The following is a 143,754-nucleotide window of genomic DNA, read 5'->3' as shown; positions in this document are numbered from 1 at the left end:
CAGAGGCAACACTCCTTTTCAGTGCTTGTATGGGCTTTTCCAGTTGTTGTCATGGCAATTGTCAACTGTCATGGTGCTGGTGGGTGTGTCATTGAAGCATGCAAATGTATTATAATGAGCGTATAATGGGGGTCAAAGGCAACTGGAGGTCAGATCTTCTACCATCTTGGGCCTAGTGAGTTCTAATCAGGTCTTGTTTTTTTCTCTTTGCAGTTTCCTCCTGAAACTAAGGCAAAAGTAATTGGTTCCCATTCAAGAGAGGGGCAGGGAATGATTCTGGGGGCAACAGCCTTGGTAACGATACCATAAACCCAGATAGACCTTGGCACCATTCTCTGTCTTAAATATATATCTGTTAAGATTGAAGCAAGGCGTTAGATATCTCTGTTGGGGTGTTTCAGTCTTAGATGTATGGCGTAGTGGGGCAGCAGAAATCATGGCAATTTTTGCTCAGCAACCTCATCCCTTCCAATTTTTACCTATTATCACAAAATGTATTGCCCCTGAAGATAGATTCTTCTGAGAGCAAAAAAAAAGGGAAAAAAAGAGCCTCAGTAGGACAAAGTAGCCATCTATTATTTCATTCAGTAACAAACTCTTGGCAAAGCTCCATGACTTATGTAAATACCTTGGCATTAGAATTAGGAAGGAAGAAGATAATTGGTGGGAGGCACACTAAGTCTTACGTTTGATTTGAAAATGAAACCGTATTTCTTCTGATGGAAAGTAAGTGCGATTGGGCTCATTGGTTTGACAAAAGGGCTGGTTTGATCGACTTTTTTTTTTCTTTTTTTTCGGTACGCGGGCCTCTCGCTGTTGTGGTCCCTCCCGTTGCGGAGCACAGGCTCCCGACGCGCAGGCTCAGCGGCCATGGCTCACGGGCCCAGCCACTCCGCGGCATGTGGGATCTTCCCGGACCGGGGCACGAACCCGTGTCCCCTGCATCGGCAGGCGGACTCTCAACCACTGCGCCACCAGGGAAGCCCTGATGGACTATTTTACATGTCAAATATTTTCCAGAGATTGAATGAACTAAATGTAAATATCCAAGGATTTAAGAAAAAAATAAGTAAATCACATATAATAAGATAAAATATGTTTGCAAAACGGAATTGACATTAACAATTTTTCAACTTTCCCAACTCTTTCTGGGTAAACTGATATGCTTCTAAGTAAACCGGTAAGAGTAACTAATTCTCATTTGATAACTCTGAGTGAAGCCCTATTGGGAGATTTGCAGATATAAGAGAATTCTAATGACTAAGTAACAAATACTTTGCAAGTTAGGAGGTTTCTAATTCTGTGCTTTCAACAAAATTGAAGGAGCACCTAATCAAGCTGTCAGGTGCTGTATTTTAAGCACATAACTTGAAAGAAGGTTTTAAAAATTGAGTAATATTACCACAATAAAACTTCTTCCATTCCCATTACTTACAGGAATAAAGATTTCTCAGAGCTTACATCATTAAATTTTTTTTGAAAATTGAATAGGACTGATGTTGAAAATTCCATCTTCTTCTAATGATAAGTAATAGTTATCCATAGATGCACGTAAAATGTGATCAGTAAGAGTCGCCACATCATGGGACCGCCGTGAACAGTAAATAAACTAACACAAAAAGGACATAGACCATGTGTGGCAAAAAATCAACAGCAATACACATTAACTATTATTATTATCATTATCATTATTACCCTGTACTTGGCATAGAAGTGACAATCCTATGAATCACAGCTGTATCCACATGCACTTCCAAAATGTTTTATGTTAATAATTATTTAATAATTATTTAATAATTATTTATCAAATCATAATATATGTGTTGGTAAATTGGCCCTGAAAATAATTTTTGTGGCAGAGAAGTATGTTAGAATTATCTACTAAAGATTTTCAAACATTAAGATATATTACATTAGGATAAAAAGTATGTGGGGAAGTGCAAGAGAAATAAGTCTGAAAAGAAAAGGTGGCAATGTAAAACTCCTAAGTTAAAGAAGAACTTGTTTATGTATTTTTTAAATGGCATGATACATATGAAGGTGGTATAGTATTTGGATTCTATATGATACATTTTAAAGAGTGGTGTAACCATTTTAATGTAAAATATCAAAGTTACCTGTGATCATTTTGTAACATATAGAAATATCAAAGCACTATGTCAAGTGCCTGGAACTAACATAGCATTGTAGGTCAATTACACTTCAATTTTTTAACTAATAATAAATAAATGTATCAAACTTAGAATATGGAGGAATTTATACACTTTGCAACTATTAAAATTACCACGAAATTTTTTTATAACCTAAAACAGAGACTGGGCACATCTATTATGAAAATATCATGAAGACCACTGCCCTGGAGCTCTGTCTTTTGTTTCCACTCACTCTGTACCACCTGCTCACTCACTCTCATTGCTCAGTTAGCCTCTTTATCATCCACTTTATGTATCTGGAGAGAGAGAGAGAGGGAGAGAGAGAGACAGAATATGTATGTAAATAATTATTATATACAAAATATAATATGGGGCTTCCCTGGTGGTGCAGTGGTTAAGAATCCACTTGCCGGTGCAGAGGTCACAGGTTCAAGCCCTGGTCAGGGAGGATCCCACATGCCGCGGGGCAGCTAAGCCTGTGCGCCACAACTACTGAGCCTGCGTGCCACAACTACTGAAGCCCATGCGCCTAGAGCCCGTGCTCCACAACAAGAGAAGTCACTGCAACGAGAAGCCTGTGCACCGCAACGAAGAGTAGCCCCCGCTCGCGGAAACTAGAGAAAGCCCACGTGTAGCAACGAAGACCCAGCACAGCCCAAAATAAATAAATAAATTTATTTTAAAATATGTATATATATAATATGTATAGAGAGAATATATAATATGTATAATTATTATATTCTCTCTATATCTATCTGGCCCCTGGTGGAGTTTGGGAAGTAACTCATAATCAAGTAATCAAGCACTTCAGTATTTCTCAGCAAAACATATATGTGTGTATATACATAGATAGACACAATTTTTCTAAAATTAAGACTTTAAAAAAATCTTTGAATTCTGAAACACATCAGTCCCCAAGGAATTGTGAACCTGAAGAGATATAAAAACATCTATCATACACAGTCTTCCTTTCACCATGCATTTGACCTATTAGGTAGCGACTGGGGTTGAAGCTGGGTCTTAGAAACATTTTAAATGAGTAGTAATGGGCACCATACAACTAATTTCCATTTACCATTTCCTGTTTCCTAGAAACTTCTTAAAATCTCCTTCACGGGCTTCCCTGGTGGCGCAGTGGTTGAGAGTCCGCTTGCCGATGCAGGGGACACGGGTTCGTGCCCCGGTCCGGGAAGATCCCACATGCCGCGGAGCGGCTGGGCCCGTGAGCCATGGCCACTGGGCCTGCGCGTCCGGAGCCTGTGCTCCGCAACGGGAGAGGCCACAGCAGTGAGAGGCTCACGTACTGAAACACACACACACACACACACACACACAAATCTCCTTCACTTACAGTCTCAAGGAAATGCTGGTAAACTTGCTTGACTTTTCTGGAGATAATAATATAGATCCTAAAAGTTAGCCTTTTCATGTTTCTGCTTCTTTACCCAAATGTTAAAGCCTTTCTCCTTTTATTACCCAGGACTTTTACTTGTGCCCCCAGAATCCCACTAAAGGGAGTTTCTGATTCATTTGCCCCTTAGGGGCATCTCAGTGTCCTCTTTTCTAACAGATGTAACAGGTTGGTTCTAACATTTGCATTTTTTTTCACCTTTGTTTCTCTAGCTCAAAATTTCTAGCATTCTGTTTCTGTAATTTGCCATCAATACATTTGTCATTTTCCTCTTTTCTATTTCCAATTCTCTCCTTTCCTTAATTGTCCCCAAGATAATCATTCACCTATTTTGGAAATAAATTTTTCATGATTACCAAAATGCATGCAAAAATAAAATTAAGTATATTAGAATTTCATATAAAGGGAACTTGCACTTAGGGAAGGATTGCTGGCTTTACAAGTCTTTGAATATAATTTCTAGCCATTACTTTCATGCAGACAGCCCTGATTCTCTATATATGCACCACAGTCACAATAATTTATGGGATAATGTGACTTTTCCCAAAAGATGAGACTGATAATTCGTGTTCTCAGTCTGATCATCCTAAAGTTTCTCTATACCACACTTTTCAAGACTGTGGCCTTTGCTGTGGTAGATGGTTCAAATCATGACTCTCTACTTATTAAACTAGGCACACATCAAGTAAAAAATCTTAAGCTCTGTGTATGTGACAATAATTAGGGGTACATGATGATTTTTCCACAAGACTCGCAGAGAAAGTTTGTGATCTGTACGAATTGTAAAAGCATGGCCCTAACAGAGGAAGATGTGAGATCCCTAATCCCTGAGGTAACATTAAGGGCTTCTCGGTCATTCGTGAATAGTTCTGTTCTCTCAGCAATACTCTCTCAAGTAAGTAACCGTTGGTGTCTCTTTGTCACTGGCATTTTATGACTAGACCCAGCTCCAGCCCTGACATCATGACACATAAGGAGCAAGAAGCTATAGTTTATGTGCATCGTAATGCATTCCTGCAGACTAAAAGCCAACAACCACTTGACGTTCAGAAAACGTCCTCATGCTGGCAAGTCCAATGCTTCAGTCTGCTGGGGCTGCCATAACTAAATACCATAGACTGTGGGGCTTAAACAGAAGACATTTATTTTCTCAGCTCTGGAGGCCAGAAGTCCAAGATCAGGGTGCCATCATGGTTGGGTTCTGGTGAGGATTCTCTGTCTGGATTGCGCATTGCCACCTTCTTGCTATGTCTCCACATGGAGAGACAGAGGGCAAGCTCTCGCATCTCTTCCTAAAAGTCACTAACCCCATCATGAGGGTCCCACCCTGATGACCTCATCTAAATCTAATTACCTCCCAAGGATTCTATCTCCAAATACCATGACAATGGAAGTTAGAGCTTAAACATATTAATTTCGGGGTTGGGGGGGACATAATTCAGTCCATAACAGCTTCATAATACCTTTTCCAAGCAAGCAATGAAATAGTTATGCAGAGGCTAGGTTCCATGGGAAAAGCCCCCAAAAGGAGTGATGTAGCAATAGAGGTACAGGTGCAAGGGCTTTATCCTAAACTTTACACGTACATGCACACACCAACACCACACCCACACACAATTTCACAACATGACATCTGAAAAATTTCCCCAAACTGCAGTGCTTGGTTCTGAACATCAGCAGCAATGCACTCTCCTGTTTGTTTCTATTAGGGAAATTTACATTTCAGAATAATTTGGGGTGTTTTTTGACGATTGCACCTGAAGACTAGCCAGAGAAACGAAAATAAGGAGCAGTCATTCTCCCCTGGCCCTTTTGCCTGCTGAAGGGAAGTCTCCTTGTATATCTATATCCACAACTGAACCTTCAGAAAGAGCACTTCTTTGCCCATTATGGGATTGAATCAGTTAAGGAAAAAAGGAGTTGTTGTCATTTATCATTAGTTCTTAATTCTTTTCAGTTTCTGCAGGCATCCATTGCTGCAGTGATTGGATTTAGCCTAGAGGGGATTCCAGAAATAAAAGATTATCCTTTCGAATACCTGTTCCTTCCTTGCTTGGTTTTTGTGTTTGTTTTATTTTTACTAATAACCAATATGTCTCTGCCTTCCACCCAAGACCTACCTCCTCCATGAATTTTATTTCATTCCACTCTAAATTTTTCCTTTTTCTGGCTTTTAAAACTTGTATTGTGGACTTCCCTGGTGGCACAGTGGTTAAGAGTCCTGCCTGCCAGTGCAGGGGACATGGGTTCGAGCCCTGGTCCGGGAAGATCTCACACGCTGCAGAGCAACTAAGCCCGTGCGCCACAACTACTGAGCCCAAGTGCCACAACTACTGAAGCCTGGGCGCCTAGAGCCCGTGCTCTGCAACAAGAGAAGCCACCGCAATGAGAAGCCCACACACCACAAGGAAGAGTAGCTCCCGCTCGCCACAACTAGAGAAAGCCTGTGCGCAGCAACAAAGACCCAACGTGGCCAAAAATAAATAAATAAGTAAAATATTAAAAACAAACAACAAAACATGTATGGCTGCACAATCACTTCCTCAATAGTTTTCTAAGGTGGTCACACATTAATATTCAATAAACATTTGTTTGATTCATTGACACTCTTTATAAATATTTCTAGTCTATTAATTAGATATCCGTTATACAGTTCTTAAAAAGAGAGAGTGAGAACAGGAGAGAGAGCAAGTTGTGTGCCACTGAGTTTCTTCCTGGAAGCCTCTTCATGGTTTATGCCACCCAAAGCATCTCATCTGATCCACAGGGCCACCGGGCAGAAAGCAGGGCACCAGACATACCCACTCTTGGATGCCCCCGTGGATCTGGATAGTCTATCAACATCATCCCTCTCCCACCCCAGACTTCTGTTTGGAGAGGTGAGGCCTCCTTTCAAGGGACAGCTCACCAACATTTAACTCTTGTTTTCTTTCCAATGTACTCTTCCTCTCCCAGTGCAGGATGAAAAACAAATTTTTAAAAAACTTTTTGCTCTGTTGACGGAAAAAAATGCACAACCTAAAAGGTGAGAGTTATGTTTTATTTGGTGGACAAAACTGAGGACTTAAGCCTGGGACACAGCATCTCAGATAACTCTGAGAGACTGCTCCAACGAGGCAAGAGAGGGGGAGCCAGGATGTATAGGAGTTTTTGCAACAGAGACCAGGTAGTCGGAACATCAAACGATTACTGGGAATTAAGGAAAACCAGATTATCTCAAGTTAAGGAATTTAGTGCTTTTCTATGTACTAGAAGATGCAAGAGTCTGGGCTCACTGAAATCATTCCTGTGATATGCGAGCTATCTGGGGCCAGTATCCTGTGCTCTCTCATCCTGAGTGTCCTCAGGGTGTACCTTTGGGAGTGGTTGCATGGGCTGACTACTAGTTGGGGAATGGGGGGCACCCTACCTCTATCCTGAGTTGCCTCAGGACTCACCATCCTGGTGGCTGTAATGTGATGGCTTGATGGCTGTGACATCCTTTGTTTACTGATACGGCACCAATGTTTTTCATTCACAGCTCTCAGGTAGGAATGAAAGGAGGTCAGGGCAAAGTGGAACTCACTTATCGAGTATTTTTTCCAACCTTTCTGCCTTATACTTGGTGCTGGAGATTCAAACTTTAAAAGCAGGGAAACAAATGAACAAAAACAAGAAGTTGCTGCTTTGGGAGTTTCCCGGTGGTCCAGTGGTTAGGACTCTGTGCTTTCACTGCCAAGGGCCCGGGGTTCAATCCCTGGTCTGGCAACTAAGATCCTGCAAGCCGTACGGAGTGGCCAAAAAGAAGAGGAAGTGGCTGCCTTGGTTCTCTAGTTCCATTATCTTTGGGATGTCAGTGGCCTAACTTCCATCCCACTGCACTATTGGGGACGGGCTAGGGAAACAAAAGAAAACAGAGGGGACCACATCCATTACTATTTTGGAACATCTTTGGGGTTCAGATTATGGTAATTTGGTTCAATATCCAAGGTAGTCTAATAATAATTGAAGGAATTATTAAAAGAATACATTTGAGAAACAGGATTTAGTAATAAATTTAAATAATTATTTTAAAATGGATCATAAATTTATGTTTGTCCTAGATTCCTGCAGTTTTCTCCATTTCTTAGCTCAAGCCACAACTTACCCTATCAACAACTTTTTTTTCCTACAGAAATCCATTAACAATTTATATCTGTAAAGAGCAATTTTGATCATTTGACTGCTGTGAAAAGCAGTGGTTTGCTTTCAGCAAAGGTGACATTTTGCCCCTAATCAAGTAAGAGAAGAGCTGTGTGAGGAGCTGTTATCTTGGTGCTAAAAAAATGGAGACTGTGCATCCCTAACAAAGAATGTGTTTGCAAGCTGTTGATCCCAGGGGAGATTTAGAGGAGGAAGTTAATATTTTCTTGCTAAATTCTATATCACCATAATACTTTGAATTGATTGTAAATAATGCAAGGGTTTGTATGAGTGAAAATTATCTATATACAAACAGCTGCAGGAAAGTAAATTTAGCTGCTGAAGATATATATGTTATAAAGCTTTTTATTAAGTGGTTAATATTACATTCTTCTCCCAATATTTTCCACATTCTTAGTACTACTACTCAACTATGTTACAAGAGGAATTTATTACATTCATTGTATTCCCATTAATCTTTAAAAAAATATTATATTGCTTTTCATTTTATTTCACTACTATTGTTTTTCCACTAAGCAGTGATTTTTACCATGAGGCTGAAATCAATAGACATTTAACAAGTACTATACACAGGTTTATCATCAATCAAAAACCCCAAGGACCTAACACAGCACTTAACTAAAATTGACTTTGAATTCATCCTTGCTATATTGTATTTTGTGAAACTTCTTTTAGAGGCTCTGGTTTATTTTACTGAGAAAATGATGTACTCCTCAATAATAATTGACAAAAGATTTAAGGAAATGTAATTCAGAAAAAAAATCATTTACTGCACATAGCTGAAACATGAAAATTTGGAACCCTTTTCTTCCACACTCATTCTGCCTTGGTAATACAGTAGAGAAGGATATTTGGTGACTAATTTGGTTTTATGTAATTTTTACATAGCAAACCTTCACTCAAAAGGAGATTGAAGATAGAGTGTTTGCTTTCCAGGAAGGGAAAACCAAACTAATATATTTGAGGAAAAGCTGCAAAAAAAACCATGAAGTTGCCTTTGGTTATCTGATTATACCTACCTACCGCCAAGTCATGAAACGAAAACAAGTCAAAAACATAAGGATCAAGTTATTAAAATGATTGTAGCACTTTAGAATTAGAATATAGCACTAAATACTACTAGAAGGGAAAATATATAGTTAACATTAAGGAAAGTTGAAAATATGTGTACGGATGGACCTACAGATCAAAAGAATCTAGGTACTGCTAGATTCTTTTGATCTGTAGGTTGATTCAAAGTCAATTTTAGTAAGTGCTGTGTTAGGTCCTTGGGGTTTTTGATTGATGATAAACCTGTGTATAGTACTTGTTAAATGTCTATTGATTTCAGCCTCATGGTAAAAATCATTCCTTAGGTATAAAGATCCAGAGATGACAGAAATGAGCTGTCATGCCAGGACCTCAAACTTTTTGTACATCAGTTTCCTTGTATAATCCTCCGTCATCTGGTTACCTCTTCCTTTATTGTTGCCTATCACAGTCCAACCTGCAGTACTTCTTTGGGTTCTGGAACCCACCTGCGGGCTTCTGCCACCTGTCAGGAGGAATTTGATGGCTGAGTGTTTACCAAAGAATAATGCTCACTTATATTAACATGGCACAGCATCAACAGGGCTATAGGAGCACTCTCCCTCCACCTAGAGAAACCTGTAGCCATTATTTTTACACGTTGTCCTCACTAAATTGAACTCAGTATTGTTTGAAACGGCAATGCTGTATGTATATGCATGTATACGGTTGTAAAGGAAACTTCTTAGGGAATGTTTTGTTTTTTCTTTTTTTTATTATTAATTTTTATTGGAGTATAGTTGCTTTACAATGTTGTGTTAGTTTCTGCTGTACGGCAAAGTGAATCAGTTATATGTATACATATATCCCCTCTTTCTTAGATTTCCTTCCCATTTAGGTCACCACAGAGCATTGAGTAGAGTTCCCTGTGCTCTACAGTAGGTTCTCATTAGTTATTTTATTCATAGTAGTGTATATATGTCAATCCCAATCTCCCAATTCATCCCACCCCTAACAGGGGAATGTTTTGATAGTTGAGAAAAGGAAAAGAAAGGAAAGGAGTAAAGGAGTAAACATTTTGTAGAGAATAAAATTTAGCAATTAGAAATAAATCTCTGCAAGAAACTGGGGATATTGTAAGACTAGCCATAAAATCTCTGGGCCCTTCTGTAGTCAATCTGTCCTCTGCATAAAAGCTCTCAGAGGGCTACCTCTCACCTTTCTCCCGCCTTTTGGTTTATAAATTGGAGTCAGGGGTATTTTGTTGAAAAGGACCAGCAAACCAAAAGGGGAGGGCTTCCCTGGTGGCGCAGTGGTAATCTAACTGCCAATGCAGGGGACACGGGTTCAAACCCTGGTCCGGGAAGAACCCACGTGCAGCGGAGCAACTAAGCCCATGCGCCACAACTACTGAGCCTGCACTCCAGAGCCCGTGAGCTACAACTACTGAAGCCCGCGTACCTAGAGCCCGTGCTCACAACAGGAGAAGCCACTGCAGTGAGAAGCCCGCGCACCGCCATGAAGAGTAACCCCTGCTCACTGCAACTAGAGAAAAGCCCGCGCACAGCAACGAAGACCCAACACAGCCAAAAATTAAAATAAATAAAATAAATTTAAAAAAACAAAAAGGGGATAAGGCCCATTTAAAATTTGCAGTTTATGAAAAGGCAGGGCCTCTGGTCAGGTCCAAGTCTTCTCAAGTTCTCTAAGGCTAATATTATTTTTGCAGAATATGATACTTGAGTATGTGGTAATCTATAAAATATGAGAAGAAAAATGAGAGCAATAACCATCACTCCAAGCTTTAGTTAATATTCCTTTAGAACAGGGTGATTTTTCAGAGCCTTAAATGCTTATAACTGAAAATAGCTTTTATGAATAAGAACAAGGTAGACTCTGCCCATATCAATACCTTGTTTTCAAGGGGCCAGGTTCTCATTCTATGTAACTATGGAAATCAGACTACACAGGAAGGCAATCTTCCCCAGAGAGAGATGGGTACAGGTGAACCTTCTAATACTGCTAGTGAAATTAAAGTTCCAAATCCAGCTATGTTGATTGAATTCAACACACTCTAATGGGCATATGCCCCCTCTTAGTATGCTTTATTTTAGTAAAGGGGAGCAAAGCACAAATAACATGATTGAAAGGCTTACTCGGCTTCTGAGTATCATGCCACCGAACAAGCACGGAAACACCCTCTGCATCAAGAATCTGGAGTCTATTTAATATAACGTCCTTTACATTAAATAGACCTCCCTCCAACTGCTAACACATTAGCAGTTGGCTTTGATACATTGTATCTAAGTCAAATTACTGTTATTTTTTCTAACATCTATCTTAAATATGTCTATTTTAAAATTTCAAGTTGTTGGTCCTAATTATACTAAAATTGATCAGTTTAAAAACTATTTTCCTTCCATGACATTAGCACTTGTGTTAGTTTCCTATGACTACTGTAATATATTATCAAAACTTAGTAGCTTAGAATAATACAGATTTGTTACCTTACAGTTCGGGAGGTCAGAAGTCCTAAAGGGTCTTACTGTGCTAAAATCAAGGTTTGGGCAGGGCTGCATTCCTTCTGGAGGCTCTAGGAGAGAATCCATCTTCTTGCCTTTTCCAGTTTCTAGAGGGCCCTGATTTCCTTGGCTGGTAGCTCCCTATCATCTGCAAAGCCAGCAATGGCTAATCAAGTCTTTCTTACATAGAATCAATCTTCATATTCATGTGTATCATTACTTTAGATTCCACATTCATGTGATATCATATGATATTTGTCTTTGTCTGACTTATGTCACTTAGTATGATAATCTCTAGGTCCATGTTGCTGTAATTTCTTTTTTATGGCTGAGTAATATTCAAATATATATATATATCACATCTTCTTTATCGATTCATCTGTCAATGGACATTTAGGTTGCTTTTATGTCTTGGCTATTATAGATAGTGCTGCTATGAACATTGGGGTGCGTGCATCTTTTCGAATTAGAGTTTTCATTGTTTCTGGATTTATGCCCAGGAGTGGGATTGTAGGATCATACGATAAGTCTATTTTTAATTTTTTAAGGAACCTCCATACTGTTCTCAGTAGTGGCTGTACCAATTTACATTCCCACCAACAGTGTAGGAGGGGTCCCTTTTATCTACACCCTCTCCAGCATTTATTATTTATTATTATCTTCAATATTTTGGAATAGTTTGAGAAGGATAGGTATAAGTTCTTTATATATTTGGTAGAATTCCTCAGTGAAGCCATCTACTCCTGGATTTTTGTTTGCAAGGACTTTTTAAAATCACAGATTCTATTTCATTTCTAGCAACTGGTCTGTTTCTTCTTTTTTTTTAATTGGAGTAGAGTTGATTGACAATGTTGTGTTAGTTTCAGATGTACAGCAAAGTGATTTGGTTATACATATAAATGTATTCATTCTTTTTCAAATTCTGTTACCAATATAGATTATCACAGAATATTGAGTGGAGTTCCCTGTGCTATACAGTAGGTCCTTGTTGGTTATCTATTTTAAATATAGTAGTGTGTGTATGTTAATCCCAAGCTCCTAATTTATCCCTCCTCCCCATGCTACCCCTTTGGTAACCATAAGTTTGTTTTCTAAGTCTGTGAGTCTGTTTCTGTTTTGTAAATAAGTTCATTTGTATCATTTTTTAAAATTAGATTCCACATATGAGTGATATCATTGTCTGTTTCGTCTTGACTCAATCTTGGCAGGCTGTATGTTTGTAGAAATTTGTCTATTTCTTCTAGGTTGTCCAATTTATTGGCATGTAACTGTTCCTCTTATGATTTTTTTTTTTTTTTTTTTTTTTTTTTTTTGCGGTATGCGGGCCTCTCACTGCTGTGGCCTCTCCCGTTGCGGAGCACAGGCTCCGGATGCGCAGGCTCAGCGGCCATGGCTCACGGGCCCAGCCGCTCCGCGGCACGTGGGATCTTCCCGGACCGGAGCTCGAACCCGTGTCCCCTGCATCGGCAGGCGGACTCCCAACCACTGCGCCACCAGGGAAGCCCCCTCTTATGATTTTTTGTATCTCTGCGGTATTGGTTTTTTATTTCTCCTCTTTCATTCTTATTTTGTTTATTCAATTAAATCAGACACAGTTTTAAACAATTGTTAACTCTGTATAATATTAATATGAAATTCCATGAATATACTATGTTTGAAATTGTTTATTAATTTAGACGTTAAAAGATACCCTTAAGGGGAAAACTTATTCTCTTACATCAATAAAGGAATATTAAGGACTTCCCTGGTGGCGCAGTGGTTGAGAGTCCACCTGCCGATGCAGGGGACACGGGTTCGTGCCCCGGTCCGGGAAGATCCCACATGCCGCGGAGCGGCTGGGCCCGTGAGCCATGGCCGCTGAGCCTGCGCGTCCGGAGCCTGTGCTCCGCAACGGGAGAGGCCACAGCAGTGAGAGGCCCGCGTACCGCAAAAAAAAAAAAAAAAAAAAAAAGGAATATTAAGACTGAGCTAATGTTTCCTTCTTATTTAATATTTCTGCTGATAGAATGGCTTTCTGGTATATTATTCCCCTTTTGTATTAGTGACAAATGATAAGTGGCTTGATTTCTAGTAATAGTTACATGTTTTATATGAAATATTCAGTGAACCAAGGAGGCAACTTCTTTTACCTTTCCCTCAAGATGCCAGGGTCTTGCTGTCATTTCCATTCCTCTAGGATTTCCTTCTTTGGTGCTCTGCCCTGTGTCAAGTGTAGAAAGTAACTGAACACTTACAAGCACTCAACTGTCTGCAGCTTTGGTGCATCATTTAGAAAGTAAGAATCATTTCTTAGTGAGTGCTGACTGGCACAACACAGCAGGGGAGTAAAGCTGAAAAGAGAAACCATGAGAAATTTACGTTTCTTTTTGCTTGCGTTTCCTGTCAAACGAGTAAAAGCAGGACTTAAAAAATGAATCAAATGTGCTTTAAATAAACTTTCAAGGTTGCAGTCAAAACATTATTTTTTAACTTCCAAATGATCAATATGTATCGTTCCTCACAGAATTATTAGAAACTACTCCGTACAGATTTATTTGAGGTTGTAGGGCTATAACTATGAAAACTAGTTTTATGACAAACAAGCTTGTGGAGTATTTTGTATTTTTCATATACTTGAATTATATATATAGGACGCAAAAGGCTACTTTAAAAGGGTAACCGATCACCATACTTTTCTGTAGAAGGTTTTTGCACTAAGAAGTTTCAGTTACTCCAAATACTTTCCCTTCAAAACACAGTAATAAAACTAAAGGCCCAGGAATTCCCTGGCAGTCCAGTCATTAAGACTCCATGCTTCCGCTGCAGGGGGCACGGGTTCCATCCCTGGTCGGGGAACTAAGTTCCCTTGTTCTGTTAAAGATGACTGCAGTGTAATACATGTGCCTTGCAGTGTGTCGTGCAGGATGCCCTAATATCTGCAGTGATGACCTTCATGAATTGCAGCCTAAGCTCTTCATTTCCACCTCTGATCTCATAAAGCCATTTTCTGCACAATTATTTTGGAAAATAACTTCCTTTGCCACTTTTGTCACTGTTAAATTTCTACTTCGTGGGTGGGGGGTATATATTCTCAGATCCTTAAGACCTGAACTTGTGTCTTAATTGCTCTTGATATTGAGTGATAATTATTTTCTTTGTTTTGCCTCCAGTGACATAATGTGGTTCTGTTATATTGGATCTTTGACCTCTTTAGAAATCCCTTCGGACGCTAAATATTCTTCTAAGTTTCTGCCATCAACCTTCTCATTATATCCTCTACTTTGGCAATCTCATCCATTTTCATGGCTTTACTTTACGTTTTATTTTTATGAACGTGACTCCCAAATCAATATCTCCAATCTGCACTTTTCCCTTCACACATCGACCTGCTTGACGGACAGCGTCACCTAGATGTTTTGCTGGTATCTCCACCCCAAAATGAATTCATCAAGGTCCCTTCCCACCCTTGCTCTCACCCAGGCTAAGCTTTGTCTTGTGTGTTTGTTTTGTTTTGTTTTTTTCTGGCTGCGCTGTGCGGCATGTGGGATCTTTGTTCCCCGACCAGGGATGGAACCCATGCCCCACGAAGCGGAAGCACAGAGTCTTAACCACTGGACCGCCAGGGAAGTCCCAGGCTAAGCTTTCTCTTACTTTCCTATTTCTGTTCAGGGCATTACTGCCCTTCCAAGTTTTAGGTTCCAAACCTTGAGTTCAGCTTTGACTTTCAGCTTCCCCTTTTCTTTACATGCCATCAGCTGTTTAGACTGGCCAAAGAAATCTTTGTATAGCTTCTATCTTCCCAATGTTATCCCCCAGCAGCTCTCATAAATCTCTCCTAGAGAAAGGTTTCTTTTTTTATTTTTTATTGGTTTTTTATAAATTTTTTATAAAATAATTATAATTATTTTATAATTGCTTTATCATGTTGTGTTAGTTTCTGCTGTACAATGAAGTGAATCAGCTATAGGTATACATATAACCCCTCTCTGTTGGACCTCCCTCCCCATCCCCTTCCCACCCATCTAGGTCATCACAGAGCACCGAGCTGAGCTCCCTATGGATTAAACACCTAAATGTAAGACCGGACACTATAAAACTCTTAGAGTAAAACATAGGAAAAACACTCTTTAACATAAATCACAGCAAGATCTTTTATGACCCACTTCCTAGAGTCATGAAAATAAAAACAAAAATAAGCAAAAGGGACCTAATTAAACTGAAAAGCCTTTGCACAGCAAAGGAAACCATAAACAAGATGAAAAGACAACCCTCAGAATGGGAGAAAATATTTGCAAATGAAGCAACGGACAAAGGATCAATCTCCAAAATATACTAACAACACATGCAGCTCAATAAAAACAAAACAAAACAATAAAAAAATGGGCGGAAGGCCTAAATAGACATTTCACGAAAGAAAGTTTTCTTAATTAGCCTCTTTACCTTCTGCCTCTTCTTCTATTTTGTGCTAAGGATTTCCAGCTAGAGCTGCTCTTCTAAAGGACAACACTGACTTTAAGGCAACGTAATCTAGAAGGGTTGAGCCCCCAAATCTGCAGTGAGCTAAGGGTGGAGGATTATTTAAGCCACTTTATCTTTCATTCCCTATTTCTTATCTGTATTGTGGATACTAATAATTTCTACAAATGATAATTGTTGCAATTGCATGAAAATATGCGCATAAAATATTTTTCCCTGGCACTTTATTAGCACTCAATAGATGGTAACAGTTATTATTACCATGTCACTTTGCTGCTCGAAATTGTCTATGGTGGGAATTCCCTGGCGGTCCAGTGGTTAGGACTCGTCGCTTTCACTGCCAGGGCCCGGGTTGGATCCCTGGTTGGGGAGCTAAGATCCCGCAAGCCTCGCAGTGCAGCCAAAAAGAGAAAAAGTCAGTGGTGCCATAATGTCCACCAAACGGTGCAGCTCTAACCTACCTTTCCAGTGCTGAATCCCACTTACTGACCTTCACAAGCTCTTTTCAGTCATGCATGCTGAACCGTTCTCTACACATTTCATTTACCTAAGATGCTTCTTACTTTCTCGTTCGTCTTATAGCTATTTATTTAATTTCCCTGTGTGAGTCAACATTCTGTTAATTACAACTGACCTATACTCTTTTCACAGTAAAGTTAAGTAAAAAAGAGGGAAATTATTAACTCACACGTGTGGGCCAGGTGGAGACTGCAAGGCTGTCAGGTTTCACGGAAGCCACTCCCTGGGTCACAAGCATTTCGGGACCACATGGGCTCCACTTCTTTCTACACGTCAGCTTTATTTCCTGCCCCAGAGTTGGCTTTCTCTGCTTCTCCTTAAACCCTGCAGCAACACACTTCCCAGAGGTATGCCTTGTTATTTCCATCCATTTAGTTCCACACACAGATCAAATGACCCTGCATTCCAATTCCAAATTTCTGGGACAGTGTGTCAGGCAGTTCTCAGAGCAAGTCCGTTCAGGGTAGGATGCTCCAAACATGGTTAAGATAAGAAAATAAGATCATTAGAGCATGAGTAGTGTCTTATCATCTTTATTTTTCTCATCATTCTTGCAAATTGTGACTTGTATAGACCCCCTTCAGTAAATGTTTATGGAAAGATCTGAAATTTTCTATTGTGAGTTTGCTAAAAAGCAATATGGATATTGAGTGAAGTTAAATTTGTAATTTATTTAGTCTGCAGAGAATGATATAGACTTGATTGGAAGCTCCAAGACCTCACAACGCAATGGAAAATTTTGCCAAAAAGTGGACACAGGAAAAGAGGCTCAACATCACCAATTATTAGAGAAATGCAAATCAAAACCATAATGAGGTATCATCTCACACTTGTCAGAATGGCCATCATCAAAAAATCTACAAACAATAAGTGCTGGAGAGGGTGTGGAGAAAAGGGAACCGTCCTACACTGCTGGTGGAAATGTAAATTGGTGCAGCCATTATGGAAAACAATATGGAACTTCCTACAAAAAACTAAAAGTCGAACTACCACATGATCCGACAATTCCACTCCTGCATATACATCTGGAAAAAAACCGAAAACACTAATTTGAAAAGATACATGCACCTCTATGTTTATAGCAGCACTATTTACAATAGCCAAGACATGGAAGCAACCCAAATGCCCATCAATAGATGATTGGCTTAAGATGTGGTATACACACACACACACACACACACACACAATGGAATGTTACTCAGCCATAAAAAAGAATGAAATATTTCCAGTTGCAGCAACATGGGTGGACCTAGAGAATATTATGTTTAGTGAAGTAAGTCAGACAGAGAAAGACAAATACTATACGATATCCCTTATATGTGGAATCTAAAAAATAATACAAATGAATGTATATACAAAACAGAAATAGATTCACAGACTTACAGTTACCAAAGTGTGTGTGTGGGGAAATTTAGGGGTACGGGATTAACAGATACAAACTACCATACATAAAACAGAGAAGCAACAAGGATTTATTGTATCACACAGGGAGGTATATCCAATATCTTGTAGTAACCTATAATGGAATATAATCTGCAAAAATACTGAATCACTATGCTGTATAACTGAAACTAACATAATATTGTCAATCAACTATACTTCAATTTAAAAGAGATCCTCAGTTTGTCCCAAAGTTTAAGAAATGCTCATCAAGGGCTTCCCTGGTGGCGCAGTGGTTGAGAGTCCGCCTGCCGATGCAGGGGACACGGGTTCCTACCCCGGTCCGGGAAGATCCCACGTGCCGTGGAGCGGCTGGGCCCGTGAGCCATGGCAGCTGAGCCTGTGCGTCCGGAGCCTGTGCTCCACAACGGGAGAGGCCACAACAGTGAGAGGCCCAGGTACAGCAAAAAAAAAAAAAAAAAAAAAAAAAAAGAAATGCTCGTCAAAATGAGCTATTAATTTTAAATTATGAAATTGTTTTAAAAGCTTGACAAAACATAGTTCTACTATGAATTCCTGGGAAACCGGTCCTTTTCTACACTGTTGATGGGACTATAAGCTGGTCCAACATTTTGGAAGGACAATTTAGCAACATCTGACTAAATTAAAATCACAAATTGCTTTGATTCAACAAATCTTCATTGGGGAATTTATCGCATACATACTTACTTGCTCAGATAATCAAATATATGCACAAGGAAGGCCACTGCAGCATTTTTATAGTTTAAAAAAAAAAAAGAGAGAAGAACCAACTTGTTCCTCCATGAAATAATTAATTAAATTACCTCCATTTATACCATGGAATATCATAGGGTCATTACAAAGAATGATGATATAGAAAATTTGTAAATTAATTTTTAAGAGAAAAAAGTAAAGTGGGAGACTGTCCAGCTGAGTGGTATGAGTAGATTTGTTAAGAAAGCAGTGGTGTTAAGCACATATTGCTTATATATGCAGAAGAATTTTTTTTTTTTTTTTTTTTTGCCACCGTGAGGCTCGTGGGATCTTAGTTCCCCCACCAGGGATTGAACCTGGGACCTTGGCAGTGAGATCACAGCGTCCTAACCACTGGACCGCCAGGGAAAAGAAGAAAATTCTTAAGAATAAATAAACCATTGTTGAGTCAAGTAACAGGGTGGGACTTGATCCTGGAGGTTAGGAATGGAGGAAGATGTTTATTTTCTATTTTATGTCTTTCTTTGCTGTTTGAAAATTTTATGTAATTTTAAAATTAATGACACCTAATTAGCAATTTTAGGAAGTCTCAGAACCATGGATATTTGGAATTTACAAATCAAATTTTACATTGTCTTTCTTCCCTGTCCACTTACCCTTATATGTATAAAAAAATACATGTCATTAAGACTTATAAATACAGGGAGAATTTTTTTTTTTTTTTTTTTTGGCCGCTCGGCATGTTCCCTTACCAGGTATGTGGAATCTTAATCCCCTGACCAGGGATTGAACCCGTGCCCCCTGCATTGGGAGTGCAGAGTCTTAACCACTGGACCACCAGGGAAGTCCAATACAGACAAAACTTTGAGCTCTCTTCCCCTACCCCTTCACACCACTTCTGATAGAGCTGTTAAGAAGTAATATTCTTCTCCTCAACAAGTAGCCTTGCTAGGGAATGCATGAGGAACAGGTTGAAAAATGCACGTTTATTGAGAACACACCTCCCATGTGCTGCACATTGAACTAGGGGCTTAGGAGTCAAATGATTCACAAAACAAAGGCTTTGGATAACAGGATGATTAGAACAAATTATGAAGAGTTAGCTATAACTTTTTTTTTTTTTAAAGTGCTTTGTGCCCGTTGGTGGTGGGTGGAGCAAGAAGGAAGGTGTTTAGGCTTTTTTTTTCTTTCTTTCTTTCTTTTTTTTTTGCGGTACGCGGGCCTCTCACTGTTGTGGCCCCTCCCGTTGCGGGCACAGGCTCCGGACGCGCAGGCTCAGCGGCCATGGCTCACGGGCCCAGCCGCTCCGCGGCATGTGGGATCTTCCCGGACCGGGGCACGAACCCGTGTCCCCTGCATCGGCAGGCGGACTCTCAACCACTGCGCCACCAGGGAAACCCTCTTTCCTTCTTTTTTTACAAAATTGGTACAAGGGCCATGAGTCAGAGGGAAGGAAGGGAAGGCAGAAATTAGACAACTACAGGTCTAGAACAGTATGATCTGAAGGATCCCGAAGTGATGGTTAGAAAGCAGGTTTCTAGGGCCTAACTCCAGTCTACTTAATCAGACTTTCTAGAGGTGTGGCCTGAGAATCTGCCTTTAAGTCAAATTATTCAAGTGATCTTTATGCACACTAAAGTTTTAGAGGTTCTGCTGTAAGATAATTCAGATCCTGAAGGATAAGTCTTACCTGGACTGAGAGGTAATCTTCTTACATTTATTTTCTCCTTAGATTTCTAGGATGGTCGTAAGGTCCCATATTAAGCATGCACTAGATGTTAGTGGGTAAACTCGTGGTAAAGAAATTGAGAAAAGATTCAGTCATGTTAAGAAAACAATTGGACTGGAAATTTAGACTCTCTCGAGAAGACAATACAAAAATCAATATTGTGACAAAATGTAAGAGAAAAGACAAAATTAAATTAGATCTAAAGCACAGATTAAGTTTGTGAAAGAGAAAGCTAGAGCCTGTGTTTTTGCAGTTCATCTGATAGAGTGTAACAACTGAGCATCTATCTTGCCTTCTTTTGAGTCTACTTGCTATAACTTTTGATTATAGATAATTTTGTTGATAAAAAGTAGAGTCCCCAAAATATTTGAAAGGCAGTTGTAAATAAGTTCCTACAGTTTAGAGAGCATCATTGCTCATCCTGTAGAGTCTAGGATATTTTAGATAATATGAGGATAAGTGTAAATCTATATCTATGACGGTCAAAAATAAACAGAATTGAATTTAGTTCAATGGGCATTTATTGACTACTTAATTTTACCTTGAAATGTGCCAAGGAATATTAGAGAAGGAAGCCTGGATATAAGACACAGTGTCTACCCTCAAAGGGCTTACAGGCTCATGAGCAAGGCTCATCTGTAGACTAACTATAATAAAAGGCAAGATGAGGGATTTCAAATTAAAATGCAGTAGGGGGCGTGGGATGAATTGGGAGACTGGGATTGACATATATACACTACTATGTATAAAATAGATAACTAATGAGAACCTACTGTATAGCACAGGGAACTCTACTCAGTGACCTAAATGGGAAGGAAATCCAGAAAAGAGGGGATATATGTATGTTTGGCTGATTCACTTTGCTGTACAGCAGAAACTGACATAGCAGTGTAAAGCAACTATACTCCAATAAAAAAATGGTATGACATTAAAAAAAATGCAGTAAGTAGTAGATCAAAGCTACAGGAGTTTTAAAGGGTGGTTATTTCTGTATGGGAAGGGGGGTGGTGGGCTAAGGGAAAGCAGAACAAATCAGTCAACTCTACTCTGGTGACAGATATATCCAGACTTCACTCCACCAGGAAGACAAAGGAAGACTTCACAGAGGAGCCCTGATTAGAGAGGAAGTCAAGAGGGTGAGGATGTAGAGAGAGGAATAGTGAGCAAGTGAACATTTTTGTAAAGGTACGATACAGGGTAAGCACTCGGTGGGACTGATCCTGGTCCAGTACATGAACAGAACACTAAACACTCAAATTGACGTTAATTGAATTATTATTACTGCCACTGTTGTTATATTGAAGAATACGTCTGTAAGAATCACAGAAATCAGCAAAACTCCTAAGAAGTTGATGTCCTAAAATGGGAAGAGAGACCTGTGCATTTCCAAGTTCATCACACTTTGACAGCCCTATTTTTTAAAATCCAGAGACCACAAAAGTGATACTCTCTGATGGGTTTCCAATGAGGTAAATGAGATACAATGATGAAAACTTAGAAATATAAGAAAAAGGCACTTTTATATTGCCTTTCTAAAGGCAATTTCTATATTTCTTCTTGGGAGAGATGCTGTGAATCAACTCAGGGGTTCTCTACAGAGATAACGTATGCCACATTTATGCTTCCAAGATTTATTTTGCTTTATTTCGCGGTTAATTTACGTTTGAATAATTGAGGCTCTCTTAAAAGCATTTTCCTTAGGATGGTATTACTCTTTCTCATTTGCACCTGGCTTTTCCTCATGGAAAGAAAAAAAAAAATCCGAATAGGCAATACAAATATCTCTCCTCATTTAACTACCTGTTTATTTAAATATACATGCTATCTTCTTTCTGGGAAGAACGCAAGGACTAGAATTAATCGTTTTAAATGCGGGCCCAGCGTTTCCGGTGCCTTTGGAATCATTTCAATATGTGGCACAGCACCTGCCTCGTGTTTTCAACTTTGATTGGACTCCATTCGCTGCTCCTCTCATGAAAAATGTTTTCCTCGGGAAAGTGTGGTGTGTTTTTAACCGATTCCAATAGACCTTCAACCCGTGCTCTCTCTTTGTGTCTGCGGACACAGAAGTGGTTCCCAGACTCCGGGGGGACTTTCTGCTGGACCGATCCCCAGACAGACTCCGGCCCTCACCTCTGAGACCCAGCAGGCGGCCTGTCTGGGGCCTCGCGGCCCAGCCCCTCGGATGAGAGCAGGTAGAACCCGCCCGAGACCCAGCAGCCGTGCCCGCGTCGCGGCCTGCGCAGCACAGACTCTAGCATCCCCGCCCTTTCGGTTTCCGGAGCCCCGGAGCCCCGCCGCGCCCTGGAGAGGCTCCAGCATCCCTCGGCCTGGAGGCCCCGGGCGCCCGCGGCTACCGAACCACGAGCCACAGCCGCCCTGCGGTCTCGATCCACAGCGCCGGGTGGAAGAGCCGCGCCGGCAGATGCCGCGCCTGGGGCTGCTGAGCGCCGGCCCCTGGACGAAGAGCGCGAGCAACCGCGCAGCTGCCAAGCGATCGAGCGCCGTGCCGCGCCAGGGGAGTCCCGTCCCGCCTCGGCCGAGTGGGGACCCGAGGACACGGTTAGCCGAGCAGATCGGAGGCGGCCTCAGCCCGGCTCCAGCCCTGCGCACCTTCCCGGTGGCCGGGGCCCCGGGAGACAGCCGGGGAAGGGAGAAACGGCGCAGGAGGGCGGGGCGCTCTCCGCCCCCTGAGGCCAGCGCTCTCTCCCAGCGTGCTGGGGTTGCTCAGCGCCCCGGTCGGAAGGACGTGCCCAGCCTTAGCCCTGAGCCGTCCGCCGCGCCCGCCGCATCCCTGGCGCGGCCCTCTGGCTCTGTTAGCAGGCACAACCCAGCGCCCTTCCTGCCACCAGGCCCTGCTATTTCAAGAATTTTAGGGGGAAAAAAAAAGTGCACTAGCGAGTTGGGGGCCGGGGCAGCCCGGGAAACTCGTGAAGCAGGCAGGCAGGCGCGGCCTGGATGCAGCGACCTCTGTCTCCTAAGGGTCTCCCCGGCTTTATTGATCGCAGGGGTGGGGTGGGGGGCTTTTTCTGTCTCCCAGATTTACTCTGAAATCGAGTCTCTTGGGACTGAAGGTCCATATAATTGTATCACGTCCATAGCAGTCGCGCTGTGTCCAAAATGGGCAAGGGCACTCGCGGCGCAGACACTGAGGTCCCCAGAGACGCCAAGTCTCTTGGCCCCGGGGCTTATGCTTGTTTTCTCCATGGAACGGGCCTCCGAATTCCCCCAGGAACGTCTCAGTAAGTAGGGATGTGTGTGCGCGTGTGTGCAATGATTCCCGTGAACTGACAGTGTTATTACAAGAACAAATGGACGTAAGTACAATAGGTCATGTGTACTTGTTGATACACTTTTTTAATGGATAAGAATGAAATTTATGAGGTCTCGAAGACAAGGTCGACTTGTCAAGGGAAAGTATTTCCAGCCCTCATTTAATTAAAAAAACCTGCACTTCTGTAGAGATTCGATGGACATTCCAGCTAGCTCCTTAGACGATTTTGGTGATCAGAATTGAATCTGCATGCATTCTCATAATAGAACACTTGTCGTACGAACTGCCATTGCAGGTCACTCTTCCTCAAAACTGTAAGCTTCCTCAAGGCAGGGATAGTTTTCATTCACCTTTGATTTTCCCCGTATCAAGCAGTGCCTGCGCATAAGTACTCAATAAATGGTCATTAATTACACCACTCACCCCTAGTCCTTACACTTTCTGTAGATTCTAATACGGAGGAATGCAGGAAGGGGAAGATGGGGGGAAAGATACCAAATAAAAGTGAAGGACTTAGTCTTCCAAGCTGAGGGACATTTGCAAGTCAGTGATAATGCTCAGAATCAATTTGCTAATCAAATCTTTTTGGTTTTAGGGCTATCATGGGCAGGAAGTGGAAATGACCTACATCCTTGGGCTTTTTGTTTTTAATCAATAAGTGGATACATTTCTCTTTGGATATATTTTCCTTTCTTCTTTTTTTTTTCTTTCTATCTATAGATTAGGTGTGGTGTAAACCATAATGCTTGAAGTGAAAATGTGTCTTGCTAGCCTTTGATGCCTTAGATGTCCTTGAATTTACTGGTATATGTGGCTAATCTCATATTTCTCATTTTTTATATTTTAACGGTTATCCTAAGATAACATACATTGGAGAAATCTTGTTTGGACGTCTAAAATACTTCACTTGGGAGAGTGAGCTGCAAATATTAAAATCCATTAGCTGCCTTAATTGTTGCTTTTTAAGCTCTCAGTGATACTTTTACATCTTCGTTCCTTAGCCCTTGAGTGTACTCCCCAGCCTCTTCCATTTGTAACTATTTGAAGAACCTGTATTGTTAATATGTAATATCTGCACACATATGCTGTACTATTATTTTAGCTGATAATGGCTTTTATAAGGGGTTCATTTGTGCCCACTCATCTTATATAATGGCACTTAAACATCACCATCACTTATGCATTACAAACATTCATTCTGGACAACATACTGTCTAGAACATTTTCTATTAATACTAGAAATCTCCAGATGCCTCATCACTATCATTCTTTCTGAACTTCTGTAGACAAGTTGTAAGAAAGATTAGCCTTTTGTCTAATTTTCGACTACTAACAAAATATTTGTTTTATTCTGAACTTTAGGCTTAAGCACTTGAATTTTTGTACTACTTCTACTGTTCTGTTCAAGTGCCAAGTGTTCATTCTTTCCAGGTTGTAAATAAAATATGGTTCAGAATGCCATCTCTATTTGCAGCACCAGGGAAAAATGCTGTTGAATCTGTAATAACTCTCGATAACCTTGTTCTTTTATTTTAGCGACTTCCCCTCCGTTGTGATTTTTAATGGAGTGCTTATTGCTGTCTTTTTTTTTCTTGACCTACTTTCTTTTCAAGAGCTTCCATATAGAGCGTGTTTTATGTGGCGGTGATTTCTGTAGTGTGCAGGAGAGTCTTAAATCGCGGCGGAACAGATTAGTTGGCTATCACTTATTCCAGAAATGTTTTCGTGGTTTAAAAATCACCTGGTTCCAACGTCCACAATTTCACAGTCTGAAATCTTTTAAGCTATGCTTTTCATGAGTTTGCTCCGTTCTCCAGACTGAGGATTGGACCTCATTCTGCTCTGACCCAATTGTTATTTTTCTTTGTTGCCTCAACCCCCTAGAGATTGTGTTTCCAAGGGAGAGGCGTTCTTGGGACTGACGAGGAGGGGAGTGGGACGAGATCTGGTACCTCAGGCACTAGATCCCTCCTCCCTCTCCTGGTGAGAAGTCGGAGACAATTTTGACAGTTCATAGTCCCGCTTTGGCTCTCACGCTCTTGGTCCATGGGTGGGTTTTACCTGCTTCCACTTCCCCTGCCTCTGGCCTGCCTTCGGGCCAATCGCAAATGCAGCCCTTGCCCCAGCCCACCCAGAGCTCTCCCTCACCCGTCCTCTTGGGGAACTGGGGCATATGTCCGTAGAAGGCTTCGGAGACTGGAGAAAGCCACGCCGGGATCCGGACGGTCGAGAAGAGAGCCCCTCCCCAGGCTTTTCCCCGCGTCGCGGCCCTCACGTGACCGAGAACAGGCCTCCACCGGCCCGCCCATTTCGTCCGCTGCTGCCCACTTCCCGCTGGGGGTAAGTAAACCGCGGTTTTCCGTACCGCCCAACCCCGCCCTCCTCCTTTCCCCTTCCCTTCACCTCCCTCGGGTTCCCTCGCGCCACTCTCCCCGCCCCCCATCCTCCCCACCGGGCCCTTTGTACGTGCTCCGCGGCGTGCGAGCGCGCCCGGCACGTGACCCCGCCGAACGTGGCATTGTGTTATCACGTGACCCAGGTGCGTACGCGACGGAGCGGGGTGTGAAGATGGCGGACGAAGAGGCCGAGCAGGAGAGGTTGAGTCGCGGCGGAGGCGGCTGCGCCGCGGAGCTGCAGCGCCTGGGTGAGCGGCTCCAGGAGCTGGAGCGACAGCTGCGGGAGAGCCGGGTGCCGGCCGTGGAGGCGGCCACGGAGTACTGTCAGCAGCTGTGCCAGGTGAGGGCGCCTGGGGTCCCCTCCCCCTTTCCCCCTGCTAGAGGGGGAAGAGGGCGAGCGAGCGCTTGGCGGCCGTGCGGTGGTCCTCGCTGCCTTGGCACCCTCTGCGCCGCCGCCCGGGCGGGAGCGGGGGAGTACGAGGAAGGCGCCTTTGTGTGGCTGCCGTTGTGGCGGTTGTTGTCGGCGGCTCCCGGCTGGGGGAAGGGAGTTGTGGTCAGGGCGGAAAATCCCCCCTCCCCTTCCCTTCCCCGAACTCGGGACTGCGCGGTCCCCGCGGCCGAGAGATGCAGACTGCGAGGACTGGAGCCCTCTCCGCCGTAGGAGAGGGTAAGGGGGGAATGGAGGCCAGGTCCCCTTCCTCCTTCTCTTATTGTGCACTGGGGATTACCGCGCCCCCCGCCTCTGCGCCCCCGCGTCCCACTCCAACGGGCCTCCGCCCCCACTGGTTTGATTCCTTTGCCTCCTTTTGCTTTCATCCGTCCCGCCCCCGGCCCCGTTCTCGCTGTCTCCGGGCCTTTGTTGTTCGAGTTTCGCCTTTGGACTGAAGGGGCCTTTGTTGATGTTCCGAGGAGCAGTCCCCGCCGACCCCTTCTAGCTGGGCGAGACGTTCGGGGGTAGGCGGCGCGGAGGTTGTCCCTTCCTGCCTTTACTTGTTAGGAGCACCGCTTCCATGGTGAAGGTTGCTCTCCTCGGTGGAGAGAAGCTGTCCCTGTATGTGTATCCTAGGGTCGGATGTCGCTGTGCAGCGGCTTTTCCAGAGTCCGCTTCTCTTTTGCCTTCACCCTTGGAGGAGTGTAGTTTCCTCTCTGCCCTTCCTCTGCCGTCTCCCCACCCCCCTATTACTTGGAGCCTTCCCTGTTTGGCCTCCCGGTGGAACGGAGAAGACTGAGGTTCATGTGGACCCGTGCTCAGGTCAGTTTCAGGCCGTTCCTTCCTTTTCTTGCACAAGGACACTGCTTTCCAGTAACTGCGTTCTAACCAGGATTTGGAATGTTAATAGCACTGTTTGCTTGATAGAAATCGGGGAGTTTGTGTCTACATTTGGACTTGATTACCTACCCTCCAGTTACATTTGAAATTTCAAGGTGCTACTGCTGGCTGTGGTCAAGATTTTGGTTAGATTATCTTCTTGAGGAAGAAAAAGAATTTATACGGGTCACATTTAGAGTTAGCTTGTGAACATGTCATTATACAGAAGTTGTTTCGTTAAGATACTGAACTTAAGGTCGAACAATGGTGGACAGTTTTAGCATGTCAGAGTAGATCACGTTTTCAGTTTTGGCCTCCAAGTTCTGAAATCTTTCTTTATAAGATCAGGGGTACTTGATCCCATACCCAGAAATTCTCCATTGTTCTATGCACCTTATTGTCGCAAATTATTTGATGGCGGTTATCTTAAAAAGCAAAACAACAAAAAAACTTTGTGAGATTGCATGGTGACTTGTCTGGGAATAAATGCAATGTGAAAGCCACCCACTTAAGGTAATATAGGTCTGGTGAATACCTATGGCATAATTAGAGATTCTGTCATTCCTTTGAATCCTAGTTTTAAAGAATTGTTGAAATTTACTAATTTCACTATCCTGACCGTAAACACTCATTCTTAATTGGTCTTTCAGATTTAAAAATTTATCTTAGATTAAAAAAAAAACTTTAGTAAGATGCCCATGAAAGGAACTCTTTCATTTGTAAGTAAAGTTAGCTTTTCAGTCAGTGAAAAGTATTAAAGTCTAGCTTTGCTGAAAGACATTTTTCAGGTAACAGTTTCCATTGATGGATTTAAGGCTTATTGCTGTAAATAGTCTTGACCAGCAATATGTATAATCAGGATTAATAATTCTGGGAAAGTGGAATCTCATACAAGTTGGACTTAATTTGGAGTGTGTGCAACATCAGATATTTGTCACTTTAAAATTATTTTTAATGTATGAAACAGTATTCCTTTTTGTCAGCATGAAGGTAATTTCCTGTATTACTTTTAAGTGATTAGTCTTACAACATGTAAATTGCTTTTATTGACCAGTGCTACATGAAATAGTAATAAAACAAATGCTGGGTTTGTGGATTTCAAAAATGACATATTGCATGCACTAAAATCCCGCAATAATGTAAATGCATTTAAAAGTGATCTCTATTATTCGAATAGTAGAGTGTATCTGATGTTTAAAATCCCCTGTGGAACATTTTATATATATATAATTTATATATATATGATAAGTTTCCAATTTGGTCTTGCCAGATGGAAGGTAACTTGAAACAGTTGTTTCTTTAAAATTGTATCATAGCCATTATTATTAACATTTTGCTATGGGTTGAACAGAGCCGAGCAGTGGTTAACAATTACAGAATTTATTGGAGCAGTTTAAGAACAGTGCTAGAAATACTAGGAGCTCGAAATTATATCTACGTTTCTAACCTGGAGATTATCATTTAACTTTTTCTATCTAAGGTTTTCCTGTAAAACTGGGATATTCACATGCTTCAAGAAGGCAAAGATGAATAATATTTGTCAGAGTTAGTGAGCTTCAGAGTTAATATTCTGCAAGTGTTGATGCTTAGTGCTTTTAAATGTGAATTAGTTTATATTCTGAATTTTTACCTCAACAAAAGGTGAGTTTCTGGAGAATGTAGTGAAACCTACAGAAATAAAGTTGCTTACTCTTTCTAGTTTATAGATTTTTCTTTCTTTTTGAATGAAGTGTAGGATAGTAACAGATTTCTTGAGTTCTGAGAAGTAAAAAGAAATGAAAAACATTTAAGTTTTTCTTATTGTTAACTGTATTGTTTTGCTGTTTATATTAGGTTGCTTCCTGGAAGCATGTCCCACTTTTATATGAACGTTTGCTTAAAGCTTAAGAGTAGGAGGAAGGGAAGGTGGTAGAGGATGGGCATATGGGAGTATTTGTCTAAAAATTTTAGATTTCCTTATATCTTTACAAGCTAGCTGTAATCTGGATAATGTTTAATTTTCCTAAAAGCAACTTAGAATTAGAATATAGGATAACCAGAAATAATTTATTGCATTTATTTGTTTCAGTATCATTATATAAAAACAGATTGTAGTTGGAACTTATGGGACTGTTCCATTGTATTAGACTAGGCCAGGATTCACTCACTCATTCAGCATTGTTATTGAATACCTACACCGAGGGCCAGGCAACCATGAGCATGGTCCCTGGCTTCAAGGATCTTACAGTGTCTGGAGGAAGGTAGACAAGTAATTGTAGTAAACTGTGATTTATATCTTTTATATGGAAGGTTATTTATTTGGGAGTTTGAACAGAAGCATTCCAATAGGAGAATTGTTCTAATTGTTCTAAAAGGATTTTAAAATGATTCATTTAAAAAGTTAAGCCATCGTAATAGTTGAAGAATGATTTGTTGGAGCATGGTGTTTGTTGACAGCATTACATACTGGACTGGATGACTCGTTGATTAATACATGAGTTGTGACTGTTTATGGTTGTTTACCTTCTGGTGACAATTATTTTAAAAGGTAGAATTGCAGTTGTGGAAATATGGTTTTGTATCATACACACACGCACGCTTCTTACCTTTGTTCATACCTTAATTCATATAAGCAGCTTCTCAACTGGGCATGGTACTGTTTCCCACTACATTTCTCTCTTAAGGACATTTAGAAACACGTGGGGTCAGTTGTTCGGTTACTGCAGTGACTGGGGATGTGATAACTGGCATTTAGTGCCCATGGGCCATGGATATTACATTTTCTGAAGTGACCAGGACAGTCCCACTCCATTAAAATTTATCCCTCTGCCTAAATACCCACGAGTGCCCTTTTGAGAAACAGTGACCAGAAAGAAGAATATATTAAGATTTTTTTTGTCCTTATGCTTTTTCATGTTAATATAGTTATATTAAGAAATGCAGTTAATCTGGAGCAGATCCAGGTCAGTGCTTTTCAACCATATATAAATGCACACACTGAGCTTCAGTGCACATTGAACTTGAAAATTTCTACTTTCTTAGCAGAAATTATGAGCAATTACTTAAACAATTACTAAAACAATTCACTTTTACTAGGTTAAGGAGGGTAGCAAAGTCAGCATACTTAGTTATCCTGATTAAAGCAGAGATTTGACCTTTTGATAAAATTGAAATTATGTGCTTTTAAGAAAGCATTTAATGCAAGGACTAGGTTTAAATGTTAGGGAATATAAGATACAGGAGACTGTAGTAGGATATAAACTAATAAGATTTAAATATCACTTCAAGACAACTGAAGACATGTCAAAAGGCTGTGTATCAACATATTTGCTTTATTTTTTATTCCCCTTTTTTAAATTGAAAATGTACATTAAAATGGTTTTTAAAAATTCAAAGACCAAGAAAGGGCATACACTGAAAACTTGCTCTCCTTCCCACCCTAGGCCTCCAGTCACCTTCCACAAAGACAGTCCCCTAATAGTATTTTATGTGTCTTCCCAGAAATGCTGTTTACTCTTTTTTTTTTTTCCGGCACGCGGGCCCCTCACTGTTGTGGCCTCTCCCGTTGCGGAGCACAGGCTTCGGACGCGCAGACTCAGCGGCCATGGCTCACGGGCCCAACCGCTCCGCGGCATGTGGGATCTTCCCGGACCGGGGCACGAACCTGCGTCCCCTACATCGGCAGGCGGACTCTCAACCACTGCGCCACCAGGGAAGCCCTACTCTCTTTTTTTTTTTTTAATTAAAAAATCAGGACATACTGTATACTGCATCTTTTTTTTTTTTTTTTTTTTTTTTTTCCCGGTACGCGGGCCTCTCACTGTTGTGGCCTCTCCCGTTGCGGAGCACAGGCTTCGGACGCGCAGGCTCAGCAGCCATGATCACGGGCCCAGCCGCTCGGCGGCACGTGGGATCTTCCCGGACCGGGGCACGAACCCATGTCCCCTGCATTGGCAGGCCGACTCTCAACCACTGCACCACCAGGGAAGCCCTATACTGCATCTTTTTCTTCACCAAAAAAAGGTATCTTTGAGATCATTCTGTAGCTGCCCACGTAAATCTATGGCTTTCTGTTTTAAACTGTGTAATCTAGTCTGCAGCTGTGTCTAATTAATCAGTTAATTGTTGGTGGTTATTTGGAAGAGTAAGTTAATTTTGTGTGTAGTAATTTCAGTAGAGTTCAGAATAGGTAGTAAGCACATCAGGCTGGGTTATCAGACAGAAGGCTTTACTAAAAAGGTAGGATTTGACATAGACCTTAATGCCTTTATTAACTGTGTTTAGTGCCTTGTTGGTATAAGAAACAAGTGAAATTAAAACTGTTGAGAACTACTGTTTAAATTGTGCAGTTACAGTATATCTTTGTATATATTTCTTTCATCTATTTGATACAAGTTGATTCTTTTGTTTGTCTGCATGTTTTGCTTAGCTTTAATGGTAGAGGCAAAAATTTTGAAAATACTTAAATATTTTCCTTGAGAAACTCGACTTTCTTTTGATTATTAGAGACTATCTTAAGTTAATTTGTAGGTCACTTCAAATCAGAAGATAAGATAGCTTGCTTGTTAATTAGTGATAATTACTTTAGGTATTGAGGGAGTAATAAGTCATTTAAACTTTAAAAGTTTAGGTAATGCTCAGGGGAAATAATTTGTTAAGTGTTCATAATTAGTATGATTGCATGCTGGAGATATTAAATTCTGCTTTCCAGAATATACTTATACCAGTTTTAGCAAAGGAAAACTTTACCAATTTTTCTTGCCTCCTTCTTAACATTCTTGATCCTAAATTAAAATGGGGGAAGGGAAGAGGTATTTTGCAATTGCCATTCATGATATTTTATATGACTAATCTCCAAAACCAAGGATTTTTGAAAATGTATGGTCTTAACTGTATGAAACTGCTGCTGTACTTATTTTCCTGGAGATTCTGTCAAAGTTGAGAAATTACCTTATTTTTCCCAACTCGCACACGTAAATTCAGTTCATAAAATCATTCAATGTGTGAGTAGCCTTGCTTATAAAATGGAAAGTTTACTTTTTATTAATGTGTTTGTCAGATATGCTGTGTAACTTTCAGCTATTTATTGTTTTCCAGGAGAGCCTCTTGATTGTTTCTCTTATCATTTAGAGTTGCACAGTGCACCTCATAGGAAAAAATGTTACCTTTTCCCACCTTACATATATTTAGCCAAGAAGATTTGTTAAAGTTCAATCAGTTACATCTTAATTTATTTTAAACATATTGAAATTCCTCTTATAGGGGAGCACTAAGGGAGCTGTGGGGAATTATGGCGTGGATAGAGCTTACAAAATCTGGTACATATATTAATAGTTAAGCAAGTAATACTATTAGATAGTAAAGTGTCTAGTGATTAATACAATAAGTAGAGTGTGAATTAAGAAAACTAGAGCATTTTAAAATTACTTACACTAGCTAAAAATTGAAAGGAAAGGAAAGGAAAACACTATTTACATTGGGTCTTGAATGTGGATAACTAAAGTGGGAAGGATGGGAATAAACCTCAGAGAACTGGAACAACTTTTCAAACTGGCATCTTGGAGAAAAATGTCATGGGTTGGGATGAAAAATAGGATAGAAAAGGTAGATTAGAACCAGACTTAGGGTTTAAGATCCAAACCAAGGAATTTTAACTGATCCTGTAAGCGTAGATAATATATGGTTACATTTCTTAAAGACTTACCCTTCCAAGGTTGAGGCATTGAAATTTTAAAAAGTTCAGAATGTTAGAGCCTTTGGTTTTTCTTGAAGTATCCTGTGTCAGTTACTGCCATGTAACAAACTACTCAAAAAACACAGTGGCTTTAAAAGAACAGCCGTTTTTATTATTACTGTTCTCAAGTCTATGGGTCTTTTGGGTCATTCTGCAGTCAGCTGGTAGGTTGTCTGGGGCTGAATGATCCCAGATGGTCTCACTCATATGTCTTGTGGTTGGTGGGTTGGTTGAGGGGCCCCAGTTAAGTTGGCTCATCTCTGCTCCACTCTTACCCTCTAGTAACGTAGCCTGAATTTCTTTACTTTGCAGCAGGAAAGCCAGTTCTGTAGCACAACTGCTTTTCAAGCCTCTACTTGTGTCATGTTCGCCATTGTCCCATTGCGTCAACTAGTAGTCATACCCAGCCTCTTCGTGGGTACAGGGAGATGTGACGCTTCAGGGAGCAATTTTATAACAGTCTATGACATATCCCACTTCTGTTTATTCTCCACTGCAATTCCGGACACTTTTTTGGGTGAGATTTTAATTTTTTGTTTCTATAGCCCCACCTCTGCTTTCTTTCTTGTCATACATATTCTGTCATCAAAGCACATCCAATTACTCCTTTTCTCCTTGATTGGCAAAAGGCATTTCTATTCCTGCTTTCTAATTTAAATTTCCAAATAGAAGAAGGGCATCCCACTCCATCACTGTAACTTTGGAAAGTTTGTGGAACAACTTCTTATTTGCCGTGGTTCTTTACCTTAATATTAAACCTGGTCTGTATGTGGTGTTTTGTGTTGTCTCTACCTTGTACAGTTTAGTAATAACATCCTAGTTCTTGTCCTAATATTTGAACTTCTTTTTCCTTTTAACTGATGAACTTGCTTTTAACCTTCCATTCAGTTTGTGAAATTCCCCCAACATCATGCTTTTATCCTTCTACCTCAGTGGCAGTCCAGTACTCATGACAATGTTTCTCAAATTTGTGTTTGCAGAAACCCAAGAGAGTCTGTAGATTTTAGAGTTACTCAGCTCAGAGTAAGATGTAACTTTTTTTTTAACGTTGCCACTTAGTTGTCCACTGAAACAAAATTATCACAAAAAAATACTTATCTTTACTGTGTGTGATGCATTCTATTTTCATTTACTATTATTGTTTTTAAAAGCTGCTCTTGATTTTATGATCCATTCATACGTCATAACCAAGAAATTGGAAAACCCTGCTTATAGGAAGTCGATGGGCTCAATTCAGTAATAAGCACCAACGTAGGTACTCCTAAGTTGTAAGGTGGCCTTCTAGTCTAGTTGATTCACAAAATTCATAGTTTTATTTATGAGGAGCATCAAAATTAAAATACAATTTTACATTTAAATGACTGCTAAAAACCCAGCATATGTCCATGGAATCAATTTGAGAAATACTGGTACATAGGATCAAATCCAAATTTAAGCTTGAGCCCAGTGGTCTCCATGCTCTATTGTTTACTTTTTTTTTTATATTTTAACTGTTCAGCAGGAACTTTCTGCTCCATCTAAATTGTTCATTCCTCATTTTACTGCCTTTGTGACTTTGTTCAGAGGAGCAGTGTTATGCAGTGAAAAGTCAAATGGCTTTGGGTTCAAATAGGAGGTCCCCAACTCTCAAGGCAAGATTTTTGCTCATGCTTTGTTTGGGGTGAGGGTGAACCTTGGAGTTAGAGTCTAGACCAAACAGATTGAAGAGGAAGAGAATTAATGTTCAAAACAGGCACTGTTACGCTTTACTAACAATGAATTGTTTAATCTGAAGACTTGTGAGATCATCGGATTAAAAAGCGTTTAGTCTGTTTTAATGTCTGTTTACCCAAATTGCCTCTTAGGGCCTCATCATTGCTATATAATACTTGTTCAGTATGACATTGATTTATAAGAAAATGTTCAGTTTTATTAGGCATTTGTTTAGGAAGACTGAGATATATGGTTAAATGGCTAAAATGAAGCAGTTCTTTAAAAAATGAATTTCAAATATATGGATAATATATTCGTGTGGAACATTTGGCATCCTTATTGATGCCTGACGTATAGGCAATGTTATGTTTTAAGTTTATCACTCCTAGATACAGATTTTACACTTAGAAAGAGGTAATCTAAATTCAGAAGTAGTAAGTAATTGACTTGATCCCCATCCCAGTCATTTTTTTGGTTTGTTTTTTTGGATTGAACCTCCCCCACCCCACTCCCCTGCAGTGAAAGCACCAGGGAATTCCCTGCATGAAGGTATTTTCTAGGAAGGGTTTCTGAGTGCTTGTCATAACTATTGCTCCTTAGTAATTCAGAATGAACTCTAGTATGTAAAACTGAATACGTTGGCAAGAACGAGTCAGACCTAGTATATTTAATATTGTGACCTATTTAGTGTTTCTGAAAAGGCAATCTGATGTTGCAAATGCTGCCTAAAGAGAAATTATTTTTAACACCAGAAGACCTTTGAGGATTTACGTATCTTGAATGAAAACATTTGTGGTGTTTGGTGCCCCTCCTCACCGAATTATCTTTTATAAATCTTGTTTTACTTGATGAAGAAAACCTACCCTCCAGATTCTTTCATATATACTTTGCTTGACAGCTCATTAGATACTGTAGGTTAAAAGTGTTGGAATTCTAAGGACACCAATTTTAATTTTCATGAAATTGTTTATTGTGACCTTTGGCATGCTACTTAAGACTTTTCTGGGGTTTTTTTGTTTGTTTGTTTTTTATCCTTGACATGGAGATGCTACAGACTTTTGCTGGTTGTTGGTATAAGAATGGATCAAAGGCATGATTATTTAAAACGATTGTTGTCGTATAAAGTAACATTTTCATTTACATTTAGAGACTACTTTGGAAACACCTTTGATGTTTTATACATGATAGTGACCTAGAATAATGTTATTACATTAATAATTCTATCATTTTGAAGTCATCTATTATTGTCATTTTGAAAATAGCATTAGATTACTGATTAACCAGCTTGTTTAAAGCCTACATTTTAGAGAAGGCAGGATTAGATTTTATAATAATTTATGAAAGGTCTTTTTGTCATGGGGGGCATGCAGATTACTCAATGTGTGTGAATGTGCCAGGAGAAGATTATTGGCTTTGCAATTAAAATCTTTCCTTTGTCCAAAATTTTAAACCTGGGATTTGAGAGGCTGGGATGAGAAAAGCTAGTATTTACCTAGTAACTAAAAGTATAGATTTTGAACTATGATTAGAATTCTAGCTCCCTTACTTCTGTGGGATTTCAGGCTTGGTTTTGTGCTCATCTCTATCTAGACTGGAGGTAAGAATAATATCTGCCTTAAAGCTGGTGTGATTAAGATAGAATGTTTGTTGAGCACTTTGCATATTATGATGCTGGAAGCACACAGCAAATGTTAGCTATTAATACATTTACAAGGACTAGGTCTGAAACTTTCTCTCATAAACGAATATTCATCTTAGTAAAATACTCTCCATGGCCGCTGAGCCTGCGCGTCCGGAGCCTGTGCTCCGCAACGGGAGAGGCCGCAACAGTGAGAGGCCCGCGTACCGCAAAAAAAAAAAAAAAAAAAAAAATACTCTTTAGTTTATCAAACTTAAAAAAAAATGAGGGCAACTCCCTTTTCCTTCCCCCCCCCCCAAAGTCTTACCTGAACTCTTATGTATAAAACAGAAAAGTTACTGCTGCAGAACAGTTTGACAAGTACAGTACTAATCCAGAAAATAACAATGCTATTGCCAGGGGTTGTAAAGGGAGTTCAAGCAGAGTTCTCTTCTGCTGTTATTTTCTTCTCAAATGGTTCTTTTTTCTTATTTTCCCTCATTCTACTGCTTTTCTGCACTCTCCCAAAATATAATGAATGTTCTTGTCTTAGAGGCATAATAAAGCCATCACTGAAGACTTTAATATATTTTATCTTTAAAGACTTTTAATTGTGCTGCTTATTTTTGTTTTACATACCAAGGCACACTAAATAAACTCATTTTTTGGTACCTAAGATTTAAAATAAATTTGCTTCTCTGGAAGCGTGACACTGATGTGAATGTCTAAATAGAGAAACTGTACCTTATCAGAGAAACAATAAATATTAAATAATAGTGAAACTTATGCATGAAACAGTCCCACAGATATACTTAGTGCTTACGTTTAATTCGACCATCTTATATATTCCCTCAAATCTTCATCTCATGTTTTCTCTAGATCTTTTATTTTCTTCCTTGGGTTTCCAAAGAAGTGGCTGTTTCCTGGCAAGTGGATCTTTTCGTCTGTGCACCTTCTCAAAGAACCTTTCCACTTTCCTGTTTCTTCACATTTTTCTTTCCATCGCTTCTGTCCTTTAGCCTACAGAGATGGGTGTGTGTGTCTTTCTCATCTTTTTGCTATGTTGATCATGTCTTCAGATTTCTCTCTTTTCTCTGACCCCTTCTCTCCACATATGAGATGTCTCCTATCCTAAAAATGTCTTTCTCTAACTCTTGTTTTCTAGTCTTTCTTGCCAGACGTCTTTGGAAAAGTACTCTGTACGTTGCCTTCATTTCTTACCTTCTGTTGCAGTTTGGATTCTACCCCTCACCACACTGGAGAAGACACTCTTTTGAAGGTCACTGCTTGGCATATTTGTAATACTTTATTAAATTTAGACCCAAGTAGCAATCCAGCAGCTCAGACTATTTCATATACCTGCATATTGTGTTTAATAAAATTTAATTGTTAGCATTTTAAAAATCATAAGCTTTCATGTTGAAATGAGAGTGTTTGGCTTTTCCTGGAAAATCAGAAGATCGGGCAATATTGGACTCATGCGTGGCTACAGGCTGAAGTGGCTGTCTGCTCAGCCTTTGTTGGCATTTAAAAGTGTTTGTGACCCCATCTTAAGTTCATCTCCCTTCAGTTTATTTACACTGCTCTCCTGATTCTCCTACCTTTGTGACTGCTCCTTAGTCGTCTTCACTGACTCTTCCTTTCACCGCTGGAAATGCATGGTAATTATTAGCTAGTATTAATATATTTAGACGGAGTAGATACAACATTTCTGAATTTTTTTGTGGCATTTCCTCAGTGTTCTTTTCTTCCTTTCACTCTTCATTAATGACCCTCAACCATTTTCCCCATCTCATCAACATATCTGAGACAGGACTCTCTAATCAGAAGGTGGCTCCTGAGCCCTGGTTGACAGTCGTGCTTCACATACTAATCTTCAGCAGGCATCCACTCTGACAAGCATCTCCTGTCACTCACTCTGGATAGGATTTCCAGGGGTCCATTCTCTTGGACCTTGCCACTCTTCTTAGCTCTTGACTCCTGCTTCCAGCCACCTGTGGAACTCTTCCTCGTGAGGTTCAGTAGGTACTTCTAATTAAACAAGACTGAAATTGAACTCATCTACTCTCCTCCCCACTCCCCACTCCCCACCAAAAAGAAAGCCTGTTGGTATTGGTGACATTCCTCCCTTCCCCCTCAAACTTAGGTTTTGAAATCTTGAGTCATTTTTAGCGCCGCCTTTCACCTCCACAGCCCAGTCACTGAGTTCTGTCAATTTTATTCATGCACTGTTTCCTGTATCCTTCTCTGGTTAGATCTGATATGCTATTAGTGGCTACTTAGTTTCTTGCAACAAAAAATTCAACAAACATCTTTTTCATGAAGGTACTTTTCTGTTCTCCATTCTCTCCGCTAATCTATCTTCTACATTGTCGCTAAGATTATGTTATCTTTTTAAAGCATGGATATCATATTTTTAAAGACTTTTAGAAGGTAGCACAATGTGGAAGAGCTCAGACACCATGAGTTGAAATCCCAGCTCTACCATTTACTGACTATGGGCTCAGTTTCTTAACCTATTAGATGAGGATCGTAGTATTGTGAGGTAAATGAGGCATCAGCACAGCACCCCCCACATTAGTAAGCACTGCATAAAATGCTATTCCATGAAAAATAAAATTCAAGCTCACTAGCCTTACATTCAGGGCCTTTCATGACATGACACCTAGCATGCCAGCCTGGCTGATTGGCAGCCATATCTCTTCATTTCTTTTTTATATAGAGCCTTAGGGGTTTGTAGTCTGTTCTTATACTACAGTTTACATAACGTCCCTCACCTCTGCTTTGGCTCCAGCTTTCCCCTTTAGGATTTCCTTCTCTTATCAACCCCATTTCTCCATATTTATTACCTTCAATCTGTGATGAGATTATGAGGTATTATTATCTTTTTCATGAGGCTTTCCTATACTCCTAAATGGATTTAATGGCATATTCCCCATCCTTCTTATTGAACTGTATTTTTTCTGGCTTTTATCATAGTTTTTCTATATTAAGATTGTCTCCTCGCCCTCTCCCCAAATTGGAGCTTCTTAAAAGCAGGGGCCATGGCTTAATAAGTGATTAAATCTGTTAAATGGTTGTCTCCTCTTTTTTTGCTTGAATAGGCTGGTTTTAAATGTGGGGTGAATTTTGTGCTCATAAGTGGCCATTACTTCCTGTAATTAGGTTTCTTCTGACCACAGTTGTTTCATCTCAATTCTGACATTGGGTTTCTGTGTTCAAGGCAAGGATTCAGTTGGATCAAATATGTATAGTTTTTATAAAGCAAACATGAATGAATGATAAGTAGTAGCTCTCTTAATAGCTTGCGTTCATTAAATGCTGATTGTGTGCCAGGAACTGTTAAGTGTAAGTGTGTGTGTTTGAGAGGGAGAGAGAGATTGAGAGAGATGAACTCATTGTAATCCTCAACAACCCTCTGAAGTAGGTGGTTACTCTCCCTATGTATGAGAGACTGCTGAGGCATGGAGAAGTAAAGTAACTAGCCCAAGTCAATTAACTCCGACTTAATTTTTAAAAAACAAACAAAAGCAAAACCCAAACTAAGTAAAACTTTTTTTTTCTTTTTGGGAGGAATATGTAAGTGTTAATTGTTGAAATTTGTTTTAGGGCACAAAGATAATTTACAATAGTAAAATTTAATCATTTGAAACTAAACCTCAGGAAAGCAGAGCAATGAATATAAGCAGTTATTGTAGTGGAGTTTGAGTAATAGTTTTATTTAATAATGTGTTAAGTAAAGTTATTTGTTTAGTAGTAGTGGGAATCTTATTAGTTTTGAATTTCTTTGAGTAATGTATAGGTCTTTTAAGGGTAATCAATACATATTTATAAATTACAATGAGGGCAACTTGTTGAAGAAATCTGTTACTAATCTCCAAATATAACTAAGATCAATTCTTTATTTCATTGGATTAAGGAAAAAACTGCATTTGTGTTGTGTTTGGCCTTTTTTTTTTTTTTTGCGGTACGTGGCCTCTCAGTGTTGTGGCCTCTCCCGTTGCGGAGCACAGGCTCTGGATGCGCAGGCTCACCGGCCATGGCTCACAGGCCCAGCTGCTCCGCGGCATATGGGATCTTCCCGGACCGGGGCACGAACCCGTGTCCCCTGCATCGGCAGGCGGACTCTCAACCACTGCGCCACCAGGGAAGCCCATGTTTGGTCTTTTTATATGGTGCAAAGAGGTGCCTAAAATCCATGGGGAAAAGTAGGTCATCAGCGGTCTTTAAGCTGCTTTTAATTGGGTACCCTACCCGTAAACATTTGAATAGGAACCCTTAGTATGGGAATGTCTCATAAATTTCACACCCGTGTGCACGCGCGTATTATTTCAGCTTATATAGTTATTTGAGTCTGTTAAATTATAAAGTTTGTTTTAGATAGATTTCATAGGAACAGTTTTTTCCCCCCTCCGTACCGCATTTTATACTCTGTTTGGAAACCTCTGGTTTATAGTGCTGTGAGTAGCTGAAGTTTCTGAGATATGTTATTAAATGAGTGCTGATTTATTTTCCCCGTTTTCATAGTGTACTGGAGAAATGACAGCAGTGACCCAATCAGAATTTTTTTCATATTGTCTTTTAGGCAAATTTAATGTAATGTGTATTTCCAGTTTATTGTTTCTGTCATGCTTTACCCTTTATGAACGTCCCTGAGTATTGAGTGTGCCTGTTACCAGATTCTCTCTTAGCTCTGAATCAACTCTGTTACTTGCTCTGTGGTATTGGAGCTTGGCCCTTTAAGCATTTCTCTGTTGATCGATGTTAAGCTGTGTCAGTAGAGGATGCTGAAGGGCCATTACACAAAGAAGGGGCTTCTGTTTGTGTTTCTTGCTGCTGCTGCATGACTGCTAGTGACACAGATAGGAGGACATTCAGTGGTCCTCTGCCCCAGATGAGTGCCCCGAGTGGACAGGTTCTTCGTGAGCTCACAGCCCCAGCCCCGACTTTGTGACTTGCCTCACCACAGTTCTCCTGCCACGGACATTGCACACCCCGGCCACCAGCACCCCACTTTCCCTGCGCGGCTGCTTGAGCTGTACAAGGTTGTTTCCGTGGCCCTCCCCACGCAGGTACTGCTTGCAAGCAGGTCCTCAGCTCTCTTTGCAGACTCACCTACCGGCCACTTAGGCCCAGGCAACCTAACCTGGGAAACTTCTTTGCGATTCCAGTAGGCTGTAACCATACCTTCTCCAACAAGGTTCAAACCCTAGCTTTGGGGAAGAGCCCTCCTTCAGGTTTGTTTTTTTCCTTCTGGTACTCTCTCAGTTCTTGGGGATTCTTTAGAGCAGCGGTCCCCAACCTTTTTGGCACCAGCGACCGGTTTCGTGGAGAGAGTTTTTCCACGGATGGGGGTGGGGAGGGGTGATTCAAGCACATTACATTTATTGTGCACTTTATTTCTGTTATTATTACATTGTAGTATATAATGAAATAGTTATACAACTCACCATAATGCAGAATCAGTGGGAGCCCTGAGCTTGTTTTCACCTGCCACTCACTGGTAGGGTTTTGACATGAGTCTGCAAGCAGTTGATTTATTATGGTCTCTGTGCAGTCTAACCTCTCTGCTAATGATGATCTATATTTGCAGCCGCTCCCCAGCGCTAGCATCACCGCCTCAGCTCCACCGCAGATCATCAGGCACTAGATTCTCATAAGGAGCACGCAACCTAGATCCCTCACATGCGCAGTTCACAGTAGGGTCCGAGCTCCTATGAGAATCTAAAGCTGCCGCTGACCTGACAGGAGGTGGAGCTCAGGCGTTTATGCGAGCGATGGGGAGCAGCTGTGAATACAGATGGAGCTTCATTCGCCCGCCTGCCGCTCCCCTCCTGCTGTGCGGCCGGTACTGGTCTGTGGCCTGGAGGTTGGTGATCCCTGCTTTAGAGCACTGTTTACTTGTTTATATGTGTTACTCCTCTGTTAAAATTAATAATTCTTTATGTGAAACTTTCCCTGTTCAAATTACTGTGTGGTTCCCAGGTTTTTGGTTTGACCCCATCTGATGCAGTGGGCTAAAATGAGATAAAGTGCATACTGAGCGTAAAAACTGTATGTAGATTAATACCAGTACTTTCTGCCTTATACACATTGCCTGTTTGGTTCACCTGCTTGCTAGTCCATGGAAACTAGCTTTGGTATTTAAAAAAATACCATGGTTGTAAATTCAGGTTTTCATTCTAGTGGGATTATAATTATGTTGTAGTGGTCCTTAAAAGTCACTGGTCCCAAAAATTGTTGAGGTAAGGGAATGGAGTCATTGTGTTTCATAGTTAAATATCTCTCATACTTTAAACAGTCAGGAAACATCAAGTGATAACTTTTCAATCCTGTTAAGTTATTGGCATATTTATTGCTCAAAAAATTTCCACCTGGTCTTTTTTTTTTGGTAAATTAGCAAATGGCAGGCATGAGTTATCTTTTAAAAAAAAATTCCCCAAGTAGGAGGTTGGGTTAAAAGAAAAACACACCCACACTCCCAGAGGACTGGAGCTGTTGAGGCAAGGAGACAAAGAAGTGCTGTTTTGACTAATTTCTTCGCTGTGCTCACTTGTTAAATGGTTTATTTGTAGACATCTGAATTTGATTCTGTTTAATATTTTCATATTTGAATTTTCTTGTGGATATTTAAAATCAGTAGCTTTGCTGATTTTAAGATTTCTCTCATGTCTTTAATAACATTTACCACATGTCTGCAGCTATTGCTGTACAGTTGACTAAAGTGTTCTATTAATACTACATTCATTCCCAGGAAGTTTTCTCAATTTTCCAGTTACTGGATTTCTGACTTCCACTTTGGTTTTTGTGAACCCTAGTTCTAGCTTTTTCTTTGAAGCAGTGATATATATACTTAAAATGGATGATGATAATGTTTCCAGAAGTTGAAGGAGAAAAGAATAGAAGTAAATTAATGATCAGATTATTGGTTCTATAGGAAATAATTTTGCTATATCCAGTAACCTTTACACTGGTATGGAAGTAATGAATCTGCATAGTGTATTAAATAAATTACATTATTTTTTAAAAGTTAATAAAACAGTAGAACACCAGAATCCTATTTGAGGGGTTTCTTACCTCCTGGTCCTACTGCTTTAACTTCACTATTTGTGACAGCTTTGGGTAGAGATATTATTGAAGATAAAACTGATGGCCCTGACTCTGTAGATGATGATTTTCCCAGTGGAGCATTTATCCAGTTAGTATTTTAAATAAAATTTTAAAAGCAAATTATATTTCCTGTAGAGGAGCTGATTTTTTAAAAAAAACCCTAGCTTATAATTACTATGTATACAGTGAGTGCTTTTGAAAAGAAAAAAATGTGCTTTTTAATAAAGTTACAAATAGGAGTTTTTTCCCCCTGCAGTGGAAAGAATGGTACATTATTTAAGTCTTTGACGTGACATTCAGTAAAGGTGTGATGTACTAGAGAAAGATTATAATTACAAAGAGGTGAGTCTCCTCATCTTAAAGGAAAATAGAATTCTTTGCAACAGTAAAAATAATAGGAAAATAATTTATAATATGTATTACTATCAAGTACATTTTTGTTTCTTGCTGGTTGGCTCCTGAAAGAAAATATAACATGAAATTGAAATATGTAGTATATGTTGTATCTTACTAAATGAAATTCAAGTATATTGTATATATTGTAACTTACTAACAAGTTACTTTTTTTAAAAGCTCCCTTCAGGTGACACAGTATGGCAATTTAATTAACACAGTAATCGTTTTAATTTTGTTGGTGTACCCTTGGTATTCTTTTAGAACTTTAAGCATACTTTTCTGTGTTGTTAGTGGACGTAAATTCCCAGCTAATCACAACAGTCTTTTTATTAGCAGAGTATGCTTTAGTGTTTGTATTCTAGGAACAGGCTGCCATGGAGGAAAGAGGGGTTTCCTACTATTTTTCTGAGTAGTAGGCAAGCTTGCTGTTTGATTTAGAAATAATAGTTGTGAGCAGTTTTTTTTTTTTGGCGGGGGAGGAGGGCTCCTTAACACTTCATTTTCATTCCTTCTCCCTTCCCTGCCCTCTTTCCCAAGTAACCACTGTTCTCATATTTCTGTGAGCCCCACTTTGCATCCTCACTCAAACCCCCTATTTCATCAGTGTGGGAAAATGCAACTACCTGTTAAGGAACATCTAGACTAATATGTGGGTATATCTTAAGTAGATAAGGTTTTGAGCAGATAAATAAAAATGGGGAAATACGGGTAATTTGGGGAAGGATAATTTGGAAAAGAAGGGTCTTCAAAGAGACAGACGACACTGTTGCTGTTATCTGAGTTCAGTGTTTGTTTTTTTTAAGAGTTGTTTCTGTACTCCTGAACTCATAGTTTCTCTGAAAATTTGAACTCAAAAAATTTTTTCCTAACTACTTTTACAGTACAACAAGGGTTCATGGGGTAGATGAATAGGGTAAGATGGGAGCCTTTGGTATGTATGGTTTTGTAAATTCAGGATTCCAGTTGTGTCATCATCACTCTGATCTCTTCCAGTTATTATGTGAGCAAATAAATTACTTTTTTTCCCCTAATCCTAATACAAATAATAGTCCAAATTTTAAGGGAAAAATTAACTACAAAAATGTAGTAAGTTGTCAGTCCTCTGACTTACATACATAAAATATACAGATAATTATGGGTCCAGATAAATCATGATAAATACCAGTGAAATTTAAAGAAAAAATCATTTTGTCCAATACCTCTCTTGACTACATCTCTGGATTCCGAGGCGTGGACACTTAGTACTGGAAAATATACATGTCCATAGCCAGGTCTTCAGCTGAAGGGCTGTTGGATGAACCTATTTTGTGGACAAATGTTTGATATTTACTGATGACCTAATGTAGTTTAGTGCTCCTGCGTTAAAAACTGCTTTCACTACTTAACTGTCTGTGCTAGCAGTGACAACACTAGATGCCTGTAAACCCCAGGAATGTCAAATAAATGGAGCACTTGGGTAGGGAAGGAGCAGTGAAGAACCAGAGAGCTCCTCCCTGATTTCCCAGTTGCTACCTTCCCGCTTTTCACTGCTACGTGGGATTCTTGACCCAGTATTACTAGATCTTCTGAGTCTTCCAAGAAGAACTAGAAATCCAGATTTTTATGTGCATTGTCCCAATTTTGAAATATTGGCATCTAATTCAAAATGTCTGGGGGGGGAGGTGGGGAAACCCGAAAAACACTGTGTGAGCCAAGCAAAACATGTCCAGGGAATTTAAATTTATTCCTGGATATTTTGAGCGGTCTATAGTTTGCCAGAAACAGTGCATGGAAAAACTCCTCCCCCAGAGTGAGATTTGGTTATGATTCCATCACTGTCCATGTGTTTTCCTTCTTCATTTGCATCTCTGGAAATTGTAGTCTCCTGAATGCATCTGGAAAGAGGTATGTACAGATGGCTAATATGGTAAGAGGGGGGAAACAACTCAGGTTACTTTCGCACCTTCTTTAGAATAGAGAGCTCTCCGAGGTGAAGATTCCTATTGGCAGATACCTAAGAAATCTCTTACCATCCTGGTCTTGTATTTCTGCTATAGGGCTGTATGCATTGTTTAATTTATCCTGAGGCCGGACAGATTTTTAACCAGTATTCTAAGTTTCCAGAACGGTTTAAACATTGTATATATCCAAGGGTGGTTATATATCAGTGTATCAGTGGAAAGACAGAGGAGAACAAATCAGATAATATTAGCTTGCAACCATGTTTATTTGAAACTTGGGTGATTAAAGAGTTAAAAATATAATTATGTTAAACTAGGTTTTAGGATGTCAGTATTCTTGCTTAATTTTTTGCATTATCTAAGAAAAATTCTAAAGTTTAGATTAATACATGGCCAACTGTATTATCTTTTGTTTATTTTAGAAAGTTTAGTTCACTTGTTAAAAATAGCCAAATATCAAGCTTGAAAATGAACATATTAATGAAAAATTTTAACAAATAAAAATGTTTTTTAGAACAAATTTCTTATTAGAATAGTTTTAGATTTACAGAAACATTGTGAAGACAGTACAGTGAATTCCCATATACCCCAGGGCCAGTTTCCCACATTAGTCACATCTTGCATTCGTGTGTTACATTTGTCACAGTTAATGAACCTTTATTGATATAGTATCATTAAAGTCCATACTGTATTCATATTTTCTCAGTTTTTTTTTTTTTTTTTTTGCGGTACGCGGGCCTCTCACTGTTGTGGCCTCTCCCGTTGCGGAGCACAGGCTCCGGACGCGCAGGCTCAGTGGCCATGGCTCACGGGCCCAGCCGCTCCGTGGCATGTGGGATCTTCCCGGACCGGGGCACGAACCCGTGTCCCCTGCATCGGCAGGCAGACTCTCAGCCACTGCGCCACCAAGGGAACCCTCTCAGTTTTTTATCGTAGTGTTTTTCCTGTTCCAGAATCCTATCCAGAATACACATTACACTTAGTTGTCATATCTGCTTAGTGTCCTTTGTGCTGTAATGATTTCTCAGACTTTTCTTGTTTTTGGTGACCTTAAGTTTTGAGTACTGGTCAGGTATTGTGAAAATGCCTCAACTGGAATTTGTCTAATGATTTTTTTCTTGATTAGACTGGGGTTAAGGTTTTTTGGCAGGAAGACCTCACAGGTAAAGTGCCGTTGTCATCACAGTCATATTAAGGGTACCTGTTAACAATATGACCTAACACTTGATGTTGACCTTGATCACCTGGCTCAGTAGTAGTGTTTGTAGGTTTCTCCACTGTAAAGGTACTCTTTGTTCACCCTTTCCATTATGTACTCTTTGGAAGGAGGTCACTACACTTAAGAGGTGGGAAGTTACGCTCTTATCTCCTTGAGCGTGGTGTCTAGATAAATTATTCATGATTCTTTTACATGGGAAGTTTGTCTCTTTTCCCACATTTATTTATTTATTCATTTATTTACATCTGTATGGACTCATGGATATTTGTTTTATACTTTGTGTTATAATTTAACACTATTGTATTTTGTTGCTCAAATTGTTCTTGTTTTGGCTGTTGGGAGCTCTTTCAGTTGACGAGTTCCTTTGGATTACTACCCCCCCCATTTCTCTGTGTGTGTGTGTGTGTGTGTGAGTGTGTGTGTGTTAGCACAGTAAGTCTATCTAGAAGAAAAATTTTTAAATAGAGGTTAAGTTTCTTTTTAAATTTATTTGTTTTTGGCTGTGTTGGGTCTTCGTTGCTGCGTGCAGGCCCTCTCTAGTTGCGGCGAGCGGGGGCCACTTCCCGCTGCGGTGCGTGGGCTTCTCACCGCGGTGGCCTCTCCTGTTGCTGGGCACGCAGGCCCAGCAGCTGTGGCTCGCGGGCTCCAGAGCGCAGGCTCAGCAGCTGTGGCACACAGGCTTTGTTGCTCCACAGCATGTGGGACCCTCCTGGACCAGGGCTCAAACCCGTGTCCCCTGCATTGGCAGGCGGACCCTCAAACACTGCGCCACCAGGGAAGCCCGAGGTTAAGTTTTATATACAGATAATCTTTCCATTTTTACTCTCTTGCTAACCCTAAAACTCCATAACTAACAAAATTCCACTATTATGGTTATGCCCTACTCTCAGCATTCTTTTTTCAGGTACTTTCAGAGGCATTGGTGAACATTATCTTGGAAGTAAAATAAACATTGTCAAGATAAAAGATCCTAGAAGATTTTAAAGTTCTTGAAGCAGTGAAAAATGCCTGTGCTTGCTATAGGAAAATTTACCAGAAAATGGAGGTCTCTTAGGCCAGTGGATATATATTTTTAAGAAGACTGTGGAAAAATTCCTTCAAAGGAATATTTAAATAGCCAGTAAACATCTTTGAAACATGTTTATTTTATTTTTGATCAACTTTAATATTTTTTGATGATATAAAACTCATTTCTAGAAATTGGACTCTAATATATAAATAATCTCTCTGTAGAGTTTGATTTACTAGGAGCCAGTGAAGTCATTGTTTGGGGTGGGGTCACTGGTGTTAATTATCCATAGAAATGTAATCGTCCTTGGCATACCCTGAAAGTCAGTTCTAACACAGTTTTCTATGTAGTAGAAACATTCTTTAAGTCAGATAGATAACACTTCTATGTGATTAGTTTTTTTAACTCCCCAGTACATAGTATTAATAGTCTCTTTCCATTTTTTAACTACTTTCTTTTTTAAGTTATAAAAATGGCATTCTTTTTATTTAAAAATACAAGCAATACAAAGGTGTCATCCTCCCTATCCTGTTCTACTCTTCACTCCAGAGGTGTAACTAGTTACAAAAATTGAGTATCTTTCTAGACATTTTCCTGTGCATTCAAATAAATGTAATTCATTTATATGTTCAAGTTTAAATAGCAGAATCACGTAATACGTATTGTTCTGTGCTGTACATTTTTTTCACCTGATAATATATCCTGATCATCATTCAATGTCAGTAAATTCAAAACTACTTCATTCTTTTTATTTTTTTATTAACAAAATTTTTTTTTCATTTTATTTATTTGTTTATTTTTGCCTGTGTTGGGTCTTCATTGCTGCGTGCAGGCTTTCTTTAGTTGCGGCGAGCGGGGGCTACTCTTTGTTGTGGTGCGCGGGCTTCTCATTGCAGTAGCTTCTCTTGTTGCAGAGCACAGGTTCTAGGCATGCAGGCTTCAGTAGGTGTGACACTTGGGCTCGGTATTTGTGGCTCGCCGGCTCTAGAGCGCAGGCTCAGTAGTTGTGGCGCATGGGCTTTTTTGCTCCGTGGCATGTGGGATCTTCCTGGACCAGGGCTCGAACCCATGTCCCCTGCTTTGGCAGGCAGATTCTTAACCACTGTGCCACCAGGGAAGCCCAACTTAATTCTTTTTAAATAAAACATTTTATAGTGTGCACATACGGCAATTTATTAAACAATCTTCTGCTAGTGACATTTGGGTTGTTTCCAATATTTTGGATTACAGAAAGTGTCAGAAAACCCTTGTATCGATGTCTTTGTATGTGTGCGGCAGCATGTGGTTAGGATTGTTTTGTGGAACCAGAATCTTTAGTTTAGTGGTATACCCATGTAAAATGTTTGTATTGCCAAATTGACCTCCAAAAGACAGTACTAAACATTCTACAACACTGGTTGTTTTTAAGGTTTTGGAATTTCTGCCATCTTGCAGAGTGAATTAGCGGCTCCTTGCTGCTTTTAATCTTATATTCCTGACAGCTGGGGAGGTTTGAAAGTTTCTTTTTCATAGACTATGCTTTGCCATGGAAAAGGCTTTCAGAAGATTTTGTTTTCCATCTCTGATTCTGGGTTAGTTTGTATTTTAGAAGTATTTTTTAAACCTTTATATCAGGTACCTCTGAATTGTAGCTAATATTTTCTGGGAAAAGTAATATGATTTTGAGCCATTAATGTTTTAAGCAATGTTTAATATATATTCATCAGTATTTTCTTTTTCATTAGTTTCAAATTGATTCTGTGAATTTGATGGGTTAAATCAGAGGAAACTCGGACAGCTAGAGATCTGTGTCTTAAATGACACTAATTTGCTTAAAATTTAAATTCTAAAATAAGTCACTATTACATAGTACACATTAACTGTGTGCTTCATGTTCAGTCATTTAAAAAACATTAAAACAAGAACTAATTTGTAGTTGGGAAATGGATGTTGCTTAATATAGGTTATTATAAGGTATAAAATACTTGAATGTATTAGGAGGGCTTGGGAAAGTTATTAATCCTCTGTGAATTCCATAGTCCTTATGTGAAACCATTGAAGCCAGATGTGATTCAGAATTCAGAATTTTATGGCTTTCTGAAAAGCTGTATGGTGCATGTACTGTATTTTACACAATACCTTCAGAGGGGCTTTGGGTCGCATCCCATAAACACATAGCAAGATACATGAGTATTCTCTCTAAGTGGAGTAAAAGCTATGAAGTATTTCATTCCTTTTTATTATTTTTATTGGATTATATTCAATCATATGGATATAATACATTTTATTTATCCATCCACTCCATTTAATGGACATTCGGCTTGTTGCCAGTTAGTGTTGCTATGAACATTCATATACATTTCTTTTTGTCAACATGTTTATATTTGTTGGGGTGCTTTGCTAATAGAATTGGATAGTGAATTTATGTTTAACTTTATGAAACTGTCAGATTATTTTTCCAAAGTGACTGTATGTACCATTTTACATTCTGTATGTACCATTTTGCATTCTTCCCAGCAATGCCTGAGGGTTCTAGTTTCTCTATATTCTCACCAAACTTGGTATTGTCTGTCTTTTTAATTACAGCCATTCTAGTGGATGTATAGTGGTATCTTGTGGTTTAATTTGCATTTCCCTAATGACTAATGATATTGAGCATCTTTTCATGTGCTTTTTAAGCCATTTGTTATCTTCGGTGAACTGTCCATATAAAACTTTAGTCCATTTTTGGGAGAAGGTCGTTACTTGTGTTTTTATTATAGAGTTGGAATAGTTTTTTATGTATTCGGGATACAAGTCCTGTATCAGATATATTATTTCCAAACATTTTCTCCTAGCCTAAGCCTTGTCTTTTCATTTTCTTTTTTCTTTCTTTGTTTCTTTTTTTTTTAAACGAATGCTTAGTTTTTTCCACATCTGTTGAGGAGAATTGATAAATAAAATTATATATATTTCAGGTGTGCCAGATGATGATTTTATATACATATACATTATGAAAAGACAACAATCAAGTTAATTTAACATATCCATCACTTCACATATTTACCGTGTGTGTGTGTGTGTGTGTGTGTGTGTGAGAGAGTACGTGTATTGAGAACACTTAGGATTTACTTCCTTAGCAAATTAGAAATATACAATACAGTATTAATTGTAGTCACCATACTGTACATTAGATCCCTAGAACCTATTTATCTTATAACTGAATGTTTGTACACTTCGGCCAACAGTTCTCTTTCCCCCACCCCCCAGTCCCTGGCAACCACCATTCTACTCTCTGCTTCTATGATTTTGACTTTTTGTACATACGAGTGAGATCATACAGTGTCTTTCTCTGTCTGGCTTATTTCACTTAGCATAATGTCCTCCAGGTTCATCCAAGTTGCAGCAAATAACAGGATTTTTTTTCTTTGTTACGGCTGAATAATATTCTGTTGTGTATATACACAACATTTTCATTATCCATTCATTTGTTAATAGTCAGTTAGGCTGTTTCGATATTTTGGCTGTTGTGAAAAATGCTGCATGAACATGGGAGTCCAGATATCTTTTCAAGATACTGATTTCATTTCCTTTTGGTATATGTCCAAGAAGTAGAGTTGCTGAATCATACATTCCATTTTTAATTTTTTGAGGATCCTCCATACTGTTTTCTGTAATGGCTGTACACTTTACACTCCTAACAGTGCACAAAGGTTCCCTTTTCTCCCCACCCTCACCAACACTTATTTGGTCTCTTTGATAATAGCTATCCTAAGAGGTCTGAGGTGATACATTGTTATGGTTTTGATTTGTATTTCCCTGATGATTAGTGATGGTGAGCACCTTTTCATGTACCTGTTGGCCATTTGTATGTTGTCTTTGGAAATATATCTATCCAGGTTCTTCGCCCATTTAAAAATTTTTTTTTCCCATAGACTTGTTTTATGTTCCTTATATATTTCAGATATTAACCCCTTATTAGATAGATGGTTTGCAAGTGTGTTCTCCCATTTTATAGGCTGCCTTTTAATTTTGTTAATTATTTCCTTTGCTGTATAGAAGCTTTTCAGGTTGATGTAGTCCTCCTTGTCTATTTTTACTTTTCTTGTCTGTGCTTTTGGTATTATAGCCAAAAAATCATTGCCAAGACCAGTGTCAAGGAGGTTTTTTCCTCTTTTTCCTATGTTTTCGTCTAGGAGATTTACAGTTTCAAGTCTTCTTACACTTAAGTCTTCAATCTGTTTTGAGTTAATGTTTATGTGTGGTTTAAGATAGGAGTTTAGTTTCATTCTTTTGTGTGTGGATATTCAGTTTTCCCAACACCATTTACTGAAGAGACCATCTTTCCCCACTGTGTGTTCTTGGCACCCTTGTTAGAGATTAGTTGACTATGTACGCATGGATTCATTTCTGGGTTCTCTGTTCTGTTCTGTTAGTCTATATGTCGGTTTTTATGCTAGTACTATACTGTTTTGATTACTGTAGCTTTGTAATATAGTTTGAAATCAGGAATCCAGCTTTGTTTTTTCTCAAGATTACTTTGGCTACTGGGATCTTTTGTGGTTTTGTACAAATTTTTGTTTTAATTTCTGTGAAAAATGTCATTGGAATTTTGATAGGTATTGCATTGAATCTGTAGATCGCTTTGGTAGTTACGGACATTTTAACAATAATAATTTTTCTGATCCATGAACATGAAACATCTTTCCATTTGTGATTTCTGCCGTTTCTTTCAATATTATAGTTTTCAGTGTACAATTCTCCACATCCTTGGTTAAATTTACTCCAGTGTTTTTTGTTTGTTTGTTTGTTTTTACGGGTTTTGAAGCTTTTCTTAAAAGCTGGAACTGTTTCCTTAATTCCTGTTACAGCTTGTTCTCTTATAGACACATAGTTTGTTCTCTCATAGTTTCTAAATTTCTCTTACAGTTCTCTTATAGTTTGTTGTTATTGTATAAAAATGCAACTGATTTTCCTATGTTGATTTTGTATCTTGCAACTTTACTGGATTTGTATTTTTTCATTTTCTAAGTGAAGTCTTATGAAGTGCAAAAGTTTTAAATTTTGACGAAGTCCAATTTCTTTTTATAGATCATACTTGTAGTGTTGTATCTAAGAACTCTTTCCCTAACCCAGGGTCACTAAGATTTCTTCCTATGTTTTTTTTCTAGAAGTTTTATAGGTTTAGCACTTTATTTAAATATGGTCCATTTTGAGTTAATTTTTGCATGTGAAGTAAGGTAAATGTCTTATTTCATTTTTATGCATGTGGATATCCAGTTGTCCCAATACCATTTGTTATGTTGAGAATGGATCACATCCCCTTATAGTTCAGCATGTAGTAACATTTTTCTTAGGAAAAGAAGTAATTTTTTTTTTCATTTGCTTTTAATCAAAGTTTTTGTGGATCAGTGGATATAATATAAGTGACCAAGGAAAAACTAGTTTCTGTTGAATTTTATTAGCATCCAAGATAGTTGTAAATTATAGAACCAAAGGGAATTGATCACCTTTTAAGCTGGGCTTCCTGCTGTCATATTTCACATTCCAAAGTAGGTGTATTTGTTCGTTTGAGCTGCTATAACGTAAATAACATAAACGGGATGGTTTATAAACAACAGAAATTCATTTCTCACAGTTCTGGAGGTTGGCAAGTCCAAGATCAAGGCACTAGCAGAATCTCGTCTGTTGAGAGCCCACTTTCTGGTTCATAGACAGCACCTTTTCACCATGTCTCACATGATAGAAGAGGCAAGGGAGCTTTCTTGGACCTCTTCTGTAAGGGCACTAATTCTATTTATGAGGATTCTGCCCTCACGACCTAATCACTTCTCAAAGGCTCCACCTTCTAATACCATCACCTCGGGGTTATTATTTCAACATATGAATTTTGAGGGGCACACACATATTTAGTCCATATCAGTAGGAATATCATATATGTGGCAGTTGGCCCATGATAGAGAGACCAAGTAGACTGTGGTACCCTTTTCTGCTGAACCCTAGCAGGTTGAGATTGAGACTCATGCTGTTACTATTTCTGGGATTTTGACTGTGCTTCTTTGAGTATGATTATGTATATATACTGTGCTTGTGGGTCCCTGGAGATATTAAGGTTACGGTCTTTGTGGAGGTTTTCCTCTATAGGATTTTGGACCTCCCATGTGATATTCAGCTGTATGTTGGAATAAAATTATCACTCTAGACTTGAACCATGTGTTTACCTTCACTATGACTGCTTCACTCTTGGAGTCACAATATAAAGGTACAGGTCAACCAGACACATGCTGTCATGGTTCTTGGAGTATACGTACAAAGTTAGAAATACTGTGGAGACTAAACTGAAGTCAAAATTGTCATTTTTAGGGTGTCCTGTATGCAGAAACAGTTATATAGTGTTATGAGAATTAGTTCAATGGATGGGATCTAAAAACACTTCCTCTCTAGGTTACAGTGTACTAGACATTGTTACTTTTTATCTCTGTTACATCAGGTTTCTTAGGAATACCTGTGGGCATTGTGAACAGGTTAGTGTCAAACATGTTCATATTAGTCCAAGATTGAGACCCTCTACACAAGCGGTCCCCAACCTTTTTGGCACCAGGGACTGGTTTCGTGGAAGACAGTTTTTCCATGGATGGGGAGGTGAGGGGGGGCAGTGGGGGGACGGTGGTTGGGTGGTGGTTCAGGCGGTAATGCGAGCAATGGGGAGCGGCAGATGAACCTTCGCTTGCTCGCCTGCCGCTCACCTCCTGCTCTGTGGTCCAGTTCCTAACAGACCACAGACTGGTACCAGGGGTACCCGGGGGTTGGGGACCCCTGCTCTACACTAAGGAACTCATTTGGTTGCTTTTGTAAAACTTGTTTATAGGAAAGGATATATTATAAGAACTAGAGGAATTAATGGGCCACACCACGTCAAGGTAGGGAATAGGAAATGTTGGGCTCATGATGTTCATGCCACCAAAATGCTGCAAGGAAAGTAGGCCTTGGATTCTGAGAAATTCTGGAGAATTACAGCATCCATATTGGAGATTATTTAGGATTTTAAGCTGTCAGAAGCTCAGTTTCTGAATGATTACTTCACATCCTAGAATGAAGGTATGGGAGTGTGAATTATGTCAAATTCATAATTGATTTTCTTTGAAAATGTTAAAGTGCCACTGAAATAACTACAACAGTGGGCCATTTGCCAAGGACAATAGACTAAGGTATGGGGAAACAAAGTATCTGGAATAATGTGGAAATAAGATTATGAAATAATATTGGATTTCATCACAAGTGAGAGAGACTCATTGAATTCTTACTGTTCAGGAGAAAGATGATACAAAAGCAGCAGCCCCAGAAGAAAGTACAGTAAGGGACAAGCTCAAACCTGAGATGCTGAGTCAGGCTTCTGACTAGCTTGGTAGTTGGGAATAACCTCCTTCACCAATTCTAGTCAGAGGAAACTTTTATTATGGACATGTTAATATGTATTCCTGGGAATATGGGTTGCAGATACTTCTTCCCAGTTTGTAGCTTTTCGTTTGGTTTTAATGTGGGGTTTTGGTGAACCAAATATTAAGTTCTAATGTAGCTTTGGTTGTCAGTGTCTTCCTTTATGGTTGTGTGTTTTGTCTTGTTTAAGAAATCCTTCATTGTCCCTTGAAATATTCTCAAGATCTTGAGATCTTCTCCTCTTGTGTTCTTAAAGTTTTCAAGTATTGCTTTTCACATTTAGATATTTAGGTATTTAATCCATATGGAATGTAATTTTGTTGTATGCTGGGAATAGCTGTAGTTTTTTTCTCCTGAAGAACTGGTTGTTTAAGCATTATTTATGAAATGGTCTGTACTTTTCTCACTAATTACTAACGGCACATCTGTTATATACCCAAGTTCCCATATATACTTAGCTTTGTTTTAAAGCTCTCTCTAATTCTTTTCTGTCATCTATGCCTGTACCAATATCATGCTCTTTTAATTTCCATCTCTTTAAGTCTTGCTATCTGATTAGGGCAGATACTCCCACCTGGCTCTTTCAAAATTGGTTTGGCTTTTTGCGTGAATTTTAGAGTCAGCTTGTCAGGTTATATGAAAAATCCTTATGGGGAATTTCTTTGGCATTGCTTTGACTTTATATATCAAATTTGGGTCATATTGCCATTTAAAAAATTTGTCTTCTAACATCCATGAATGCAGTACCTCCATTTATACAGGCCTTCTTTTATGTCTTTAAAAAAAATCTTCTTTTCTGAAGATTTTATATATATTTCGTTAGATTTATTCTTAGGTACCTCATGGGTTTAGTTATTGTGAGTGGTATCTTTTTAACAGTTATATTTTCTGCTTGCTTGTGAATAGAATTGATTTATATCCTGATTATATCCTGCAACTAATTTGAATTCTCTTGGACTTACGTATGCATTTTCTGCAGTAATGACGTTTTTATTTTTCCTTTGCAGCCTTTATTGTGTTCATTTCTTTTTCTCATTGTGCTGATTAGGCCTACAGTGTTGAGTAGAAGCAGTGATAGCAGACATTTTTGTTTTGTTTCTGACTTTAAAGGGAAATGCTTTTAACCTTTCACCATTAAGTATGAGGTTTGCCGTGGGTTTTACTGAATACATTTCGTCAAGTTAAGGAGCTTTCCTTCTATTCATTGTTGCAAAAAGGTTTTTTTTTTTCCTCTTTACGTTGAATGGGTTTGTATTTTGATCGTGTCCTTTTTTTGGTAATTATTAAGGTAATCATACAGCTTCCCCTTTAAATCTATTACTATGATAAATTAGTTTAAAATTAGAGACATCTGTTTACTATCTTCATATTGCCAAGATAAATCCTTCTGGGTCCGAAATACATTTAAAAAAATACATTGCAGCCCTTCCTCTTCCCTTTCTGAATAATTGAGTCCTTGATTCCTTATGTAGACGGGACAAAGTAGGTGTCTGTGGTGGGAGCAGGGGTGTTGCATAGGCCCAGAGTGAGTGTCGAAGCCCAGGTTGGATGAGTAGCAGCTCTGTGGTGCAGGAGTCAGAGCCCAGTTAGGGTGAGGAGGGCTCTGTAGGGAATTGGCAGGGGTGGCTGCATGTGGGGATTTAGAGCCCAAGTGAGATGAGTAGGTTGCCCATGGGGTGGGGGAGGGGAGAGCAGCCTGGTGTGGGGCTTCAGAAGGGGGGCATTTCCACAGAGGGGCAGCCTGGCAGAGGATGTCAGCGCCGAAGCAGAGGGAGAAGGGGGAACTACCTGGAGAGACAGCCGGTTCCGGCATGCTGGGCCCAAGCGGAGTGAGGAGGGCAGGCCCTAACTTAATCAAGTGATCAAAATGAACATCATCCATAATGGTACAAATTGAAATCACGTACTGCTTGATAGCATACAGTGAGCAGAAATCATCATTGCTTCTGCCAAAATGCATAACATGGATATAATAATGAGAAAACACCAAACCCAAATTGAGGGTTATGCTACAAAATAACTGGCCTGTAATCTTTGGTAGTGTAAGGGTCCTAAATGAGTCTTTAAAGTTTCGCTTAGGACTTAGAGACTGAAGGGACATCACAACTAAATGCAAGGCATGGTTCTGAACTGTATCCTTTTCTGTGAAACACATCATTGGGATAATCGGCACACTTGAGTGGTGTCTGAGGATTAAATGGTAGTAGCGTATGTACCAGTAGCTTTTTCTTTTTTTTTTCTTTTTTTTTTTTTTTGCGGTACGTGGGCCTCTCACTGTTGTGGCCTCTCCCGTTGCAGAGCACAGGCTCCGGACGCGCAGGCTCAGTGGCCATGGCTCACGGGCCCAGCCGCTCCGCGGCATGTGGGATCTTCCTGGCCCGGGGCACGAACCCGTGTCCCCTGCATCGGCAGGCGGACTCTCAACCACTGCGCCACCAGGGAAGCCCAGTAGTTTTTTCTTGATTCTCGTGGTCATACTCTCTGACCACGCAGGAGGTCCTTGTTTGTAGGAAATACACATTAAAATATTTGAAGGCAGTAGAGCACCAGGTTGGCAACTAACTCCCAAATGGTTCAGGAAAAAATTTTCTCTATACTGTATTTCCAACGTTCTGTAACTTTGTGATTGTTTCAAAATATTTTTAAAAATTTTTTAAAGTTTATTGCAGGATTTGGTTTGGTAATACTGGGGATTTTAAAATCTGTTTATTAAGTGAGGTTGGCCTGTGATTTTTCCTGTCTCGTATCACATTTACCCAGTTTTTAAGTTTATAATAGCCTCAAACAATGAATTGGGGGAACTTTCCCTCCCTCCCTTTTTCTCTTCCTTTCTTCCAAAAGTTTCTATAATAGTCTGTTTCCTAAAAGATCGTTTGCTGGATTTTCCTGTAGAAAACCAACTAGATTCTTTTTTTTTTTTTAATTGGATTCAGTTTCTTTAGTGGGTAAAGGACTTTTTCTGTTCTTGAGATAGTTTTAATAACTTCTACCCATTTCATTCAGATTTTTAAGCTGTTTCATTAAAAAACAAGTAAATAGTTAAAAAAAGATTTTAAAGCTATTTCAAATAAGGAATAAGGTTATTCAGTGTATATCTTAAGATTTTTAAAAAATATGTATTGCTTCTGTAGTTTTGGTCCGTTTCTCATTCCTAATTCTATTTATTTGTGCCTTCTCTCTTTTTTTTTTTGATTATTTTTGCCAAAGGTTGTTTGTTTTTTTTTTTTAAGTCTTTCAAATGACCAGTGTTTGGTTTTGTTGATCCTCTGTTGTATCTTCATTTTCTATTTCATATATAAATATATCTGCTCTTGTTTTTACTACTTTAAAATTTTTAAACTTTGAATTTATTCTCTTTGTCTAACTTAAGTTAGCTACTTAACTCAGCTGTTTTCACAAAATTGTGTGTAACAACCGCAAAACCCTAGTGACATCTAATAGTAAGTATGTATTGCTCATTCATCTGAAGTCAGGGCATGGTTGGCTAGGCAATCTGCTGGTCTTGGTTGGAGTCATACAGGTTTAAGGTTGGCTGGATGTTGCCTGGTATAGGGTGGCCTCAACTAGAGCAACAGGGGTGGCATCTTCTCATCTTCCTGGGAACAGCAGGCTAATCTGGACATATCTTCTCCTTTTGATGGTAGAAGCATACGAAGGAGCAAGATTCTTAAACTTATAGATGACCTACCATCACTTCTGACACGTTCTTTTGGTCAAAACAAGTCACATGGGGTAGGAAAATATTCTCTACCACTATGAGAAGTATTCCAGAGTCATGTGAAAAACGGCGTGGATACAAGGAGGAGTGAGGAATTCAGTCTACCACACTTGCCATCCCCAATATTTTGCTCTTCCAAACTTTTTATTATAGAAAAAGTACAAGAATAGTACACTGAATACTCATATACCTTTTACAAGATTCACCGGTGTTAACATTTTGCTATATTTGCTTTGTCTCATGCTTTAATTCTCCTTTTCTCCCTGAATCCTTCAGAGCTAGGCATCATGACATTGTGTAAGTCCAAAAATTGGACTTGTATTTATCTCTTAAGTCCAAAAATACAGTCATCACACAGGAAATTTTAACATTGACACAATAATATTATCTAATTACAATATATGTTCAGATTTCTCTGTTTGTCCCAGTAATATTCTCTATGACTTTTTCATTTTGTCTTTTTCTAATGCAGCCAATTTTGCTTTATCACAGCATAAGTATCCCTAGCAAAAAACCTTGCTATGCAAGATTGCACAACAAAAATCACAAGGCTTATGGGGAAAATGGGGTTAGAGGCACAACACTCGAAAACTTCATCAGTGTCACACACAGAACCTTATAAAAACTGTAGTACAATTTTATACCCCTTTAGTGGTTAAAACGTACATAACTTCAGATAAATGTGGTGCTTTACCTTGGAAAAGACCTGTACTTTGTTTGTAGGAGTGGGTGTCAGAAGGGATGCAGTTTGTGAGTTATTGTGAGGTGGTGGAAGGAGAGTTCTCTGAAATTGGACAGCAAGTTGTAAAACCATGTGTGGATGGGTGTGGCTCATCACACGCCTGGTGAACTGATGAAGGTGATACATGTTTTTGAGGTGTGTGCATTTTGTGTTTTCCTGCAAGCTTGGTTCAGCTGGGTATAGTTTTCTGCTTTCACCTAATGTTTCTCACCAGAAAAATCACACATAGGCAAATGGGAAATTAATGTTTTGCTCATACTGTGTTGCAACATATTTGCATGTTTTTTAAAGCTATAGCGTAACTTACAGTATAAACATTTGCATCTATAAATTTCCCTCTTAAGCTTGTTCTAGCTGCATCCTACAAATTTTGATGTGCTTTTGCTATAGTTCAAGTCTAAGTATTCTCCGATTTCTATTATGATTTCTTCCACCCGTGATTTAGAAATAGACTTAAGGGGGGAGAGGGATAGATTGGGAGTTTGGGATTGACATGTACACACTATTGTATGTATGTATATTTATTTATTTATTTACTTTCGGCTGCATTGGGTCTTTGTTGCTGCATGCATGCTTTCTCTAGTTGCAGCAAGTGGGGACTACTCTTCGTTTTGGTGTGTGGGCTTGTCATTGCGGTGACTTGTCTTTGTTGCGGAGCACGGGTTCTAGGCACACGGGCTTCAGTAGTTGTGGCACGCGGGCTCAGTAGTTGTGGCTCATGGGCTTAGTTGCTCCACGGCATGTGGGATCTTCCTGGACCAGGGATCAAATCCGTGTCCCCTGCGTTGGCAGGTGGATTCTTAACCACTGTGCCACCAGGGAAGTCCCACACTACTATATTTAAAATAGATAACCAACAAGGACCTACTGTATGCACAGGGAACTCTGCTCAATATTCTGTAATAACCTAAATGGGAAAAGAATTTGAAAAAGAATAGGTGCATGTATATGTATAACTGAATCACTTTGCTGTACACCTGAAACTAACACATTGTTAATCAACTATATTCCAATATAAAATAAAAAATTTTTTAAAATACGCTTAAAAATTTTCAAATTTGTACTTTTCTTTGTAAGGGTATTTTGTTAATAATTTCTGACTTTATTGCATCATGTTCAAAGAATGTGAAATGTATGATATTAATTCTTTGTTATTTTTTGTGACTATGTGACCTAGTTTTTGTAAATGTTTTGTGTTTTTAAAGAATGTGCATTCTCTAATTGTTGAGGGCAGGTTAATGTACTTAAATTATTTTATTTCCTTAGCTGAATATTCTATGTATATGTCACTAATTCAATCCAAACTCTCCCTCAGTTGTATAAATCTCCTCTAAACTTATTCAGGCACATTAGGTAGTCTTGTCAATTTCATCTTGAATAAATTTGTCCTAGAGCCATCTGATATGCTGTAGTTATTTTTCAGGCCCATTGCACAGCTGTCTTCTTGGGATCTTTCTTCATTTCCTGTCTCTGGTGTTAGATTCCCTTTTTCCTAGATATCATTTTCACTCCTTCCCTGGTTTATTCCCTCATTTTGGTGAAATTCCCTCTTCAGTAGCATCCTGAAAAAATATGCCTAGAAGTTGAAATTTTTGAGAATTTGCATGTCTGAAAATGACTCTTCTGTCTTAATACTTATGATAATTGGATGGAAATAATCGCCCCTCAGTTTTTAATGCAGTGCTTCATTTTCCTTTGGCTCCAGTGTTGCTGTTGAGAAGTCTGCTCACTGGTCCCCCTCCAAGCTTGTTTTGGTCTTCTCTTTGTCCTTGAGCTCTGAAATTTTATGAAATAGTACCTTGGTATAGGTCTAGTTTGAGTAATTGAGTTGGGCACTTAGTGGGTCTTTCAATTCTAAAATTCGTGTCCTTAGATTCTAGGAAATTAACTTGAATTAGTTCTTTGATTTGTTCCCTTCCATTTCTCTAACTTCCTGGAATTCCTCTTGTTGATTATGAGACCTCTAGCACTATTCTCCAAAGTTTCTTATCTTTTCTTTCCTTCCCTTTTACTCTACTTTCTGGGGAAATTTCCTCAGTTTATCTTCCAGCTCTTTAATTGAGGTTTTTATTTCTGCTATTACATTTTTAATTTGAATTGTTTTAAAATAAATATTCCTTTATGATATGGTGTTTCTATTCATAGGTCTAATAGACTCTCTCTCACACACACACACCCCCTAGAATATTTAAAAAAATTTTTTTTAACATCTTTATTGGGGTATAATTGCTTTACAATGGTGTGTTAGTTTCTGCTTTATAACAAAGTGAATCAGTTATACATATACATATGTTCCCATATCTCTTCCCTCTTGCGTCCCCCTCCCTCCCACCCTCCCTATCCCACCCCTCCAGGCGGTCACAAAGCACGGAGCTGATCTCCCTGTGCTATGCGGCTGCTTCCCACTAGCTATCTACCTTACGTTTGGTAGTGTATATATGTCCATGCCTCTCTTGCTTTGTCACAGCTCACCCTTCCCCCTGCCCATATCCTCAAGTCCGTTCTCCAGTAGGTCTGTGTCTTTATTCTTGTCTTACCCCTAGGTTCTTCATGACATTTTTTTCCCTTAAATTCCATATATATGTGTTAGCATATGATATTTGTCTTTCTCTTTCTGACTTACTTCACTCTGTATGACAGACTCTAGGTCTATCCACCTCATTACAAATAGCTCAATTTCGTTTCTTTTTATGGCTGAGTAATATTCCATTGTATATATGTGCCACATCTTCTTTATCCATTCATCTGATGATGGGCATTTAGGTTGTTTCCATGTCCTGGCTATTGTAAATAGAGCTGCAACGAACATTGTGGTACATGACTTTTTTTGAATTGTGGTTTTCTCAGGGTATATGCCCAGTAGTGGGATTGCTGGGTCGTATGGTAGTTCTGTTTGTAGTTTTTTAAGGAACCTCCATACTGTTCTCCATAGTGGCTGTACCGCTTCATATTCCCACCAACAGTGCAGGAGTGTTCCCTTTTCTCCACACCCTCTCCAGCATTTATTGTTTCTAGATTTTTTGATGATGGCCATTCTGACTGCACACACTAGAATATTAATGATAGTTTCTTGGAATTTTGTCTTCTCCTTGTATAGTCTCTGCTTGCTCCAAGTTTCTTTTCTTTTTTTTTAACTAATGTGTTTCAACCTCCTGCGTGGTCCTTGGCTGTCCATATTTAAAGGTTTACCACTGAAAAATGGATTGAGAGCTCCAGGCCCATGAGTGGGATTTGTTGTGGTTTTCACTGTAGGGGGACCTAGCTGTTTCCTTTTCATGGGGGAAGGCCTGGTGTCAGAATCTTTGGGTCTTTTCTCTTGAATTTCCTGAGAAGGACTCAGCTAAGGAGGTTCTGGCAATTTTGGAGGGAAAAGGACATGAGAAGGGAGCTGTCTCTATAGTCAGTATGTAAAGCTGACTTAATGCTCCCCTTATCTCTGTGCAGACACCTTTTTTTCTATACTTCTCTCCAGAATAAACTGCTGGGGATAGAGAGGAGTAGTGCCTAGCTTTGGTCACCTAGCTGTGGAGAGGGATGCAGAAATCAGAGAGGCCAACTGCTTAAATAGACTTTCAGCCAATCCTCTCATTCTCAGTCTCACCTTTGCCCCCATTTCCAGAGGCACCTGGTGCTCCCAGTTCTTGAGCCCTTCCATGATTCTTCAGAATTAGGTCTTTACCTAAAGACTACTTTGGAGTTATTTTTCATAGAGTGCCCATCTTCCGTATGCTTTCCAGTGTTTAAAATTTTGTTTCTCTTTCCTCTGTTCCTATTTTCTTAGTCCTTGTGGGTTTATGCCAGTTTAAAAAAAAAATTACTGTTGGTTTAGTGAGGTTTGGAGAGAACAAGGTGCGAAATATATGTGTCCAATCCACCATTTTCACGCAAAACCTTAAAATAAATTTTAGTAACTTTGAAATTATAAGAGTATCACTCACCAAAGGCTCAGTGGGTACATAAAAGTCAAAACTCTGTTATTTGCCTTCTTTCAGTCCTGTACAGTGGAGTTTTTCTGGAGGTTACATGATCTGTGATATTGCAGCAGATTAAATGCAGGGATATGAGAATCCTGCTCTTTTGTATTAAGCCAAACATTGAAGAGATTTGAAAAATGTAAGAAATGCCACTCTTCTCACTAATTTTTTTGAAAACAATTTTTTTCATTAAAAATACCCTATTTATAGTAACGTGATGGGTTTGTTGTTATTTTAAATCCATTTGTAAGTATATAATTAAATATCTCAGTTTTCATTTCTAATTCTCACATGGTGAAAATCAGTAGTTATAATCCCCATAAACAAATGCTTTGGGATTCTCAGTAATTTTTAAGAAAGGGTCATGAGATCAAAACTTTTGAGAACTTCCACTCTAGAGAATCATAGCTATAAATTGGAATTGGACCATGAGTGTAAGAGTATAAACATATCCAACACTCCATTCTTACCTTTATGTAGGACAATAATGTAATTTAATCCTCTTGCTTATTAAATTTAACACCCCTGTGGTTTTATTCCCCTTTTATTCTTCTTTCGTTTTTCTCTCCTAATAATCCTTAGAGGAACTAAAGGAAGCTTCTGGAAGTTAATCTATACTGTCTTCCTCCCTAGAGTATATATGTCCTAGTCTCTGCTGATGTAGATAATGAGAAATCAACTTAACAGCCAGAATATTAAATGTGCATTTTTGTTCCCAAGGGGGTGAAAATTGGTTCTTAAGGAGCAAAAAGAATCTTAGATATTACAATAGCTTGTGACCCATAAACAGACAGTACATCTGTGGTATTAAAATTTCATTGCGGTTGGGGGACAGTTAGGGAAAAAAGTCAGAAGTTTCCTTAGGAGCGGATGAAAATGAAAAAGAGGTTGAGAAACACTTAGTTTTAGAGATCCTGCTGGAATATGATCCTTTAACCTTTCTTTTGCTTGTATTTCTTCCTCTGATCCTAATACACGCTATAGGAAAGGTGGTGACGACAAATAACTTGCAGGAAGACAGTAGGTCCCTTAAAGAGGGAGGCAGCTGGGTAAGGCTTCCAGCAAGCAGAGAGCCCATGCCTCAGCTCCTGCCAGTTATTTCAGTGCCGGAATATGGACCCAAGGTTTCCAAATGAAAAAAAAAAAAAAGTCAGAAATCCAAGTTCTATGTAAACTTATGATTTTTAAGTGTTAGAAACTAATTAAAATAATTTTTAAACAATATGCCCACCAATCAAAACCTCTCTGAGCCCCACTAGTGTAGTCTCTTCTGTTGTGATGGAATGTGTCTCCCAAATAGGACTGCTTTACTGCATTCTGAACTCAGAGCTGTTTTGCTCCTGCTTGAGTAACTTCAGTGATGGAGACCAACCTGTTCAATTTTTTTTTTTTTTTTTTTTGCTGTACGTGGGCCTCTTACTGTTGTGGCCTCTCCCGTTGCAGAGCACAGGCTCCGGACGCGCAGGCTCAGCGGCCATGGCTCACGGGCCTAGCCACTCCGTGGCACGTGGGATCTTCCCAGACCGGGGCACGAACCCGTGTCCCTTGCATCGGCAGGTGGACTCTCAACCACTGCGCCACCAGGGAAGCCCAACCTGTTCAATTTTTGGTTAACTGTAATTGTTTGATCGTCAGTCTCATAGGAAGCAGAAATTTATCTCCTTAAAACTTTAACTTAGTGGTGCTGGTTTGTCCTGTGAGAGCACATAGAGTAAGACTAACTCTTGTTTTATGTGACAGGTCTTCAGATTTGTTAATTTGGCTGTGAATCAAAGTTTTATTTCTCTAGAAATTTAGAGCATAGTATTTAAGAACTCAGGCTCTGAAATCAGACTGTTAAGGTTTGAATCTCCTCTATGCTTCTAGTTCTGTGCTCTTGGGGCTTATTTGTTTCTTTAACTATTTTATGCCTTTGTCCATTTTAATATAAGCATATTACTGTAATTTATCTAATTGCTAATAGGTATTGTAAAGCTTGCAGAACAGTGCCTAGCATATAGTAAATATTCAGTAAATGTTATTTATTGCCCAGATTAAGCATCCCGTCCTTAGTTCCATTAATCATTCTTTATAGAACACAGTTTTAACTTCTCTTACTATACTTAATTTACAGTTTACTCATTAATGGAAGCAATCTGGTGCCTCGTAGGAAGACTTACAGATTTCTTTTCCTATCTCTTATCCTCTATACCCCTCGCATATCCCTCTGCAAACCAGATCACAACTTTTATTTTTGGTCATTTGTGTATGTGTATTTAAATATAAAAACACCACATACACATGTGGACTTGCTCATTCTTGATCACATGTGGGAGTAAAAACCATTGGAGAGGCAACCAAAGTGTGAGGCTTAGGCCCCTCCCCCACCTTCCTAATAGAACCCTGATTTTATTCACACATTTTCCTTCTTCAGCATGGCTTTGTGCTTCGGAGAAACCTTGGAGAGTGGGCAACCATGGAGTTCCTTTATGGCTGTGTGATTTTTGACGTAGGTGTCTGATGAAATTCTGGCTGTTGGGACCTGAGGAAAAATTTACTGATAGAAATTGGGTTTATGGTTTCTGGGAAGGGTTTCTTTGTTGCTTGAAAAGATGCACATGAAGTGGTGGTCTCATCTTTTCTTCTGGTTATTGCTGAGACCTAGGGACTGGGTGGGGCACCACCTGAGGACGGCAGAGTGAAAGCAGAGGTGGTCCTTGAAGACGTTGTTGAGCCGCTAAACTAACCAATCCCAGAACTTGCTCTTCCTCTTAATCTCTTATTATGTGGGAAACCTTTATTATTGTTTCTGCTGCTTTGAGTTGGATTTTCTTACTTTCAGCTGAAATAAGCTTAACCAATAAAGAGGTCAAGTTATTTAATTCTACTATGGCTGGCAAACTAGATAAATAGTACATAACCTCATAGAGTTATGAGGAATAATTGAAGTAATAAAGTAATCTACAGATTTATAGTTGTGACATAACCACAAACAGTTTGTAGTGGACAGAATGTTTCACAGAGAGTGAGGAGGCTGCCTGGCTTTGCTGATTGCCAATTCAGTTAATATTCGAATTGCAGGTCACTGGACTTCGTAAAACAGAATTAAGTGATCTTGAAGGTCTGTTCTGATTCTGTGTAAAAAATATGAGTCTGATTGTTCTGGAATTCCTGCCTGAAAGCCTTTGTATAGATTAAGGTAGTAGATATAAATAAGTAACTTTTTTAGTTGAAGAAAGCATAATTTATGAACTAGTCATGTTGGGAATGCTTCCAGTTTCACAATGCTTCTACTAATCTTAGTGTTTTGAGAAACAAGGGAAGCTCTACTATCAGTACACTTACTGGTTATGAATATCAACTCATACCTTTATAAAAATAGATATTTAACCCAACTTTTAAACTTATTCTCCTATATGTAATCAGTATGAGCATGCTATTAGTTTTCTTTTTCCTACCATCTTTTATTAAATCTGCTGTGATCCTTTTCCTCTACCCTTTCCCTAGTTACATTATTCCCAGACTGTTAAAAAGCCACCTAAAAGGTCTGCTTTTCACCAGAATCTGCTTTCTCTTCCTCTTTCCCCATCTATAAAATGAGGTGAAAGTATATCATTTTTAAGGTGCTTTATGGTTCTCACATTCTGTGACTTGTCAATTATTTTTCTCATCAATTCAGACTCTGTTATACCCAAAAGAACTCATCTTTGATTATAATTAAAGGTAACTTTAAAAACTTTTTCGGACTTCCCTGGTGGCGCAGTGGTTAAGAATCCATCTGCCAATGCAGGGGATACGGGTTCGAGCCCTGGTCCAGGAAGACCCCACATGCCGCGGAGCAACTAAGCCCGTGCGCCACAACTACTGAGCCTGTACTCTAGAGCTCATGAGCCACAACTACTGAGCCCTCGCACCACAACTACTGAAGCCTGCACTCCACAGCTACTGAAGCCCGCACACATAGAACCTGTGCTCGGCAACAAGAGAAGCCACCACAGTGGGAAGCCCACACACAGCAACAAAGAGTAGCCCCTGCTTGCCGCAACTAGAGAAAGTCTGCGCGCAGCAACAAAGACCCAACGCAGCCAAAAATGAAAATAAATAAAATAAAAAACCCCCAAAAAACCAAGCACTTTATTACAAAAATAATCATTCTTTCTTTGTAATGATTATTACAAAAATAAAAACCCCCCAAAAAACCAAGCACTTTATTACAAAAATAATCAATCATTCTTTGTAATGATTATTACAAAAATCATTCTTATAATCATTCTTTAATATCTTTAATAGTGATTTTATGTGTGTTGAACATCTTTAGATATTTTTAGTGATAACTCATCCTAAAAACCAGTAATATACTATATACTATTTTTTATTAACTGAAAACATTTCATGTCTTTTCTGACCATATGTGGTTAATTTATTTGTTAGGTGTTGAATTTTATGTTCCTTGCATGAAAAATAGAACACATAAATATTTGAAATTCTTCACTGCATGCCTGGCCAAGTATTACTTGCCCAGGTGTCTTCTTTTTAAAATAACTTTTAAATCTTAGAAATTTGTGGGTGAAAGGGTGGATTTTGACTTGGAAAGAGAGGAGATAATGCTTTCACTATTTAAAACCAAACTTCATGAAAAGATGCTATTGTTGGATGAATTAACACTAATCTTGTCTCCTACAAAGAGCTGCTGGAAGTAAGATTACGGCTTTATTACTTTCAATATTTTAATCAGTGTAAACTGCTTTTTGTTTTTATAAATAAAAGTTATTTCTCAAAATTTCTTAGGAAGGAAAAACAGTTGAGTAATCAATATGTATTTTTATTTACGTTGAATACTTTTTATTATCCCTTCCAAACAGACACTCCTTGAATATGCAGAGAAATGGAAAACTTCAGAAGATCCTTTACCTTTATTGGAGGTATACACAGTGGCTATCCAAAGTTATGTTAAAGCCCGACCTTATCTTACCTCTGAATGTGAAAATGTAGCATTGGTTCTGGAACGCTTGGCATTGTGAGTAGACCTTTGAGTAAATAAAAAATTAGATTTAGCTTTTTTGTTTTTAACTCTGTATCTCAAATCTTATGATAGTTTAATTTTAAATAGATTAGTTATGGACAGTCTACTGATGATATTAGAATTATTCATCTTATTTTACTTCGAATTTTAGTAATTATTTGTATCCTTACCAACCTTTTGTTTTTTAGAAGCTGTGTTGACCTTTTACTGTGTCTGCCTGTTGAGTTATCTGATAAACAGTGGGAACAATTTCAGACACTGGTGCAGGTGAGAATATTTACTTACTAGATTTAATATAGGTATATTTTATGGCAATTTTCTTTATTCTTAATAAATTACTTGGTTAAACTTTAAATGATCTAAGTAATGACAAACATTAATTGCTGTTCTTATTAACATTAATGTCTTGCATATAGTCAGTGCTCAGTAGATGTTTGCTAAATGAATATATACATTTAAGTAGATTGGTTGAATATTGCACTGTTCTTTAAGATCAGATAATTAGAACTTTGCCAGAGCAGTAAGGGAACACAAAAGAAAATGCCCTCATTTGTATTTAGAAACAGTTTAACTAATTGTTGAAAATTGCAATATGCTTTATAAGAATTTAACATATCTCATTTAATCCTTATGAAAACTTTGTGGGGGTAGGTATATTTTTCCCATTTTAAAGGTGAGGAAACTGAGGCTCAACTCTAAAATATTTATCTGCCCAAACTTGTATAGCTAATATCAGAGTAGTTATTTGAACCAAGATTCTTTACTCCGTAGTCCATACTTTTTCTCCTATATCTGAAAATACATGCTTATCTCTGTTACTTAGGGCTGTTATTCTACTTATAAAAGTACTACATAGTTTAGCACTTAGTTGTTTTGCAGAATTTCAAGAATGTTAAATTTTGCTAAGCACTAGATTGTGCTGGATATTTTATAGCTTCAAGTAAAGTTTGATTAATTGGTTAGTTAAGAAGAATGTTCCTGCCAACTAGTCTCAAAAAGTTTAGTTGTCTCTCTCTTCCTGTAGCCAGAGTTCTTAAAATATCTTTTGGCCTTATGTTTTTCCATAGAAGAGATATTAAAAGAGGATTAGTCTCAAATTTTAGAAGCATGTGAAATAAACTATAGTTAGAGAAATCAACTTTCCTATTTTAATATTAAAATCACATCAAGTGCAAAATTCTTGAAGATAGGATTCATACCTTTATTCCAAAGGATTCAACATAGAGTTTTACATAGTAGGTAGATACTTAATAACTGTTGAAAGTGTCTTGTTGTGTTTGTCACATTGCAGCTAACTTTTTGATCATGCAATTTGTACTTCAGCATATCAGTAACTTTTGTCTCAGGTTTTTTTCCCCAGCAAGTGGTTATTTTTAGGTAAATGATTATCTCAGAACTTTTTTTGATTGTTTGGCACTCAGATACACTCTACCACAGAATTAATTATATAAATAGTTTATATACAAATATAATACTGAATTCCTCATATTAATTTTGTTTGTCAACATAAGGTAAGCCTTTTCAACTTCCTTTTTTGAAACAATAGCACTACTTGATACTTTTTCTTATGGTTTAATGAGGAGGAAATAACTCTTTAAATCCCAGTATGGAGCTCTCAGCAGTTGCTCAAAGAAAATTTCTTAAAGCACTTGAACTGTTCAGTGAGATTTTTATGGTTTTGAGGAATAAACTTTTTATACAAACACAGCGTGCAGCTTTAAGAGTTTCCATGACACTTTGCTTTCATTTCAGAGCTTCCTTGGGCTTATTTTATACCTGCTTAACAGCATTTGTTTTATTTTGCCTGTGTTTTAACTGTTTTTAAGCATCTCTTTACTCCACTAGAGGATAATACGCCCCATAAACGCAGGGACTAGTTGCTCTCTTCCTTGGTACTTTGCCCATAGAAATTCTCAATAAACATTTTCTGAATTGAGTTAAAACTATTGGTCTTTTGTGACCTGAAGAATATGCTAATTGCATGAACACTTGCAAACAACAAGTAAGCAAGGTTCAGTGTCAGCTTTAATAGGATATTGTAAGGCTATGTCATGAATAAATGAAAAATCATACATTTAGTTGTTTTCTTTTCATAAGTCCCTTTTATTGAAATATGTGTATATAAGTTGTGACTTAGCCCTTGATGCAGATTTGTCATTTATTAATGATAGAAGTTTTTTTGGAAATTTTTTTACTAACACAGAGGATATAAAACGTGTAAGGTCTTTCATGCTGTGGATACTCTAATAGCTTCCTTGAGAAATAACTTTGCTCTCGGTTTAGATTTTGGGGAAAAAATAATATGAACTTATTTCTAGAAATACATTTTATTTATTTAAAATTTATAATTCTTGTCCTTGAGATTCATCTTTAAAAATCAGAAGTAAAGGATTCAGCACTTTGTAATGTGACATGAAAATTTTAAGATAAAAGTCTTATTTTTCAAAAGTTTAGTATTATATTTAAAGCCTGATAAGCTTGCTTTTGAAAATCTGTTGTAATTCTTTGGATGTTTATTTAATATTTATAGGTAGCTCATGAAAAGCTGATGGAGAATGGCAGCTGTGAATTGCATTTTTTAGCTACTCTAGCTCAAGAGACTGGGGTGTGGAAAAACCCGGTACTGTGCACTATTCTTTCCCAGGAACCATTGGATAAGGATAAAGGTAAATTTTCTAGAGAGCAGAGAGAAAAAAAAGAATCATTAGACTAGAAATAAGTACTTAAAATTGTTTTGATATAATTCATCTCAAGATGTTCCAAGAAGGACCATTTAATTAAATTTTATATGAGGTGCTTGAGGCCCTTCACCTTTTTTTAATTGGGGGAAGATGTGTTTATAGGATTATATAATCTTAGAGTAACAGTTTTTTTCTCAACATTATTTGATCAGAGGAATTCCCTCTGTAACATCCTGACAGGTGGCAATCTAGCTTATATTTGATAACTAACTTATTTGACAGATGGAGAAGCAGAAACAGGGTAGTGAAATGATTTTCCTCAGAATAAGAAATTAATGCGGGAACTCTCAAATCTTCTGTCTCTGAGATTAGTACTCTTTCTCAAACAGCTTTTTTTCTCAGACTTACTTTATCCTGCTTTGTTATTATTGTATGAGCTTAGGCAACAAAGATCCCAGTCAAACTCAAACTGGCAGGTAGCCTATCAGAATTAGATGGCTAAATCACTAATATGTATAACACTTAATGTTCAGAATTCAAAAATTGTATGTGCTACGAAGAAGAGCACAATTATTGTCATTGGTACTTTTCTTGAGATTATTTAGGAAAGTGCCCAGATTCTACCCCAAGTTTTCCCAAGGTATTTAACTAGAGAAGTAAATAAGCTTCTTCCATTGTTTATTGATGTTTTCTTGTTAACTGATGGCAAACTCTAGGTATTTTGCTATGTGATAGCAATTTCTGAAGGCTCTGAGAAAGGAGTTCATTATTTGTTAACTCTTCTGGTACTTAGATATTTACCAAAAGGCTTCTCAGCTAATCTGGAAACTTCTCTTCAAGCTGGTTGTTCCTACCTGACTCCCCTCTTAACATTTCTCCCCATTTCTGGATAGTTTTAGCAGTGTTATCTGTTTCTTAGTTTTCACCAAAAGTTTATTTTTATTACCTCCCTTCCTTTGTGTATATCCACAGATTAGCTACATTGTTCTCAGACCCTCATTATTTAAAATAGGAAGAACAACAACAACATTTAAAAGTTGAGAATCTTGGAGTTGTTTTGCCTTTGTCATATTAGTTTTTTATTCGCAATATATTACCACCACCATGTTTTTATTCCTGTAACCAAATTATACTTTTTAGTCTTCTCAGCTTTGGAAATATTGGACATATGATATATTAATAATAATATCAGATTACATTGTATAGTTCCTTACAGTTTGAAATGTGCTTTTATGTACCTGCTTTCATTTAGCCTTCACAATGATCCTGGAGAAAAAGTGGGATCTTTATTGTCCCTATTTTACAGGTGAGAAAATGGAGGCTCAGAAAGATTAGTTCTTTTCTACATCACATTGTCAGTGATGTGAGGCAGAGCCAGGAATTGAAGTGAGGTCCCCAGCTTCTCTCCTTTTTATATTATGCCATGTTGCACCCAGCCTAATAAAATAAAATTGCACCTAGCTTAAATAATTAAATCCTTTTTTCTGTTGTTGGTTTCTGAAGACTGTCTTTGCCAAACTCACACATTATGCTAACGCAGGAAAATGGAACCTTTACCTTAGCAGAGATTTAACATTTACCTTAAAAGAATATGTGCTCAGTTTCCTTATTTGTTTAAATGTGCCTAACATTGTTTCTGTTAACAAATGTCTTTGCCTGTCTCTGTGCTGCTTTATTCCATGGTCTTCACATGGCATAGCTACTGGAATAATTTGGACTGTGCAGGCAAAAGGAGTTTCTACAATAACAGATGGATTGTAGGTAGCCAGATTTCATTACAACTCGTGAAGCAACCAGAGAGATGTTACATGACTGAGAGACTCTGCAGCCGTAATCTTTACTTGGTTCTCCATTATTTAGAATACTTCTTTGGTGGGAGTTATTCTGTGGGTAATCACATAGACTAGAAGTGTATGTTTATTTCCTCCTTTGAAAAACTTGAAGGAATTAACATTTTACACATACATACTAATTTATTTATATTTTCAAATTGGATGCTTCTACAGCATGTGGAACTTTTAGCTTTTTATATGATATATCCAGCCCCTTGGTTTAACCTACACTAGCCTATAGCAAGTTTGATGAGAAGAGCTAGAGCTCAGACAGTAATCAGAACACCATAATAAGCTGTGCTCATTAGTTTGTTTATAGCAAAGCCTTTGAAGGTTTGATGTACTATTTGAACAGTAGATGATCTACTTAATCTTGTTTTAAATAATTAATTTTTATTGACTAATTTTAGAACTACTAAAGCCCAGATAAACCAAGAAATGCTCTTTGATTTAGGGACTGAGGGTGTGTGGGACTAAATTAAAAATGCTGGTTTCACCTTAAGGTTTTAGTATCCTAGAATAAGATAACTCTAATAACTAAATCAGCATAATTCAAGTAGATGTCCATTGAATATCACAGGATCTTTAGGCTTACATATTACTTTTGCTTTTCTTTAGTTATCATCTCAGAATTGGAAAGGCACTGAATGCCCATTTATTTTTTACCCAATTTTAACTCCCTTCTAAAACATCACTTATAAATAAATGGGCCTTTGCTTGAAGACTTCTAGAGAATGGTAACTGTGTAATTCAGTCCATTCATAGCCTGCTATTAGATAATCTTCATTGTGTAAATTGTGAAAAACTACATTCTTAGAGTTGCCATCCTTTGGATGTAGTGCTACCCCTAAAGCCATACCTAACAAAGTACAAATCCCTCTTTCGTGCCATAGCAATTGAGATGCTTAAGGATCGTCATCATGTCTACACTTAGTCTTCTTTTATTCTAAAGACTGAAAGCCGTCCTGGTGTGGCATTATTTTAAATCTACAGTCATGATTCCTGACCTTTTAGTGCATTTTGTTTGTTGTTCTTATTCATGTGTAATTCTCAAAACTTATGTGTACCCCAAATGCTATCTGGCAGGCTCTGAAGTCATTGGTACTCTCATCCCCTTCATCTTAGTGTTACTTAAGATGACGTTACCTTTTTGGGTGGCCTTATTCTCACAACTCAGCGAGGTTACTAAAATCACAAAAATTAAGAAAAAAGAAAACTACTCTTAAATTATTTACATTTTTATATGTTGTGTTTTGGCACACAAAGTAGTCTTTTTTTTTCTTTTTAATTTCACTGTGTTAGATCCATGCTGCCTCTGCAACTTGTCAGTATCATTTAAAATCTTGATTTTGTTAATTCAAGATTTTTGTCCTTCCCTGTTTAAGCAGATCTTATTAGGATACACTCTGTTGGCATCCACGTTCTTTTTTTTTTTTAATTTATTTATTTTATTTATTTTTATTTTTGGCTGCGTTGTCTCTTCGTTGCGGTGCACGGGCTTCTCGTTGCAGTGGCTTCTCTCATTGTGGAGCGCGGGCTTCAGTAGTTGTGGCACGTGGGCTCTAGAGTGCAGGCTCAGTAGTTGTGATTCACGGGCTTAGTTGCTCCATGGCATGTGGGATCTTCCTGGGCCAGGGCTCAAACCTGTGTCCCCTGCATTGGTGGGTGGATTCTTAACGACTGTGCCACCAGGGAAGCCCGGCATCCAGGTTCTCGATAATAACCATTAAAAAGGTCATATCCAAAAACCTACCCTATGGGATACTTATAGAAATCTTCTTGCTTGCCCTTCAGTCTTTTAGCCAATGCCGTTTGATTATGGTTGTTTCATCAAATTCACCTATTTCCTTATGTCTGGTCCATGGCGCTCCTTTTTGTCTATCAGGATTTGATGAAAGACCACAAGAGGTACTTGGCTAGAGTTGTATTAAGTAAGATTGTTTAATATTGAGGTTAGTCTGATCTAATTAATTTTTAAATGAACTTTTTATTTCAGAATAGTTTTAGATTTACAGAAAAATTGTGAAGAGTTTCCAAATAATCCACAACCATTTTTCCCAACTGTTAATATCTTATATTAGCATGATACATTTGTTACAATTAATAAATCAATATCGATACTTTGTTACTGAGTAAAGTCCATACCTTATTCACATTTCCTTAGTTTTTACCTAATGTCCTTCTGTTCCAGGATCCCACCCAAGATACCGTATTACATTTAGTTGTCATATCTCCTTAGGCCCCTCTTGGCTGTGACGGTTTTTCAGACTTCCCTTGTTTTTGATGACCTTAGCAGTTTTGAGGAGTACTGGTCAGGTATTTTGTATCCCCTCAGTTGGGATTTGTCCGATGTTGCTCTCATGATTAGACCTGGGCTTGTGGGTCTGGGGGAGAAAGATCACAGAGGTACAGTGCCATTGTCATCACATCATACCAAAGGTACATATAATCAACATGATTTCTCACTGTTGGTGTTAACCTTGGTCACCTGGCTGAGGCAGTGTGTTTGTCAGGTTTCTCCACTGTGGAATTACTTCCCCCCCCCCCTTTCCATGCTGTACTCTTGGGAAAGAAGTTACCTTGTACAGCCCACACTTAAGAGGTGGAGAGTTAAGCTCCACCTCCTCGAGGAGGCAGTATCTGCACAGATTATTTGGAGTTCTCCACAGGAGATTTGTCTTTTCTTCCTTATCTGTCTATCTGTTTAGTCAATATGGACTCATGAATTTTTTTTTTATACTTTGGTGATAATCCAGTACTACTTAATTTTGTTGCTCAAATAGTTCAGCTTTGGCTCCCAAGAACTCTTTGAGTTAACTTCTGTGTCCCTTTGACATACCCCATCATTGTGAGTTATGTTTTTTATTTGAATACTTCCTTGTTTTCTGGCACTACAAGATGCTCCAGGCTTATTGTGCATATTTCCTGCCCTAATCCTAGAATCAGCTATTTCTCCAAGGAACCCTAGTTCCTTTTATTGGAGAATAGTATTGATATTAGAAACCAAGACCTGGTAATTGGGTCTGCTCATTGCTACTGAGGTGTCATTGCCTCTAGGACCTCTCAACAGACAAAGTAAGAAAATATATGTAAGTATAACTAATCTGTGTATGTACACATATCTATAAATGTTTCTGTATGTAACCAGCTGTATCTATATTAAACTAAATGTGAGAGTTTATACTGATGTCTCCAACTCTAATCTATATCACATGGATTATTCTAGCCTTCTCGCTTACCTGTAACCTCTCACTTCAATAGAATGTCATATAATTGGAATCATACAGTATGTAGCCTTTTCAGAATTACTTCTCTTACCATTGGCCATCCATATACTTAATCAATTCTAGTATACATGTATAGTGGTTTCAGAATTGATAACCTCTACCCCTGTGGGTACAGTTCCTCTTTCCATTCTTGCTGACTCCACTCATCCAAAGTTAGGTGAGCACCCCATTTTCCCACCTCTTTCAGTGAAGTTCTTTCATTACATTTGTAAGACAGATTCTTTTGCCATATTCTATGTTCTATCCTGGACTTCCCAACCGTCTAGATATTTTTTTTAATTTGCATACCTTGAGTCCTTCTTCATGCTGTAAAGTTCTGTGGGTTTTGACCAATGCATAGTATCATGTATTCACCATTACAGTATCATACAGAATAGTTTCACTGCCCTAAAAAAAATTAACTGTGCTTCACTGATTCAACCCTCTCCAGAACACCTGACAACTACTGATCCACTTACTATCTCTATAGTATTGCCTTTTCGAGATTGTCGTATAATTATAGACTTTTCAGTCTAGCTTCTTTCACTTAGCAGTATACATGTAACATTCATCTATGTCTTTGTGTGGCTTAATAGGTCATTCCTTTTTATTGCTGAATAGTATTCCATTGTGTGAATGTACTGTAGTTTGTTTATCCATTCACCTATTGAAGGACATCTTGTTTGCTGCCAGTTTGGGGCATTTATGAATAAAACTGCTATAAACATTGGCATGCAAGTTCTTGTGTGAACATAAATTTTCACATCAGTTGGGTAAATACCTAGGAGTAAGATTGCTAGGTCATATGGTAAGACTATGTTTTGCTTTGTAAGAAACTGCCAAACTGTACTATTCTGCATGTTGCTCTACATTCTCACTGGCAATTGGTGTTGTCTATTTTGGGAATTTTAGCCATTTTAATGGGTGTGTAGTGATATCCCATTGTTGTTTTAATTTGTGTTTCTGTACTGACAAGTGATACTGCACATCTTTTCACATGAATATTCGCCATCTGTATATCTTCTTGGGAGAGGCATCCATTTATATCTTCTGCCTACTTTTTAATTGTGTTGTATTTTCTTTTTAATTTTTATTGGAGTATAGTTGATTTACAATGTTGTGTTAGTTTCTGCTGTACAGCAAAGTGAATCAGTTATACATATACATATATCCACTCTTTTTTAGATTCTTTTCCCATATAGGTCATTACAGAGTATTGAATACAGTTCCCTGTGCTATACAGTAGGTTCTTATTAGTTATCTATTTTATATATAGTAGTGTGTACATGTCAATCCCAATCTCCCAATTTATCCCTGCTCTCCCTTTCCCCCTTGGTAACCATAAGTTTGTTTTCTACATCTATCACTCTGTTTCTGTTTTGTAAATAGGTTCATTTGTACCATTTTTTTAGATTCCACATATAAGTGTATCCATTCGATATTTGTCTTTCTCTGACTTCACTCAGTATGATAATCTCTAGGTCCATCCATTGTTTTCTTTTTGTTGAGTCACAGTTCTTTGTTATATTTTGATACAAGTCCTTTAGCAGATAGGAGTTTTGCAGATATAGTCGGTTTACTCTGTGTCTTGTCCTTTTTCTTTACAGTGCCTTTCAGAGAGCAGAAGTTTTAAATTTTAATGAAGTCCAACTTATCATTTTTTTCTTTCATGGATTGTGCTTTTGGTGTTTTATCTAAAAATAATTACCAAACCCAAGGTCATACAGATTTTTCTCCTGTTTTCTCCTAGAAGTTTTATAGTTTTGCATTTTATATTTGGGTCTGTGATACATTTTGAATTAGCTTTTATAAAAGTGTAACCTAATTTATGTTTGATGAATCTGTCTTTGCTCGTAACAGTCATGCTTTTTTTCCTGACCACTCACAAGCCATGTTTTTTTTTTTTTTTTTTTTTTTTTTTTTTGCGGTACGCGGGCCTCTCACCGTTGTGGCCTCTCCCGTTGCGGAGCACAGGCTCCGGATGCGCAGGCTCAGTGGCCATGGCTCACGGGCCTAGCCGCTCTGCGGCATGTGGGATCTTCCCGGACCGGGGCACGAACCCGTGTCCCCTGTATCGGCAGGCAGACTCTCAACCACTGCGCCACCAGGGAGGCCCACAAGCCATGTTTTTAATATATTAATTTTGAGACTCTTAAGGAATATATCTATTCCTCTAGTCTACAGTTTGCAAAATGTACCTTAAGCCCCATTTTGAAAATTACATCTTCCCATCTATTTCCATTTTCTCCATTGTTTGTTCTACCTTTTCAATTTAAAGCTTATTATCAGAAGCACCATAAGAATAAAGGAATCCTCTTTTTCTCTGTCATCATAAATAATACATAATCAAACCCAAGGAGCAGGTCCTGAAGAAGAAGTTACCCATCTCCACCACTTTGATGACATTCAGCTTTTTTGGTGAGCTAGGGGTCATCTTGAGTTTTAGCTTTAATAACAGTCCTTGGTCCTGAGCCTGCTGCTTTTCCTTCTTCTGTATATGTCATTATTGTAAAATCTAAACTCTGAAAGAGCTCCCTATTAACAGTCACACTGAATTCCTTCAGCCCTTTCCCTTCCACTTCTATTTTGGAATAATTTGCAATGGCATAAATTGTATTTTTATTAGCTTGCCTGTTCTTTCTTGAATCCTAAGCCCTATGGTTCTCTCTCTTTTTTTTGAACCCCTTGGTTTTCAAAGGAAATTTCTAAAGCTTCAGCTTTTCCACAGTACTTATAAATCCTCCAGAGCTTTGTGAGAAAATAAGTCTTTTTTTCAGTAATAAACTTTGCCTTTTAAAATGAGCAGGGAAAAAGTGCTGCTAGGTTTACCCGATATTAACATATGTAAAATGTAATTATATTTTAAAGGGAGAGGAGATGGGAGGAGAGAACAAATGGTAACTAATAATTTCCAGGTAAATAGTGTGAGGCCAGATCTGATTACATGCAGCTGAATTTGTTTTCTAATAGTAAATCTCCAGTTCTTTTGCTCATTGATACTTTTCCTATATTTTTCATGTGTGTGTTTATATCTTTACCTGTCTATGTAGAGAATACCAAAAGGGGTGATTCTGAGACCTAGACTTATATCTGTTGACGGTTTTTTTGTGTGTGTTAGGACATTTCTTATAGAAAGTCACTAAAAAGAACACCTTATAGACTATATACATTTAGTACTCTTAGAAATACAGTTTTCTTAACTTGTTTCTATTTGGTTGTCTTTTTGGGGTTTTTTTTGCTTTGTCTCTCCCTTTTGCTCTTAACTGACCTTGTTATAAAAAATAAATCAGTGGAGCATTTTAGATTTTATTTTTAAAAATCACTGCTAAATTAGATTGCCTTGTGTTTAGGTTTTACTTGTGTATAACCCTTAGATCATTGAGGATCAGTGACTCTGGGTAGAATTAAGCTGATAAAACTTAACTGCAGTAAAATTGTGAAAGTGTTCAATCTCCCATTTCAGGCTGATGCTTTATTTTGCATTTTGTTAACCTTAATAATATTCTACTATTACATAATGAGATATAATATGGTGACCACCAAGATTTTATTTTTACTAAAAATGATTTTAAAACATACACTCATTGGCTTTTCTAAACATCCTAGAAAAATTCATTATTTCTGTTGTGATGAGTATATTTCATAATGATGTTACGTGGATAAAGTTGTCAGAATTTAATTAAATATAATAGTAATAATTAAATCTTATTTCACACAAATTTTAGGGTTACATATTTACTAGGTTCATCTATATCATGGAACATTTTTTTAATATTTAAAAATTCTGATTTATATCAGTCATGTCAAAGAATCAGTTATGATCATAACTTAATGACTTAATGACAAAGCAAGCAACATGATTTAAGAAATTCTGAAATCTTCAAGTGAAAATTCTGTTTATCGTATATGTAGCTTGTTCTTCCAGGAAAAGGTGAGAGGTCAGGTGAAGATTAAGACTATCCCTAACTGGTAATTTGAACACTGAAATATAGTTACCTTAGAGCAGTGGTTCTTAATCCTGGCAGTGCTTAAATCGCCTGGAGAGTTTTTTAGACATACCAGTGCTGGAGGCCTACCACAGACCAATTAAATTAGAGTCTCTGGGTTTGAGCCCCAGGCATTAGTACTTTTTAGAAGTCAAGATAATTGTACAGCCAGGGTTAAGAATCACTGATGTAGAGCTTAAAGTGTTAAGTTTTTATTAAATTTTTGAATTTGAATTTTTTTGTCTAACAATGCTGAATTGATTTTTAATGCATTTTTTTCTTGTGGTAAAAAAACAACATAAAATGTACCATTTAATCATTTCGAAGTGTACAGTTCAGTAGTGTTAAGTATGTTCATAATGTTTTGAAACAGATCTCCAAAACTTTTTCATCTTGCAAAATTAAGCCCTGTTTTAAACAACAACTCCCCCCTTTCCCCATCCTTCACTTCCAGCCCCTGGTTAATCAACATTCTACTTTTTGTTTCTATGACTTTGACTACTTTAGATACGTCATATAAGTGGAATCATACTGTATTTACCTTTTTATGAGTGGCTTATTTCACTTAGCATAATGTCCTCGAGATTCAACTGTGTTGTAGTATGTGTCAGGATTTCCTTTTTTTAAAGGTGAATAATACTGCATCATATGTATATACCACATTTGTTTATCCATTTATCTATTGATGGACATTGGATTGCTTCTGCCTCTTGGCCCTTGTGAGTAGTGCTGCTATGAACATGGGAGTGCAGATATCTCTCTGAGACCCTCCTTTCAGTTCTTTTGTGTACATAACCATAAGTGGGATAGCTGGACCACATGGTAGTTCTATTTCTAATTTTCTGAGGAACTTATAGACCGTTTCCCTTAGAGGTTGCATCATTTTATAGTCCTGTCAATAGTGCACAAAGGTTCTAATTCCTCCACATCCTCACCAACACTTATTTTCTGTTTTTTTGTTTTGTTTTGTTTTTGATAATAGACATTCTTTTGGCTGTGAAGTGATACCTCATTGTAGCTTTGATTTGTATTTCTCTGGTGATTAGTGACGTTGAGCATTTTTTCATATGCTTGTTGGCCATTTGTATATCATCTTCAGAGAAATGTCTGTTCAGATCCTTTGCCCATTTTCAATTGGATTATTTGGTTTTTGTTGTTGAGTTGTAGTTCTTTATATATTCTGGACATTAACCCCTTATCAGATATGATTTGCATATATTTTCTCCCATTCTGTAGATTGCCTTTTTACTCTGTTGCTTCTGTCCTTTGATATGTAAAAGTTAACTTTGATGTAGTCTCATTTGTTTTTTTTGTTGTTGTTGTTTATACCTTCTTATCACATCCAATAAGTCATTGTCAAATCCAGTATCTTGATGCTTTTCCCTATTGTTTTCTTCTAGGAATTTTATAGTTTTGGGTCTTACATTTAGGTCTTTAATTCATTTCAGGTTTTTTTTGTTTTTTAATTTTATTACTTTTTTGGCCACACCTTGTGGCATGTGGGATCTTAGTTCCCCAACCAGGGATCGAACTTGCACCCCCTGCAGTGGAAGCACGGAGTCTTAACCACTGGACCACCAGGGAAGGCCAGGTTTGTTTTTTTATATGGTGTAAGATAAGGGTCCAGCTTCATTCTCCTGCATGTGGATATCCAGTTTTCCCAACACCATTTGTTGAAAAGACTATCATTTTCCTATTGAGTGGTCTTGGCAACTCGTTGAAGATTATTTGACCATATGGTGAGGGTTTATTTCTGAGTTTTTTCTATTCTGTTGCATCACCTACATGCCTATCTATGTGCCAGTTTTGATTAGCTTTGTAGTATATTTGAAGTGAGGAAGTGTGAGACCTCCAACTTTGTTCTTTTTCAAAATTGTTTTGGCTGTTTGGGGTCCCTTAAGATTCCATATGAATTTTAGGATAACTTTTTCTATCTCTACAAAATAGCCATTGCAGTTTTGTTGGGATTACACAGAATCTGTAGATTGCTTTGGGTAGTTGGACATCTTAACAGTATTAAGTCTTCCAGTCCATGAATATGGGGATCGTTCCATTTACTTGTGTCTTCTTTAATTTCTTTCAGCAATGTTTTGTAGGTTTTAGTGTACGACTCTTTCACTCTCTTGGTTAGGTGTATTCCTAAGTACTTTATTCTTTTTGTTGTTATTATAAAGGGAATTGTTTTCTGAATTTCCTTTTCAGATTGTTCATTGTTAGTGAATAGAAATGCAACTTATTTTTGTGTTTTGATTTTTATATCCTACAACTTTGCTAAATTCGTTTATTAGTTCTAATAGTTTTTTGGTTTTTGGGTAGAATCTTTAGGGTTTTCTACCTATAAGATTTTGCCATCTGCAATCAGATGATTTTATTTCTTCCTTTCCAGTTTGGATGCCTTTTATTTCTTGCCTAATCGATCTTGCTGAATAAATTTTAAGAGAAAATATAAATTGTATTTTTAAAAAGGAATAGATGATGCAGATTCATGTAGGCCATGATGGTAATTTTGGAATTTACCCTTTGAAGTCAAAGGGACACCACTTGGGGGTTTTAACTAGAAGACAGTCCAGCGTGTGCTTTAGGAAAAAGAAAAGGCGCCCTGCGTCCTAGTGAAGATGTGATGGAAAGAGTAAGAGTGGCTGCAGAAGACTAGTAGAGTGCAACAAAGTGGTCTGATAGATAAATGATTTGGGCTGGGAGGTGGGGGTGAGTAAGTGGTTGGCGTAGGGATTGAGAAAAATGAATAGAATTGAGTACTTAGGAGTTAGAAGTGACAGGATTATATGGTGGATTGTAGGTTAGGATGAGGAGGAGGCAGAAGAGAAGAACTTTAATGCCAACTCTTAGTTCTGGGCTGAGGTACCACATACTGTGGTGTAGAGATGTTTGTATGCAGAGTTTGAGATGCTTGTGAAACAGCTGCCCAGAGATACTGCAAGGGGAATTGTGAGCAAATCTAAGTGTGGAGATATACACCCAGTAAACAGGTTGACTCCACTTTGCGGGGGAATCCAGGAGCTAGTCCTAAGTTTTGGTGCATGGTACATGATCAGCTAATATTTGGGTAAAGATTTATCGCAAATATTCAACTTATATATTGTAATATATTTAAAATTATCTTCCATGTTTTTCTTTTTTACTATTATGTAAGTAGCATTTTATGGGAAGAAGGCCATTATTACTTTTTTAATTGAACTGGCTGAATATCATTCATTTACATTGCCATTTTATGTCATCCAGCTCTCAATAGGCTTGAATGTAGTAAACCTGCATTTTTCCCCAAGTACATAAATACAGACAAAATAGATAAAAAGGCTACACAAGTAAAATTCAAGGTATTTTTTCATTTTCTGGGATGGGGATGGGTAAAGCAGGGTAGGGAGTGAAATTTGATGTGACTAGGTAGTCAAGGATAAAGATAGCAAAACTTTTTTCATAAGTCTGGTAGTCTTTGATGTGCTATTATAACTCTGTAAGGAAAACATGTCCTGGAGTAGAGAGAAATAGAGAAAGATACAGAGGAATTGGGACAAGGAAAGCGTAAAAGAAAAATGGAGAAAAGTGAGGGGAGTGAGTTTCCCTCCCCTGAGGGGGAAGTTCTGAATTGAGTATTGTTGAATGTAATCTAATTTTGATCTGTTTGAAACATGAGCTTCAGGATACATTATTATTTTCCTTTAAAAGCTAATGCTACTTCACAGCTCTTTACTGCTATGTAGTGCTGTTCTGATAACTAGTAGACACACTAGTTAAATAAGAATTTTTATTTTTTTCTCATCACACCACTGTGTTAAGGTGGAAGTTGCAAGACCCCATTATTCTGGTCCTGGTTCTGTCATTAACTGGCTTTATGACCCTAGAAAGTCACTTGCCTTCTGTGAGCCTCAGTTTACTCATCTGCCAAATGATGGAGCTGGACAAAATGATCTATAAAGTTCCTTCTGCTCTAATATTCTGTATTTCTTTGAAATCAATTTTGCCCTAAGTGTGGCAAAGGTTTCCCATTGTTTAAAAACACACACACACACACAAGTATGTTTTGGAATGTATAATAATAGCATATATTCTGCTATACTTGTTAGTACAGAAATTATTTTGTGTAATTGTCGTTCTAACTATACATGCTGCTCTTTGAGATTTTAGGGACTATTTGAAATTCCTTCTATTAAGATTGTCATTAGTTTTGTTAAAAAACTTGCCACCTTTAAATAATGTCTTTGCCATGATCTTCAGAGTTTGTTGATTATGAATTTTTGTGGGAGTATTCGAAATAATTCCCAGACTTTTTATTGCTAGTTTCCTGGAAACTCAAGCTGTATTTTAAAGTCTGTGACTTATAGCTGGAATAACTTTATTTTAACTCTCTTTCCTTAAATTTGTCGTTGAAAATCTTTACAGATTTTACTTTGGCCATTGAACTAAACTGTGAAAAGATATTTGCCATATAACTGTCTTAACCAGGATCGTGTCATATTAAAAAAAGAAAAGTAATGCCCTGTGTATGTCAGACATATCATCAGAGGCACCAGAGGGTTATGCAGATAGTGTTATTTATCTGTGTTCAGTCTTTATACTTTTTGGTTTAGTTTAATATGTAAAGAATAGAGAGTAGCAGATACAAAGGTCTAGACTTCAAGAAAAGGATGAAATTTGTGATCCTATGTTAAATTGCTTACATGCTCATGGTTTTAATACTGAGGATCCATAATCATACTATTTTATAGAAGAGTATTTTCATAGTGGAGTACAGTTAGATCTAAAAAAATAAAGGTACTAGAGGGTAGGAAAGGATATTTAAAGAAGAGAAAAACATCTCTTATTTTCCATCTTCTAACCCCAAACTTACTCACTAGACATGTCTTCCAGTCTGTTCACAAGTGAGAAATTGTGTATTTTATAGTGTTTATAGGGCATTTAAAATTTTATTACTGAAAGCCTTCCAAAGGTTTCCAGCTAGCCATCACCAAGTAAATTTTTAAACACGATTTTCATCCTGGTAAAGAAAACTTAGGGAAAAGTTTAAATTTGCATTTGTTAAAATTTAAAATCTCCTTCACCAAAAAAAAAAAAGTTAAATTTTTATTTGTAGTTGATCAAACAAGCACTAGGAAATTTAAGATTTCAACCGAACAGAAATTTATTATGCATTAGTGGGTCTTAAGCAAGTGTTGAGGTTTGTTGATTGGTATTTTAAAAACCCACAGAACTTTCAGCAGACTACCCCCACCCCCTTATTTATTTTTCCATAGATATTTAAATTTGTTCTAGGACACTCATTAAGGCAAGGTAGACTTCACCTTTGTAAAATGAAAAATACATTAACAGTATTGAACACAATATTAGCTGAATTTCATCTTCTTGAATATCCAAACATCCTTTTGTGGTTTCCCATGTAAGTGTGTAATGTCCTAACTGCAAATTTCTAGAAATGCTAACGCCTGGTATTCAAGAATAAAGGCTGTGGGGGAAAGAATTTAGTATTATTTTAAAAACAATGAGTTTCAGAATTCAATGTAAAATTATTTTTATAATCAGGAATTTAACTCACCTCATTGTAAATGGTACTTTCAGGGGCAAAAATATTTAATGCAGCTCTAAAAAGTTAGCAGCATAACTCCTTCTGCTTATAAGATCGAGTATTTTGTGATAGCCTGAGAGTAATAGGAAACTGCAACAACAACAAAAAAGAGTTTTCGTTTCTGTGCTTTAAAAAAATATTCCTTGTAAGTATTTGTATTGCAAATGAACTATTACCAAATGTTAATAATCTATTATGTCTTGTTTTTTAAAGTGAATGAATTTTTAGCTTTTGAGGGTCCCATCTTGTTGGATATGAGAATTAAACATCTAATCAAAACAGATCAGTTAAGTCAAGCAACTGCTCTAGCAAAGCTGTGTTCTGACCATCCAGAGATTGGTACAAAAGGTAGTTTTAAGCAAACTTACCTTGTCTGTCTTTGTACATCATCACCAAATGAAAAGTTAATCGAAGAGGTGAGTATGTTTTCTTTTGTTAGTAATTATTTTTTAAAGTGAAGAAAATAATTTTTAATTAGATTAGAATGTCTTTGACTTCCATTTCTCTTAGTGAAGAGCCATTGTTGTCAGTCTTAGATCTGGGGTGTGCTCTTAGATAGTGATTCTAAGCAGCTTTCAGAGTTATACGTAAACATTTCACCTGGCTTCTATTTTAAATAATTTGGCTCTTTTAACTGCTTTGGCTAAATTATGGGAAAGATGGCGGTAGCTTAATTTAGTTAGGATGTTTATATTAGTTAGTGTTTGGGCCTTAATTTCAGTTTTACCTGACTTCAAGATACTTGCAGATTTTTTTCTAACTGGCTAATTTAAGTAACTTAAAAAATTTATATGACTTCCTGCTAGGAATACTTTCTCTCTCTCTCTCTCTTTCTCCCTATATATCTTTCTCTCTTTATCTGTCTATATATGTAAATATTTTATTTGCATATTTAATGTAAAACTTTTTCTTTGTAAGACAGGTGATTCTGTTTTGTTTTTTTTTACTTCTAGTTGGCATAAAGCATAGTATTCATGTATTTGTGTATTTTATACTACAGAATTCAAAAAGTAGAATCATGATCCAAATGGGAATTTTGCAATTGGAGGACTCATAATTCCAAAATGAAGTTGGAGACAGGGTAGGAGAATTGAAAGTTGTTGATCAAAAAGCAGGGAATATGTATATAAAGAGTATAGATAAAACTATAATACATTGGACAGTGTTGTGTGAACATTTAATGTATATGTGTCTTATATCTCTAATATACATGTCTTTCGACTCCAGAGCGATAGAGAATGGAGAACAAAGGGATTGTGGGACAGATTTTAGGATATACAAAGAGAGAAGCTGAGATAAACAACAGAGAAGACAGTTAACAGAGCATGCATGATCCCCTGAGTAGTCAGAGAGAGATTGTAATCAGAGTCCAGAAGAAGGATAACCTCGAACAGAAAGCTAAATGCCCACATGAGGTTAAAGGCTGTAATTATAATGGTGATTGACTTTTCTTGAGAATAGAAAATAAAGAGGAAGATGATAGCCTTGGACTGAGATTAGAAATAAGCCTGTTGTGTATGTTGAGGATAATGAGGATACTGGGAGAGTGATGCCAGGTAATTTCTAGGCCGGGTGGAGTAGAGCCAAGGGCTCTAGCTTAGTTAGGGGAGATATCATTAGTTTAGACCTTAGCTGTTATTTTCTTCAATAATTTCTCTTTTGTCTCAGGTAATGGCTTTTTAATCGCTGTATAACAGGAGCTAAATAGAAGATAGAAAATTTCTTATTAGTTCAGGATAACTTTGTAGACAAGTTCATTGGCAGCTGTATCAAGTTTCTTGGGATAACAGCCTTTGCAATGTGTGTAACATTGTTTTTTAGTCTTTAAATAAATTAGTTATTGTGATGCTGCATTTTAGATATTTTTCAGCTCCACTAAAGTTTTCATTATCAGTTCAGTCCCAGCCCTTAAGTCAATCTGTCCATCCGTCCATCCTTCCTTCAGCAGATTTTATTAAGTAAGAGATGTGTGCTGTCTAAACACTGAGGGAATTTAAAAGTAAGGCATAGGTCCTACCCTAAAGAAGCATAACTTCTAGTAGGAATCTATCTAAAGACAGGGTGGTTAGGTTAACTTTGAAAGTCCTGTTTGAAGTTGAAGACTATGAATTTGTAATCTCCAGGAAAAATCTCTATTTCTAGCTGTCTTGAATAATCAAAAAATCTTGCAATACTGAACTTAAATTCCCTTTTGGTCTAATTATCCAGAGTTAAGTACCAGCAGCCCAGCCTACTCTGGGAGAGCCTCAGAAAAATTCTCTCTGAAGACCCTGGGTATCTCTGATGTCATACGAAATTATTTTTTCCTTCTCTTGTTAAGCAGGTGGAATTAAGATATTTCATGTTCTTTAAGCAGAGTTCGCTCAAGTCTCTTTCCCACCCCAGGAATAAAACTAGATCACATAGTGTAGAACGGGATGGGATATGTGTAAGTCTACACATTCCTTGTTAAAAATCCCTTTTTGCTTAGAGATTGTTTGATTACTCTTTTATGTTTCTATTACAAACATATAGAAACTGGTTCTTCATTGTTCCAAGTGGAGTAAGTTATTATTTCTGCCCCAAGGAAAGGTAATCACTTTGGAACAATTGCCCAGACATTGCCCCCTTCAGAAGAGGTATGCTACATGACCCGCTTCAAACATTCACTTTACCTGTCTGGTTCTTGTAAACATTTGAGGTCTTTACCCATTCCTTAGAGTAGGCAGGAATAGATATTGGAAAGAGTCAGCCATGGTCTGATCTATAGTCCTTTTGAGGAAATCCTTGTCCAAGTGAGCCAGTAGACAAGGGATTGACTATTTCTCAGGACGCTTTCAGTGTGATAGAGGTAGCAGAGGAATGGGACTGAGATGAATGTTTATCTGGCTTCTCTAGAAGGGATTTTGGCCTGAATTCTTGGTGTAGGTGTAAAAATGAAGTTAGCGTTGTTTATTTTATATCCAGTATTTATTGGTTTTGTCGTCAAAATAAACATAGTGTTAAAAAAGTAAAATCTACCTTGTGTCTCTCTAACCATTATTTCCACATTTAATACTCCTCTGACTAATCATTAAGTGTGAAATTTGATATTTCTGATACTTTTACATACACACACACACACACACACACTTTAAACATACTTAAACATACCCTGGCTGCTGGTCACTTTTCCTCCTCTTAGTTTGGACATCTTTCCATATCATTTCTTTTTTTTTTTTGCGGTACGTGGGCTTCTCACTGTTGTGGCATCTCTCGTTGCGGAGCACAGGCTCCAGATGCGCAGACTCAGCGGCCATGGCTCACAGGCCCAGCCGCTCCGCGGCATGTGGGATCCTCCCGGACCGGGGCACAAACCCGTTTTCCCCTGCATCAGCAGGTGGACTCTCAACCACTGTGCCACCAGGGAAGCCCCTCCATATTATTTCTTATAGATCAACCTCATTCTTTATCATGGCTGCATAATTCCATAGTATAGATTTATAATATCTTAGCCAAACTAGGGGACATTTAAATTGTTGCCTTGTCCATACATCCTTTCATTCTTCTTGGGGGTATACTGGTAGGGTAAATTTCTGTAAGTGGAATTGCTGGATCAAAGAACCTACACATCTTAAATTAATAAATAGGGCCATACTACCATCCAAAAAAAGATTATGCCAGTGTATACTCCCATAAACAGTATATGAAGTTTTTTTCTTTCCTAACACTATAGATTATTCGTCTTTTAAATCTAGCCTAAGATTTTTTTTTTTTTTGCCGTACGCGGGCCTCTCACTGTTGTGGCCTCTCCCGTTGAGGAGCACAGGCTCCGGACACACAGGCTCAGTGGCCATGGCTCACGGGCCCAGCCGCTCCGCGGCATGTGCAATCTTCCCAGACCGGGGCTCGAACCCGTGTCCCCTGCATCGGCAGGCGGACTCTCAACCACGGCGCCACCAGAGAAGCCCCTAACCTAAGATTTTGCTACCCTGAGAGTATAAAACAAAAACAAACAGTAGCTAATTATTTTAATGTGACAGGTTTACCATTTAAGTCCCTTTCTAGATGGAAAGCAATTTCATTTTGATAAGCAAAAGACTATTCCTAAAATATGTTAAAGCTAATACATTTTAAAAGTATACTTGGTAAATGTATGTAAAATATTGATGAAGTGTTGTATATTTTTTGAATATCTTATAGAAAGAGCTATATTAAAACATGGAAGTCATTATTCACATTTTTGAAATGATTTTTATGCTTTACAAAGGGATTTAGCATAGTATATCTTTAACAAACAGATCATTTTAATTGGCTTTAAAATTTTTATTCATATTTCTAAATTTTCTGGTATTAGATTTTTACTCATTTTTCAGAGCAATACAAAATAGCTATCTGTAATGTATAAATAGTTCTTATATTGGTAATCCTTACTTTATGCTGCCTTGGATTATAAAAAATAATTCTTGCTCATTGATGGCTAAATTTGACCTGTATTTCACTTGCACAATTTTAATTAAGCCATTTATTAGTTTAGGTTTCATTTTCTCTTTAGTGTCCTATTTTTTTCAAGTGGGCCACCTAGTGGCAAATTGGGAATGAAGGCTATCAAATAGCACATAGTAAAATTGTTTCCTTAGTATACCTATAAAAAGTGAGGTTTTCTGTATTATTGAATATAGCAGATGTTTCAGTTGGTATGTTGTATATATGTGGATAAATTTATAGAGGCTACCATACATAGATACAAATATATATAAATATATATATATATTTTTTATTATTATTATTTTTTTGCGTTATGCGGGCCTCTCACTGTTGTGGCCTCTCCCGTTGCGGAGGACAGGCTCCGGACGCGCAGGCTCAGCGGCCATGGCTCACGGGCCCAGCCGCTCCGCAGCATGTGGGATCCTCCCGTACCGGGGCACGAACCCGTGTCCCCTGCATCGGCAGGCGGACTCTCAACCACTGCGCCACCAGAGAAGCCCTATATTTTTAATTATTAAGTATAAGCTAATGTAGGTAATATCATTGGGAAAATAAATTTCTTTCCTTATATATAATGTACACATTTTGCATTATATGAAAATTCAATAAGAATGGCTTAGGTTTTAGAAGAACAACAAAAAAATATTTGATTCAAAATAAATCAGACTTTGAAGATGTAAGAATTTTTGTTAAACCTGAACATGTAGAATCAATATTTAGTAAGAAAGACCCTCAGTATGCTTGTGCATGTAGAATTCTAGAAAGAGCACAGACTTTGAAGCGAGACCTGTGTTGAAATCTTGACTCTGCTAATTAAGCAGGTAACTTTGAGCAAGTAACTTAACCTCTCTGAGCCTTATCTCTATAAAGAAATAGTATTTACCAGGCAAGCTATCATGTTGATTAACAATGCTATTTCTGAAGAAGCTGGCACAAATAAATGAATAATAATAGTAGCTGCTGTTTACTGTGTTTATTGACATCTTATGTATAAAATGTTAATGATACCTACCTAGTAGAAAAGTTATGATTAAATAATAACATACATATATAAAATGTCTAACAATGCATTTAACTTATTGTAGATATTTGAAAATATTAATTATATAAATATATATTGTTCAGCCCTTTTTGTGTTTGTTTACATAGGGTCACTTAGAGATAAAGATTTGTAAGAAAGAGGCAGACAGAGGAGTAGTGGAAAGAGTACTGTGCCAGGGAGTTCCAGGACTTAGGTTTCAGTCATAACTCTGACACTAACTTCATACTTCCTTTAAGAAATCATTGTTGTTAAACACATAGACTTGGAGTTGGGTCTTTTCTTATCTTAGTGTTTTCTAGCTCAGTGTAATGTATAAAATGGAACCTCTGAATCTATCCCCATGCAATCGTTATCCTCATTACCAAAGATCAACCTCAAGATTACCCTCATTCCCATTCAGACACTTGTTTAATCCTAAACATGTTACATTTTACACATACACACACACACTTTTCCCGTACTCAAAAAGTAATGAGACATAGAAGGTCAACAGGGAGGTGTATAGTTACCTCTGTGGTACATGGGTGCTAGTGGTCTGTATTAATCTTCAATTATTTTTGCCATTTGTCAGTTGTACCATGTTGGAATTAATCTTTCTAATTCTGTGGAACACCAGTGATTTGTGACTGTATGCTGTTTGTCAAATCCTTATCTTACAGCAAATACTTGTAGAGATCATAGGTAAATTCTGTTTTATGTAGTAAATCATTGTAATGAGGTTATAAATTTTAATTTTTAAAAAATAAGCATTAGATGTAAGTGCATAATTAAATGAAGCAAGTTGCCTTCATCTAGGTTATACTTATGCATGCATGACTGTTGACAAGCTTTGAGATGGAATGAATTTATGTGAAAAGAAAAATAATGGAGATTTATAGAAAACTGAGGTGAGCTTCATTTAAAAGTGGTATAGCTACATAAAATGTTTCATACTATACTTGTTTCCCTCCAATAAATAGACACTTTGTTTTTCTAGTCTATATCCAGTAGACATTTCTGCCTTTTTGCTGATTCTAATGCTTTTTAAATTACTGGATAAAGGGGAAGAAATACAAGTAGCAGCTTTTCTTTTTCAGTATTATAGACCTGATTTAATGGGTAGAGGTTGCTTATAATTAGCATTAGTTATTTACATGTAAATGAATGCTTATAAAGGTCTTGAAAATCATTGGTTCTCTGACTTGAAGAAAGATTATTTCTTTAAACAGCAGGCTATCATGACAAACTGTGAATTGATAGTGTATGAGTTAATGAGGTTTTACTGATGAAAATGATCTGTAAATATCTAATAAAAATTATAAAGTATATTACTGTATATTCTAACATAAAACCATTTTATGGCATATTTCTATATCCTTTCCCTGTAGATTTCAGAAGTTGATTGCAAAGATGCCCTAGAAATGATCTGTAACTTAGAATCTGAGGGTGATGAAAAAAATGCTCTTGTCTTATGTACTGCATTTTTATCACGTCAGCTTCAACAAGGAGATATGTACTGTGCTTGGTGAGTTGATTTTATTTTGAAAGGAGAAGTTTGTTCAATAAGATTACAGGATAGGTTGTGCAGATAGCTTAAGAACATATTTTTTAAAATCTTTTTAGTGTTACAAAGACAAAAAGCTTATTTTCAGATATTATATGCTGTGCAAACTGATTATCAAGTAGTTCATATTATAACTTTAAAAACTTTATATTAAGGACCACACAACTCCTTAGTATACCAGCAATGATCAATTATGATTAATTTTTAAATGTTGGAAGATGAAAGAAGGGCTTATGTCTAATGCCACAATAAAAATTTTTTCAGATATGTAATCAACCTCTGATTTAATGTGTATATTTTTGCTCTGCATATTGCAGACTTTTTTACTACATAACTAGCTGCTAGTCATTTATGTATAGAAATATAGTTCATTTCTGTGAGGTATCATTCTACTTCACTAACTTCATGGTACATTTCCTAGTGGGCAAACCTGTTATATATAATCCTTTGGGACGATACAGCTAACAGAGATGATGACTTCATTTAACTCAAAAAACTTAAGATCAACTGTCTTAAGTTAGTGTTAGCTAAAACTGACAATTTATCTGGTCAGTCGACAGCATTATTAGTCTTCAGTGTTGTGTTGGTATTGTGGAAAAACAAAAGAAAATTTAGTTTACAACGTTCTGATATTTAAGGATATTTACCAAGTGACACACGTCATATAAGTGAATATAGAACAGGCAAGCTAAATAAATGGTTGTATAATCAAAAAGACTAAAGTTTATAATTGTAAAGGTTTTCTGAACAGTTGAGCTCAGTTATGAAGGAAAAATTGTATATGCAATACAGAGAAGATTGATATAAAAGGCTGGTAGAAGGATTCTGAAGGGAGAATAAATAACATGTATTTATTGAGGACAAGTAGGTTTTCTATATAACAAATATTAATGATGACTAAGAAATTAATGTGTTATATTGGTTTACAAAAGGCATCAAAGTCTGGGTTTTATATGAAAAGCAAAAGCAGTCTATTAAAAGCCCTTAGTAGAAGGGGGCAAAATAGAAGTTTATGTTCAAGAAACACTGTTTAAGACTAACAGTTGAGAATGGATTGGAGCCTGAACAATGAGGGCGAGTTGGGGGTAGGAAGTGGCCATACAGGGAATTGAGCTGAGATAGGAAAATCAACTAGAAAGCCAGTAAATAGTCCAGCTGGGAAGTTACGAAGTTTTCCTGTGGATGTGGGGTGGGGTGAGAGAAATGTTGAAGATAACAGTCTTGAGGATAGTAAAAAGCAGAGGCTGATAGATAGGATCAGTGATAATGATGCATTAAATTAGAAGAAGGGTGAACTGGAAAGAATGTTAATCATCTTTTTCATATATTGAGTTTCAGGTTTCAAAAGAGATCAAAGTGGGGAGGTCTTATAAAGAACTAGAAAGGTGAAAGTGGTCAAGACTGGAGAGACAGATTTTTGAAGTCCTCAATATGAAGGTTAAAATCCAGTAAATGAGCAAGTTATTCAGGTGGATGGTGAAAAGGGCACAGTTGCTAGGAGTGGAATCTGAGGAACTAATAGGAAAGGCCTGTATGGAGGAGAATACTTGAGAGGGGAAGTTGAAGCCAGGAAGAAGATTTTTGTGGAAGTTAACTATGGAGGACAGAAGAGAAATAGGACAATAGGTAAAAGGGAGGAAAATTCATCAGTTCAGTAGGATTACTTTCTAAGAAAATACAGTGTAATTGCATTTGAAATAAATTTCAAAGTTTATTTTTCAAAGTTTCTTTTATTTTTTCACTGCTGTGGCACAGATTAGTTATTTTCTTCTGGGTTCTGTGTCATCCTTGATTCTTAACATTATCTAATAATTTAAATTTAAGTTAGAAGATAAAAATTAAATGCTTTTTAAAAATCATTATGCCATTGAAGCTTTTTATATATACACACACATTTTGCACTTTCTTATTACTTTAAAGTTCAGATGTGGCCCAAAGTTACCATTTGTATAACTTGTTTAAATGTCAGATGCTTTCCTAGTAAAAGGTAGTGAGTGCTTCTCTGAGATTCAGAAATCTAAATCAGTAAAATAAGTCATATCTTGATTTTTATTTAATAAGTCTTTAGAAATTGAGATTTTTTTCTTTTAAACCTCATTCCACATATAGAATTGGAATCTGTAACCAGTTTTAATTTCACATGTAATTACGAGCCTGACATGTTCATGATTTTACGTGATAGCTCCAGCTTACTTTTTTACTTTTTTTTTTTTTTAAGGGAACTCACTCTCTTTTGGAGTAAATTACAGCAAAGAGTAGAACCATCTATACAAGTGTACCTAGAAAGATGTCGTCAACTTTCTTTGCTAACCAAGACGGTATATCACATTTTCTTCCTGATTAAAGTTATTAATTCAGAGGTAAGAACGATCAAGGTATCTTATCTTAATTTCAAATATATAAATTACCTTTAATAAAAGACTTTATTATTTTGGCACCTCTTCCAGTGATTTTTGTTTATTTCATTTAGTGCTTTGAACATTGATTTTCTTATTAGTCCTTGATGATACTTGATACAGAGAAACTTAAAAATGCAAATGAGAGCCAGGGGCTTGCTCTTAGCCTGGAGAAAAGCAATATACATAATACTTGCATTTTATCATTCCACAATTTTTACTGCTAGGTGTTATACTATTTTGATAATTGGCTCTATAGAAATTTAGAAAGTGTAAAGAGAAATATAGAGATAGCTTCCTTTGCTAGCAGTCTGGCAGATTACGGTATCTAAAAATCCTTCTTCTACAAAAGACCCAAAAATACTTGATAAAATAAAACAAACATTGTTCTTAATGTATAGCAGCTGAGATTGCAAGAATATTGGGGAAATCCCTAGGCTCAAAAAGAAGAGAAACCTAAAAACTGGAGTAGAAATTTGAGCTGATGCTAGGGTTCTCCTACCCTGGTGAGGATTGGGGTATGTTACTAAGGGGTTTGAGTTTTTATATCCACACAGGGATAAGACAAGAGACGGGATCTTGGGCCCTTTCAAGTTGGGGATTTAGAACTGAATTCTGTGTTCCCCTCCTTCCCTCCACCAACTTTTGAAATACTATGATTTCATTGAAAAGTGGACTAGAAAAATATTATACTGTGTAACACAGGTGATGATAGGGAACCATGTGCATGTCCGACTGGACTGTGGGTCAGAGGAGGGAAATGTTTTCCCTAATAAATTGTAACCATAGGTCTGCCCTCACACGATTTGGGGTCCACATTTACCCTGCCGTATAACCAGGAATCCCCACACCAGGTGAGTGTCAGGGAGGAGGACCTTTTCCTCTCCCTTTTCTTCTTAGTTATGTTGGCTGGTCTAAGAATTAAACTGACAGAGGACAGATTAACAAGAGAAGATCAGGCAAAAGTTTAATAACATGTATACATGGGAGAGACCCAGGAAAACTGAGTAACTCGTCAAAATGGCCGAAACTCTCACCTTAAATACCATCTTCAGCTAAAGACAAGAGGATGTTGGGTGTAGTGGTTTAGGGCTTCAGAGGGGAGGAAGGCAATTCACATGAAGATGGAAAAGCAGTGTTTGGTAAACCAATGGTGTGCCGGGCCATGCAGAGACTATCAGACACGGTGGACTCTGATCTCCAGGCCCTGCAGAGTTTCTCCCCACCACCCCTAGCCCATATTCTTTGCAGAGATCTCTGGTGACAGCTCTATTCCAGAACAGGTCCTCTGTCTAAATTCTTTTAGGCAGTAACAAGTAGGGGTGGCGGGTAACAGGAAGAACTTCCTTAGTCTTCTGTTTCTTAAAAGTAATCAGCCTAACATAATCCTCAGGTCAAAGAGACACATTTGGTGGTGACAGATTTTGCTCCCTTACATAAGTAGTATTTAAGAAGGTAAGGATGGAGTCCTGGGCTGGTAATGCCTGGGATCCCTGGCAGAAGCAAATGAAGAACTGCTTTGGAGGGACATACCTTCAGTACAGGATTCTTAGATAAAACCCTTCTTAAGATGGGTTCACCATCAAGATTTACAAAACAGAGAACAGTCTGCCATGAGGGAATTTTAGCAGAGAGAACTAACAATAGCGTTAAACATACAAGGATAAAAACGATAAATTACATATATTTAAAGATATAAATAAGTTAACCATCAAGCTCTATTAAACATATGAAACAGTCTGACATGAATGAATTTCAGTAGACAGAAAGAATGATAGAATTATTTGCCTAATACTTTAAATAATACAGTTATCAGATAAATTATAAAATACATGTATTTAAAGATATAAAATAAGGGATTGAAGTATGAGAGGTCCTATAAAAATGACCAAGCAGATTTTAAAAAGAGTCAAAAGAACTTTTAGAAATACAAAAACATAGTCGTAGAAATGAAAACACTTAATAGTTGGATTAAACAGTAGATTAGACACAATTCAAAAGGGAAGTGATGAGCAGAGATTGCATAAGTGTTTCCATTTATCTATTAGCAAAAATCAGAATCCAACTTTTACAAAATTAATTTTTCTTATAGTAACCCTTGTAGGATGCATTTGGTTTCCCCTTTAAATGTACACAGAAGTCACTTTCCAAAGTTGCTAGCACTGCATGGAATGGTTTGCCAGACAGGTCTTAGGAATCCTTGAAAACCGGGATGTAATATGATAAGTATTTTTAATTAATGTATAATCTTGGTTTTGAAAGTAGAAACAAAAAGACATTCTTATTCTTTTTAAAAAATATCTTTTAAGATCTATAGCTGGTCAGTAAATCTTATATGTATCTTTGCTATTCTTCTGAAATAATTTCTCTTCATTTTCAGGAGTAAAGAACAGGACTGAGTCCTTCTGCTTTCCAGTTTTTATCAACCTTAACTCATCCTACTTTTTCATTTTATATGTCGTAGCGCTGCAGTTAAAAAATAAACTTAACAATAAGTTTCTATGTAATTTTAAAATATAGGTTGTGCCACTACTTTATATCTAACTTAAAGAGCAGCATGGCAAAATAGATGGAACTTGAAACTAGAAGCCAGACAAACTGGGTATAAATCTTGACTTGTTGACCACCTGGTAACCTTAACCACTTTGGATTTCATTTCTTAATCTGTGGAATTGAGGAGGTTAGGTAACAGGGACTCTCCTCCCTCAACCTTACATCCTGCTCACAAGGACACCTTGTTGGAGAGGGAGGAAAAATCTTGGACAAGAGCTACACTGTCCATTATGGTAGCCATCAGACACTCATGGCTAGTTAATCTAAGTAAAATATAAAATTCCGTTCTTCAGTTACAGTAGCCACATTGTAGGTGCTCAGTAGCTCCATGTGACTAGTGGCTACCAGATTGAACAGCACAGATAAAGAACATGTCCATCACTGCAGACAGTTCTGTTGAGTAGTGCTTTTCTAGAGAGACTTTGGGCTCAGAAGTAAAGCACATAAAAAAGCACTTAAAGTGTGAATAGCTTGGGAAAGTTGTCCAGGGGAGCAGGATAATGTGCAGTGTGGTAATTGCTCTGCCCCAAAATCTTGCTTCCCATTGCATAAAATGTCTCCCTTTGTTTTTATTTTCTGAAATCTGACCAAACAGAGGTTTTATCTTAAAAGTAGAATCATAGATGATTATTGTTTTAGGACTATGAAAGAGACCTTAAAGTTATGTTGTAGTGACTGCGTTCTAGTGTAACTCCTCATTTTTTTACATGATGAAATTTAGCCTCAAGGTTGATGATTTGGGTTAACTGGTGCCCCCCCTTTTCTCCCCAAAACTCCAGGAGTTGTTGAAAATTATTGCCCAGCTGCTCACATATTACCTAAAATAATTGTTTCCTTCTTAAACTCTATTTGAGATTTGCAAAGGAAATGGAGCAGATAGCTTGGTTCATCATTTTATTTATGCTTTTTCCTAGACCCCTGAAGTCCGAGTGTTGAAAAATATAGCCCTGCCCTTAAGGATCTCATATCTGTTGATGGAGACACACTAACAGTTGCAGTGTAATATGGGTCTTTCAAATATAAAGGGATATCAAGACTCCTGAGAGGGAGAGCACATTGCTGAGCATAGTGCCTGGTGTAAAGTAGGTGCTGATTCAATAAAAGAAGAGGGCCCTCTAACCCACTGGTCTGTTTAGACTCTCAGATAGTGATGGCCAAACAAAGCTGGAGAGAGGGAGAGTATTCCTAGTAACAGAAAAAGAATGAAAGGTAGTGTAAAGAAAATACTGTTTTCTCCTCTATTCACTACTCACTGAATACTTCCTGATGACCAAGTGTGTGGAGATTTTTTCCATACCAGGTAATCCTCTGATTCTCCAGACCCCAGCTGGGTGTCGTACAATTTAACTCAATTCTGACACTGTTCACCTAGAGATAGCATAGAATCCGTAGGTTAAGGGCTCAGTCTTATAAGACTGCCCTCCTCCCCCAACATCGGCTACCAGTCTTGAATCCAGGGTGTCACCTGTGCTTCTGACCAACTGGCTATAAATCAGAGGTTTCCACAACTTTCTGGTCAGATTTCATTAATTTACTAGAGTGGCTCACAAGAACTCAGGAAGACAGTTTACCAGCTAGATTACTGGTGTATTTTGAAAGGATTCAACTCAGGAAAAGCCAGATGGTAGAGATGTACAGGGCAAGGTATGGGGGAGACAGTGAGCTACTCTCCCCCACCTCTACTTGCTCACAAACCCAGAAGCTCCCTGAACCGAGTTCTTTTTTGTTTGTTTTTGTTTTGTTGTTTTGTTTTTTGCGGTACGCGGGCCTCTCACAGCTGTGGCCTTTCCCGTTGCGGAGCACAGGCTCCGGACGCGCAGGCTCAGCAGCCATGGCTCACGGGCCCAGCTGCTCCGTGGCATGTGGGATCTTCCCGGACCGGGGCACGAACCCGCATCCCCTGCATTGGCAGGCGGACTCTCAACCACTGCGCCACCAGGGTAGCCTCTGCACCGACTTCTTTATGGGCTTTTATGGAGGCTTCTTTGGCCATTGGTAATAGATTCAGCCTCCATCCTCTCTCTCCTCCTTGGAGGGAGGGGAGGCGGACTGAAAGTTTCAACCCTCTGATCACAGGTTGGTTCCCCTGACAGCCCCCAGCCTGTGGTTATCTAGGGGCTTTCAGAAATCATCTCATTAATAAACTCCAGTGTGATCGAAAAGGCCTTATTATAAATAACCAAAAAACACTCATTTCACCTATTTCAAAAGCTGGGAACAAAAGATGCCCCGATAGCTGTTATTACGTAGGAAATTACAAAGGTTTTAGGAGCCATGTGTGAACTGGGGGCGGGGGAGACCAAAATATATATTTCTTAGCAGTATATTACAATATCACAAGTTGTATCAAGACATGAGAGAATGGCGTAGTTGGGGAACTACAGTTCACATTGCCTGGAGTGTAGGCTGTTTCGATAGGGAAAAGATAAAACATGAGGCTAGACCAGATGAGGCATAGGTCAGACTGTGAGGGCCCTTTTGTATTCATTCCATGCTAAGCAGTTTATATTTAATTCTGAAAGACACGGGTAATAACCATTTAAGAATTTTAAAGCAGGGTAAGCCATGATGCTGTGGGTGGATAGGGAAGGGCTGAATGGGATGTTAATGGGGAAGGAATATCAGCATGTAAGCCTTGGGTAGCTTTGGGTCAAGGATACTGGGCAGCCAGAGGAAAGGAATAGAAAAGGGAGACACCAAAGATAAAACCTTGCATTTTTCAGAAGGTTGCCTGCTGTGTGCCAGTGCTAGAGAGGGGGATGAGTCTCTATTCCTTCTCTGAATGGATCTCACTTAGGTTTCTGCTCCTGTGACTCATAAATTCAAGCTGGTGCTATCAGTACTTTTATTAACTGATATTATTAAGTAGGTTTTTATGGGCTAATTACTTGTTTAATCACATTGTACTTATGGGAAATTGTGAATTCAAACTCAACTCTTAAAAAAAACAGTTGTTACATAACCAGTTTATGATCTGAATATTACCTATAAACTTAATTTTCAATCAGACACATACAAAGATGAAAACTCAGAAGAATAAAAATTTTGACATAGTTTGTTTTGTTAGCCTTGTTTCTTAAGGTTTCAAATGTATTTATAACATTAAGATGGCCGTTAGCATCTCAGCCTCTTTCACTCACTTTCCTTTTGGCCCACAAATCTAAGCTTCTGTTTTAGTAAAATATTTTATTTCCTTCTTAACCTGTAAAAATACAGATCCTCTCAGCTTTCTTGGACCTTTTTTGACTTTCTTGCCCTTTGATCTTATGTCACACATATTTCATTCCCATGAATGTGACCACATCTTGTGACTGGCTTATTTTTCATATATTTGTTCTCTTTTAGCCTTGTAAAACCCATTTTTCTCTCTTCATTACATGTATCTTTCACATGAGTCTTACCTTTATTACTGCTATATTATAATAATAGTTCAAGATGCTAATTCAAAAGGAAAAAAGTTTATTGTGTCTCCTGCTACTCCTAATTCTTAAGATGGTCCAGGAACTTCCCTGGTGGTCCAGTGGTTAAGACTTCGCCTTCCAGTGCAGGGGGCGTGGGTTCGATCCCTGGTCAGGGAGCTAAGATCCCACATGCCTCACAGCCAAAAAACCAAAACACAAAACAGAAGAAATATTGTAACAAATTCAATAAAGACTTTAAAAATGGTCCACATCAAAAATAATCTTAAAAAAAAGAGAAAAGATGGTCCAGCCATGAGGTAGCTGATTTGGCATTCAAATTTATGATAGAACTAGAATTCCCAATATTAAAGAACAGATAACTTTATTCTCTTAAATGTGAAAATCTCCTTTCATTACTAACGAGTTAGGAATTATGGAGACATTCTCAGTTTTGTAATTGGACTAAGGGTTTTGTTTCAGAAGGATTGTAAATATAAACTTAGGAAATGAAATTTGTGATAAAGTTAATGACATTTATTGATCACTTAATGTGTGCCAGACATAATACTAAACTATACCAACTACTTTAGATACACAATATCTATTAATGCTCACAGCAGTTTCATGAAGTTTGTGTTGTTTTCATCTCTCTTTTATATTGTGATATGAAAGGTCAGAGAAGTTAAATAATGTCCAAGTTTGCCTAGCCGTTAGATGATTTTATACTCATGTCTTAGCTCCCAACGTTTATGCTTTTTCTGCTATTCTCTACAGCTCATTACACACATAGACACACACACACACACACACACACACAGCTACAATGCTTTGGAAGGGGGTATCTGCATATATTGGCTATTGCAAAATTTGAGAAAAGCAAACATCAGTTTTAAAATTACTAAATTCACAAATCTGTTGATGAGTGTAAATTAAGATAACATTTCTTACTTGCTTTTTCACAGACTGAAGGGGCTGGACTTGCCACTTGTATAGAACTATGTGTAAAAGCTCTTCGCCTGGAATCTACAGAAAATACTGAAGTGAAAATATCTATTTGCAAGACCATTTCATGCTTGTTGCCTGATGATCTGGAAGTTAAACGTGCTTGTCAACTGAGTGAATTTCTTATTGAGCCTACGGTAGATGCATATTATGCTGTGGAAATGTTGTATAACCAACCAGACCAGAAATATGATGAAGAGAATCTTCCAATACCAAATTCTCTACGCTGTGAGCTCTTACTTGTATTGAAAACTCAGTGGCCCTTTGATCCAGAATTCTGGGATTGGAAAACCTTAAAACGACAATGTCTTGCATTAATGGGAGAAGAAGCATCCATTGTGTCTTCAATAGATGAACTAAATGACAGTGAGGTTTATGAGAAAGTAGCAGACTATCAGGAAGAGAGTAAAGAAACTTCCATGAATGGTGGAATTGGTGCTAATTCTGGCCTTCTTAGAGACATTTGTGATGAAAAGCAGAAAAAGAGAGAGATAAAACAATTAAGAGAGAGGGGATTTATATCTGCTAGGTTCAGGAACTGGCAAGCCTACATGCAGTATTGTGTGCTATGTGACAAAGAATTCCTTGGTCATCGAATAGTACGACATGCTCAAAAACATTACAAAGATGGGATTTACAGTTGCCCCATATGTGCAAAGAACTTTAATTCTAAAGAAACTTTTGTCCCTCATGTCACATTGCATGTTAAACAATCTAGTAAAGAGAGACTAGCAGCTATGAAACCATTAAGGAGGTTGGGAAGGCCTCCTAAGATCACAACTACCAACGAGAATCAGAAGACTAATGCTGTGGCCAAGCAGGAACAGCGGCCTATCAAGAAGAATAGTCTCTACTCAACAGACTTCATAGTGTTTAATGATAATGATGGTTCAGATGATGAAACTGATGACAAAGACAAATCTTATGAGCCAGAGGTGATCCCAGTCCAGAAACCAGTACCTGTTAATGAATTCAATTGCCCTGTAACTTTTTGTAAAAAGGGCTTTAAGTACTTTAAAAATTTAATTGCTCATGTAAAGGGACATAAGGATAATGAAGATGCCAAGCGCTTTCTTGAAATGCAAAGCAAAAAAGTTATTTGCCAGTACTGTAGACGGCATTTTGTAAGTGTTACTCATCTCAATGATCACTTACAAATGCACTGTGGCAGTAAACCATATATCTGTATACAAATGAAATGTAAGGCCGGTTTTAATAGTTACGCAGAGCTCTTAACCCACCGAAAGGAACATCAAGTCTTTAGAGCAAAGTGCATGTTTCCTAAATGTGGCAGAATTTTTTCAGAAGCTTATTTACTATATGATCATGAAGCACAACATTATAATACCTATACTTGTAAGTTCACAGGTTGTGGTAAAGTTTATCGTTCTCAGAGTGAACTAGAAAAGCATCTGGATGATCACAGTACTCCTGAAAAAGTGCTGCCTCCTGAAGACCAACTTAATTCTTCTGGAGATTCTGTTCAGCCTTCCAGAGTGAATGAGAACGCAGAAGGGAACACTAAGAAAGAAAGATCTGTGCTTCCTTCAGAAAATAACATGGAAAACACCTTCCCAGCAGATAGAAGTGGTGCTTGGGATAAAAGCAAGGCAGAATCACCTGTGACCAAACAAGACCAGATTTCTGCTTCAGAGCTCAAGCAAGCTGATGGACCATTGCCAAATGGTTTGGAAAACCCTGCCCCTGTTCCTCTGCTTCAGGCCAGTGAGGTAGCTGTGTCCATTAAGGTATCCCTCAATCAGGGGATCGAGGATAACTTTGGAAAGCAAGAAAACTCAGCTGTGCAAGGCACTGGTGAATCACTGGTCACAAACTTACATACACCAGTTGAAGATCCTTGTAATGATTTGTGTCATACAGGTTTCCAAGAGAGAAAAGAACAGGCTTGTTTTAATGAAGCCCAGATTACTCAGAATTCTTTAGTAGATTCGGAAGCTCTCAAAATAGATGACCTTACTCCACAAAACTTAGAAAGACAAGTGAACAACCTGATGACCTTTTCTGTGCAAAATCAGGCAGGATTTCAAAACAATTTACCAACTGCCAAGTTTGAATGTGGAGGTAATGTTAAAACATCGTCCAATCTTTATAATTTACCTCTGAAGACATTAGAAAGTATCACATTTGTTCCACCACAGCCCAACCTCAGTAATTCTTTAGGAACTCCATCAGTGCCTCCAAAAGCACCAGTTCAGAAATTCAGTTGCCAGGTTGAGGGATGTACTCGAACCTATAACTCTTCACAGAGTATTGGGAAACACATGAAGACAGCACACCCCGACCAGTATGCAGCATTCAAAATGCAACGCAAAAGCAAAAGGGGTCAGAAAGCTAACAACTTAAATACACCAAATAATGGAAAGTTTGTTTATTTTTTGCCATCACAGGTGAGCAGCTCTAATAATGCATTTTTTACACCACAGACCAAAGCCAATGGGAATCCTACTTGTTCTAATCAGTTGCAGCATGTCTCACCTTCCATTTTCCCAGCTCATTTAGCAAATGTGTCAGCTCCACTCTTGCCCTCAGTGGAAAGTGTCATAAATCCAAATATACCTTCTCAGGATAAAAATGAACAAGGTGGTGGTATGTTATGTTCCCAAATGGAAAATTTATCTAGTACTACCTTGCCAGCACAAATGGAAGATCTAACCAAAACAGTTCTGCCTTTGAATATCGACAGCGGCTCAGATCCTTTCCTTCCGTTACCTGCAGAAAGTAGTTCAATGTCTCTCTTCCCTTCACCAGCAGATAGTGGGACTAATTCTGTTTTTTCCCAGCTGGAAAATAATACAAATCATTTTTCCTCACAGATTGAAGGGAACACTAATTCCTCTTTTCTAAAGGGAGGTAATGGTGAGAATGCAATTTTTCCTTCACAAGTCAATGTTGGAAATGACTTCAGTGGCACCAGTGCCCAACAGTCTGCACTGGAAAAAGTGAAAAAAGACCGTGGGCAGGGCCCAAATGGGAAGGAAAGAAAACCCAAGCACAACAAAAGGGCTAAGTGGCCGGCAATTATCAGAGACGGGAAATTTATCTGCAGCAGGTGTTACAGGGCTTTCACTAACCCCAGATCTCTGGGTGGACACTTGTCTAAGCGATCTTACTGTAAACCACTGGATGGGGCAGAAATTGCTCAAGAACTTCTGCAGAGTAACGGGCAGCCTTCTCTTCTTGCCAGCATGATTCTCTCCACAAATGCAGTAAACTCGCAGCAGCCGCAGCAGCCTACCTTCAGTCCAGGAGCATGTTTTAAAGATCCATCATTCCTGCAACTTCTTGCTGCTGAAAATCGCTCCTCAGCATTTTTACCAAATACATTTCCTCGGAGTGGTGTGACTAACTTTAATACAAGTGTTAGTCAAGAGGGAAGTGAAATTATTAAACAGGCTTTGGAAACTGCCGGCATTCCCAGTACATTTGAGGGTGCCGACGTGCTCTCTCATGTACCCCCAGGTTGTGTCTCAGACCCAGCACCAGTAAATGCAACAGTGATGCCAAATCCACCTGTGCCACCCCTGCTGCAGACTGTATGCCATGCAAACCCCCTGCTGACAGACCAGAATAGGACACCAAACTCCAAAACTTCCTCCATTGAGGAATGCAACAGTTTGCCTGTTTTTCCAGCAAATGACTTACTACTGAAGACTGTTGAAAATGGTCTGTGCTCTAGTTCATTCCCTAATTCTAGTGGGCCATCACAAAATTTTATCAGTAACAGTTCACGAGTTTCCGTTATAAGTGGTCCTCAGAACCCAAGGTCTAGTCATTTAAATAAAAAGGGAAACAGTGCTTCTAAGAGAAGAAAGAAAGTTGCTCCTCCACTAATTGCCCCTAATGCTCCCCAAAACTTGGTAACAAGTGACCTAACGGCAATGGGACTTATAGCAAAGAGGATTGAGATACCAACTACTAACCTTCATTCAACTGTAATTCCTAATTGTGAACCTCAGGGTTTGGTGGAAAATCTAACACAGAAATTAAATAATGTTGACAATCAGTTGTTTTTAACTGATGTGAAAGAAAACTTTAAAACCAGTCTTGAGTCCCATACAGTGTTAGCTCCCTTAACATTAAAAACTGAAAATGGTGATTCCCAAATGATGGCTTTGAATTCATGCACACCTTCAATAAATTCTGATTTGCAGATTTCTGAAGACAATGTTATACAAAACTTTGAAAAGACTCTTGAAATTATTAAAAGTGCTATGAATTCTCAAATACTTGAGGTAAAAAGTGGATCTCAGGGTATTGGTGAAACATCACAGAATGCTCAAATAAATTATAACATTCAGCTTCCTTCAGTAAACACTGTACAAAATAACAAATTATCCGATTCTTCTCAGTTTTCCTCCTTCATAGGTGTCATGCCGACAAAAAGTAACATTCCTCAGCCTGAAATATTACATAAGGAGGATCAAGTACAGGAGATTTTAGAAGGCTTACAGAAATTAAAATTAGAAAACGACCTGTCCTCTCCAGCACCCCAGTGTGTACTGATAAATACGTCAGTGACACTGACTCCCACTCCTGTTAAACCAATTCCAAATGTCACACTTGTTCAGCCAGTTTCTGAAATAAGTAACATTCAGTTTAATGACAGAGTTAATAAACCCTTTGTGTGTCAAAACCAAGGCTGTAATTACAGTGCTATGACAAAAGATGCACTGTTTAAGCACTACGGTAAAATTCATCAGTACACTCCAGAGATGATTCTTGAAATTAAGAAGAATCAGCTGAAATTTGCTCCATTTAAATGTGTAGTACCTACATGTACAAAGACATTTACAAGAAATTCGAATCTCCGGGCACACTGTCAGTTGGTACATCATTTTACAACAGAAGAAATGGTAAAGTTAAAAATAAAAAGGCCTTATGGAAGAAAATCTCAGAGTGAAAATTCATCAGCCCCACGAATTACACAAGTAAAAAGACAGCTAGCTATGACAGAGGAAAATAAAAGGGAATTCCAGCCTGCTTTAGAATTGGGTACAATGAAGGAAAATACCCTCAGTAATATAGCAGTGATCCCAGAAAAACAACTTCTAGAAAAAAAAAGTCCTGATAAAACAGAAAGTTCTTCACAAGTGATGACCGTTACTTCAGAACAATGTAATACAAATTCTCTCACAAATGTACAAACCAAAGGACGGAAAGTTAGGAGACATAAAAAAGAAAAGGAGGAGAGAAAACGCAAGAAGCCAGTTTCTCAATCTCTTGAGTTTCCCACAAGATACAGTCCCTACAGACCTTATCGATGTGTTCATCAGGGTTGCTTTGCTGCCTTTACAATACAGCAAAACTTAATTCTGCATTACCAGGCTGTACACAAATCAGATCTACCTGCATTTTCTGCAGAGGTTGAAGAGGAAAGCGAAGCTGGTAAAGACAGTGAAGAAATTGAAACTAAACAGACTGTGAAAGAATTTCGATGTCAGGTGAGTGACTGCTCTCGAATTTTCCAAGCAATTACTGGCCTAATACAACACTACATGAAACTTCACGAGATGTCTCCTGAGGAAATTGAAAGTATGACTGCTTCGGTGGATGTTGGGAAATTTCCATGTGATCAGTCAGAGTGTAAATCTTCATTTACCACATATTTGAACTATGTTGTTCATCTTGAGGCAGATCATGGAATTGGGGCAAGGGGAAGTAAAACTGAGGAAGATGGCATATACAAGTGTGACTGTGAAGGCTGTGACCGAATATATGCGACCCGGTCCAATCTCCTCCGACACATTTTTAATAAGCATAATGACAAACATAAAGCTCATCTAATTCGGCCAAGAAGATTAACACCTGGTCAGGAAAACATATCAAGCAAGGCAAACCAAGAAAAGACAAAGTCTAAACACCGGGGGACAAAATACAGATCTGGAAGGGAAGGAACCAAAATGCCTAAGACCAAACGAAAGAAAAAAAATAATTTGGAAAACAAGACTGCAAAGATTGTGCAGATTGAAGAAAATAAGCCTTATTCTCTGAAACGTGGGAAGCATGTATATTCTATAAAGGCTAGAAATGATGCCTTATCTGAGTGTACGAGCAGATTTGTCACCCAGTATCCATGTATGATAAAGGGGTGTACGTCAGTCGTTACAAGCGAAAGCAATATAATTAGACATTATAAATGCCATAAATTATCTAAGGCATTTACATCACAACACCGCAATCTTCTCATTGTCTTCAAACAGTGTTGCAACTCACAATTAAAGGAAACTTCTGAGCAAGAAGTTGAAAAGAGTGATGTGAAAGATTCTGACACGGGTATATCAGAGAGCAGTGATAACTCAAGAACAACTGTAGTTCCACAGAAGGAAGTTGAAAAAAATGAAAAAGATGAAGTGGATGAGCTAACAGAATTATTTATTACCAAATTAATAAATGAAGACAACACAAGTGTGGAGACCCAAGCTCAGACCTCTTCAAATGTTAGTAAAGACTTTCAGGAAGATAACCCCTGCCAGTCAGAAAAACAAAAAGCAAGTAATTTGAAGAGAGTTAATAAAGAAAAAAATGTCTCCCAAAATAAAAAGAGGAAAGTTGAAAAAGCCGAACCAGCACCGGCAGTTGAGTTCAGTAGTATGCACAAGGAAGAAGAAACCGCTGTTGCAATACAAACCACTGAGGAGCATCCTGCCTCTTTTGACTGGAGCTCATTTAAACCAATGGGATTCGAAGTATCATTTCTGAAGTTTCTTGAGGAGTCTGCAGTGAAGCAGAAGAAAAATACTGACAAAGACCATCCAAATAGTGGGAATAAAAAAGGATCCCATTCAAATGCAAGAAAAAATGTTGACAAGACTGCTGTGACTAGTGGAAATCATATATGTTCTTGTAAAGAAAGTGAAACCTTTGTACAGTTTGCCAATCCATCACAGCTTCAGTGCAGTGATAATGTAAAAATTGTTTTAGACAAGACTCTTAAAAATTGCACTGAGCTTGTCTTAAAGCAACTTCAGGAAATGAAACCTACCGTCAGTCTGAAAAAACTTGAAGTGCATTCAAATGATCCAGATGTGTCTGTTATGAAAGAAATCAGTATGGGCAAAGCCACGGGGAGAGGGCAGAACTGATAACTCATGTGCTATTAATACATTATTTACAGTTTTATTTTAAATAGGAAGCCATCAAGCATGCTAGAATTGTGTAACCTTTTTCTTTTTCTTTTGTTGTTGCTGACATGAATTAACTTGGCCAAAAGAGAAAAAAAAGAAAGGAAAAAAAAATGAACATGACATTTGTCATGTAAAACTTTTTTTTATCCCTATGGGACTTGAGGAACAGAATCAATATTTCAGTTACTGTAAATAGTCGAGCTAAACCTCAAATTTCTATCAGCCAGTTGCCCTTTCCATGAACTAAACTGAATTATCTGTGTGATTGATATGTTTCACCGGGTCACTGCTCATGTGTAACAGTACTCTGTAGATACCTTTTTTGTATATATTTATTATTGTAAATCATTTGCTGCCACCAGCAGTGTGTAAGTCTAAACTATTAAATGACACATTTATATTTGGAATTTTAATTTTTAACTAAGTGATCAAGTTTTTAAAACTGTTCTTTTATTGTTTTAAATTAAGAATTTTTTTAACTAAAACTAGAAACTCTGCCATAGTTCATTGATTTTTACATAAAACATTTATTTACAAGACTATCTCAAAAAATTACTTTTCACAAAGTAGGCACGTTATATCAACACCTTGCTCTGCTTTGTAAATTTACCCTCCAGGATTTTTTGGGTGGTACTCATGTGAAATTAAAGCAGATTCTTTAGCAATTTCCTATAGCTGCAGTTTTCTTTTCAGTGCTTCTAATTGGATATAGTTACTATGATTCCATGAAATATAATGGAAATGTGAATAAAGAATTTACTACATCAAAGATTTTAAACATTTGGTATTTAAAAAAAAATCCTTTGTGAATGTGATAGAAACTAGTAGTGTGGAGCAGTGTAAATATTTGAGGTGGTGATTTGTGAAGTAGCCCAGTATTGCCTTAAATAAAATCACATTTCATTTCTTGTTTTATACATGTGATCTTATAAAGGTTTTTGGGTTTTATTTGTTTGGTTTTTTTCCCCCATTTTCTGAGATTTATAGATTGGTGTATAGCTTTAAACTGTATAAACTTTTGTGGAAAGATTTTTTTAAACATTTTTATAAATCTAAAAATTGGTATCATCAAAGTGAGCCCATCTTGTGTTTATAAAATGCAAGAGTCCTTAAACATTTATAATTACATAGATGAAACACTTTCTATAAGGAAGTTGGATGTTTTGATTTTACTGTTTATAGATGTTAGATTGTACAGATTTGTCTGTATTTTCCCACCATATCTAATGATACTTTTTTCATTAGGTTGGTCTTCCAGAGCAGTATTAGTTGTTACAATTGATTATTTTGGTTATTCAGTATATAGTTAGCTCTTATAGATTAGCTTTATTCACCATATTTATACTGTGGATTTACGGCCAGAGATAGAGGTTATTTCAGGAGCGTTTATTACCTTCCTTTGAATTCCAATTAAAATCAGTACTGGAAACAAAAGAAAACATCCTTTCAAATTTACTTTTGTTTCTGTTTGCCATAAATAGTAGCATTGATTTTTGACTTTGTTATAAACCAGTTGCGTTCACAATATTATTAGCCTGAGATATTGATGATATTGTGATATGAAAATGTGTATATTCCCTGTGCAACATCAGACTTGCAGGAAAAATGAAGCACTTAACATTAACTGAAATTGCTGGTACTCTGAATAAATAAGCATGGTCAAGGAGTGAATTATTTTCTTTTGGAAAATATTTTTTTAAGTTTTATTATTAAAGTATTATAGTTTTATTTTTAGGGCCGAATGGGTTATATTGAATAGTTGGTTTCACCTCCTTAAGGTTTATTACCAATATGCATAAAACTTGACACATTAAAATCCCTATCCTTTGGTAAGCCCACTGTTATTTATTAAAATAAAAGTTGTTCTTATGGGTGATTAATACATGTTTTTTTCTAAATTAATAATAACTTTGAGTCATTTTAATATTAAATTTTTGTTAACAACTGAATGTTTCCGTACAGTTTTCTTAGAAGTTGACCTAGATCTTAAAAGGTAGGCATTTGGCAAACTGCCCTGTGTAGTACAGCAGTAAGTAGGTTTATTTCTGATGAATGTAGTGATGAGCCTGTTAAGGGAAAATGCCAGTGTACTGGGGCTTTTCTTTTGCTCATTAGCTTAAGAAAATTAACCACTAGAACTTCTGTAATTGTTCTCCTACATGTTGGGGGTGGGGTGGGGCGGGCAGTTTGCCAACATTGAGTTAATTTTTTTTATATTCCAGGTACTGTATGCTAAAAGTAATTATGGAATAGTGGGCTTTTTAGCATGGAACAGAAAAATCAAATTATGGTATAAAATAATGAATTTATAGAACAACAGCATGTTGGTAAAATTTGATACAGAATGTAATGCCTAAGTATTAAAAAAGTATCAAAAAGTATATATTTTTCATGGTATAATTTTCCTCAATCTCTTGTCTTTGAGATATTTTCTTCCTACAGTGTAAAGTTGCCTAAGTTTTCATCATTTGAAAAATGGATTTTTTTCCCTCTTCTAAACTCAGAGAATTTGAATCTTACAGATCAGAACATGTTATTCAGAATACATCATTAAGTGAAATGTAACAGTTTGAGAAATTTTCAGCAACGTTAAATTCAGCATAATTAATTATTTTAAATGGCTGGACAGAGTTTTACAAAGGCAAATTTTGATCATCAGGTAAGCAAACAGTTGCTATAGTTATTAAGATAAAAGTACATGAAAGCTAGAGACATCGAGAGAATGCTCTGTTTTTCAGGGAAAAAGAGGTAGGTGGTTATGAGTGTTTCTAGAAAGATGGGTCTTGAAAGATCAATGAGTGGTCGGCGGCTGCTCAGAGGGGAAAGGGGAATTCTAGGCAGGAGGTAAGAAGCGGCATAGTGCGTTTGCAGTATTGCAGGTGGTCTGTGTGGAAAGATAGGGAGTTGGAGAAGCTGAAGCTGAGGAGGCTGATGGGCCAGGTCGTGAAGGTTCTTGTTTACCACATTTAGTCTTTATCGTGTTTTGTTTTTCAAGTGGTTACTGAATGCATTTCAGTTGAACCGTTTGATCAGGTACCGATTTTAGAAAGATAATTGGCACTGTGTAGAGGATAGGTTGGATAAGTTGGAGGTTAAGAGCAGGGAGACTTGAAGTAGTCCGTGAAAAAATTGATGGGCGCCAGAAAAAAGAATGTTACTGGAGTTGAGAAAGAGACTAATGAATGTGAGAGGTGTCAAGAAGTGGAGCAGTAAGGCAGCCTTTTTCAAAATGTTTAGTGTAGTGTGCTAGCAGTGGGTGGGAAGGTGATGGCAGTGATGAAGGCCGTTTTCTAAACTGTGTGCTGTAGCTCCCCTTAACGAATCCAGTGTACATCCGCATATTGAAGACTGAGAGGTTCTGCTGTACAGAAAAGATGTTAACTGTTAAAGTGGGAATTTTTCAGACTTAAATGACCGTGAACATTAAAAAAATTTTTTTTTAATGTTAATACTTAGGTATATCCCACTAAGTTAGTGATTTAAGGAACATGTTTTGGGAAACAGCCATCTAAGATGTCATTCATTCAGCCAGGGCTCGTAATCAGCAGGTGTGCACCAGTGCACCTGTACCAGCTGTTTACACGTGGTGATTATTCTGATTGGTCAGTTTACCCATTCCAATTGGATTGATTCCCCTGCTGTATTGGTTGTTAATGTTTCATCACCCTACATCCAAATAATATTTATTGAACATTAAGTACACTTTGATTAAAATCCAGTCTCTTTACTCAAAGTCCCTGCCAACCTCTCCAGACATTCTTATGCTACTTCCCTTTTCCAGATGCTTCCATCTCCTGGAGCACATACTAAGCTTCCCCCAAACCACCACCACTTCAAGGGCTTTACACATATTTACTCCTGTGTCTGGAATGCTTATTCCTCTATTTGTATAGTAAAGCTTAAATGTCACCTCATCAGAGAGCCACCCGGATCACTCTGTAATGAAGTGTCACATGTTCATTCTCCATACCAGTGTTTTTAATTTTTATATTTGTCACTTACTATCTATGCCGCCCAACACTACCACTCAGTGAACAAAATTTGTTTTATTTCCTGATGAACTTGCTCATTAGAGGTGCCTCTCATTTCAGTGATCGCTTCATAAGTGGGGGCCCTACGCTTTGACATAATCGAAACCTGTATCACTTCCAAATCTGGAATTCAGATTCCCTTTCTCCAACCACAATCTTTCTCCAGCTCATCTGCTCGAGATATCTCCATTAAAAAATATTTCTACGTCATCACGAGTAACAGTTAATGCTACCGCTTGCTCACTATTCATCAGTTCACTCCCTGCCCTCAACTTGTCTGATTTAGAGACTAGATCCCACTTTGCAAACATCCTCAGACCATACCCCTGCACCTCCCTTTATGTCGTGATCTGGAAAAATTGCAGTTTTCTGTCTACTCTTGAGCAGTTAAATAGGAAAAAATTGTTACAACAGGCAGGTTTATAATCTCAAAACTTAAATAGGCTCAAAACTGGCAATTTTTCTGCAGTTTTATTGTAACAACTTGTTTCCACAAACTTAAATGATTTATGTACTCTTTTTTTTTTCTTTTTTCTGCTGAGAAAATACAAAAATTTGACAGGAACTTTCTCAAATTTCATCACTAAGTTTACAAACCCATCTATATCTGCACTCTCTTCTACTTGTCAAAAGCCCTCCTCACCTTCTCAGAAACCTTGAATTAACTACTCTTGTTTCATCAATCTTTCTTTTCCTAGATCCTTTCCAACAGCTCATATTAGTCCCTAATAGCTACTGTTCTTGAAAGAAAAGGGGGAGAGTGGTCATTTGATCCCATCCAACTATAACCCCTTTTATTTAGTTCCCATCATAACTAATCTGAGTTGCCTCCATTTTTCATTAACTACCACTTTGTGTGTCCCTACAACTTTGCTGAAAGTGCTTTCATCAGGATCACCAGTCTCTTCCATGCTGTCATACCTGTAGGTTCTTTTTCTGCCCTCATTTACTGCCTCAGGAGCATTCAGTAGGGTTGAGGACTTCCCCTTTGAAGTATTCTCCCTTGGTTTTCTTGGCATCTTCTCTTGGCTTTCTCCTTATCCTTACAGCAGCGGTTTCTGGCTGCTCCATCACTGACTCCAATCCTAGTTCCTCTTCCAGGACCTGGACCTTTGGCTCCTTGTGTGACTCTGCACTCTCTTTGGATGGTGTCCATTCTGTGGAGCTTAGTATTATCAGTGTACCTGTCACACGTAAACACATAACCCTAGGACCAAACTTTTTATAGTTCCAGGCTTTCATGTTCAGCTGCCTACCTCATAGTTAGGCATGTCACGTCATATCAAAGTCATTTTCCCCACCCGGCCTTCAACCTGTTCCTTTCCCAGTACTCTGTCTGAAGTCACTAACCAGGTTTCTCAAGTTAGGTTCTCTAGCCCCATGGCCAGTTAGTTACTCCATTACAGCACTCAACTTCCTTGATAGCATTCATCTTGAGTTGTAATGGCTTTTTTTCTGCCGTGCTTAAATCTCACGCCGCCACCACCACTGCCGCAAAACCAACCTATAGGTTGCACAAGGGCAGACATCTTTCTAGTTAGATCGCCTACTGCTTTATGCCAAGCACCTAGTCCAGTACCTTAAACATAATATGTACTTAGCAGTAGTAACATTTTATTGAATGCTTAAATGGAAGTTGAAAAAAACTTGACTCGAACTCTCATGGAGCTCAGAAGTACACAATTACTATCATTACTAGTTCTAGGGGTGCTGTAAGAATATATAATAGCGTGAGAATATGGTACTGCATGGTCTGTAGTGAGGGGAAGCAGTTAATGAAGACTTCACTAAAGAAGGAGGTATTGGAGGAAGCAAGGCAGAGGAAGCTCCAGGCTAAAGGGAAACTGAAAAACTGGTAGGAATAACTTTTAAGGAAATGGTAAAAAAAAAAACAAAACAAAAAACTGATAGCGTTTGAAGTAAGCAAGGACCACATCACACTGTGTCTTAGACCTAATTGTATTGGACTTTATCCTGGGTTCACATTTGGGTTTCAAGCAAAAGAATAAGATTCTTACATCTGCAGTTCTGTGGGTTTTTAAAATCTATTTTTGGGCAGAGGCTACTCTTCGTTGTGGTGTGTGGGCTTCTCATTGTGGTGACTTCTCGTTGCAGAGCATAGGTTCTAGGCACGCAGGCATCAGTAGTTGTGTGTGGGCTCTAGGGCGTGCGGGCTTCAGTAGCTGTGGCACACGGGCTCAGTAGTTGTGGCATGCGGTCTCCAGAGCACAGGCTCAGTAGTTGTGGTGCACGGGCTTAGCTGCTCTGCGGCACGTGGGGTCCTCCCGGACCAGGGATCGAACCCATGTCCCCTGCATTGGCAGGCGGGTTCTTAACCACTGTGCCACCAGGGAAGCCCCACATTTTCAGTTTTAAAAGTTCACTCTGGTGAGAGCATTCCAGTGGAGAATTCAAGTAGTCCAGTTAAGAAGGCTGTCCAAGTCATCCAGGGGAGAGAGGATGCTGTCGGTGTGGAGTGGTGATGGCTGAAGGAGAAAGGTGGATGGACTGGAGAGACCAAAAATATTTGAGAGGACTTGATCATTATGAGTTATGGGAAAGGAAGAGGAGGGGAGAAGTAGAGAAGATTTCCAGGGTTTTGCCTTGAATAAGTAGTTGAAGAAATACCATATGTTCAGGTAGGTGAGACGGGAAGAGGAGCCGTTTTGTGAATGGGTGAATGGCTATAGGAAAAAGTGCATAAAAAGGGCTCAGGGCTGAACTCTGAGGGACTCAGTATTTAAAAGTAGATTAGGGGGCTTCCCTGGTGGCGCAGTGGTTGAGAGTCCGCCTGCCGATGCAGGGGACACAGGTTCGTGCCCCGGTCCGGGAGGATCCCACATGCCGCGGAGCGGCTGGGTCCGTGAGCCATGGCCACTGAGCCTGTGCGTCCGGAGCCTGTGCTCCGCAACGGGAGAGGCCACAACAGTGAGAGGCCTGCGTACTGCAAAAAAATAAAAATTAAAATAAAATAAAAGTAGATTAAGTGATAGGAAAAATCATGAGACATAGGATGGAAAGCATCCTCTGGCTTTAGTGGTAAGAAAGTAATCAGTGACCTTGGCAATTACGTAGTTTGAATGGAAGCCAGTTTTGAGGGATGTAGAGAGCAACTGTACACGCCTATTTTTGGAAAGTTGGTTGTGAAAGAGAAGATAGAATGGTAGCTGGAGAGTGTTATGGATTCCAACTAGTTTTTACAAATGGAGCATATTTTAAGTGCCAGTGAGGAGGATTTGGTAGAGGGGGGTTCAGATGTGAGAAATAGATTATCATAAAATTCTTTACTTTCTGGCTTGGGTAATTGTGAATGATGATGCTGTTTACCAAGACAACATACAGGCGTACCTCAGATACTATGGGTTAAGTTCCAGACCACCGCAATAAAGCAAATATCGCAATAAATTGAGTCACACAAACTTTTTGGTTTCCCAGTGTGTATAAAAGTTATGTCTACACTCTACTGTAATCCGTTAAGTATGCAGTAGCATCACGTCTGAAAAACAATGTGCACACTTTAAAAATGCTTTGTTGCGGGGGCAGTGGGATGAATTGGGAGAATGACTGACACACATACACTGCTGTGTATAAAACAGCCAGCCAGTGAGAACCTGCCGTAGAGCACAGGGAACTCGGTGCTCTGTGGTGACCTAAACGGGAAGGGAATCCAAAAAAGGGGATATGTGTATGCGTATAACTGATTCACTTTGCTCTACACAGCAGAAATTAACACATTACTCAAAAACAGCTATACTCAAAAAAATTAATTTAAAAAGAAGCTTTATTGTTAAAAAACGCTAACCATCATCTGAGCCTTCAGCTAGTTGTAATCTTTTGGCAGGAATAACATCAAAGATCACTGATCACAGACCACCATAACAAATAGAATAATAATAAGTTTGAGATACTGCAAGAATTACAAATGTGGCAAAGACGTGAAGTGAGCAAATGCTATTGGAAAAATGGCCCCGATAGACTTGCTTGCAAACCTTCAGTTTGTAAAAAATGCAGTATTTGGGAAGTTCAGTAAAGCAAAGAGCAATAAAACAGGTATGTCTGTAGAAGGAACATAGCATTGAAGGAAAGGCTAATATTGAGTTTGAGGTTCTTGTAGGTCATTAAGGCAGAGAGGTATAGTGATCAGTTCTTTATAGGGGTCTGAAACAGCTCTGTCCCTTGAGGACAAGCATCCTGTCTTTGTCTTCTATCTCCTGAGCATTTAGCCCATAATCTGAGGTATGGTAAGCACCTGATACATTTTGCTGGAATTGAAAGAAGCAGCAAGCACGTAGGGGAAAAAATACGTCACCACAGGGAGAACTCTGAGGAACACCAATACTTAGTGGACACTCAGTGGACAGAAGAAAAAGTAGCAGAGAAGACTTGGGAAGGAAGTGTTAGGTGACAGCCAGGAAAGGAGGTAGGGTATGGAGAATTATGGAAGCCAGAAGAGAGAAAATGGGGAAGGAAACTAGTCAGGAGCTGACCTTATTGGAAGGCCTTTAAGGTAAAGTCGAATATTTATGAATTCTGGGGAGGTACCCATTAAAGAGGCAGAAGCTGACATAGAGTAGTAGATGGAACCTGGTCTCAAGAACAGGTGGAGGTATTAGCATTACCAAATAGAAAGGACATCTCTTAGACTAAGTCTGTTAAGTAGGAATGTTGAGTTCCTAGGAAACGGAACATTCCTGCTCCAGAGGAAGCCTTGGAAAAGTAGGAAATCAACATTTAAATGTTAAAGTTTGAAGTGAAGAATGAGAGAAGGGGCCAAATATAAAAGGATTATTGATCAGCGTTCAAGACCCAGCTGAGTTAGGAGAGCATAATCTTGTAGTAGCACTGTCTGCATGGTTATGTAATATTTCCAGTAGTGTTCCTCAGCTTGAACAGTGGAGGAAGAAGGAAGAGGTTGCATAGTCCCAGGAGGAGTATTATTACATCAATGAATTGAGCCTGGTTAGGGTAGGAAACAAAGCCAAAGGGACAAGAGGACAGAAGAAAATGGAGTGGTCTTCCCTGGTGGCGCAGTGGTTAAGAATCCGCCTGCCATTGCAGGGGACAAGGGTTCGAGCCCTGGCCCGGGGAGATCCCACATGCCGCGGAGCAGCTAAGTCCGTGCGCCACAGCTACTGAGCCTGCACTGTAGAGCCCGCGAGCCACAACTACTGAGCCCGTGCGCCTAGAGCCCGTGCTCCGCAACAAGAGAAGCCACCCAGTGAGAAACCCACCCACCACAACAAAGAGTAGCCTCCGCTCGCCACAACTAGAGAAAAGTCCATGCACAGCAACAAAGACCCAACGCAGCCAAAAATAAGAATAAAATTTTTGAAAAAAGAAAAAAGGAAAATGGAGTGGTCAAGGGACTGGAGGTCTTTTTTTTTTTTTTTTTTTTGAGGGGGGTTAGGAGATTCAGTATTATTTATTTTTATAGAATTTTTAAATTTTGGTGTATAGTTGATTACCAGTTTGTTTCAGGTGTACAGCAAAGTGATTCAGTTATACATGTATCTATTTTTCAAATTCATCTCCCAATTATTACAGATTATTGAGCAGAGTTCCCTGTGCTGTACAGTAGGTCCTTGTTATCTACTTTAAATGTAGCAGAGTGTACATGTCAATCCCAAACTCCCAATCTATCCCTCCCCCCGACCCTTCCCCCTGGTAACCATAAATTCTCTAAGTCTGTGAGTCTGTTTTTGTTTTGTAAATAAGTTCATTTGTATCATTTTTTTTCAGATTCCGCAGGAGGTCTTAATGGTGCCAAAGAGAGGGTATAGTAGGCATAAGGCCAAGAATTAGGTATGAAAGACTGGAGCATTGCAATTTAAGATTTTAGGAGTAATGTAACACAGTGTCTGGAAATGGCCAGAGAACTATATTTCTGAATTAGAATGTAGCTGAAGGCTGATAGAGTTGAGAAATTGAAACAGCTTTTGGTCTAATTTATTGGATGGACTGTACAACGAAGATGCCGTTAGTAGGAAGTGGTGTAAGAAGACTGAGTCCAGTGCTGAAGTCCTAAATTAAGAGATTCAGTGGAGAGCGTGCTTCCAGACTACATGGTACATGTAAGGAGTTTTGGAAAGTAGCTTCTTCATAGTATCCTCTTGGCCCAAAAGTCTTGGGAGATCCAGGTTAAGTTAAGATAAAGTTGCAGAATATAAAGATGAGCTTTGAATTCTTTCTTCAAGACCAAGTGTACAGTCTAGCAGGAACCTACTCTATCTAGCTTTCCCAGGCCTAAGTCCCGTGTGTCAGATCTGCTAGTAATAGTAAAACAGTTAATATTATTTGACTTTTACTACCATGCTAGGAGCTTTCCTTGTACTTCCATTTCTTCTTTCACCAACTCTAAGAGTTCGGTGCTCATCCTCATTTTAAGATGAGGACAGTGTAGGTGTCTTGCCTGAAGATTGCACAACTAGTATGTGGCGGAGCTGAGAGCTGAAACCAGGCAGACTGACTCCAGAGTTTGTACATCCCTTGGTATGGAGAACACAGGCAGCCACATGAGCTAAGAGGTTGCTCAGTGTCTTTAGCTGGAATGATGTTGTGAAGATTGTCCTGGTAGCTGGAGGGCATTTTCCTCAAGTGATTAGGAAACAGTATTAGGAGATGATTTGTAAATGATACTCCTTTTTTAAGACCCACATTTATGAAATTTTTTCGTCTATAGTTTAATATTGATTCCAAAGGAGGGAAAACCACTTCTGGAAGCCAATCTAGAGCCGTGAAGGTAGGGAACATAGAGGAGCAAAGGGCCCCTACTGGCGATGTTCACTCAGAAAGCAAAGGAGCTGAGAGACAGAAGGAAATGAGAAGCCGCTGTGGAGGGCTAGAGTGGATTCTGCCTAGCTCTCTACTCACTCTAGTCAGTGTGTATGGGGAGCCCTATAACTGAGACTAATAATAGGGGTTTTGCTTGCTGCCCACTTAGCCACCAGGTTCTCATGTTCCCCAGAATAGCTGTGGGTGTGGCAAAAGAATGTTCATTCTGCAAGCTGCACTTGCACAGACTTCAGTGCTACCAGTCCTGGACCCCCTAAGTGCCGCTATCCCACAGGGGAGCTTGGAGAAGAGGAACGGGGCACCGGGGTGGTAATAGTAGCCCTCATGTGCCAAGGTCCCTGCCAAGCAGTGAGGTGTTGAAGTCACAGGGCTTTTGAGGACACGGTGGGTTTCAAACTATTCAGGAGCAGATCACACCAGGAAATTCTTAGAAATCAGGTACCTAGGAGTCATCCTCACCAGGAGACTGCCCCCGCCCTTGCCAAGTCAAAGTCCGCCTTTTATATGGAGGCTTCACAGTGTAAAGCAACACCTAGACACGTAGGGATGGGAAGGGGGATGGGATTATACAGAGCATCAATCTCTTACATATTTCTACAACACTTCTGCAATCAGTACAACCCAGATGTTCAAACAACTGGAACCTTTTGGTAATTCTTGCTTGTTACCTCCAACCCTACAAAACCACTTAGTTAGCTGGTAAACTCATTACATTTACTTATTTGAAAATTTCAAAAGCATCCTTAATGTATTTGCTAAACCTCCTTACAGCTACTTAAAACTGGAGCATTACAAAGTTTTTTTTTCAAGTATATCTGTCCTCAAAGGAAATTTTCTAATCCATGGTGGCAGTTGGGTGGTGTTCTAACCTGATTTATACAGCTTGAAGTGTAATTCTCAACCCCTGCTCCATGAGAAGAATAGGAAACTTAGCAACCCTGTTTTATAAAGACAGTGACATACGGGGAAATTAAATGACTTGTGACAGTAAACCTACGAAACAGGTCTCTTGACCCCTGGTTCAGAACGCTTTCTCTCTGTCCTGCTGGTTGAAGGTGTTGCCATTTCAAAGCAGGAGGATGAAGGTGGAGAGTGGCAAGGTTATACAGGGAAAGTTCTCATTGGAAATATGGGAAGCAGTGCCATATACTTATTTTAGTAATAAGGCAAAATTATAAGTTGTCACATGTCATGGCATATGTTGGTGTCTTACACTTTAAAAATAGTTTTTCTAAAAAAAAATGCAGTCTACATGTTACCAATATAAAACGAGAAACTGAAGCAACTCTAGTTTCTTCCAACAAAACCTCGATCCCACACCAGTTCCCCAGCCGAAGTAGATGAGCCAGAAGTATGAAAGGCAACAGCACCTCTGCTAGAAGTGAAGCAACCAGAAACATCCAGAATGTTCTGTGTGATAGTGGTGTGCACTTTCCAACACAAAATAGTGATTGGTTGTGTGTAATCATTGAGCTTTTAACTTGTATTATTGTGCTCCTGTGCTCGCTCGCACTCTCTCTCTCTGTCTCTAAGCTTACAACCCTGACAATGAGAGAAAATCTACATTTCGATTTTAAAACTATAGTCTGGAACCCAGCCTTCCTACAGCCTGGCTATGTTTTGTTTTTTCACTAACCAAACTATAACGTGTAGGCAGCTTTTTTCAGAAGTACAACAGGGAAGCAAAGGGCAGACATGTTCCAGCAGAGCTTTCAAGTCTGATCCATTGAATCAGGCACTCAGTGGAGCTGCAGTTTGAGCATTGAGCTCAAAGATCCTGGAAGGGAGGCTTGGGAACCCGAGACTGAAGTCTGGCTCTATCTAGTAGGACAGTGGGTAATATTTAATAATTGTGTCAGACGCTGCTCCTGGTATGTCCACTGATTTAATCACAACCATAGGAGGTAGCTGGCTGTCACCACCGGACTCATCTATTCCAGGAGACCCATGTGTTCTTACTGAGGTTACCAATCCTAGAATACTGCTTTGAAGGGAAACTTATATAATAGTTATAATAGTATATATGTACATGTACACACACATATGTACGTATACCTTCAGCAGAGAAAGCAGACATTGTAGTAGATTTTATAACCCTGTCAGAGTGGGAAGAGAGACCCTGCCACCATTTGGATTTGGTAAAATCTATATTTAAATCCTGTTATTACCTTGCTTTCCCATCTCTATTAGAGGCGATGTTCATATTGGCTTCACAGGAAAAGTTACATACACTCCTTTTCAGCAGTCGTGTATGCATGTCCTATTCCATAAATATTTAGATGGTTTTTGTGCACTTGTCTCTCAGTGCACGTTCTTTAATTCACTTCACTTGTAGCTGGCAGCATCTGTCTCTCTGACTTAAGGTTTGTAAGCCTTTGCTGGAATGAAATTGGTCTGGAAGTGAAATTTGAGGTGCAGCTCATTTACCTGCATATAAAATAAGTTTAAAGTGGGTATGTGTGTGTAAACTCCTCAGTTCCAGAGGCTTTGCTGTATGTGCTGGTCAAACGCTGAGCTGCACAGGAGTAAGAGGCCACAAGGTGGCAAGCTAAGACTGGGAAGTGTGTGTGTAGCTAAGGTCCAGAAACTGAACCAGGAATTACGTTTTCATTGTTTTATAAATTATCTTTATAAAGGGCATGGGCTAATATGTGGTGGTCATTTATATTTTTGACTACTTATGATAGTTTGAATAGATATTGGAACAGTTTTAAAAATTGGGAGATGACTATGATATATTAGCTGTTGATTCATTTTAGGAAAAATAGGCCACCGTTTACAATGGAAACAGACTAGAGTCACCTTGCATGGATTATACATATTTTTAACTTTTCCCAAAGCACCAGTCGAAAAATCTTGTTCTGATTAGAAGGTAGTCAGTGCCACCTCCACATGCAAAGGAGGCTTGGAAATGTGCCTTTTAAGCTGGGCACGTTGCCACTCCCAACAAAATCAGAGTCAGCTAAAGCAGAATTAGTTGCCTAATAAAGTCAAACAAACAAACAAACAAAAACTGGATGCAACACAGTCGGCCATTACATGGAATACCAATATTCCAGAGATCTTTGAAGCTATTTGTACAGGAAGCTTCTGGAAGGCTAGATTGGGAGTTTTAAATAACCGAATTCTTGCTCTGTCATTTCCTCTAACGTTAGGCAAAGTCACTTTATCATTCTGAGTTGTAGTCTTCTCATTTGGAAGTATTTTTAAGGTTTCTTCCAATTCCAGAATACTATGATTTTTTAGCTTATACAACATAGTTATGCTGTAAATTTCATGAATACATTAATTGCTGTCAGCAACTAGTGTGGATTAAGCCCTTAAGGTATGATGATGAAGGCCTTGGCTCTGCCTGCATTCAATATGCTCATATTTAGAGGGGGATTTAAAAAAACCAAGCAAATAATGGAGGGAGAAGTGATATAATACAGCCATGTATTAATATCTAACATTAAAAAAAATAACCTCTATGTGCCAGTGCTTTGCGTGGATCATCTCATTTAATTCACTCAACAACCCTATAAGATAGGTATTATTTATCCCCATTTTATATCAAAAATTTGCTCTCTGATAGATATATTTGATCCAGACTTTGAAATGAAATTAGAATTTCTCAAGCTGAAGAAAAGATGAATGAAAACATACAAAACATTATCTTACATGTCACTATAATGCCATGATTTTAAAGAAGGTAAATCTTATAACCATTTCTATGGAACTGCCTAACTTGTTTGTTGTAATGAGGAGTCTTGTTATTGTATAATACATGAAATTTGTTTTTTTTAAGACAATTCTCTATTAATCAGAGATCTTTCTGTGGTATCAGGTTTATATAGTGATATAGCCAATATAAAGTCTCACTGTTTTATCAGGCAATCATTTCATTGTGATGCAGTTCAAATTAATAGAACATTTCTATATTAGGTAAAAATCTTTATTTCTTTGATGTTCACCCATTGGTCCTGGTTCTCAAATCGTGGAACATGAAATAAGTTATTTGTTTTCCAAGCATTGGGAAAGTCATTCCCTATAGTCTGAACACGAACTTCTAGTACAACACAATTAAGTGAACTTTCTTTCATTAACGTCATATTACACTGTGTTCATGTTAAGGTGATGGATAGCTAAAGCTCCACGGACTTTACCTCATGAACCAATATCAATCCTGGTCTCATATTAAAATTTAAATCTTGATGCAGAATGATTACTTGTTGCATTTCGCCTGACTTGTTCTTTTTTTATATTATTTATTTATTTATTTATTTTGGCTGTGCCGCAGCGGCCTCTTCGTTGCAGCATGCGGGCTTCTTAGTTTCGGCATGTATGTGGGAGCTAGATCCCTGACCAGGGATCAAACCTGGGCCATCTGCATTGGGAGTGCGGAGTCTTACCCACTGGAGCACGAGGGAAGTTCCTCACCTGACTTGTTCTGAACAAAAGTCTATTGAGATCTTTAAACACATCTCATTTCTGCCTTTCAATATCCTGGTCATTTCTTTTGTCTTCAGTAGATAGAAGCGTGCCTTCTGTGTCTTCATCCTAATTAGTGATATGAATGTAGTCAGGAACTGTTTTTGTCTATAAGTGAAAGAGACTAACAAATCAATGACTTACATCAGGTGGGAGTTAAGTTCTCTTTCACATAACAACAAAAACAAAAGCATGGAGACAGGCGGTGCGGAGCTAATGGCAATTCCATAATGGTGTCAATGTCCCAGGAGCTTTCTTTCTGCTCCTTCATCCATAAGGTCTTGCTTCCATCCTCAGAGTCACCTCATGGTAGAAGATGTTCACTGCAGCTCCAGCTATGATGTCTCAGTCAGGAAGAGACGGGGGGAGCAAAAAGCATGCAAGGTAGATCGGCTCCACTTTTTAACTCTACCCAAAGCATCAGTCACAAAATCTTGTTTTGACAAGAAAGTTGTCACACACTGCTAACTACATGCAGAGGAGACTTGGAAATGTGCCTTTTTTTTTTTTTTTTTTTTTAAAGCTGGGCACATTGCCACCCCCAACAAAATCAGAATTCTTTTAGGTGGAGAGGAATAAATATTGGGTAGATGAAAGATGGAAGAGGCAAGAGGAACACAAAGATTTTTTTTCCCCAGAAACACTGTACTCCTCGGGACCAGGGACCTAAGCTGTGGCAATACAAGGATGTGAAGAGACGAATGAGACAAGATTCTCGACCTTGGTCACAGTCAGTAGATTTAATATCATCATTAAATTAATGTGATTAGGAGCAATCTTCTCTAAGAAGATTGGCTTATCAGGTTTGCTAATCTTCTACAGAAAGGTCTCAAGTTACTGTACTTACTCTCCTTTGAGATCAATGCTTTTTAATTGAAGGCACTTGGCTAACCTAGTGAGTCATACTTTTAGTAACAGGGGATTGATGATCATCAATTTAGTTAATGACATTTTTATAACAAGAATGTGGAAATTGTACTGCTTAATATTTGTCTCCTCTGCCTCAGTCCTTTCCCTGAGGGCTAGGACTCTGGAGTCCACTTCTTCACCTTCCTGTTGCTCTGCACAGACAAGCAGAGCCTGCCGCAGTTCTATACCACAACCATTCTGCCTATCTCCACTCTGACAGGAGACATTAATGTCTGAGAGAAACTTTAAGATAAAAATAAATTAAAGATAAAAAAGCTAAAACAAGATTTAAAAAACTACATATATCACTTTTGTCTGGACAACATTTTTTCTTTTTTCTTTTAATAGAAAATTAAATCTCCGTAGCTGGCGAAGGATCCGATACTTCACATGTAAGTAGACGGGAATGGTGGCTTATTTGGGTAACATCCAGAGCTCATTTCCCATTGCTTTCGGACAGAATTTATGGGTACAATTACAGAATTTTAAAAGATCATCTACATCTTCTCAGAATAGGAAGGCTGTTTGTTAAACTCTCTGGCCCAGTGGAAACAAGATAGGTCTCTGGAAAATTCTCAGAACTCGCCACAATCACCGATGTCTTTTACAGCTGAAAGAAGATTTGCTTTGTGAGAAAAGACCCAATTTTATATTAAAGAAAGAGCTGCTGGCAGGTCTCTCCCTTGGGCTTTTGTCATTAAAATTCAATTGAACGCTGACATTTTTTACCTCCAAGTGCCCCATCACTGCTTTCCTTCCTCACCAGTTTTTCACAGAGCTGCAAAATGCCCTCTCGTTTGTGCTGTGTCATACTAAATATACATACTAAATATACTAAATAAAATGTAAACTAGGAATACACTGGCATCAATGTTTACGGCAAGTGTTACATGCATGTGATGAGATGCGAGCTAGAAAGAGATGGGGCACTTTGGGGTTTTCAATTGCTTTATTTTATTAAAAATTTAAGGACTTCCCTGGCGGTCCAGTGGTTAAGACTCTGCGCTTCCACTGCAGGGGTCGCGGGTTCGATCCGTGGCCGGGGAAGAACCCGCATGCCATGCAGCCAAAAAATAAAAAATGTTTAAGGCATCTTTGGGAAATATAGAGATTTTTTTTTGTAATTAAAAACAAAAGTACATGTGAAACAATGAAAAGATTTATAAAGAAAAAGTTCATCTCTCCTTCTCCTTCTCTTATTGTAACCAGTGTTGACATCCTTTCCCGTCTTTCCTCCTATTGACACAAACATTCTACACGTACACACATGTAAAAGTTAGGATGCTTGAAGCCTAAGAAGGAAAGGTTAATACAGGAGAAGAGTCATACCTCTTTTTTCTATTATACAGGAAAGAAATTAATGAAGAACATGATTTTATTAGGACTCTTTTAGTTGCAAGGCCCAGAAACCCAATTTAAACCAGTTTAAACAAAAATGGGGAATTTATCTTCGATGTGACTAAACTGCAGAAAGGGTAGGGGTGGAGCCAGTGTCAGGGATAGCAGGATCAAAGAATTCAAACATCCTCAGGTCTTTGCCTTTTTTCCCCTCCCCTCTAGTCTTTGCAGTTTGTCTCTCTGAAGAAAGTTGGCTTAATTTCCTTGGGAATACTGGAACCATAGCCACTTGCATGCTTGGCATTCTTCTATCCAAGTACTTGAAAAAAAAATTCCCTCCAGCTCCAATTAGAGGAAACCCTGTGGCCAGGGGCAAAGTTGTAACCAGAAAGATTCTGGGGAAGAGGGCAAGGGAAACAAAATAATTGCAAGTCAGGAATGGCTTGAATGAAATTAGAAAGATAACTCTTTAGTGATCTGGGAAGCCTGATGTGGTGAGCAGGTAGTTTAAGGCAGACCTGTGGTGATTGTTAACTCTGCTTTTACTAGCTGTGTGTCCCTGAAAGAAGTAACTGCCTTTGCGGGTCTCACTTTCTTCATCTCTAAGGTTACTGTCTGAGCACCAGAAGCTTGTAGGGGGGTCAAGTGAGGTGATGTAAATACAGGATACAGGTGTGAGATACCCAACCCCATCTTCACCTCCATGCTCCTTAATGGAAGTGGAAATTTTCTGGAGGTGGGAATTATATCTAAAGATCCACAACACAGTGTCTTGCTTCTATTAATCATTACTCCATAAATATTTATTGATAAGAGAAAGAATAAAGATGGCAAAATTTAACTGCCAATTTCTCTCAATCAAATGCTTTGGGTCTTCACTGACACCAAGACAGCCTCCAGAATGTTCATATAGGAAACTCATTTTGTAAATTAATTAAGCTTTAAAAAGAAAAAAATTATTCCCCTTCCTATCTAAACAACTTTATGCATGGCCTTTACCTCCATTACCTTTAAGTCTCGTCTGTACGCAAAGTGGAAAGGCAAGAATGTACATGTGCATCCAATCCTCTTAGCTTGAGCAGAGCTTGTTGTCATAACTGAGGTGAAGAGGCTGAGGTCCCCAAAGGCGTTTCGGCAGCAAATTCATCCTCAGACTGAAAAATTCCCTGATGTCGATTCCAGTTCTGTGCACTAAAACCCTATGTTCTAGATTCCATGCCATGATCAGGGCCTCCAAAACCTTACACCTCTCTAACCACCTATTACTGTAGAAAATAATATATGTTCCTTTAAGTCCTTCCTGGTTACCTGAATTTGTGAAGGCTAGCTTTTGTGAAAACACAAACATGTTTTCATGTCACAAGGTCAAGTACAATGGATACAAGTACCTGAGTCCAGCAGTGACATGTGGTGTAAACTGGAGGAGGGGGACCACAGAGTTCACATCCTCTCTGCTGTCCAGACAGTCTTTAAAACAGATTATGACCACTGTTGGCGGCATGGTCTGGAGACTACATGATGACACAAATAACCTTTGTTATACATGAACTGTAGTGAGACATTTTATGTTAAAGAGGGCAGGCTGTGGAAGACATGACATAATTTCAGTTAAAATTACATTTTTATGAACTTACATTTTGTTTAAAAAATCCCAGCGGAGAAGAATGATTTCTGAGCTATCTTTACCAGGCAGGGTTGCAAATCCTATTCTAAAATTGTCAGAACAAGTTTTATTTCACAGAACAATCACGCCCAGTGCAGCCAAGTAATGATATCGATGATGGTCGAGTAACACCGCAAAAACACTTCATTTTTATTCTGGAGAAATGCACATATGTTAGAGTATTAAATCCAAGGAGAATATATCTGTGATTTTTTTTAAAATAGGAAAGTAAAAGAAAGCCATAGTTTTCAAATCAAGTGATAATAAACATATCTTTTTCTTCTTTTTACATTTTTTGAACCAATGTAAGCATAGTACACATTTTACTATCTATTCTAGAAGGAGACGTACTAGCAAATCGTAGGCAAACTATGACATATTGTATAGTACATTGTGAATTCCTGATTGTATAAAGGTCCAACATATGGAAATTTACAAAGTATTTCATTGTTCTATGGTTAAAGATAAGTGTTCAGTAACTATCAGGTAGGCATATTCTTTATCTGAGTCTTCCCCTTGCTCCCTACCAATGTGCTTCTCTCTGTGGGACCTGCCTTCCCTCATGACTCTAGAATGACCCTTGCAAATGTCTGCTAGTTCAGGCTTAAGTGGAATTATCTCCCAGTAACATTTGTATTTAAGCTGGAGGCCAGTAAATGATGGCTTTCTTCCCTTTCCCCTAGTTCACTTATATCCAGGGACACCTAAACTGCAAAACGTCCTGGGCTCTGTGGAGTTTTCCCCAGGCTGAACCCCCTCACTGAATGTGCTTCTGTGTGCCCCTGGTTAGCTGCTACCCCACCCTCATCACAGGCTTTCTCTACAAAGTTTGAGTAGGACTGAGCGAGTGGAGCGTTGGCTGCCACCTGGAACGATTGCCAGTGCCTCAATTGTTGTTTGGAGGCCATCACATTAGAAAGAAGTGTCACTTTTTATATTTTCCAGTTGATAGATCTAAGCACTTAGAAGAATGCTGTTAGTTGGCTTTCTTCAGACTAAGCTGCAATTAACCATTCAAACACAACTCATGTAGGGTTCATGGGGATGAACGCTACCACCAAACAATGAGACCTCTGTCTAGCACATATTGAAAAATTAAAAAATTCCTCCCAAGTGACATTAAGGCTGACACCCTTCGTTTTCCAAGGAAGCCTATGTCTACTTCAGAGGGATGCGGGTTTGCTTTAAGCCTCTTGTGTGCCACAGAGTACCTTTGTTTCCCCTCCCTGGGCTGTGCTCATGGCTGAGTCTAAATGGTGCTTCTGGAGCAAGGGAGGGGCCCCCATCTCACCATATTTAACATATCTGAGGTTGTGGCACTCACACACTGAGGACTTGAGTTTTTTAGAGTATTTTTGGAGACAGCACTTAACAAAACACTTGAGGACCAAAAAACTCAGTTCAGTGAAATTCAACACAACGCACAGGCATGAGGTAATGACCAAGAAGAGGATGAAGATCGTTTTCTCCGTGGGTTTGGAGACGAAGCAGTCCACAGTGTTGGGACAAGGCTTCAAATCACACTTCATAAAACAGGGAACACTAAAGCCACCATAGAGCTTGTAAAATAAAACCAGGAAGCCAATTTCAAAACCAGTTTTAACAATGAGGCTGATAAGGTAAGTGTACCACAGGCCCCCATCCATGGTGCCTGGGCTGACATAGAGTGTCTTCCTGTGCCTTTTCTCTCTACCCTCACGATAGGCTACATGTAGAAGCACCAGAAGTGAAGGCGTGGAGACCACGATCAGTTGTAAGGCCCAAAGTCTGACCTGGGAGATGGGGAAGAAGTAGTCAAAACACACATTTTCACAACCAGGCTGTCTAACGTTGCACTCAAACTCTTTCTGCTCATCTTTCCATACATGCTCTGCCGCCACCATGTAGACCAGCAAACGGAAGATGAACGTGACCGCCAGCCAGATCCGCCCGATCCCAGTGGAGTATTTATTTGCTCCACTCAGGAGGTCTCTGAGGAACGTCCAACTCATGACTTAGATCCCAAAGAAGGCAATATTCTGCAAAAGAAAACAGTTTCATCATGATTCATTTACTTCTATTCCATTGATCATTTCTACTGTCTTACTTGTAGATTATGGAATTATGGAAGATAAACTTGACTTTTTGCATTATTACAACCCTGGATGTTCAGGGTTCTCTAAGAATCCCATAGGATATGCTTGCTTTCATACAAGGAGATGACACAGCTGGTCCACAGGACGTAAATGAGCCCATGCCCAGTTTAACTTGGAATTTGGTTTGTCATCCCACACACACTAGCCCATTCCCAGACAAATCCTTCTACTTTTTGGCTTCTCTCTAAGGATGGTTGGGTTCTATGGCTGATCTAGTAAGAATTAGATATGAATCCCAAGGTGACCTTGGTACCTTGAGATATCCCTCACATGCCAGCTTCTCTTTTTTTTTAATGTTCTTTTTTTATTGAAGTATAGTAGATTTACAATATTGTGTTAGTTTCAGGTGTACAGCAAAGTGATTCCTCTATATGTTTATTTCAGGTTATTTTCCATTATAGGTTATTATAAGATACTGACTATAGTTCCCTGTGTTCTACAGTAAATCCTTGTTGCTAATCTATTTTATATATGGTTGTGTGTGTCTGTTAATCTCAAACCCTTAATTTATCCCTTCCCACCCTTTTCCTTTTTGGTAACCATTAGTTTGTTTTCTATGTCTGTGAGTCTATTTCTGTGTATTAATTTTTGGATTCCACACATTGAAGTTGTAGTCTCTACTCACTTTCTCTAATTTGTCAGTGCCCATCCCTAATCCCTAAAGGTTATTCCCTGTCCCTACCGCCTCCTGTGTCCTGTATCTCATCCCAGCTGCTTGCCTACAATTTGATAGTGAGAAGTGAGGCTGTCCACTATGCACTCCCTCGAACTCATGCTCCCTCATCCCTCCAGATCTACTTACATCGGTGCCCAACTTACCTTCTTTACCCAGTTTGGAGGGAGAGGGTTGGTCTCTTCTCACCTCAAAATGATCATGATCATTCCAGCTCTAATCCCATTCTTGATCTACCCATTTCCCCTGCTCTGAATTCTGTATCTTCACCCTCCACTGCTCCCTTCCTCTCAGTGTATAAACGTGCTGAAGTGTTGTCCATTTTTAGTGGGGGAATCTTCACAGCTTCTCTTTCTGACAACCTCTATCTTTATCCCTTATTTCTACTTCCTCAACTATCATTTACTCATCAACTCACTGAGTCTAGTTCTTCTTCTCAGCATTGCACTTAACTTCAACTACCTCTCAATTACCAAGTGTTCTGGACACTTCAAATCTCCTTTAATTTTCCTGTGGTGTTTGATACTGTTGCCTGCACTTGTGTTTTTGAAACTCTTTCAGCCTTGATTTGCATACCACTCTCCCCGCTCTTTCTGTTATTCTGATCCTCTTGATTGTACCATCTTGGTTGTCTTTGCCCAGCCCTGAACAGCTCTGTCCTCTGCTCTTTTCTCCCTCCATATGCCCTCCCTGCAAAACCTCATGCATTCCTACAGATTCAACTACTGCTTTCAGGTTCTCCTTTCTCAAATCTTAGGCTCCTCCCCAGACTTCCAGATCTCACTGCCTCCTGGCTATTATCTAAATATCCTACAGGCATCTCAAACTTGATATGTCTGTAGTTCAATGTATTATCTGCTCTGCTCTTTGATTTCCTTATGTTAAACAGCGTCACTAACGCCCAAGCACCCAGGTCAGAAATCTCATATTCATCCTAGATGCCTCTCTCACGACCCTTTTAAAATTGCTCACCAAGTTCTTCTGATTCCTCCTAAATATCTCTCAAATTCACTTCCAAGTCACTGCTGAGCTCTCTCTCACCCATACAGCCCTCCCACTGCTTTCTACGTCCGGTCTCAGCATCTCCTCCGTTCCCCTCCTAGTACACCCTCAATGCTGCTCAGTTCTCTTGCGCCCCTCTCCGTTTCTTTTGCTCGTTACCCTACAAAAGTGGATAGGAAGCTAGGGAGGCTTCTTTTCCAACTCAGCGACACTGTCTTTCTTGCACTCTTGGCTTCCATCTTGTCATATAACTGAACTCCATGGGCTGGGCAGTGATTTTTCTTTCTTTCGTTCTTTCTTTCTTTCTTTTTTTTTTTTTTTTTTTGCGGTACGCGGGCCTCTCACTGCTGTGGCCTCTCCCGTTGCGGAGCACAGGCTCCGGACGCGCAGGCTCAGCGGCCATGGCTCACGGGCCCAGCTGCTCCACGGCATGTGGGATCTTCCCGGACCGGGGCACGAACCCGTGTCCCCTGCATCGGCAGGCGGACTCTCAACCACTGCGCCACCAGGGAAGCCCCTGATTTTTGTTTCTTGAGCCTACAGTATGCTCAGCCTTCTCTGTTTAGTGCTCTTTTGAGTTGGTCTCTCACAACCAGCCTGGAAAGTGGGGTTTTTGTTGGTTTGTTTATGGTGGCGGTTGTGTTGTTCTTTCAGATGAGAAAGCAGACTCTGAAAAATAAAGCCACTTCCCAAGGTCACAAAATAAGGGGCAAAGCAGGGTTCAAATCCAATTTTCGTTACTCTAAAACAGAGTTTCTCAACAGTGGCACCATTGACATTTTGGGCTGGATAATTCTTTGTTCCAGCAGCTGTCCTGTGCATTGTAGGCTGTTTAGCAGCGTCCCTGGCTTCTCCCAGCTAGATGTCAGTAGCACCACCTCCCTCCCTATTTGTGACAACCAGAAATGTCTCCGGACAATTCCAAATGTACACTGGGGAGATGTAGCAAAACCTCTCCAGTTGAAACCATTGCGTCTCTAGTACAATCAGAAGATGTGGACTGGAGCTCCAGGTCTGCTGCTAAGATACTTCATGATTTCTCAGGTGAAAACCTTGCCATTTCAGGTCCTATCTCCTATTACAAAGATGGATTACATCTTGCCTTCTCTATAGACTCCGCCAGAGGAGCATCATGGAAATGATGATGTGAGGGGAACCAGAAGGTAAAGAAAATGGGGATATTGTGATAGTAGCGTTCCTGCCAGAGCTCGTCACATGATCTCCTCCAGAGGGAACATTATGTAACAAGCTCACATGCTAGAACCCTGACATGTATGAAGGTTAAGAGGTATTTTCAGAGACAACAAAGACACACGTACACAATCCCCTATTCAGCAGGGAATAAATACTTCAATGTCCTTGGTTTTCAGAACACAAACAAAATTGTATTAAATAAAAAGGATTCTCAAATCCACCTGAAAGGTTAACATCTCCATGAATTATTAAAACAAAGCCCCAAAGATTAAAAAGGGGACAAAAGGGTCTTATGTTTCCCTATGACATGTGTCATTGGGCATTTGTCTGTATTATTCAGGAGGATATTTATATAATGTTGCAAAATATTTAAAAGTACCCTGTTGGAAATTTCAGAGAATGGATAAAAGTAAGAGATTTTCTTTTTTTCAAAAAGAAAAGTAGTAAGAAAGTGACTGGTGTTTGAATAGGATCAGAAGACGCCATCAAATGTGTCAGGACTATGAATTTCACCTGACTAATGTCCATCCTATTTTGAAGTTCTCTGCTGATGGAAAGGCAATGGCTTTCCTCAGGAGGGAGGGGTGTTCTAATATGAGTCCACTTTTAACAGGGGTGGTTTACCATAGCGGATAAGAGCCTGAACACAGTGTTGGACTCCTTGGGTTCAAGTCCAAGTTCATCTGTGATAATAATAGTACCTACCTCATGGGGCTCAAAACAGAGACTGACACACGGTAGGTGCTCAGTAAGCATTATCATTATAATTTTTAGTTTTTCCATTAAAAACCTTTTCTTGGTGTCAAAGTGAAGTCTTTCCAATTGCAAGGTAAGTATATATGTTTTTTTTTCTTTTTCTTTTTTCTCTAGCTCTGTTCCTATGAAGGATAATAGTTAGGAATCTCCCAGTAATAGCCCTTTAAGCATTTGAAAGCAGTGAAGTCATCAGCTCAACATTTTTATCTCTTAATAATGTAGATTGTCTCCTTATTTTTAAAAAGGGTCTTTAATTTATCCCTTTTATTAAATTACTAAGGATTACTCCCAATTTTTAGAGTTTCCGTTTACTATTTCTAATGTACAAATTATCCTATGACTCTCTCCTTTCTCTTAAAAAGCAGCAGTTAACTGCATAGGAATTTAGTTTGGAAAACATAAATATTTTCAGAAAGTAAAATATTCAATATTCCAATATGAGGAATAATTTTGGAAATTGGAAATTTCCCCCAAACATTTGATCTAAATTAATTTTGTCTGTTATGGATTACAGACAAAATAAGTTGAACAGAGTTCTGTGGAATATAAGTGAAATGTGTATTGGGAAATAATGTGCATGTGTACATTTCTCTAGGGGGAGTGGATTTAAAGAGGTTGGGGAGAAAGGTTGGAACTTATATTCTGGAGGGCTTTGAACACATTTTTTTTTTAACATCTTTATTGGAGTATAATTGCTTTACAATGGGGTGTTAGTTTCTGCTTTGTAACAAAGTGAATCAGCTATACATGTACATATCTCCCCATATCTCCTCCCTCTTGCGTCTCCCTCCCTCCCTCCCTATCCCACCCCTCTAGGTGGTCACAAAGCATGGAGCTGATCTCCCTGTGCTATGTGGCTGCTTCCCACTAGCTATCTATTTTACATTTGGTAGTGCGTGTATGTCCATGCCACTCTCTCACTTTGCCCCAGCTTACCCTTCTCCCTCCCTGTGTCCTCAAGTCCATTCTCTACATCTGCATCTTTATTCCTATCCTGCCCCTAGGTTCTTCAGAACCACTTTTTTTTTTTTTTTAGGTTCCATATATATGTGTTAGCATACGGTATTTGTTTTGCTCTTTCTGACTTACTTCACTCTGTATGACAGACTCTAGGTCCATCCACCTCACTACAAATAACTCAATTTCGTTTCTTTTTATGGATGAGTAATGTTCCATTGTATATATGTGCCACATCTTCTTTATCCATTCACCTGTTGATGGACACTTAGGTTGCTTCCATGACCTGACTATTGTAAATAGTGCTGCAATGATCATTGTGGTACATGACACTTTTTGAATTATAGTTTTCTCAGGGTATATGCCCAGTAGTGGGATTGCTGGGTCGTATGGTAGTTCTATTTTTAGCTTTTTAAGGAACCTCCATAGTGTTCTCCATAGTGGCTGCTTCAAATTACATTCCTACCAACAGTGCAAGAGGGTTCCCTTTTCTCCACACCCTCTCCAGCCTTTATTGTTTGTAGATTTTTTGTTTGTTTGTTTGTTTGTAGATTTTTTGATGATGGCCATTCTGACTGGTGTGAGGTGATACCTCATTGTAGCCCTGATTTGCATTTCTCTAATGATTGGTGACGTTGAACACATTTTAAAGAAGTTTATTCTTTGTTCTGTGAAAAAAAAATGGGAGTGAGAAGAAGGTGCTGGGACGATCAGATTTCCACATGCAAAAGAATGAGGTTGGATCCCTTCCTCACGCCATTAAAAAAATTTAGCTCAAAATGGATCAATGACAAAAATATAAGAGCAAAACCCTTAAAACTCAAAATCCTCCACCAGCTATTCTAAGGTTCTACTAACTGATTAAGAGAAATTAAGAATAGTATCACAGGCCTCCCTAAAACATGACGTCCTGGAGTGAGAGCGCTGTCAGCCTAAATTAAGTAACTCAGAATTTGGAGACAAATACCTCCTTTGAGTGTGAAATGCGTAAAAAACATCATGGGATGTTATTTATAGAAGAAACCCACCCCAGAGAGATCATCTGTCCTGTATTCCTGGGATAACCTGGGAAAATACTAGAAAGTTGGTAGGTATGTAGATTTAAGGGTGTAAGATTATGCAAGACTTCGAACATCAAGAAGAGAATTGGAGGGCTTCCCTGGTGGCACAGTGGTTAAGAATCCGCCTGCCAATGCAGGGGACACGGGTTCGAGGCCTGGTCCGGGAAAATCCCACATGCCGCAGAGCAACTAAGCCCGTGCGCCACAACTACTGAGCCTGTGCTCTAGAGCCTGTGAGCCACAACTACTGAGCCCACATGTCACAACTACTGAAGCCCATGGTCCTAGAGCCTGTGCTCCACAACAAAGACAAGCCACCGCAATGAGAAGCCTGCGAGCTGCAATGAAGAGTAGCTCCCGCTTGCTGCAACTAGAGAAAACCCGTGCGCAGCATCGAAGACCTAATGCAGCCAAAAATAAATAAATAAATTTAAAAAAAAAAAAAAGGAAGAGAATTGGAAAGGATTTTCCAATCATAGCAACCAGAAGGTACCTGAGTAAAGTGGGTAGTAAATGAAGAAACAGAGAGAAGACAACCAACCATGTGGTCCTGTGAGCGGCATCAAGACATGGCAGCAAAGGTTCACAAAAAAGTAGAGGTCTGCGTGAAAGATAGGTGAACAGAAACGACCTAAAATGGCATGGACCTGCTAAGAGTCTACACAGTTCTCCGGGTAGGGAGAACACAGTAATGTGCAGACATCACTCTCTCTTCTGCAACTGAGGATCCTGGGTTTTCTGGGACAACCCCTATTGCAAACATGCTGAGCTATTGTCAGAGCTAGTGAGATTATGCGCAAGTCTTAGGTTTAAAAACGTGAGTCCCAGTAACCATCTGGTAGGACAAGGATAGCTAATGCATCTGGCTCCTCTACATCCTGGATTAAATGTCCATTACAATCATTTGATTCTCATGACTCCAAGTGACCAAGCAACCTTCTGAGGAATTGTTTTCTTGCTGAGATTCCTTAAGCTGTGCAATGAAATCCTCTTGAGATTAGATGCAAGACTTCCAGTCCCTGGAGAGGTGCTTTATAAATCAGGCTTCCTGGGGCTTGGCTAATGTGGATGGGTCCCTTAGGGATGACTCCACTCAGGGTGTACTAACTATAAACCTGAGCTTCTGAGCCTTTGGACCTGAGCACCAGCCTGCCCATTCTTCTCTTATTGCAGGATGAGGCTTTGCCATGCCAGCAACTTCTCGCCACACAGGAGGCTGCACTTCTTGTGTGGTTCAGGCATCAGGAAGCAAGTGCCCTCTCTGGGCTCTGAATGGGCACAAACACTGTCCAAGAAACCCTGGCACTGCCAGGAGCAGGGGACCTGCTCTGTCGTTACCAAGGAGTGCTGTTTTGAAACTTGCATTAGAGGGGCACCAGATATCGAATGCCACACACATCACTGGTGACAAGCCCTGAAAAAGCCATCAGCCTCCATACCCAGCTTCTTTTGCTTCTCAGTAATAATAATACCTTGGATATTATTATCCCTGGATAGTGCTTGACCGTTTTCAAAACATCTCACAGCCTCTCATCTGACCCCCACCCCATCTTCTGTAGTAGGCAGTGAGCGGTAGGACCCTTAATGCACTGACGAAGAAACCAAAACTCAGGGACGTGGCTTGTCCACAACGCGCAGTAATCAGTAGAAAATCCAGCAGGAGAAGCCAGGTCCTGCAGGATGGGTCTCCAGCTCCCCCTGGAGCTAATTTCTGTCCAACCTTGCACACAAATCATTTAACCCCCAAAGAAAACAGTTTCCTCTCGGGGACCTCTTTCCATCTCTGAGGCCCATAGAACATGCTGACACGTGTGAACACTTTAACCCCTTGTTCGATTTTAAGGCATTTTCATTTTTAGAGATGGCCTATTTGGGAAATGCCCAAAGCAGAAAGTTTCTCAACCCAGGACCTGTGGCTCCTGAAGGGCTGTTGTTGGATTCTCAAGGGTCTATGAGAAGAGTACGTGTGTGTGCTTTTGGTCTAGGATCTTCAAACAAGCCAACAGAAGCACCGCTGAATGACCAGCTCATAACAAGGGCAGCCTCAGGATTTCAGCACTCATATTTACGTGTTTGGCAAACTACACAGCCTTCAGGCCAAATCCAGCCCACCACCTGTTTTGTAAATAAAGTTTTTTGGGACAGAGCCATGCCCATTCATTTACGATTGTCTTTGGGCGGCTTTTATGCCCAAACAGCAGAGTTGAGTAGTTGCAATAGAGATAAAGCTGCTCTCAAAGCCTAAAATATTAACTATCAGGCCTTCTGCAGAAAATGTTTATTGGCCTCTGATATATAAATCATGTTTAAAAGCATCTTGCAACCAAGTTGCAGAACTTTAATCACCTAGGCCTGTGAGCAGCAGCACAGGATGGGTTGTGCTCAGGAAAAAGCCACACGAAGCCACAGGGAGAGCCGCGGGAGCCAAGGTGCTGGTGGCTGGAACGGGGACCGGTGGTGGAAGAAGCAGCCAGGACCAGCCCGGCGCGTCAAGCTGGCCCATCACGAGGGCTCCGCAGTCAGAATCTCATTCTCGCCATGAGTAGCGATTTCATTTCAGCAAAACAACATCTTTTGTCTGCTAAACTTTAATTAGTTTAAATTTAATTTATTGGTTTCGCAACGTTTGGTTTTTCTTTTGTAAATATAGCCCCATAAAAGCCATAAGTCTAAAGATTAGCCTGTAGATGTAAAATTATTTTACGCCTAATTTTATGTTTTATACATATCAATAACAGTATACTAAAACTTGAATTGTCAATACTGAGGGTCCATAAGCAGTGCTGAGTAGAACAGTACCCACCCAGGCTGACACGTGTCCATATGTACCACGTGCCTGGTATTTCATTTTCCCGTGTGAATAAAGGCGTTGCCATTTTCAGAGGACCCCCTCTTAGGAACAGTGCAAAGGTTGTCCTCAGGCCACACAGAAAAGGCCACTGAAGGGTCCTAGGCTGTGCCTCTGTGCTCCCATCACCTTACTTAAATCAGTCCACACCCTGTGCTCAGGCCACGCTTCTGTCCTGGTCACAGGCTCCCGAAGCCCTTGTCATCCACACGTTCCAAATGGGCAACTTTACTTAGCGGCAGCTCATCCAGAAAGGGCATCTGTGATGCAGCACAAAACTGAAAAGCAGTATGTCTAAGTCTGTCATAATTAGGATTCCTTCCCTGAGGGAAACTTTTGGGAAAGAGGTAATAACTACCCAATTACAAGAAATGGCATTTTCCCATTAAATAAACAAATCCTATCATAAGAGAAACAAGCTTAACTTACCTCTTGACACAGATGTGAAGATTAAAAAGAAATCCAGTCCGCTGCTCATTCCATTTAAAAAAACATGAGTTGATTATATCATTTCCCTGAGAGGGAACTGGTGTTTTAAGCTGAGGAAAATGGAGTCCAGTGGTTTCCAAGGCAGTGTAAGCAGAACAGGTGTAACCTGATCATTTGTTTTGGCTCATAACTTTGATGTGAATTCTTATGTCTCTGCTGTTTAAAATATATGTTAAAAGAGAAGTGAAACTGAAAAACCAATTCAAAGCCACTGACGTACACGCAGTTCATTGAACATGCCTTTTTATGAAACTTTGTCATCATCTAAACAAAGAAGCTGGGACAATGAGGGAGGATGTTTCATCTCTTTAAATGATTTCCCAAGGTTATTTATCAAAAGCCATCTATGGGGAAAAAATAGGCAAAAGAGCAATTTAAGTCAATCTATCTTTGATGAGCTTATTTTAACTTCACTTCATGGGTCATAATCTTAGAAGTCCAGAAAGTAAAAGGCATAGTAAAAATCACTTTTCTAAACCCAGGAAGCATTGATAACAGACATTTTCTATGTATATAACAAACAGAGAGAAAGAAAAAGTACTTTTATCTTTTTATGGAGCCATTTCTAGGCATGAGTTTAGTTAAAATTAAAGACGTGCAGAAATGAAAATGAAATCCTTTTCCTCTTGGAATAAGAATAACTTAGAAACAGAATTTTACAGTTGGAAATGATATTAGATGTCATGAAATTGAATGCCTTCATTTTAGAGATGAGAAAACAGAACCACTGAGAGCAGCCTGTTGCAGGTCCCAGAGCCAGTATATGAAGTGTAGAAAAGAGCTGGGCAGGAAACCCAAGTCCCAGACTTTTGCACTGTCATAGCCACCTCCACAGACCAGGTGGATTTCTGTTCTCTCTTACTGCTCTTAACATTCGTGACCTTTATAATTATTCCATATATTCATATATTTAATCCAAAATTCAAAGAGGACTACAGTTTATTTTGAAAAAACATTGATCTACATTATTAATTATATTACTGGATAATTACTGGATAAACCTCTTCCATACCCAATAAAGCAAATCTTGTTTGATTTGGTTTTGTTTTAACAGAGAGATCCCAGGATCCTAGAATACTGACCCAGTTTCCAAAGAGTTGATATCACGATAAGATCCCAAAGCCTTATCTCTGGAATTGATCATCCCTTTTAGTTCCCATTCCTTTGTTTAGCACTTATCAAGCTTCATCCATGACCTTAAAAACGTTACCTGATTGTACTGAGACAACTTCTGCCAGGAATAATTGGTCTGAGGTGGTTTGTTGTTAGGGCAACCTTCAGGGTGGCCTTACTGAATCCCCAAGCACTAATGATTCAGAAGATCCCAGCCTTCCAGTAACGTCAGCACTAACCCAAACAAAGGTAGCATACGATGACCCAGTATGGCAGAGGTGTAGTTTTCTAGACGAAGGTCCCTGTCCTCAAGGATCATGTAGCATCTTGCACACCAGCTAGGGGAGGGAGAAATTGCTGGGCTGAGGGGGCTATCAGGAGAGGTTCTATAGAAGAAGAGGATATGGGTTGTATCTTTGTGGAGCAAGAAGCTTGTTCTTACATGGGTGTGTCCTGGACACAGTGCCTCCGATGAACCTGACACCTTCTCAGTTATGCTCACGATGCTTTCAGTGTTTTTGACAAAGAGATTTCATTCTCCCCGCTCCATTTTTTGTTTGGAAGAAGCAAACATAATAAGGACTGCAAAAGGAGTGACGTGTTGTAGTAGAAATAACACCATCTTGAAGTCAGAAAGCTAAGGGTGGGGAGAGGTAAGAGAAGCCAGAGCTGGAAAGAGAATGGAATGAATGCTGTTTGTTCACCTTGTTCTCCTCTGCTTTCTCTTCACTGTGAGAATGTGTCCCTGCAGGACGTCAGCATGAGCAGAGCCCAGAACATGGAGGGAGTATAAGTCAGAGCCTTCAAGTGTCCAGCGTGGCCCCCTGGATGAACCACACAGGGGTGGACGCTGCAGGAAAACCTGCTTGAGTATCGCTGTGTTAATAAAGACAACAGAGGTGTGTCAAATGCAGAGCCATATGAGAAGAACACAACCAAGGTCTAAGCGTTAACATCACAGCTGGCGGCAGTGATGGACGTATAAGCACTCCTGTGCATTGGGAGCACTCACGCACAGAGTACTGTGCTCTGAACTTGACCTTTATTGTTTCTTACTATAATTTCTCTTCCAAGGGAGGTCAGGAGTTTTTTCTCCTCACTTTAGACAGAGCTGGAGCACCGCGTTTTTTCCGGCCTCCGTAAGACCTTTGACAAGCTCAAGTAGGTCTAGAAGACAGTGACCAGAGTGGAGAGGGTGTCTCTAAATGAGTCTTGAAAATATGGATTGGAGGTATTTAGCCTGGAGAGGCAAGGTTCAAGCGAGTTACTTATCAGAATTTGTGTCAATTCTCTATTAAAATGTTTTTTTGCAACAGTACAGATCCCACAGACCGGAGTTCAGACAAACCAGGGTTGGAATCCGGACCTGTTTTTTACTTAACTTCATGAACTTGCTCAAGGTGCTTGAGTTTTCTGAGCCTCAATTTCCTTGTCTGCAAAATGGGAAAGGCATTCCCTTTATTGGTTTCCTTATAATGCTTAAATGAAATAATAACTGCTCAATAAATAGTAGCTGTTGTTATCTATGTCCACTGAAAGCAACGCTGACTTTGGGTTGTGAGATTTCCTGTAAAAACAAAATGGGACCAGAAATGAGAGAAGTATGCATAGACTCGAAAAACAAAAAAATTACCTTTTGCACTGGGCAGCAAAGCACATATGGGGAGAACTGCCTCTGCATCTCCGAACAATTGCTTTCCAGTACAATTTGTGAACACAAGATACTTACATGAAGAAGTAGTACCCATCCCTTTTTTTTTCTTTTTTAAAATTTTTATTGGCGTATAGTTGACTTACAATGTTGTGTTAGTTTCTGCTGTACAGCAAAGTGAATCAGTTATACACATACGTATATTCAGTCTTTTTAAGATTCTTTTCCCATATAGGTCATTACGAAGTAATGAGTAGAGTTCCTTGTGCTATACAGTAGGTCCTTATTAGTTATCTATTTTATATATAATGGTGGGTACATGTCAGTCCCAATTCCCAATTTATCCCTCCCCTCTTCCCCCACTGGTAACCATAAGATTGTTTTCTACATCTGTGACTCTATTTCTGTTTTGTAAATAAGTTCATTTGTACCATTTTTTTAGATTCCACATGTAAGCAATATAATACGATATTTGTCCTTCTCTGACTTACTTCACTCAGTATGACAATATCTAGGTCCATCCATGTTGCTGCAAATGGCATTATTTCATTCTTTTTCACGGCTAATATCCCATTGTATATAGGTACCACATCTTCTTTATTCATTCCTCTGTCGATAGACATTTGGGTTGCTTCCATGTCCTGGCTATGGTAAATAATGCTGCAATGAACACTGGTACATATGTCTTTTTGAATTATGGTTTTCTCAGGGTATTTGCCCAGTAGTGAGATTGCTGGGTCATATGGTAGTTCTATTTTTAGTTTTTTAAGGAACTTCCATACTGTTCTCCATAGTGACTGTATCAATTTACATTCCCACCAACAATGCAAGAGGGTTCCCTTTTCTCCACACCCTCTCCAGCATTTATTGTTTGTAGATTTTTTGATGATGGCCATTCTGACTGGTGTGAGGTGATACCTCATTGTGGTTCTGATTTGCATTTCTCTAATAATTAGTAATATTGAGCATCTTTTCATGTGCTTTTTGGCCATTTGTATTTCTTCTTTGGAGAAATGTTTATTTAGATCTTCTGCCCATTTTTTGATTGGGTTGTTTGTTTTTTTGTTGTTGAGCTGCATGAGCTGTTTGTACAGTTTGGAAATTAATCCCTTGTCAGTCACTTTGTTTGTAAATATTTTCTCCCATTCTGTCGGTTGTCTTTTCATTTTGTTTATGTTCATTTTGTTTCCTTTGCTGGGT

The 143,754-nt window shown here is 38.7% G+C and overlaps 2 protein-coding genes across 3 annotated transcripts; one reads left to right on the top strand and one right to left on the bottom strand.

Annotated features, from left to right (window-relative positions):
• Positions 1-25,916: 25,916 nt before the first annotated feature.
• ZNF292 (zinc finger protein 292) lies at positions 25,917-111,331 on the top strand. 2 transcript variants are annotated; one of them, XM_082855306.1, is made up of 8 exons: positions 25,917-26,104; positions 68,441-68,595; positions 68,790-68,868; positions 71,132-71,267; positions 86,158-86,360; positions 92,800-92,936; positions 95,194-95,335; positions 102,288-111,331. In XM_082855306.1, the coding sequence occupies exons 1-8, from the start codon at positions 25,937-25,939 to the stop codon at positions 109,428-109,430; spliced, it is 8,163 nt and encodes a 2,720-aa protein (XP_082711432.1). In that variant the 5' UTR covers positions 25,917-25,936; the 3' UTR covers positions 109,431-111,331. The 2 variants fall into 2 exon arrangements, with proteins under 2 accessions (XP_082711432.1, XP_082711433.1); XM_082855307.1 differs by lacking the exons at positions 25,917-26,104; positions 68,441-68,595; positions 68,790-68,868; positions 71,132-71,267; positions 86,158-86,360 and adding an exon at positions 91,079-92,319.
• Positions 111,332-129,995: 18,664 nt separating this feature from the next.
• GJB7 (gap junction protein beta 7) lies at positions 129,996-130,666 on the bottom strand (the record flags this gene model as incomplete). Its single annotated transcript, XM_082855267.1, is given in 2 exon segments — positions 129,996-130,015; positions 130,018-130,666. Coding segments are annotated over 2 exon segments (669 nt in total).
• Positions 130,667-143,754: the final 13,088 nt, after the last annotated feature.

This window comes from Leucopleurus acutus (genome assembly GCF_964270905.1).
Source record: "Leucopleurus acutus genome assembly, chromosome: 15".
Lineage (NCBI taxonomy): Eukaryota > Metazoa > Chordata > Mammalia > Artiodactyla > Delphinidae > Leucopleurus > Leucopleurus acutus.
This window is presented reverse-complemented; position numbering and strand designations above follow the sequence as displayed.

Excerpts from the sequence above, each read along its gene's own strand:
- ZNF292 (XM_082855306.1), top strand. The coding sequence starts at position 25,937 with ATGGCGGACGAAGAGGCCGAGCAGGAGAGGTTGAGTCGCGGCGGAGGC. Across the intron at positions 68,596-68,789 it reads GTTCTGGAACGCTTGGCATT|AAGCTGTGTTGACCTTTTAC; the intron begins GTGAGTAGACCT and ends TTTGTTTTTTAG. Across the intron at positions 92,937-95,193 it reads GGAGATATGTACTGTGCTTG|GGAACTCACTCTCTTTTGGA; the intron begins GTGAGTTGATTT and ends TTTTTTTTTAAG.